The sequence below is a fragment of the Sabethes cyaneus genome, chromosome 1 (genome assembly GCF_943734655.1).
Source record: "Sabethes cyaneus chromosome 1, idSabCyanKW18_F2, whole genome shotgun sequence".
Classification (NCBI taxonomy): Eukaryota; Metazoa; Arthropoda; class Insecta; order Diptera; family Culicidae; genus Sabethes; species Sabethes cyaneus.
The window spans coordinates 163,251,603-163,395,781 of NC_071353.1; the positions used below are offsets into that span (position 1 = coordinate 163,251,603).

Below are 144,179 nucleotides of genomic sequence, written 5' to 3' on the forward strand. Positions count from 1 at the left end.
AAAACACGAGATTGTGACAAAGATCATCCGAGATTCATGATTTATGTACAACACAGGTTAATTTGTGGCAATACGAAGTTTGTCGGGTCAGCTAGTATTTCCATAAAGAAAAACATTTTCTGTGCCACGGTTGGTTCCTGAGTTATGAATCTTTGAAGTAGGTAAAGATTCCAGAAAGTCAGGAACAATAAAATCGTGAAATTTTTGTCACTAAAAAACCGATTGACGAACAAGAAGAAATGTTTTGAAAATTTGAATATTTTTTACTGAACAAATTTGTTTGCAGTTTTTCAAAAAGCTTTGTTCTGACAACGCTTAATGAAGCTTATAATTCAAAGTTTTTTAATACTTTCTAAAAAAATTTAAAGGACTTGCTGGAAACCCTATCTCCAGCTAAAAGTGCCTCACATTTTTCATTTTCTTCGAATGGCAAATCACAAACGTATCATCCATCCTGTCCTACCTCTGTGCACACTGGCCTACCTTGATCTCCGCGGTTCGCCCAACCGACGAACGACAGCAACAAGGATGGCATTTTTGCTCGGAAAGCGAGAAAATCACAATTTAATCTCCTTTCAGCTGCGTTTGGAGATTCTGTTTCCTCTTCCCATCAACCTCACAGCCTTCTTTGCTCGACACACATCCAGTGTTACAAAAAACCAACTCGCACACAATCACAGTCGTTGGTCGTTGCGAATTGTTGTTTGATGAGTAAGAGAAAAAAACGCTTTTTTGGTGTGACTACACACTTCGCTTGACATTGACACGTGTTTGGACCAACGGTCCTTTCGCTTTACTCGTCTGTGATCCTTTTTTCCGGTTTAGCTTGCATTCCCAGTCCCCGGCCAGCGCAGCGGCGGCAGCAGCTCGGACTCTGCATACGGCCGAGGATAAAAAGCAGCATTTTATGCTAAATTATGTAGGGAAGCGTGAAATTTTTCAAAAATACCATTAATTCTTCAGCTTTCCCTTTCTAGTGCCGACCGAGAGCAGGTTGATGAAAGCCCGTGATGACACGGCCAGCCCGGGGAATGAATAGATAATTTAACTAATAATGACATCGTTTATTCTATGGTCGGTCAAACTTTTCCGACGAGGCATCGACCGTGTAACCCCCACACTACGAGTACTACCGAGCAGCAACAGAGGAAAATTGCCTGCACGTTTGCCGAGCATTATCATGTACCGTGATGCACTTAAATTAATTATTCAGCTCAATCTAGCAGCAGAAATCTCAATTATTAGTGCTACACTACCATCCGATGCTGGGCGTAGTTAATTTTTACCACAGCAGCAAACTACGTAGAGAAATGGCCCCAATTCTGTCGCCCCATCTCAGTCAGCTTGGACCAGAGCCCGAAGCCAACGGCGCTGGCGTGTCCTACTCAATCCCCACCGAATGCAATCGGTTCGCGGCACTAGACCGGCCGCCGCGAAGCCTCCCTCAATGTGGTCGCGGCAAACGCGATTCCATTACGACATTTTTGCGCATGGTTGGTCACGTGCGGACCCACCGTGAACTGCGCTGCGTGCATGCATGCAATGATCAACCCTGAGCTAGCTGGCTGGCTGGCTGGCTGGCTACCTGCAACTCAGCTCAGCTCCCTGCTGAATGATGATGGCGAGCATCATAATCGACTGTGTATACACACCGAGAGTACAGCCGAGAGCAGCCATCCACTAATCAAAGAGGCGGTCGAAATGTGCTCCTAATGGGCCGGATTATATTTATCTTTTGCAACAAGTTGACAGAAGCATCAACTGTCATCACGTTTCAGTCAGTCGGCGGTGCACGGTTTCGGTTTGGAGCCGGAGAATGGGCGGATGGACGGACGGACGGACGCGTTGCCATTAGCTACCTTTAGTGCGCGCACTGTTCACTTAGATGAGCGGAACGCGCTCGCAATCGCGCGAGCACTGAGCAAAACAACCGAATATAACGCACTCCGCCTTGTGAGGTTATGTGCACCGTGGGTAACGAACCAAGCAGCGCATGGTAACGCTTCAGCTAGCGACAAGACCGCCGTCGTGTTCGGCTTCTGCACTTTTACTTCGCTCTCTCTCTATCGGACTTTCTAGCCGTCTCCCTTAAGCCCTCGTATTTTGGAGGAAATTTGAAAATTCCAGGTTCGATTTCCTGGATGACATTTTAATTTCACCACGTGTTCAAAGAGATCAACCAAATTAAGTTCCTGTTGGAATATTGTTTTCAAATTGAATCAACGAGAGGATCGGTTTGGGGTGATTCGTTTTTTTTTTGTTTCTACACGGGAGCAGCACGTTAATATAGGTGTGAAATTATTTCCACCGAACGGTAATTAGCACCGTTTCCTTCCTGCCGGACCGACGATGGTGTGATGGCGGCGATGATTGGTGGCGGTTGGCTTTTTGTTACGGTACGGAGATTTGATTCGCACTCAGGCGATGCAACCAGGCAGCGGCGCCGCCGCGGTTTCTTCAAGAAGGTCCCGATCGCGGATCAGCGAAGGCATTCGTGCGTGCGAAATAATCTTTCCCCACGTTCTAATCGAAACGGAGTGCACTGTTTAGCGTATCTACCCTCACTTTTCGGGTGCTACCCGCGCGTGAGAGGTGGTCTTCTTCGAATAATGTCCCACGTCCATGTTCTCTCTTGGACGTCAGTTGATTTTACAGGTTTGTTTGATTTTTTTGGTAATAAAAATATTAATTTCAATAATTTTATTTGCCGAAATTTCCAGAAAAATTCTTTTCCGTGTATTTCATCACATCAATCATTATTGCCAATGTAAATATGAAGCCCAATTTGGTGGACTCATTGGAGCGCGGGTGCTAAGAGGTGATCTGTGCTAGGGCCATTTAGCAAGCTTTTCACTCAGACATGACGTGACCAAGTGACTTGAACGTCGTCACAGAAAAACATCACAAGACTCTAGAAAAGAATTTAAAAGAGCGCTACTTAAAAAAAACTTTTGATCTTGATTTTACGTAACATAGCTAGCATCAATTATTATAGCAAATGTTGATACTAACAATAATTATCAGTGGACAACCCCCGAAAATCTGGGTTGAATGCTGAAGCTCAAATTTATGTTCGCAGGAATTTCGCAGGACGCCGCCTACAAGGTGCTCTCCCAGATTTTGTTGCGTCGTCTATCCCCAATAGCAAGAGAATGCGAAGGGCAGTATCAGGCGGGCCCCTATGGCCCGTGCAACTACGGATCAAATTTTTACTCTCCGACAAATCCTCCAGAAATGTCGAGAGCACAACGTGCTCACGCATCATATTTTCGTGGATTTCAGGGCAGCATACGATACAGTAGAACGAGGCCAGCTATGGCAGATAATGCAGGAGTACGGTTTTCCGGACAAACTGACGCGGCTGATCAAAGCTACTCTGGAGCGAGTGACGTGCTACGTGCGCGTTTCGGGGACCCTCTGGAGTCCTTTCGAATCGCGCAGAGAATTGCGGCAAGGGGATGGACTGTCCTTTATGTTATTCAATATCGCTATTGAAGGGGTGATCCGGCGAGTGGGCATCGAAACGAGAGGAACGATCTTCAGCAAGAGTAGCCAACTCCTAGCCTTCGCAGACGACCTCGACATCATTAATAGAAACCTTGGGACGGCGGTGGCAATCTACGCCAGACTAAAAATGGAGGCGAGGAGGATAGGGCTACAAATTAATGCGTCGAAAACCAAATATATGGTAGAAAGAGGCTCCAGAGAAAGCTACATTTGCCTCCCACAAACTGGAAGTGATTGATGAGTTCGTAAATTTGGGATTTCTTAGTAAGAAGATCCAACGACGCATTCAAGCTGGAAATCGAGCCTACTTTTCCATCCGCAAGATGCTTCGATCTGGGAGCACGCGCCGCCGCACAAAGCTGAGGATGTACAAAACGCTAATCAGACCGGTAGTCCTCTACGGGCTTGAGACAGTAACTTTGCTTACGGAAGACATACGTGCACTAGCCGTATTTGAAAGAAAGGTGTTGCCGACTATTTTTGGCGGAGTACAAACGGAAAGCGGAGAGTGGCGGAGGTGGAGAGATTCCCATCGTACAACTGAAGAAAATTGGGAGACTACGGTGGGCCAGTAACGTCGCAAGGATGCCGGACGACTGTGAGTGAAATCTGTTCTCTTCAAGAACCCCACCGGCACCAGGAATAGAGGGGCCCAACGTGCTAGATGGCTCGACCAGATTGAAGCCGACTTGCGTGTGCCGAGACGCACAACGAATTGGCGACGAGTAGCCCAGGATCGAGTACAATGGAGAGGAATTCTTGATAGGGCAAGAGCCACCCCGGCTCTCGGCTGCTAAAGTAAGTAAGTAAACAAGTAAGGAATTTCGCTGGTAAAGTAACTTTGTATTCATTTTAGTTACAGCAACGACCCCGGTAGAAACCAACGTCGTATGCTGGAGGGAACTCATGCGAGTGATGGCACGAGGTCTAGCGTTACTAGCCCTGGAAGGCTTTGCAAGCTTTCAATGAGCAGGGCTGTGTAGTGCTGGTCGGGATGCAGGATCGCGTGATGGTCTGGGAAGCGATTATCGAGAGTACGTGTCTGTTGGGGATGTAACAGGTATGCGCTATCCACACGAAAGTCGACAACGAGAAGAAAGCGCTCTACGCACCTACGGCCTGCATTCCCTACTGGATTCATACCATTACCAAGTAGCAATACCTACATGTGGATTCAACATTACCGACGGTAAACGTTCGGCAACTGCACAACCCACAATGTACCGAAAACTAGGTGCACCTACTGGACGAAGCACTACCTTCCTCTGAGGAGTTAGGTTCTTCGGGTTTCGAAAATGTTGGCGCTAGATGAAGTAACCCTAGTATACTGGTTTGATTAAAGAATTCCAACCAGTCAAGAAAGACGAAGAAAGGACGGGGTAGAATTCTTAAGAGGAAAAACCGTCAGAAGAAGGATAGAGATCGTAAAAAATTAGAACTAGTCTGGGATAATGACACGCGCAAGTTCTACGAGAAGCCAATCTCGTATCCCAAGTAACAAATTGGGTTCTATTACAGTCTTATGATGGCACTTAAGAACAAAACTGGTCATGAAAACTGCCATAAGAGTACAATAAAACTCACTTTGTTGCTTGGGATGAGTTACACGCTGAAAACATGACAGCGCTACAAGGACAGCAAACTGAAAAATTATTTAAGGCATTTTTTTATTTAATTGGCTTTCTGTTCCAAGACATAGCCTGACGAACAAGATTTTGACAGTTCACTCGGTTGTGAGCAATTCTTTGGACAACGTGATACTCGCCGCCAGATGTCGCTCCGCTTAGTTTGAAGATGGTCATTGTGATTTGAAGTACACACATTGTTGTTGTCTACAATTTTGCTGAATACGGTTTTGCTGTATCTTTTGTATTTATGGTGCCACAATGCTAGTACCTCTTTGGTAATTAAGTGAACGTTAATTAAGTCACTAATGAGTTACTAGCATTGTAGCCCCGTAACAACAAAAGATACTGCAAAACTTTATTTAGCAAAATTGTAGGTAATAATTAGTTTTACAAATGTCTCATATATCACTTTGTCGAATTTTGCTCGGCTGAGACGGTACTGTCAAATGAATCAAAATTGAGTCAAAGTGATTGAACCATCCCTGTTTTCCAGAATAGTGAGTAATACCAAGCTTTAAGACTATGAGAGTCGTTGAAATCTTTGGCTATTTTCGTTATAAAACCTAACTGTCTATTAGCTTTGGCGATGATAGCTGACCGATGATTGGTAAAGGTGAGTTTTTCGTCCATCAGAACTCCTAAGTCATTTATTTCTTATAGTAATAGTGGAAACTCGAAACATTTCATAAATTTGGCGGAGAATAATTTGGAGAGAATTTCAATTTTCTATTGTTAAATATATATTTGTTAACACTATTGTAAGAGCACAGACTAATGTCAGGAAAAGCAACATTTTAGATAAATTAACGAACAGAATGGTATAATTTTGGTGTGCATTTAGACCGAACATACGATGCGCCATGATTATCACGCAGTTCAATTTGAAACTGATAAATTGAGCATTCAAATGGTCTTTAAGTACTATCCGCAGATATAATTCCACTACTACTGGAGCATCTACCCTAATAAGATCATTCTTTTAAGATGAATAGGATGAGAAGAAGAGAATCACGGTGCCTCGAAAGTTCAATATTTGTAAGCAATAGAATGAGTTCTGAAATAAATTTTTTACTGGTATTCAACCTGAGTGTTCAATGAATTTAGGGACCCCAAGTAGTTTTGGAAGATTGCGGCCCCAACAATTCCCCAAGTTTTAAGCATATAGTGTTAATCTATAGGTACCGTCATCCGGGGCGAGATTGTTGCCAAAAAAACACATATTTTTGGTCTTTAGCTTAGTATACACACAATTTAGGAACTATGTTGATTTCAAACCTGTCAATATATACTAAATTGTTCAATTAAGAACTGCCGTAGAGATGGTTTAGTTACAATGAAATCTAATTTTACTGGAAGTGCATGAACTTTGGCACAATCTCACCCCTTCTAGGGGGTGAAAGTAAATACATAAAGTTAGGCTAAAAGCTCAAACAGTGAACATTAGCATGTTTATAAACAATATACATAAATATCAGTATAAAGTAATTCATATGGGGTCGTCCATGAACTAAGTGGACTATCAGGGGCAGGGGGTCGGCCAAAAACAACGCATCATACAAAAAGTATGAACGAAAATAACCCGGGGAGGTCTGAAATAACTAAAAATCAGTTCGTGGTCAATGGACAGCCTTTATATAGCCAGTAGCGTTTCTAGGGTTAACAATAGGGAGATATATGAAGGGGTGTATCCTAAGGGGGCACACTTATTTGATCATTTAACAAAAGTAATCATTACTTTGTTCGAGAACCCACGGCCGCAGAACATGTGGCCCATCCCACCCCCTCCCCCGGCCTTAAAACTGGCAGTTTATACACGGTATAATATATTCGTCTTATATTAGAGTGTTTATTCAAAGCATCTGAAATTTCCAGTGGAAAAGTAAAAATTAGTTTAAATTATTTAGCAGACCTATGATGCTGTTTGCTCCAAAATGGATGGTGCAATCTAATCTGTCAAAATATTGTGCTCAATAGTAAAGAATGTGAGTGTACTGGTATATACTGACGTATTTTTGTTGTGTAGGTGAAATCCACAAATTGGATCGATCATTATGGCTTGGCACAATCTCACCCCCGTGAAGCTCGAAAAGTACAAAGTTTCGAAAAATAATATTTTCGTAATCAAAACTTATCCAACGCATAATAACCTTTCAATACATTGTAAATGATTAGTTTATATACCTTCAAAATAGCAAGTTGATCCGATTTCTTGTTTGGGTTGGTTTATGCGGGACATTTTTACAAGCGTTATTTCCGCGCATATTTGATCGCGAACTTTGAAACCTTGTTTAGGCTAAATAGTTTGCTAATATTATCTGTGTTCCATTCTAAGTTATGAATAAATATGTTATTTTCATCATCATTTTGAATTTAGGTCACCAGTTTCTATAGATATAATAAATTTTCAAAAATAAACATTTTTGGTTTTTGGCACAATCTCACCCCGGATGGCGGTACCGTTTTAAAAACTTAATTTTGGGCTTGACCTCATGTCAAGGTCAAGACAAAAACAACGAGGTTGATCTAAACCATCCAATGAAACCCACGGTTTTCGATTTGCTCACGAAGAAAGCATGATCCGTCCTTACTCGCTATCGCTCGCTTGCTCCCAACTGAAGGAAGGTACTAGAGGTCAATAAACCTAGCAAAACAAATAATCCTTGATAGAAAAACTATCAAAAATGCACTGGTTGGTGCGTTCATATAGCCTTTGAGCCCTCGATTCAGTATAAAATAACCAGTTTATTTCTATTTTATTTGCAGTTAAAAGTGACGAAAAATTGACGACAAAATGTCGAAAATACGATCAAAAGTTGTTGAAAAGATGACGGAAGACATGAAAATACGAAGAAAAACGGTACACCAAAACTGCAACAAAAAGGAAACGAAAAAACACCACAAAAAGGTATTTAAAGATGTCAAAAACGCGACGAAACCTGAGGAATAGACGACAAATATAGATAGCAAGATGACAAAACGACGAAAAGACGTCAAAACAGCCATAAAAGCAATAAAAGCGACAAAAATACCAAAACCAGACGTCAAAAACGATAGAAACATGATGACAAGATGGCAAAAAGGCAATATATAGGTACGGCAAAGAGATGACAAAAAGACGACGAAAAGATAAGCAAAAAGACGATGAAACAAAAGGCGCCGAATAATTGCCAAAGAACCGACGAGAAAAAAGTTCAAATCCCAACGCCACAGAAGTCACGAATGATCCAAGCTGTTACAGTAACTATAATAAAAAAAAGCAAAATGAGCACTTAGTACTGCATTTCGTTACATTCTGCACAAGCCCCAAAGGATAGAAAAGCGACTTGAATATTCCCTTTTCGCTGATCTTTTTCGGGAACTAGGTATGGGGGATGTCTTGGATTTCATCGCTTAAATACCTCTGGGACGTAATGTACCTGGGTACTCTTCCAAGTACCAGATCAAAAGTCAAGTAGGTCTCGTCATCCATTATGACCACGACGTCGCGCTTTGCCGGAAAGCACTTTTTCACCAGCACCTTCAGTCGCGCTTTCTGTGTGATTGTCTGCTGTTCAGAAACGACCCGCCTGTTGTAAATTCCGGCGGGCACGAAGTGCCTCATGATGCACAGCTTCTTCGCTCGGGCATGGAGCTGGTAGTACAAACAAAGCATCGAACGTAGTTGTTCAACTGTTTACGACATGATTGTTGCAAACAGGGTTGTCCTGTACTGAGTGCACCTATTTTGCTTATTTAACTATAACACCTCAATCAAGTAAAATTCGAAAATGTTAGGTATGGGGCATTTATAGAGTCAATTACTATCCATAAAATTGCTGAACTAAGTATTGCTCTATTTAAAGTATTCACTTCCAGGTCACACTGGACCTCTCTACGCATCTTGTACCGATCAGGTAAGTCGCATTTACGCGGCAACTTGTCAGTTAAGTTCCATCTTTTATCTCCACTCCAACTACAACTGCAACTACTGGCAACTACCCAAATAATCTGTAAACAACACACACTGCACGTCTCACGCAAAGCCTCTAATCTATCTATCTATTTATTTATCTGTCTATATATAAAAAAGTGAGTGTGGGTTTGTATGTTCCGCCATAACTCCAGAACGTCCTGACCGTTCTCCACCAAACTTGGCAGATATATTTTTTAACACTAAACGTACCGACTGAACTTCAGAAACATTTTTCGCTAATAGATCGAAAATGCCGCTATTATTGATAGATTAGTATTGTTATTTTTTTCAGTAAAAAGATAAATAGTAGAGCAGCAAGCTTTGCACCATGTTTTAAATTGTTTCTAATAAAAACAGTTATGCGGAATAGTGTCGTAACGGTGTGAAAATGAGCCAAAAAAGCATGGTGTCAAATGACCCCTTCACGGTACGTTTAGTGTTAACATAAGGGTATCTGCACTGAAGGGTTGATAAAAGGAGGGGACCCCTGACAAGGGGGAAACCATAACTCCGAAACGCCTGGACGGGTCTTCATCAAACTTAACATACATGTTCTTTGACATAAACAAAAATCAGCGGGCGGGCTATTCAAGGAGGGAAAGAAGGATCAAATGGGTTAAGGATGCATTTCTCTTACATTTAGAGCGAAATCAGTTGTACAAGTGACTGAATGACAAAAGGAAAGTTCTGAAAGGGGGGAATAGAGTAGCCATTTTGACAAGGGGGAGGTTCAAAAACGTAAAAAATGATTTGTCTCGCTTCGTGGGGATTAGCGGACAGAAGACAGAATTACAAGTGGCCGGGAGACAACAGAAGGGGAGCTGACAAAGGGAGTAGTCACATTCAAATAAAAAAAGGGTTTTGCTACTACATCATAAGAATTTTACTATGTACAAGTGACTGAAAGACAAAGGGAGCCCCAAGTAAGATCGGACGATCAGCTAGTACATAAATGACACTTGCATAAATACCCGAGCAAGGTTTGACAACTAAGCTATGTCAAAATTATTGCATATTTTGCTGTTGATATCAACTAGAAATCATGTTTTGTTGCCGAATCCAAATGGCACTTATGATGTATCAGACTTTGCTTTCATTTTGTTTTCATTTTTACTGAAAGAAAATGTGTTGACACATTCTATTTATAATGTAAACAAACCTACAATATTTGAATCAATCTATTTTCACATAACATTTTTCTAGTGAAATTATCAATTCAAATTATTTGATGATAGCAATATGATGACGATATGACAGCAAAACGATAACTAATTCAGCTTTCCCATTACTATTGTGTAACAGCAAGATTAGTGTTCCGTTCGATATTTTCGATAGCAAAAGTATAATTCTATTTAATTTCACGGTGTGAGGATTTGTGCAATCAATTTTGATATTTTAGCCGCTAAGTCGACCAAAATGAAATCACACTGAGTAATCAAAATCCGTCATATCAAGGTATCAAATTTTGTTTTCAATTTGCTCTAAAACTTTGCTCGGGTAACCTACGTAAAGAATTTTGCTACACCTAAATAATCATTAGAAAAGGGAACTAAACGGAATAATGTTGTCTAGTTTCATTATAGTTTGAATAAAAATGTTTCAGGCATTTTTTACAGCATTTGATTACAGCACTTTTGTTTACGATCAATTACCGTCCCTTTGTTTATGTTTCAACATGTACTTTCAAGAGAAAAGTATAGTTCCTAGTAGCCGGGTCCATTTCTTTTACAACTAAATACGAAGCATAGAACTGCATGTGTATTTTTCCATGATAGTTTTTATTATAAAATATCAGATTACGGTAAAAATAAAAATATTGTTAGCATATTTTCGACACCCAAAGGTCGTAAAAATAGCTAGTCCATTTCATGCTCAATTATTTAGATTGGCATCACTGCATATCTATGCTGGTCGCGTTGGTTACGTGTCAACAAACGATTGCCGTAGATTTGCGTTTGCAATCGAAACGAATTAAACTAATTTCTTAGTAATTCAAGTGAAAAATACTTCAGGCAAAATCATTATAATATCTTTCGAAATAACTACTCGGGCGGTAAGTCAGCAGCGTTTGACGGTCATTAAGTTAACTTTCGAGAGTGCTTCGACAAGTGGAATAGTCGACAAAAATAATTGAAAAATCGACGGCGAAAAAGTGAAAATATAATGGCGTATTTTAATTGTGAAAAAATATCAGTACTTAGTGAAATCTATGACCCAAACAGTAATACAACCTATAGAATGCAATGTTTAGTGCTTTGAGTTGTAACATCTTCTTAGTACTAGCAGATTAGTTAAACTAATTTTTATTTTTTGTGGCGGTTTCCTGAGGCTATGGTAGTATGTTGTTAAACGGTAAAGGGAACGGAAGGGAGTGAGTGCCACTTAGACTGTCATAAATATACTCTGATGGCTTTGTCGCTGGGTAACGTGCCCCGGGGTAAGTGGAAATGGAACACAAAACACTGTTCAACCTCGTTTTCTCCAATTGAACCTTTCTTGAAATGAAAAATGCTACTCCAACGCATATATTTAAGTTATGGATTGTAATTAGAATTCCAAACACAAAAGCTGAACTTTAAATTTGAACGTCATTTTCAATTTGCGTTGCAAGTTGGACACATCTTTCCATAATTCTCGAATACTTTTTCATTTCGACGTATTTGACAATGAGAGATTTTCTTCGTATCTCCTCTCTGCCGCTGTTTATGGCGATACTAATGCATTTTGACACATCAGCTCAGCATGAATCGGTTGCCGGAGTCACTAGCTAGCCGAATGTTTTGAAAATTCTCTTTTCAATGCATTAGTATCGCCTTAAAAAGCGGAAGAGAGAACACGAAAGGAATCTCTCATTGTCAGATACGTCGAAATGAAAAAGTACCCGAGAATTGATGTTTTGGTCGCATGGGATTCATAAAAATGTACATGTTTTTCTGATAGTGGGTAAACATTACAAACATTACTAGTGAATCAACAAATTACATACGATGAATAGTTTTACAATTTGGGTTACATATTTAAATAAAAATGAAGGTGACATTTCAGAGCACCCGGGACAAGTAGGACCTACTAAAAATAAAGTATTTTAGAACAAAACTTCCGATCTTTACACACTTTTTATGTCAACTTTGGCGTGGTACACTAATTACGTAACGCAAAAATGATAGTTTTTTGACCCCCTCCCTCCCCTGTGTAACAATAAGTAACGCTTGGTATAGCCCCCCCTTTAAATTACGTAACGTTAACTAAACCTCCCCCCCCCCCCTATCATTGAATGAAAATCGCACAATCCGTTAATTTTTTTTTAGTTTTGCAAACTCAAGAACGCATCGATTCTACATTCCTATCAAAACTACTATGATCAGAATGTCAATTCTGAATTCTGATCAAACTGTATGATTTAACACAACCAAGTATGAGTTCAGAACAAAAATTATGATCAAAATGGATTTGATCAAGTAGAATCGAGGCTAAAATCATAGAGCTACACAGCTGAAACAGCAATTAGGCATCACCCCATGTTGCTTGCTGGGCCAAACGGTTTTCGGCTGCTTAGATTTATTCAGCAAAAAATAATTTCGTATTTTTTCAATTTGATAAATTTGTTACGTAACTCTTCTCAAGACTCCCCCTCCCCCCTACGTAACAAAAAGTAACGCTAGTTTGACCTCTCCCCCTCCCCTCTGAGCGTTACGTAATTTGTGCACGAAGCCTTTCTAACATTTCCAGGTGTATTACGTAATAGTTATATCGGAATAATTTTCAAATAGAAGAAAGTAAAAAGTTCTGTCACATTCTAGCGATACATATGCATTAATAATGATCTAATTTTGCTACGGCAGTTTTGGACGACCTTTTATTCTATGCTTTTTAATCAAATTTGAATATTGGTCCCCGGGGGTCAGTCCCGGCGTAGTGGTTAGCATTCACGCCTCTCACGCCGAGGACCCAGGTTCAAACCCCAACCTCGCAGGAGTCACGAATGATCGAAAACTGGTTAAAGTGACTATAATCTAACAAAAAAATATTGGTCCCGCTAGCCCTGGTAAATGAGGCAAGTAAGACGTAGCGTTTTGATTTTGAAAATTCGTCTTGGATTCCTCTCATTGAAAGTCCTTTTTAGTAATTAAACCTTGGAAGTTACATTACTAAAGACTTTCTGTGCTGCAAAAATTTTTAAATAGTGATCGTCTCAGCTTAATAAAAGGCGATAAATTTTGTATAATTTATTATAATTTGTATAGCATGTTGTACAGCATTTGTACATGCTCGTTTGAGTTCGCTGCTGAATACTGAGAAATTCTAGGAATCCATCCAATTTCTGAAGTAGCAAAATCACCCGCTTAGATGTGATATGAATTTGTTTGTACCCAAAATTATCGATTGAGGTTGGTTTGAAACCAAGACAGAAGCGATTCAATTTCTGTGATTTGAATAGATTACCGTTGAAATTTGATTTCGCTTACCCCCACAACGGCTCTCTGTGTCTGTGGTTAGCGGCCTCAATGGCATTTGGTTTGATTGGTTTGATTGAAACTCAGATTTTATTTCGGGCTAGCAAAAAGGCTGACTTACTTCATCATTAAGTAACTAAAAGTTACTTGAAACCGCAAAAAATCGTTGTTGATCAAAACTACTCGAATTGTAGGCTGAATTCGTTTGAGGCAAAACGCTTCTGGTAACCCTACTGCAAACCCCCGGACCGATTTTCCGGGAAAATACAGTTCCTTTTATCCTTTCCTGTGAAGTGAAAAATATTCCCTCTGCGTCCCAGCCTCCAAACGCACACGCCATCATCAGAGTTCCTTTTATCGCAGGCACACAGCCGTCGACACACAAACGCACACACGCACACGTACACAGGAAAGCGGTTCAAAAGTGCTCAAACATCACAAGTGGAAAAAGAGTTAAAAGATCTGTCATTTTTTTCTGCCTTTGCTAGGCGCTGGCTGGCACAGCCTACTAAAACCGCTTGGGTTGCTCTGATGGATGCTGACGACGATGCTGTAAAAGTAGATTGTTGAGAGAAATGTGGCGGTGGTGCACGGCGGTTGTGCTGATGGTATAGAGTACGTGTTTGCTTTTCATTTCATATTATTCCGCATCCGTCAACCGGAAATAAACGGCTGTTGCTGCTGCTGCTGCCGCTGAGCGCCCGTCGTCGCTCGAGCTAAACTGTCCCTCAACTGTCCAGGACATAAAGCGCCCATTGCCTGCGGAGTGTGATGACGGTTCTTCTGTCAACGGGTTTTTCTTCTGGAAGCAACAGCCAGTTCGGCAGCTTACTGGAATATAGGAAGACAGCACCAGCGGCACACGTTGGCCTGGCATGATCTTTCCGGTTCAACGGGCGTCATTCGGAAATTTACGACATGATTGACAGTCTCAGATGGATTAAAATGCTTCATTTATAAATGGATGGTTCCGGTTTTTTCGGCGGTGGGGGTCACTTTTTCTTAATCAAAATAATGTTGCCGCGTTATTCAGTCAGTTCCGGGGCCTGCAAATCATCGCCAGACAATCGTGTTGAAACAGAAGAAGACGACGACGACGAGAACGACGAGAGCAGCAGAAGAAAAAAAGAACGAATCATTCCACGTCGATTCGCTTCTCTGACCGCAATGACCTAGAAAATGCGTCATTCTACAATAATTATTTTACCCCCGGTACCCGTCGTGCCGGAACACGACACACCGGTTCACTTCCCCCGGGCTGTGCCCTCCGATGCGGGCTTCGCGATGCGATGCGACGCTGCCTGGCTGCTGCTTACCGCTTGATCAATTTGAAAATTGAGTGTCAAATTTATTTCCGCTGACCCATTGCCGAGCCGAAAATTGAAACGCTTCGTTAGCTGCTAACCAGACCTGCTCTGGCTGCCGGAGTCTACTCATCCTTATTCGGCCTTACGGCGCGGCTAAAGCCAGCCAGAACCACCACCGTATCGATCCACTTTCCATCCATCCCAGCCTGCCATCAGGACTTCGTGTCTGTGGTGGTGGTGGTGGCTCCATTCACGTAATTTCGTTCGTTACGCGCGCACACACCACGCTACAGGCAGGACTGACAGGAGCACAAGGATTAAGGGTGTCCTGTTTCCGCTAACTTTGTTGTTACCTCACACCCCGTCCCCGTCCGGGGGCGGGTGGTGGCATCTGTCAAACGCACGCACTTTGAACGCACAGCGGAACGCAAAAGTTTGCATCATTTTCCACACATCGTTTTACCTTAATCATTCGCTGGTGGCAGCGTCTCGCTCGCTCGGCCTACTTTGTCCCGTTCGCGCTTCGAGCAAACATTACAAACACAGCCAACCTTGTCCTCCTAGCAAGCCAGCTAGCTAGCTAGCTGGCGAGCGAAGCAACAAAGTAGGAAAGTGCGTGTCGAGTTTTTTTTTCTTCTGCTGTTTGTAACCAGAAACCAAGGAAGCGAGAGGAATTGTCAATAAAATGGATTTTGATTATGAAATTGTGTGTGAAAAGTGCGACGACAGACCAGGCGAACCGGTACCGACCATTTTTCCGAAAACTCCTCCCCATTAGCTATGCTCGCTGGCAGCAGATTGGCCGTTCAGCTGTGACGAGTGGTAGTGGGCTGGCACGCCCCCTTTCACGCTGTCATTCACAGCGAGCGCGAGCACGCACACACGCATGCAGCGGCACATCCGTACACGGCCCACTCGCGCTGCCGGGCTCGCGTGTTGGTGCGACCGGTTTGGGATGGTTGGTGCATCGCTGGGTGAGTGAGTGTGTGTGAGCTGCGAGGTTCTGCCTGTCAGAGTACTCGCGCGCGCCTGTGTGCAAGCGCGCTGTTGGGCGAGAGCGAGAATACCACGGTTCAGCTTCTTCACAGATGATCGCCGCAGTGTGCCATGAACGGAGTGATAGCCTAAACGCGAAAAGTTCTTGCTGGTCGTCATCGTCGTCGTCGTCGTCGTTTGTCAATCAATCGCAGTCACCGTCGTTTCTGTCGGGGCCGCGCGCGCTTGCTTGTGTGTTTTTTGTGAAATCGCTAGGTTTTTTTTTGGCGTAATTTGGGTGAAAATCACGCATAACTTTGTGCGGTGACCCTGTTGCTGAGGATTGAGCGATTTTTTTTGTTTGGTTCGTTTTGCGGCACAACGGCAACGGTCAGTAGCAGCGGTACACGGTTGACCGGAATTCACCAGACCCGACCCGTTCCGTTCCGTTCCGTACGTTCGTTCGTTCGTTCGTCTTCGGGTCGGAAAGATGCATTGGTGTGCCGGCGTATGTGTGCAGGAAACGCTCCAATGAAGACAAGTCGATCCGTTTAGTTTCGAAGGTCCTTTTCCGGGTCGTGGTTCAGTGGTTATGTGCTCGTAAAAGTGTCGTCATCCATGGTCGCACACGGTAGTAAACACTTGATTTTCGGGATTAACGTCGGTGCAGCCGAAACTGACTCGAGGATGATGCGTTGTTACCGTTCGTAGGGATTAGCGTCCGGCATTAAAAAAAACTTTCTCTAGAATCATCATTTGTGGATCAAAGCAAGCGAAATACCTCAAAGTAGAAAACAAACAAAAAATTAGTAACCTAGAAATCGTGGAGAAATCGAACGTACACTTAACTATAATAGGGAAAGTGCCTTACCGAACCGAAAAGCAGGAATACAAAAGATTTTAACAAAACAGAACAACCGATAGTACAAAACTATATCGAAAGTTTACTGTAGACAAGAGAAATTAACAAAACAAACAAAACTGTAGTGCAGCAGTGCAAGCACTGCTCGGTGGATTACCCTCGAATCGTAGTGTTCAAGTTAAAAAACCACAAAGTTGGAGCCGCTGGCGAGATTTCCCGGTTCCGATTTGTTGCCTAGGTTTAGCAACAAATCATTGGCCCTTCTCGGCCAGCAACAACAACAACAACAGCGACCAGAACAACAGCAGCAGCAGCTCTATTCGCCGACGCCAACAACACAACCGTCGCTCGGTCTGCCATCGGAGGACACGCGAAAGTCGACCATCAAGATGGAACCAGGTGAGTGCCGTCTCCGATCAGTCGTCGTCGAGTGACGAAGGTTTCACTGTTACTGAAATTCACCGAAATACGACACTTCGCATTCCACACACCCGGGTTCAACCCGGGGACCAAATCCCGCGGTAGCTTGTCGGTCCGCGTTGGTTGGTTTCGGAGCCGGAGGCGACACGGGAGGGGGGCTTAAAATTGATTCTGATCCGGCAACCAAAAAAAAAACGAAAAAAGTTGTCCGACACCCGAGAAAACATGAAATCAAGATGTGGTCGAAGAAAAATGTCAAAAGTCTACCTTTATCTCAAAAACTGACGTCTCTCTATCAACGTCTTCTCCCCGTGTTTGTGCTCTGCTCCGTGCCAGTGCAGCGAGGAGGTTATGTGAAAGGGCCTTTGGCCCTTTTTTTTCTCACACACAGTCAGGTTCAAAACAAAACTCGAAAACGTAACGTGCAACCTCTGAGCTCTGAAAGGTGGTGCAGACCTTAGTTCTATTAGTTCTGACACCGAACCCTCAAACCTCACTCAACCCGTCCACGTCCACCAGTCCAGCTAATCCATCTTTCCCGGCCGGCCTCAGCATCGCCCACGACGATGCGCAAAGCCTTCTGTTGGATTTGTTTGCCCTTCGCCCTTCGGGGCGGCGATCGAGGATAAATATTTGCTCTACTGATGCCTTTCTGCTACTCTCGGGTCTCGGGGCCGGTTCGGTTTGGAATAGTTTTTTTTTGTGCTGCTCATCACCTCATCATCTTCGGTCCGGTCCGGTCTCGGTCTGGGTCTCTAAAGGACCGACCGAGCCAGAGTGGTTTAATTAGGCGTTCTCGACTAGACTTGATCGCGCGATCGCTACTGGAAAGCGCTACCGAAAGGCGGGTGAGCCACGTTTGCAGGCTAATCCTAGACGGCAGCTTCTCCAGGAAGCGCAGTAGGGTGAATTCGTCTGTCCGGTGTTTGAACTTCTTGAAGTGAGTGGAATGTTTAGTGTTGTCTCCGCGTAAAAGAATGAGTGAATGTTGTGGAGTAAAACAGTGGATTCAAAAGCGGTAGTTGAAATGTTTACACAATCTGGTCTGGTTGATGATCACCTTTGATCTTGAGGAAAATGGCATCGAGCCACGTTAGTCAACACTTCCTATTTACGGTTAAGTAGCAGGTTTAATTCACACTTTGTTTAGATTGACTATTGTTATTTCATACACTGGGGAATCTCAATCGAATATGTAGTTTGAAATGAAATCGAGCTCGTTCTGAGTTTGAAACTTTTGCAATTCTACTGCGGTCGTTTGACAGCTCCTTCCATTAAAAATTTCATTGAGTTTTGTAGGACAACCTACCTTTCAACGATCGAAGTAAGCCCTGCGTGAGCACCGTGAACGTAGCATATTTTGCTGTCAAATACTGTTACAGTCAAGTCCTTCCACAGTCATTCGTCACACACATATGTTGGACACTTTCAACTTCAACTGCTGATTTGCTGTTAAATTCTACAAATTGGTTGCTCAAATGAATTTTGTATCAGATAAAATGCACATTTTGTCCTATTAACCAATCATTCGTATGGTTTAACCTTCCAAATGGCATGCTTTGATATTTACTATTTGCTGGAACCGGTAGTGACATCTGAAAGTGTGAATTAAAACAATTAATGCTAGAAAAATGGTTTCCCAGATAAAACAGTGACAAAACTTATATTCACCCAGTAAAAAACATGTACAAGTTTTTTGTACATTCGATGGACAATAAAAGTGACCATTATTGTGTTGTGGTTTTTAAGTTTCACACAATCGTTAGTTACCTATTTTTCCCGTAGAATTTTATTAAAATTGTAGTCGAAAATTACACTTATGGCGACAGCAAACGAAAATTATTTCCAAGAAAGCAAAACGTTTAAGAGCATTTGAACTGTACCATTGAAGAAGTACAGAAAACCTGAAAATTAAGTGAAATGACAAGGAAGTATTTTTTACGATTTGCCACTATCCAGCATTAGGGTGATCCATGTGTTTTGGACAATACGTTACGTCGTTTGGGTTTTAATTTGTGCGTTTTGTCTAGATTGATACTGTGATTTATATCGATTTAAAAGCGGCATTTGATCGAGTTGATGGCAGTATACCACTGGCTAAACTGAACAAACTTGCAGGTCATTTTGCTTTTGTACGATGGTTTCGATGCTATCTATTGAATCGAATGCTCTCTGTGTGAAGATAGAGGAAAGCAGCAGTCTGCGCTCATTGTACGGAACTCTCCGGTATTCCACAGGGCGGGACACTTGGACCATTCCTCTTTGTGCTAGTTCATGCTTCATTATGCCCCATGCTTTTTGCGGACGATATCAAACTATTTAGTAACTAGAAGTAACTAGAGTAAACCAGGTTTTGGAACTGTTCTTCATCGTTTGATGCCCATTCAATGGCATTTTGAAGCATCAAAGCTGGAAAACAGAGCTATTTTTAGTATTTTCTGTGCCTTCGAAAAGATTAAAAGCAGATTAGCAGCAGAGAAACTGTTTTAATTGCAACATTTGCACATTGTTTGGGACTTTATTGAAAGATCAAAAATTAGTCACCAAACTAAATCAATTTGAGTGGGAAGAGAGGTTAGTAACAAATCCCTCGCTACAACAAAAGCCAGCGCTACTAAATACTGAAATTAGATCTGAAAATCAGAAACAGTATAAAAGAAATTTTCAACAAACTTGTGATTTTTTTTTTGTAACAGCATGATTTCAATTTATGGAACATAAAAGTTAACCTCCAAACTTCATTTTGCGCTTCTATCAATGATTTTTATTTAAAAAACATTTGAATAAAATTTACACTTATTAGTTAGTTTTTTTTAAGTATGACAGAAAAAAAGATCCTCCATCGTAATTTTTTTCCGTGTAGTTCACGTTGAACCCCCCGATTCTGACACTTCATTGTTTTTGTTTGTCTAAAACACTTCTTGTAGAACTCGTAAGACAACTTCAAGTGATAAAAAGGATTGGTTTTAGAGATGAAGCCTGTAGAAGCTGTTGGAAAATGACCGGAGGCAAAATTTCAGGACCGAAACCTTATTGTGCGTGATGCTAAGCGTAACGAATCTCAACGTAAAATAGTGGAAAAATATAAAGTGAGCCGTGGAGCACACAAAAAATCATACTGAAACATCAAGAGCTCGAAAGCGTCGCTGATCGACCGGCAAAGGCGCTAAACGCCAGAGTGCTGCGCAAACCGACGACCTGATCATCCGGAAGATCAAGAAAAATCCACGCACAACCGTGCGTGCGGTTAGGGAAAACTTGAGCTTGACCATTTCTGATCGAACCATTTGACGACGCATTGCAGAGCGGGATTTGAAGAACTATTTTGCAAGAGAGCGCCCGAAAAAAATGGCTCTTTTTGCCAGAAACTACGTCAACAAGCCCCTGGACCTCTGGAAGTCTGGAAGCACGTCATCTGGTCAGAGGAGTCAAAAATTGAGCTCTTCAACAAGAAACGACGACTAAGAGTTTGGCGGAAGAGCGACGAGGGGCTCCAGGATAGACATCTACAGCCAACAATGAAGCACGGCGGCTGTAGAAACATTATTATTTGGGACTATTTCTCGTGGTTTGACGTAGGAAATTTGGCCCAAATCAACGGCATTATGACGGCAGAAGTGTATATCGACATTTTGTGTGAGAACGTGGAGGAGTCGATGCTTAAAATGGGCCTGGAGAGTAATTATACTTTCCAGCAAGACAACGACCCCAAGCACACAGCGAAAAAAACACGAGCATTCTTCCCGTCAACCCGCATCCCCCCCCCTCTGTTTTTGACGTAGAACTACGTCTTTGATTTCTGTATTGGGATGCACTTTAGAAAAACGGAGAGGTAACATGTAACGAAAAGTGATTATGTTTTGCACGCTTATAACTCAGTCATTCCTCAATAAATTCTAGAGATATTGGTATCAATCGATTGAAATTTTTTCTAACAATCCGTTTCAATGCAGTAGACTACATGTTTCTCTAACAAACTTTGTCTGTACCTTGTCTGTACTAAAAATCCCCGACAGAGCGTTACGCATACTTGATTTTGAACACACTCATATTTCGCTTCGCCGTAAATGGCTACTGTCTAAAATAGAAGGATTACCCTTACTTACATATTTAGATAGCGTGCCGTCCTAACACAAAGCCTAATGAACAAAAGTTTCTCAAAGTTACTCGGTTGCGAGATACCCCTCTCCAATTCCCTGGACACCGAATAGTACTCTCCGCCAACTCGCTCGCTGTGCCCCTCTTCCACTTGTTCCTTCCCGATTCGATACGAAAACCATTCTTGCAGGATAGTTATTCTGCATTCTAGAAGCATGTTCTGCCCAACGTATCCGTTCAACTTTAGCCAACTTTCGGAATACTGAGTTCGCCGTAGAGACGTGCCGATTCGTTGTTCATTCTTCGCCTTCATACTGTTCTTTTGCACGCCGCTCAAGATGGTTCTTACCACCCACCGTTCGAAAACTTCGACTGCTCCCAGGTTCTCTTCTAGCACGTTCTAGTCCACGTTTCATGCCCGTAGAAGACAACCGACCCAATTAGCGTTTTGTACCCCAGCCCCGGATAGTCCCCAGTGGTTCGACCAGGGACTGTGGTCGATTGTCGTGGTCCTTCCGACGCGTAAGTAACTAATGGGTCGTCGACTACCTCGAACTCATTCCCGTCGATTACCGCGGTACTGCCTAAGCGGATCTCGCCGCGCTCGGTCCCATTTATCCGCATTTATCTTTAACCCAAACTTGTCAGCTTCGCGTTTTAGTCTGGTATACTGATATTCCTTCGCCTGAAATGTTCTGCCAACAGCATCCAAGTCGTCGGCAAAAAAGCAGATAAATTGACTGAATTTATTGAAGTCTTGTCAAAGTCCCCTGCGAGATTCAAATGTGTCCGGCAATCTACCCGAGATTCTCACACAGCATTGGATTCCATCCACCGTAGCCACGATAAGTCTAGTAAACATACCCAGGAAAGCCGTTCTCGTTGAGAATTTTTCATAGCTCTTGTCGGTTTACGCTATCATATGCAGCTTGGAAATCAATGAACAGGAATTCGCGTCACCTCCGGAGGATTTACCGCAGGGTGATGATTTGGATGTAGAAAATGGCTTGGGAAAGCACTTTGTAATTAGTGGTTACCCGCATAGAAATGCATAACGGATATTAATGTAAAAACATTACGGTTACCATGAATTTTGCTGTTTACAACACTTTATGCTGTAACTTCACTGTACCGTTCTTGGAAAAATTTTCATATAATATATTCATATTAATGTAAAAACTTCACGATTACAATGAATTTTACTGTTTACAACACTTTATGCTGTAACTTCACTGTACCGTCCTTGGAAAATTTTTCATATAATTCGACAACAATGCAAATTGTATCGAAACAGGAAATAATCTCTATCTAAGGTCCAATCCTTGGCAGGTTGAGTTATTTGTAGACACAAATTGTGTCTCTTCCTCCGTCTACTGTAGTAAACATCGATCAAGAAGTTTAATCTAATTCGTTTTACTGACGGGACGACGACATTATGCAGGCGCTTGCGACTTACTTGCTCGTCTGTCAACATATTAGCCGCGATTCTTAACGCGGGTGTTCGGGGAAAGGCTCCGTTCCTATGGAATAGACCAACCTCGTTGTTTCTACGTCTTGACATCGAATGAGGTGTCAGGCATATAATTAAGTTTTTATAACGGTAGATTTTACAATTGACATAGGGAACGATAGAAGACAGTAATGAAACAAAGAGCCGATAGGATCTAACAGATTGAGATAAGGCGTGAATGGGAAAGAGCGGAATTTGTTTGTGTAGGTGTACTGACCTCTAATACTTTCCTGATATGAGCGATGAATGCGGCTCGAAAATCATAATAGTTCCAAGTCTATCAAATTCATTGTCATCATATCTTTTCAAAAACATGAAATACCGTAATTATTCAGCCCGTTTTTATTTTGTCCTAATAATCCGAAAACCTACAATTTTATTTGCAGAATTTACCTTAAATTTCATTGTAACTTCATTGCGAAATAGTGTAAAACTTACAGTGAATGTACCACAAAGTTCACTGTTTTTGGTTTTTATTTGTATGGGAAAAAGCCGAAAAATTTAGTGTTACATCACTTAATCACCCCCTTATTCGCTGTAAAATTGGCGGTTTCCATTAAAATTTACTGTGAAAACAGCGATATTCATGGTAACTTCAGTGTAACTTTTACAAAGATTTTCACTGTTTCAATGTGGTTTTTCGAAGTTTTTCAATGTTTGTAACAGTGAAATTTAATGTTTTTTCGCTATACATTTTTATTCGGGTAGTGGATAAATGTTCTTGTAGATAGCGTAAATAATCGTGTCTTTCCACTCCTTTGGTAGTCGTTCCGTATTGGTCTCTTTAGTGACATTTTAAACGGTAAGCAAAATTGTTATCCACAACAATAGTTTGTTTACGCAGCAAACGAAGGGTCTAAGGTAACCTCTCGGATGTCATTAACTAATTTAAAAAAATTAGTTAATGACAGCAAACGGTCAAGAATTTACTTAGCTACATTTTACTCTTATCAGATTACATCAATGTTTCAAACAGCCAGAATTATGAGATGATTTTGAAAGAATAATAACTATAAACCATTGGCTCTAATCGTCTTCAAGAAGATATTAGAGAATGCTACGTAGTAGAAAATAGCCAAACATGGAATAGTTAAACTTAAATTACTCGAGAAAAAAACAGTTTTTTATTTTCACATATGTTTGAAATAAAATTTCAAGTTTTCAAGTGATTTTTGAGAGGTCTTTATATAAAACACACTATGAGATAAAAACTATAAAAAATATGCCTGCTATGTCTTTGGCAAAATTACTTATATAACCTTTAGCTACACCTTTGTCGAAGAAATTATCCTTCTATCTCTTTTCTACAAAAAGTTATTATGTGTTTACAACCCAAACTGGAGCTTAGTCGTTGGATTCACATTAATTGTCTTTTAGAGTTGAAGAAATTTGCTGAACATTGCAGGGAGCTATTATGAAACGCAAAAGTAAATTTTCACTTAGTTTTTGTTTCTGAACCACTGTGTAATGGAGGACGGAATAATATTATGATACTGGAACTGATTACCGAATAGTGCTGGTTGTAGCAAAATAAAGCATGCATGCCAATGCAAAGTAAGATAATGAAGCCAAGAAACCAAGTAAATTCAAGAATCAGTCCGAAAACGAAATGTTAAAGGTAAAAAAAGAACTAGCAAAGGTTGATCGCAAAACAAACATTGCGAAAAATTAAAATTTGGCATACTAATAATAATCTTAAACATTTGCTTAATTACAACTCACAAACAAGTGCGCATATTTTTTGACGTGTATTCACAGCATATTTGGTTTGTATGTCAAAAATACAATAACATGTTATTTGTGAACTTTCACAAAGTTTTTTTTTACAATACCGCAGGACAAACAAAAGGCAAATCCTGCACATTTGAAGAACCAAAAAGGCTATAATATACAATCAAACAGCAAAATGAGCTAGAGTTTGTCCGAAAATTGTGAACTGCATAATTGAAAAGTTGTAATGTTGTATTGAATGTTCGCTGAAGTATCCACCAAGAAGTGTACGAAAATCCACTCCTAATAACCCCGAAATGGATCCAGATATTGTGAATTATATTCATTAGAAGAAATTTACCTAGCGGTGCCATGATTTCGGGGGGGTTAAACGGTAAACTTAATAAAAATAAATTTAAAAAATGTGGAAATCGAAGAAAATGTTTCCATTAATCGATCGATTCTTTGGCTTAACTAATTGGCAAAGATTCGAATTTTGTCTTGGTTGAAATAATTTGATATGTATTAGTTTAAATATATTTTACTGGAGAATTTTCAAGCATCGTTTTGGGTGAAATTGATCAATCTATTTTTCTATATTTTTCAATGTAATATGTACTAAAATGCAAAGAAATTCACTGACTTCTTTAATTACAACTATTCAAACGAAAACGTAAAAATTGTTTCCTCACATAAGACATGTTTTAATTGCTGTCGAGCGAGTTCGGGGGATGTTTCATCACTACAATTAATTGTTATTCGTAACAACGCTTTTAGTTATAACATTGACTGGTAATTGTACCGTGAACTGAACAATAGTTCTCTTCTCGGTAGTATTTTGATTGAAAATAAATAAAGTCATGGCAGCCATGTTTATCGGGTTAAAACGAAAAGCTGTCCCAATTATGAACAGTTGCAAATTGGGTCGTACTAAAATGGAAAAATTATTGTGCTCAACCAAGGCGTTGTGGAATTCTAGCTTTGATAACAACAATAAATTCACGCCAAAATAATGAAAATTAATCTAGAAGTGTGAAGACATTACGTGTGAAGACATCCAGTGAATTTGCGGACGCGTTCATTGGATGCATGTAATGTCTTCACACTCTTTAGACAGGAGGTAAAAGGCTTAGTGCTTAGCACTCCATCTTGTGGCTATATGTTTAGTTAAGCAAATGTTTAGCCTCTGTATTTATACGTTATTATCTAACTTCTGTTCCTGTGGTGGCCCCCCGGTGGAAGCCACCGGCGTCTTTTATGGTTTCTCAATAGTGCAACTGCAATTTTCACGTAAGACTTAAAGCGTAAGCACAATTGAAACGCGTGCGTTTTGCGTTCCGGAAATTTGAGCATTCTCACATGTACAATTTAACCGATTAACTGTCAAATTACCGGAACGCAGACGCAAACGTATCAAGTGTGGTCCTTCGGGTCGTTGGGCGACGCACTCTAACGGTGGCTACAATACAACACACCTTGTTCGGATAGTTGAAATTGGTCAAAGAATCAGGCGACAATTCACCTTCTTTAACATTTTGAGTTGAGCATTTTTATTATTACAGAAGCAAAGTACCTAATTTGCTTATACCGTTAAACGATATCAACGATTGCAATGATAAAAAAAAATTTTGTTCTCAAATGAGTAACTAATTAATACATTAATACATTGAACCAGCTTCTTGTATGACTAAAGGGAATTGGGTTAAAAGACTCACTGAGAGAGATCGTCCCAGACCTCCCAGTTGGCCTCGAAGTATGATGCGAAAATCATCTTGAATAACACATTCGTCCGGTTAAATCTCATCGTTGACCTCTACCTGTTCCTAGGTTTACCTTCTTCAGTACTAATCGAACACATACCATCATCCACGATGGGCGGTACATTTTCAGTTTCCGAGCATTGATTCAAATCCTCTTCACTTAGCACTATATGACATCTCGGCTGACGAAGACTTCTCCTTTTGACGTATTGAACACTCTGTATAGTCTTTAGAGTTTTCCGCATTTCCAACCAGAATGCACGGAATTGATTTTACGTCCCACTTCTTCCGTTTTGCCTTGGATACGTAAGCCATTACCTTAGACCCAAACACTCGAAGATGAGATAAATTTGGTTTCTTGCCATAAAATAATTCCAAAGGTGTAGCAGAACGTCCCTTGCTCGGTATCCGGTTAATCAAATAAACTGCTGCAGACGCCACCTCTGCCCAAAAACGCTTCTCGAGTCCCGCAACGTACAGTGAACATCGTGCCTTCTCCTCAATTGTACGGTTCATCCTTTCCGATGATCCATTCTGTTCTGGGTTGTACGGTACTGTCCTCTCATGTCGTATTCCGCTTGTTTTCAGAAAATCCTGGTATTGTTTCGAGTCGTATTCCGTCCCATTGTCTGTTCTCAAACATGTTATTTTTCTTCCGGTTTAGTTTTCAACGTAAGCCTTAAACTCTTGAAAAACACTGAACGCAGCCGCCTTGGATTTCAGGAAATATGCAAACGTCATATTTGTTGCATCATCGATGAAGGTGATCCAATATCTGCTGCCACCCAATGATGTCTTTTCCATAGGCCCACACAGGTCCGAATGAATTAATTCCAAGGCATGCTTTGCTCGAAAACTTATCAATGGTAATTCCAGTTACCATCGTAGTGAACCGTTTGATGCTATCAATGTTGATTAGGGCCGATGCCATAAAGCTGAATATCACTGCTTGATTTGGCAACGCACACCGCGTTTTGTGAACTGAGGTCCATCCTCTGCTTGTCCAACGGCGATTATGTCTCCCGTGGATTCATTCACCACCTCACACGATTTGTCAGTAAACGTAATCTGGAAACCTTTCCTACATATTTCGCTGACAGACAGAAGATTGATAGCAAGCTCAGGAACACATAAAACATCGGAAATGTTTAAATCGGTAAGCGCTCCTTCAACGTTGGCGACCAGCTTCACGTTTCTAACCGCTTCAATCGGGATTTCCACTGCATTGGCCACGTATATCGATTCGGATGCTGACTCTGCTTCTTCTAGTACGCCTAGTGTCTAGATCGACACATGTGTGACGTTCCACCCCTGAGTCTAGAATCTAGTCTTCCTTTCGATGAGCTGTATATGTCATGCCAGAATTTCCATTTACATTTCGATTTCTGTTGACACCCCGATGCATAGTGACCAAGTTTGTCGCACTTGAAGCGTTTCACGTTCGATTTGTCCTTCTTTTTCGATTGACTCTTCTTATTGCTCCACCACTAGCGTCACGTCCTGCAATATTTTTGACTTGACTTTTGACTGCCGTCAAATTAACTCCTGATGCGTCCATGCTCATGATCATGGGTTCCTATCGTTCTGGTAGACCAATTAACAAAATCAATGAAATCGTCATCTAACTTGAATCCGATTTCGTCGGGTTTATGACTGGTAGACATTATTTCGTCCACGTATTCCTCCACTGTCGAGCAAGCTGGAATGATCAGATTGAAAGACAATTTTATTGTGAACTACCTATAACATAATAACTCAACGCTTACTATTCCATCAATCAGTTCATCGCCTTTTGATCATCTATAGACGATATTTTTATTTCCTGTTTGCACCAGCGTCCGTCAGATAAGACATGGTTGCTAAAAATAAGCTCTTTAGTTTAGTGTAGTTTAGTATAACGATCACTGCTGTCAAATGCGGGTCTAACGTTGGACTACAAATGTAGGGAATGAGAACATATCCTGTGTGCTTGTTAATAACAAGCAGCATCAAGAAGCCGTTACTTGGTGGCACAAAAGCTCATTCCTCATCTAATGACACAACTTTAGTATACATGGTATGGATTCGAGAAAAATCAATAAGTTCAAGGTGTAACTTTCGATAACCAAAGTAGAGTGTGCCAGCTAGACTGCTCAGAAATTAGCTTATAGAGATAGATTTTTAAAGTGAAAACAGGTGAAGACTTCCCCATTCTGTAAGTCATTCTGGCAGAAGTAAACCGTAATTTCTGTCGTGAAATAGCAGTACTCTCTACTACTCTACTGCTTGCATTTGCTATCAAACCAGTCGTCGCTTCGAATCGGAGTCGCCCATCGTACCGACTGCGCCATTGTCGTGCCACTCGACGGAAACCGGGACTTACTACCGTAAGAACAATTATTTAAACAACATAATTTTGAGTTCGATTATCTCTTGTTCTCTCCGCAAGCAATTTGCACGCTGACTCGGACCATCGGATATGTTGGGAAGAGTATCCTAGGCGAGCAGCATTTAGCACGTGTTTTTCTTTTGTTTTTTAACTGGTTTTCGTTCAGCTTGTGTGAAACACATTCTCTGATCTTCTGGATCTTTCCCATCGACACGTAGATAGTTTTCTGATCGATTAGTGAAAAAATTATTGATAATCGATAAAGAAATTGCTGTGTTATTAGCGCTCAAAACCTAACAACTTCTCGGCACGTACACATTTGTTGATTTTTTAGAATAACAACCTACTGTCGCATTAGACATAGTCCTACGTCAAAAAATGAAGCAAGTTTTATGCACCGTCGTGGAAGAAAAGCTGATATGTCGAAGAACAACACATCAAAAGACTACGGAAGTAGTTCATTGTTCAAAAATCTCTTCAAATAATTACTTATCGAGTTGGAATCCGAACCAGAAAAGCCTATTCACCGTTAACAGCGCCCAACTATCTATCGGGGTTTTCCGTTCCCTCCACTCCACAGTTCCATCTCGCGCCTCCGTTCTCTACCTCACAAAACGACAACAGTTTGTAATCTAAAAAGGATACAAATTATTCCATTCATTCCACTTTGCTCCGGCCTCTCTGCCCGGGGTCTCCTCTGCTCTGGCCCGTGGTGAGCCGGGTCTCGCGCGCTATCGCAGGCTTTCAATCTCGGCACGCAGATGGATAGATTTCAGCCCGAAATAAAAGCACGACGACGATACTGTTGTTTCTGTTTGGTTTGGTTCGGTTGCCAAAAACCCTCAAACGGACACGGCTATAAAACAAACCTAGCAAATCTCAAATCTCCCATCTGCGAGCTGATGCTGATGCTGTCGATGGGCCACGTTGAAGAGGGAACGCAATTTTATCTCCCTTTTTTGTTTCTTTTGACCTGCTCAGTACATTACAGCGCACGCATCCGAACGACGAAACGAGAAAGCAACAACGACGAGCAGCAAGAAAAAATGAATTAAATTTCAATTTCCAAACCGCAAATTTTTAATCCGATTTTACGCAGCCCAGAAGGTACACAACACACACGGAACAGGCCAATATGGAGCGAAGAAAGATGCAACATTTCTCGACCTGATGGCGTGAATGCATTGAACTGAAACTGCTGAAAATCCCCTTGCTCGCATCGCAGCAAACCATGCATGCATGTAGGTACCTTGTAGTCCTTGTACTTGTACGCACATCAAACGCCGAACAAAGCAGGCCATTGTCGGTTGAGCAGAAAAGAAAAACTATGATTAATAATTTCGTGGCAATTTTTCTTCTTGCTTGCGTTCAGCGTTCATCCTTTCTCCCCTTCTTGGCCGGGAGGATTTTCTTTTTTTTTGCTGTAACCTGAGCTCCCGGGTGCAACATTCTTGTGGTTCTTCTGCGCTCGAGAAAGGGATGCGTTCCGTCGGAATGCGGAGTTTGCGTGCGCAAAAAGTCACTCATCCGAAAGAATGCGGATTTTGGCTGCAACCGAAAAAAGAGATTCACCGGAAAGTTGACAGATTGTGGTTAGCAGCACTGATGAATTGGCCAAAAGCAACGACGACGACGGTGACAACGATGATGACCGCCAGAAGCGCTGAAAAGCCAACCGAACTGTCAGCTCCCAATCGATGCATTCGAAACGGAACGGCCAATGATTAATCATCGGACGGATCGATAAACCGCAGAGAATTAAAGCGCCCAAGCGCCTCTCTACAAATTGTTAGAACTCAATCCCCAACCAGGCGAATAATTTGCAAACACGCAGCTCAGTTATCGGCTTAAAACTGTCAGACGACAGAAAAAAGTCTCGCCCGGTTGGTTCGAGAGATAGGAACGGGAACCGAAAAAGAAAAGCATGAAGAACAAACAAAAACGAAACCGGCCCTAACGCCGGTAGCTAATCAACTTTTCACAAAATCAATCAGCTCAAAAGATACAGAAGACGTTAAGCGGTTAGGTCTCTTCAGCTTCTGACAGGTCCCTCGCGGGTCCTCTGCCACACTCTGGCACATCGAGAGGCTGACAGGCTAAGACGAGAACCGAAAAGAAAAAATTAGGAACCACAACGGCATCGCTCACTGGACGGGCCGGGCAGGCCGAGCGAAAGCATCAAAACAAATGAAACTCGATCCGTTCCGAAACCGGAGGAATAACATCACCAGCACACCAGTTAGCTGGTTAGAATCCGATCGGGTGCCTTGCTTTCGATCCCCAGGGATCGTCAGAAAAGTACGATCCATGGCACCGAAATTTTACCATCCGACAAACTAGAGCTGAAATCAGCTGAAAACTGTATACCAAAGTTTAAATAGGTTAACGGCAAAAACCCTTCCGCTCGCGCTAGCTGCAGCAGCAGCGGGGAAACTTTCCGGTCCAAAAAATCAACCCACATAGGACGGGAACCCGAGCACACCGAATCCGACGGGAAAATCGATAAAAGCCATTCCAAAACGGATAATTTATTTGCCTTCACCTCCGGCCGCCCGCACTCACTTACTCTTACGTAACTTGAACCCCTCCCCCCAGTCTTCCCGTAGTCATGGGTGGTTGTAAAATTTTCCAATTTTCAAAGCCAACCAACCACCACCCACACACGGTCGGTCGGTCGGCCGGCCGACGATGATGGCGACATTCGGCTCCAGCAGCAGCCAGCATCCAGTACCAGGCCGGAAGCTGTTGAACTTTCGCTTTCTCTCGTACTTACTCTTACTCACTCACTCACTCACTCACTACACAATGATCTAGTAGTCTTACTCGCTGCTTGCTTGTGTGTATTGGTGTCAAACGTCGGGGTGATGCGCATGAACGGAACGAAGCCCGGAACCGAGGATTCGAATTGGCAAAACTCGGTGAAAGATTGGGTCAGAAAAAAAAACGCGCGACCATGACCAAACCGAAATCCGGAATGAGTACAACGCAAGCACACAACAACGCACCATTCGTTTAGTAAACACCGCTGATCTAACGTACGTCCGTGTGAGTGTTTAAGACGTTCGTGTTGGTTTTACGGAATGTCCTCATCGATTTACTTGACGCCAAAGTGACGGAAATGGAATTTGTTAATTCAACTGCTACCAGCTGCTGGAAAAATGTTCACTGTTCTAACGAAAAATAAACGCGTTCTAGGATGAAATTTAAACCATGGTTGCTGCGATCATAGAGTTTTCTTTTGCTATAGATGAGCAAATTAATGAGAGAATTTTGACAAACTTTTAGTGAACTAAAAGATGATATTTTCAGCCCATTAGACGATTGCATCTATTTTTTCGGCCTATGGCCTAGTAGAAGAACAAGTGGTTTTGACGTTCTTTGAATAAAGAATAGCTGACTACTTACAGTCTTGAGAAAATAGTTATAACATATTAAAATTGTATGTCGGCAAAGTGTTTTTGTTGGTGAAAGAAAAGGCAAATGGGCTGAATTTAGAAACCTGCTTTCAAAAATCACTTGTCTGCATCATAAAGGTTGAAATAGTAATGAATGACCAGCCCACAGATTATTATATTAAATATGATTATGCGTAGCTTGACATGTTTCAATAATCTTACTTCAACTCACTTGTGGCCTTTAAAAGGGCCATTGGTTACAAATAACATTGAACAATAACATCTTGAACGTTAGTTTCGAGTCAAGCAAGACTTTCCCAAGTCTTTAACAGTTGTTTCGCGCTTTCGGGGCGTCTCACGAAGGGCGTAATCGTGCAGAAACGTGTTACGTTTGCGACCGAAGGAGATGGCCGAGCATCTTGTTAATTCGGCACCATTCGTCAAAGGTCTACAAATCCCGTTGCAAGAGATGGGCGTCTAATTTTTTACTGTACAGTACATTTTCACATCGTCAGCGTAAGATAATCTCGAACATTTGAGCATCATGTTCACGTCATTCATTCATGTACAGCAGAAACAAAAACGTTCCCAAATGACTGCCGGGGAACGCCGGAAGTTGTTATGAAGGGCGACGATACGTGTTCGCCGATTTTAACTGACATAGTTCTGCCGATGAGATAGTGACTTGCGACGGCCACAATGTCATGAGCATGGGCGATCTCATCAGAAAAAAACGCTACTGAATTGCGTGCGAAACAATCGGGCAATATCTGCGACTGAATCCGCTACTTTAACGCAGTCAGTCCTATTGGAAGGTAGTCTACATTCTTTCCGTTTTTCATAGCCTCAAAATCTACTCTGTAAAAGTCGTAATAGACGGTTTCAGCATGATCTAAGAAGCGATATTCGGGTTTCAACACCAGTGTCAACAATTGCAGAATAGAACAACGTTGCCCTAATTCTTCGCTTACGAAACACAGATCAAGCAAACGGTTATTTGCATTCAAAATGCCATTCAGCTGTCTCAGTCCGGCTGTTTGAATATGAATCAAGCAAGAACAGTGAAGCTGGACGAAACGAGGAATGAGCAAAGTCAGGAAAGCGGAAACTATTCGTAGCGCTGGGCCACGAAACTGTGCTAAGGTTGAAATCGCCTACAATAATAAACCTATCATTAGCTTCCATTCGATAGACAACCCATTCGAGGGAGAGTACATGTTTGTCGATTACGCTGCTGTCATTGATGCGGTCAGGTGGAAAATATACGACACAGATAAAAGCCGTTCCAGATTGAATCGATATCGCTACCCACAGATGCTCGACCGTCGTTATTTCGGGAGGTTTCAATTGCCAGCATATGATGCACGGCAAAAAGAACTTTAAGCTGTCTGATCGTGCCGATAAACCGAGTCGTCGAACAGTTGCTTCGATAGTGTGCTGTTCTTCAGCCAAGTTTCCGTGAAAACATAGATATCGTAGCATGCGTCACTGCAAGCTAGCTGGTACTTAGCAAGAGAACTGTTAATACCACCAATATTCTGGTAGTATAGAAGAACTTGCGTTACGGTGGCTGATAGAACTCAAAACTTCAACTTCAGTGGTCAGAATCCGGGCTCGAACGATACCAATCCACTTTCTGGTCACGCGGCAAGGTGCCTAGCAGATTCAAGTATGTTTACGGAAAAAATTTCATGATTTGGCAAGGGATCTATTCCTGGGGGCTAGAAAACCAGCGTTCTCGTTCACTATGATTCTCTTCGCGGCAGCACAATGCAGAATGCAGTAAAATTCTGATGCTGCCAACAACAGTTTAATCCAGGTTGTTTCTCAAATTAAATTCCTACGAATTAAGCTAGTTTCTATTACACAGAAGAGGAGCAGAAATAAGCTGCCGTGTTTTTCGGATATCTCCTCTCCACCCACCGGTTAGAGACAACTGAAAAAGGACACTGTTATCCTCTCCGGTTATCTTCCATCAAATGATTACTCGATTTCAATCAAAATTACTTACTTTTAAGCGGCTGTCCGAAACGAACAACCAGCAGCACTCGGACCGATAAAAGCCGGTACAAATTAATAGTATAGTACTTCTCCGCGCGAGTAATACAATTACAGTTTGAGCTACGGTTCGCAAGGAGTGCCAGTAGGATAAGCAAAAACCACTTGTCGAAAATCGGTCGCTCTAATCCGGAGATCAGTCTCCCGATAAAGAGCAACGACTATAGGGCAAGCAAGAAAATTCCGAACGCAAGGGGGAGATCGCAGCAAGCTGATAACACACGACGACGACGGTGAATTCCTGTCATTTTTGCTGGGTTGAATAATTGGATTTTTATGTCCAAGTAGGCTGGTGATCCCTCGTGTGCGAGTGTTTGTGTGTGATAGATAACTGTGACCGCCAGGGGGTGGTGTAATGACGAAATTAAATTCTACTTTTTTGCCCCCCCCCCCCCCCAGCCCCAGGCCCCCTCGTCGACCCAATCGGCGAGTTATTCAGTACGCGTGCGAAAAACCGGACGACCCAATTGTGATGTGGGAAAAGTAAACAGTTTTCTGGGAAAAATTTTTTCTCGGTGCCAAACAATAATAAAATACGGTTAAGCCCTCTCGAACGGAAAGGGCCTTGAGGCTCTGCTGGCTAACCCGATCAGGTCGGTTTTGGGTTCGGGTTTCCTTCTCTCTGGGTGGAACGAAAAGATTGTCTTGTGGAGATTTTCTCCTCTTGTTCTGTGGTCAATTGTGAATCGAGAAAAAAAAGAACTCAACAAGTTTAAGTGTATCGCTCAGCGATACACGAGAAGGGAAGACGAAAGACAGTAAGCTCCTGCCATGCCCACACAAACAATGGACGCAATTTTCGGTTTGGTTCGGTTTGAGCCGTTCAACCTCCCGACTGAAGCGATCGGTTTCTAATCTGACACAGAGCCCAGGCTGCGTTTTGTTATCTGTTAATAACTCTTCAGAGTACAAAAAAAGGATAAATTTTTCTGAACTGAAACTGAAGAGTGAAATGAAAATATTAAATCAGTTATAAGTCCTCGATCTTTTTTCTCTTCTGTAGTGTCGTGCGTTAGCCCGAAGGGCTGACACTATTGTTGGTTCAAAGCGGAGATTGAAGAAGGATTAAACCTTCGAAAGTACATTTACCCAATCGGATCGGGTAAGTACCCCGAGATGGGTCGGGTACTTTTGTCAGTGCAGATTTGGCACTTGAGAGTAGAAAGAGGGACGGATGGAAATTATAGCAATAAAAAATAATTATCGATAATCGATAATTATGATATTAGATGCAAGCCCCTTAAGCTGATCCTAGAAAAAAGTGTGTGTGTCAGAGAAAGAGAGGTGGAAAAATTTAAAACAGAAGACTGGTCCTTTAAGTAAGCTCTGCGATCCGACAAAACACAGTAAGCCGTGCTTGGGACGATTGTTTTTTCGAATGCCGGTACTCGACCGGTAGAAAGGAGACTATTTTAAATAAGCTTATTTAGTTTTGGAAAAATATGTAATCGGATTCAGCAGGCGGAGAAATCTGCTCACTTGATGCTGCCGACTTTTTCAAAGGAAAGAACCGAAGCACGTGGCTGTTGAGTCTGGAACCAAAGCAGCAGCAGCAGGGTCGTGAATTGAAACATAAAATTAGATGATGTAGAGGCATATTTCCCGCTTCATTAGCTGTCACTATTAATCAAGCAAATACTGCCAACAATGAGCCAAACAAATCGACCAAATGTTGTCATTTTCGCCGTCTAATGTCCCTGCACACTAATTACGAATCATTCAATTGACTGCACTCTCTAACTCACTCGGTTTTGGACGACCCATAGACCTAGGGGACAGTTCGCGAAACATCCCAGAAAAATCACTACAAACATATGTTTTCCCGATGGGAGTTCGTCCTCGAACGAGAAAAAAAAACTCAGCAGCAACCAGGCCAGCAACCGAGCGAGCGAGGGTAGAAAGGAGTGAGTCACTGTGCGTTAAAAACAGGATCATAAATTACGGCTGCTTCAGTCGGGTTGCGTTGCCGTTGCGTTGAAGTGGCCCTCGGCTCTGCAACCAAACTACACACCCCGAAGGGGATGACTACATTATTCATCATCATCAGGCCATAATCATGATTCGGAAAAGTGGCATCCCGCTCGAGAGCTCCGAGCCCAAGCGAGTCCCGAGACTTTTGCATTATTACATTTTAGGCAACAATTCATTATCGAAATGTCACCCGAATATAAATAATCGCATATCATTTTCCTTTCGGTTCCCTTGTTGTAGTTGTTGTTGTTGTTGTTGTTGGTTGACGCAAAAACGACGAACAAATTGTCGTTTTTCCTTTTCCCTACAAGTAGGCTGTGACGAGATGCTATCTCGTTTTGACAGCTCGGTAAGCAGCGCAGCTGCCTGACACCTTGCTTGCCTTCGGCAACCACCACCGCTGCGTTTGGTAGTAAACATTTCGGCTTTCAGCCGGTTTTGACATTTCACAGCGCTCGGGAAACCTAACCAATTTAAATAAACATGTTCGGATAATGTAAAATCCCTCGGCGCAACCTTCGTCGGAGTCGGACTCGGAGGCACCCCTCCGATCGGGGAAGAAAAAGTGTAACAGTTTCCACGCGATAATCCATCCCTATTCGGTTCGGCTCTCGAAGAACGGAGAAATAATTAAAACATGTTCCATAGATTATCTAACAATCGATTGAACAAAGGTCACACTGTTGCTGTCGAGTGTTCCGATTCCGGACCCGGATCGATAGCCATCTCCGGTCATTCGTCCACCATAATACATAACAGTACGACAGTACCAACAAACGATGACAATAATTGTGCTCTTCCGTTAAAGTGGTTCCGACAACGGCCGACCGGCCGGACAAAGTGAAGCGGTGATGACAGATGACACACCGTCCCGTGATGATCTGACTCACCCAGAAGACAATTGAATTCCAAATCGAACAGGACACTGGCTAGTATAGGGCCAGCAGAGTTATAAGGGTATTGAATGACAAATAAATTATCGATACTTTTACCTCGCTAGGATCGGACAGAACGGTCCCGTCGGGCAGTTTGTCTGTGACTGTGTGTGTGTAGCGGTATTCAGGCCTGTAACCATTTTAGGGATTCCAGCGGGAAATGTGATACGGTGATGGGATAGATCTGTAGCAGGTTTTTTTCCTCCCGAAATGGATGGAGATATTTTTTTTTGGTTCCTGTGTCTAACAGTGGAAAGGGAACCTTTTTTGAGTAAGGCCAGTAGCTAGAGGACTAGAAGTTAGAAGTTTGACAGGGTTCTGGTTTCAAAACGTCACAAGCCACGGCACGGCAGGTGATCAAAGCAAACCATGCCGCCGACTAGAGCGGGAGTATTTTGTTTGACGTAGGACTGCGTCTTATGGGAACGCATGGGTGCAAACACAAAATCTAAGATTGTGTTCGCCATAAAAAGCGGTCATAATACGCCCATTTATAGACTAATTTCAAAATTTTTTATCCAACGCTTAAGAGGCCTCTTTCTGAGTTTATATGGTCTCAAAATCGTCAATTTGCTAACTTTTCTTTCTTAAAAAAATCATGACATGAACCACTGAAACAAATTAAATAATTTTGATACCAAATAAAAAGTATTTTAATAAGTTTTTTGGGAAAATATTCCCCCTGCCTTCCCTGGAACCTAATAACCTCCTGCTGGTTCTCTGCTTAAAAAGTTTTGGCTACTCCATCATCGGGCATGCTTGCCACATGCCTAGCCATTCTGCTCTATTTCGGCACCAACACCATTTGGACCCCTACGTTTCCTAACAGCAACCATGCATTGCATTTTGGTAGAGCAAATAATAATTCCCAATCTGCTTCCAATTAAACGGATCAAAAAACCTCTTCCAATGCACTGCGGTTGATTTCAATGCCAATATTAGACCGTATGGCTCCCATTAGATTTACACGGGAATAGCAAAGCAAACTGTTTTATTCATACGGCCTATTGACGTAATTCGCAAAACCAAGGAGCATGTGAGATCTCGTGACGATTCCATGTTTGCTCTTCGTATTACACCTTCCAAGGTAATGTTGCTTACCCAAGTAACAATTTTGGTTTTATTACACTCCTATGATGGCATTTAAGACCAAAATTAGTCTTCAAGACCACCATAAGAGTACAATAAAACTCACATAGTTGCTTGGGTAGTAAGTTAGAGGGTCTCGTACACATGATCTTGACGCCATCCAGCGTTGCACAAATCAGTTCAACTAGTTTTGTTAGACCGTACGCCAAGTTATAGCATAATCTGCCACAGCATATTTTGTTTGACTGAATCGTACGCCGCCTTAAAATCCACAAACAGCTGATGAGTCTATAGTACGTACTACCGGAACTTGTCTTGCAACTGAAGCAGGGTAAGCATCTGATACTGCCGACGAAGGACTCCGCTAACGGTCTCAATGTAAGAACAGAATATAAGGAGCACTTCAGAGGCAGCATTGAGCATTGTTATGCATCGATAGTTTTTACTCTCGAGTTATCGGTCTTTTTTCAAAAATAGGGCAAATGAGGCCATCCAACTACGGCAATTGGTCTTCCACCCAGGCCCTGACAATAACTTAAACTTTTTAAATTCCTCCTGTGTTAATGGTTCCACCGCATGAGAATCACTAACGATATTTATGGTGTTCCTGCTATTCTATGGCATGGCGAAATTTCTGTACCTCACCGTTTTGTAGAAGCTCCGAGTGTCATTGGTGAGTGGTGACACTCAGGTCTAGTCTCTCTATACTCTTACGTTGTCTTCCAAGCGTCGTATTTACCACCTCTTTCGTAGTTGTTTCTGTATCATGGTTAAGTATCATGGTTGTTAAGTATCATGGATGTTCCACCACAGCCCATTTACATATTTTCCCTTTCTTCCTGCTGTTTTGCGATTGGTTGATCAAGCTTTCTGGCGTATTCCGTTGCCACGCCATCTGCCGTCGCCTACTCTAGGTTGAAACGCATCCTCCTCTCAGTGGGAGCCATGGCCGCGTTCAACAACTTTGTGCGAATCTTACACACGACGAAATAGTGATCAGAGTCAATATTTGGTCTTCGGAAAGACCGCTCATCGATGATATCCGAAAAATGTCGACTGTCAATCAAGACATGATCGTGATATTATACATAGAATAAATTAATACAGAAAAAATGTGCTGACTATAGGAACACCATTCGATATCGTTGCAGTTCAATACAGTCTGCTATGGATCACAAGAAATCACCAGAAACAGTTTCGTTGAAAAATCTAGAGACTTGCAGAGTGGTACGAGATTGCTGAACTATTATTCTAGTGAAATGGCACGAATCCTGCCTGGAAAATAGGATTACAGATATCATATCAGTATAGTGCTCAGGATATATCTCAGAAGTGCCACAAGGTACTACTTTAGGTCCGCTACTTTTCACGCTGTTCATCAACGATGTATCACAGCTACTTCCGCATGGTTGTCGAAAACTCTGCCCGGGTTATGTCAAACTATTCAAGGTTATGTGAAATACGGTAACGGCAGGTTGCATTGAGCTTCACAATTGGTGTTCCGGAAGCTTCCTCACGGTCGTCAGCATCTAACCTCTGTCATTATGTAGAGTGACGCAAGTGCGTAACTTGGGAATTGATTTAGATGATTTGTATGAAAAACACTTGTTCTTTCCCTCCAAGACAAATATTTGTAGCAGCTAGAATGTAATGTCCAGGTTTAATATCTGCGCCAGTTGCCTTTATCACAACTTTCGTGCAATAAAAATAAAGATTGAGCATTTATTGCGAAAATTCCACCTTTTTGGACTCCCACGCGAATATTATTAGCTTGGTTAATTGCTGCGTGTCACACACATGCTTGAAATTTAGTAATTTGAAGCAGCACAATGTTGTCCTAACATTTTGAAGTAAAAATTATTATCGTGCGCTGTCTCTAATACTTTAATCTTCAACCCCAAGTAACAATGCAGGTTTTATTTTGCTCTTATGATGGTTTTATGACCAAAATAGGTCATAAATACCATTACAAGAGTGTGATAAAATTCAAAATATTACTTGGGGTCAGTGATTCAATACCTCAAAGTTTGTAATGTTCATAAGCCATCCATGATGCGCACCATCCGGATCCGGAGGGACACTATGAATCCGGAACCGGTTCCCGTAACGGGACATTTCAGCATCAGTAAAGCATATCGTGTCGCATATCAAAAAACATCAGCATTCGATAAAATAGCGATTGGTGATCATCTCATGTCTCTCAGAGGCCGTATGACCGGTTCCGGGTCGGCAAAATTCCCAAATTTGGTGAAAAAATATTGAAAAATAAAAAAGTTATGGCCATTTTAGTGAATTTTGCGGCGCTAAAAATGATGTAGACCTTAGAGGGGTTAACATATGTTTCAGCACATTGTTAAACAAAAACCTTCGACAAAAATCCCACATTTATTAATAGTTTGAACTTCTGAAAACTTATGCTTCCTTTGACTGTATTAATTACTTGGAAAAATTATTATAATATTTGATCCAATTATTTTTGAGATATTGCCCGTGCTACTTGCTGTCTTCCAGAGTTATATTTCTCCCAAACGCTCAAGAACTCTTGAAATATCTGATTCAGTTGTTGTCCGAAAACGCTAATATCCATATCTTTTCTATCAGCCGCCTGAATTGACAATTTCCAGCGTCGTTGCCAGAATGAACTTAGATTTTCCCATTTTTTATCGCATAGGAGACGGTTGACTATCATCCAAACCAGGAATAACCTACGTAATAATTACCAGCAGATTTTCTACGCTTCGTCTTTCCCTGTACGTCAGCTTTTCCAAATGTCCTACAATTTCTGTAACGTTCGTTCCCGGTCCTCGGTGCAGATGTTAGAGATTGTAGGTCATTGTGATCATTGGACATGGTGACAGGGTGAGAGCTCAGGTATATTTCCACCTGGGCCAATAAAGTAATCATGTCTTCCCGTAACCATCCATCCACCCATTTAATATTTAGAGGATTGTTGGCAGATCGAACCGCTGTCTCCCACAGGCCTCCAGAATGTGATGGGTGAATTAAAATGCCACTGCATTTCTTCTTTTGCCAATTGCTTAGAATCATCAGCAATCGTAGTTAAATTCGTACAATAACGAAGTTACACGGGTGAAGGTAGTGGATGATTCCAATCCAATCAATGGTTGTTCTTGTTCTGCAGCGTGCCTGGTGCATAGTAGCTGACTGTAGATTATACATCCCCAAGTTATTGTGGTTCCTAAGAGACCCAAAGCCATCGAAATGCGATCTCCCGTGACCTGTCTAACCTTGAGAGAATGGTTTCAGACTTCGTCTCGATTGTAAATTTTTATTAACATATGGACATTTTTTCCTAACGATCCCAGAGTTTCATTAAGCTTTGAAAAGAGATATAATTGAGAAACAATATTTCAAAATTTCGTAACAAAATGTGACTCCAAATCCAGGCCAACCTTGCATTGCTATCGAACAAAAGCTTCGTATCTTGAGCAAAATTTTGGAGGAGAGCAAGCGTAGATTTTCAAGTAGGAAAACTATTTTTCTTTGACACTGTGTTGCAACCGGTATCGATTTGAAGGGTTTCAATCCAGCAGTGCCATTCCATTTACGCATTCATCGCCCGCAGTTTTCTAGGGAACGGCCTGCATTCCTGTGGAATGCGACGCCGCCGGGACGGGACTATTCCTGGAGGCTTTCCTCCGAATTCTTCTTTCCGCGCGCGCTCAACATTGTTGCATTAATTCGATTTATTTCTCCGTTGTTTTCGCCGTTCACATTGCGAACAACTGCGTAAGCATTTAGAAGACCGGAATGGCAAAATTCCACAGTGGCAGTGCTCCACTGTTACTTGCATTAGCGTACAGTGTAGAACTGATTTTGATGGCAGTTTCATTCCGTTCCCGAAGGGAAGTTCAACAACCAGGTAAGTTAACATAATTGGTATCTACCCGGATATAAACCAGCCACGCATAAATACAATGCTGCATTTGCTTTTTCCTGCAGACACACGATATTCAGTTCTATCTAAGCTGCGTACGAGCCCGGACAAAGGCCAACAACTTAGTGTTACTTTGTAGGCGGCGTTTAGGTTGACATTCTGGTCTGACTCTCTGGTTTCTGCGGCCCATCTCCGGTTTCGATGATGACTTTTGTCATAGCCTGAAGTCTCGGAAGAAAGCAGCATTCTTCCTCCATGTCTCAGAAGAAAACAGATTTATTAATCTTCAATGTGGTGTTCGACCGATTTACTGTCGAACTCAATTTTATGTTTCTCACAAATGGTTTAACATTATAGGAGAGTTAATAACCGATTGTTTTTTCCCCGGTGGGGGTTCCAAACACTGACAGGCCATCACCATTACCACTCAACCGATGCAAATCGTCATAACCTTGTGAAAGTTGTGCCGGATTCGATCGCCAAAAACCGTATCCGCATTTTCACTGTTGATGGGAATGCGCGATCAGGGAAAAACAGCACACCGTCAGCCCTTTTTTCCCTCCACTGTCCCATTATATTTAAACTGACAGCTAGATTTACGACCGCTGTTTAGTTGGATGAATTCAATTACGCCGTCGTCTGAAACTAGCGAGCCCCGAAATTTCACCCCATCCGATCCGATCCGATTCGAGCCGTGAGCCGTGTGTCTTTTTGTGCAGAGAAAGCGAATTTTTGCTCGTAAACGAGCGCAAAATTCCCTGCGAAAAATGACAAAAATTAAAGTGCACGGCAGTTTAGGTTTATAACTGCTTGCTGCTGATGTTTGCTGCCATTATCGTCGGTTCGGAAGCGGGGAACCACCCTCGATTGGCAGGCAAGCCCGGCGAAAGTGTTGCCGCTCGCGCTAGGTTATGTCTCTAGTGTGTTTGGTGGATCAAGAGCTCAACCGGGCAATATCCTAGAAATCCCACACAACAACAACTACAACGGCTCTCGAAGGGGGATGAAGAAATAACATTAGTTTTATTTCCTCCCACCTTTCTGGGACGGACGGTCGGTCGACGTAACGCGATAAAAGGGGTAAGACACACGTCTCTAAATGTGAGGCAATTTGTTATCTTGGCCTGCTAGGAAGTTGTCATTGTGTCCGCCGTCCGTCGGCCTAGGAAAACGACGATGTAACAACGACAATCGGCCTACTTTATCACTTTGCAATGATGACTGTCCCACGGGGCCGATAATGCAGCATTTTTATTCGCCATGCTGCCAGGGACAGTCATTTAGCAACATAATTGAAAGCCATTTGACGCACTGACTTTTGTTCCGAAACAAATTTGACACTCAAGCTGCGGAGATTTTTTCCTACCGCTGTGCTACAAAGTGCAATCAAACACCTGCCACACAATCATCCTCCTCGGTACTGGCTGGCTGGCTGGCTGCCTGCGCTACGGTCGGTTGAGTTCCCGGGCTTCTACCCGGCCGGCCGGGCCAACCATGAATGAAAATTATTACATTGTTACCAAGAAGAAGGGGTTCCCCGCGCGCGGTGCAGGGTACTTGACTGTAAAACACAGTTCCGCCTAATTCGTAAACATCGTTTAGCTCAAGTACGGACACTCTCCGCGTGTGCACCACACTTCCTCATTACTGCCAGCAAAGGTTCTCATTTTTCTCATTTTTCACGCTGATATTTTTGAATTTTTGCAGCAGCAAATTGCTACCCCGTTGCCAATGGGTTTTTTTATGGTTCCGTTCCGACACTACTGTTTTGCAATTGTTACTGCTGCTTCTGGCTTGGTTGGTTGGCTGCTAACAACATAGTCATTCACATGAGTCAAGTGGTCTTTGTTTTTGTTTATGATTGTGAACTCGCCGGAAGAAAGTGTGCACTTTTGTTATAAATTTAATTTGTTTGCTTGCGTTGCTATGGTTTTATGAATTATTTTCGATGCATGGCACACTGCTTCAAGACCCTCGAAAAACTGTTCAACGCAAAAGGAAGAAAAGTCGAAAGTTTTTTCGATTAAATTCTACTATTTGTTATATTACTATTAAATTCTACTACTATTTTACCTAAATTTAATTTTCTCACTCTGCTACGACACTCAACAAAGAAATTTTAGTTAACCCGACATTTTTGACCTCAAAGGGTTTTAAGGTGTTATTAGAAGTTTTCCATTATGTAATGTTCATTTCAGGAATTTAACTACTCATCGGATCCCAAGTAAAATTCTGGCAAGTAACCTGGAGTATTCTTGACTTTCATTTCACTTTTCATTTTCCATAAAAAAAATCCGCAGAAAGCTTGGATGGATTAACTCCAGAATCAATAATAACTTAACGTTTATGGAAGGTAAAAACAAACTTTTTTTTACGATGATATCGACGTCATCCGCAAAACCAAGAAGCATGTGAGATTTCATGATGATAGTCCCGTTTCTTTTCACGTTTACTCTTCGTATTTCACCTTCAAAGGCAATGTTGAATAGCAGGTTAGAGAGTGCATCCCCTCGCTTCAGTCCATCCAACGTCACGAAAGCGGCTGAGGTCTCACTCGTTATTCCAACGCAAGATTTTGACCCATCCAGCGTCGCACGAATCAGCGTAACTAGTTTCGTCGCAAAACCATGTTCTAGCATTATCTGTCACAGCGAATTTCGTTTGACTGAATCGTACGTCGCCTTAAAGTCCACAAATAGATGATGAGTCTGCAAGTTATACTCCCGGAACTTGTCTAGCAACTGAAGCAGGGTAAACATCTGATCCGCCGTGGAGCAACTCGAAGGACGGTTAAGCCGTCCTTCTCAGCAGCCTTTCCGTTTTTCAGCTCACTGATTACCTTCTTAACCTCTTTCTGTGTTGGTGGCTTCTCAACAGCTTGGCCATCGCTCACAATTCTTATCGTGTTTCTGTTGATCTCCACGGTTACCTCTCCATTCAATAACATCTGATGGAAGTGCTCCTTCCACCTGGCTGCTCCCGCCTTTGTTCAAATGTAACGTCCACTCAGTGCAAGCATTCGCCACGTTCGATTACCTTGTGTGAATCTTACGCACTTTTCGATGGCATCCGAAAAGTATCGATCGTCAATCAAAAAATGATCGATCTGAGAGCTAGCGTCCCCATTTGGATGCCTCCAGGTGTGTTTCCGAATATTCAAACGTGGAAAGTAGGTGCTACAGATAGCCATTTCACTGGCCGAAATTTATGAGCCACCGTTATGTCTTCCAATGACAGAACGAAAGAATTCCTTCCTCCCAATCTGCACATTTGCATTTCCGTTGATGATTTTCATGTCATGTTTTGGGCACTCTCCATAGGTCCTCTCGAGACTGTCATAAATCTCGTCCTTAGCATCACCGGGTTTATCAGTTATCGGTGCGTGTACGACGTTGATAAGGCTGTAGTTGAAGAATTTCGGTCATCCACGGACCTTCGCCGGATAACTCGTTGATTTTACTTTCCCAAACACTACGAAACCGACTCCATATTCTGCCTCTTTACCGTCACCTATATGTACCAATTTTCCAATCGCTGTCCATTAATCGTTTTCTTGTTCTTTACCGTGTCCTATGCCGATCGATCCGTTCCGTATCTCCATTTTCGTTTATCGCGGTAAATGAGGGCTTCGATATACTACCTTACTGGGGTTGCAATACCTATGCTTCCGCTCATCCGCTGATGGGTGTCCCATCTTAGGTGTAGCTTGCGGAATGCAGCGCATCATATTCAGCCGCTCAATCCAAGACAGACGCTGTTTGAGCCGCCCCTCAGATGGGGAACAGGCGCTCAGGTTCGTGCCTCCTGACCTCAATGCTCCAGCAGTACATGAAACATTTGCAGGTATGGCCATCGATCGTCATCATTGACTTAGATCTTCGAGGAGACGCGAAATAGGGACTTGAGAGAGCCAGAGCTGTATTTGATGCTTCTTCCACGTAACTCTCGTAACGATTTCACTGAGCTATTCGTTCAAACCCTGACCACTTTTTGCGTTTAGGATTTTTGCCATTGTTTCGTTTATTTAATGCCACTACACATGTAATTTGATGGATGTTTCTTATAGCATTTTTTCTCAGTTTTCCGATGGTGGTCTTAAAATTAAAACGGCAAAACGGCGATTTTTTGATAAAATCCAATATGGCGGCCCAAACAAGATGGCCGCCAATTTTTTTTACTTCGTTTATAAGGCCTTTCTCTTGTCTTACAAAACCGTGTCATTTGCAGGTTGTTTCATAGCAAATTTTCGAAATATCACAATTATTATATAAAAATTGTGATCCTTGCTGCAAATAACTGGTTGTTCTATTCAGTTAATGCCATTTCACACCAAATTTTATAAGTATTTCTTGTAGAATTTTTTCTCAGCTTTCCAATGGTGGTCTTGAAATGAAAATCGGTTGAGGGGCTCATGGTGAAAATGACGATTTTTTTATAAAATCCAATATGGCCACCAAATTCAAGATGGCCGCCAAAATTTTTTTTTCGCCATTTGAAAGCCCTGTTCTTCTTCTTTACAAAACCGGACCATTTACTAGTTGTTTCATGGCAAATTTATGAAATTTCACATGATATAGATCTCAAGGTTTGTTCAAAATTCAACTTTTTTTGAACCTGTGAGACCCTTGGCGCACGAGGGGTCCACTATTTCAAGGTATCAAAAGTGTAATTCTTATTTTTAACCATTTCAACCAATTAAGCGGAAAAGTTCCAATATTTGAAGACCTCAGTAGTGGCCCCGTTTCAGCGAGAACTACTCAGCGGAAATATCGAAAATTTCGTACTGATGAGACTAGATGCAATTTTAAACGGACAAGTGCTAACTATTGACGGCTGAATGCTAGTTTATTCAAGAGTTATGTTCCGTTCGACTAAAACAAACTTCGCAAAAAAAAACTAAAGGCTTCGTTTTCCGCTGGCCCGGACGGGATTCCAGCCATTGGACTCATCACTACGACCAGTATCGTTGATCTATTGTAATAACGGTCGGATGTTTGCTGTATAACCCGCATTGGTTTTCTTTTTACTACAATCGCTATTGAGTGAACGATATGCTTATTGAATTTTATGCGTGCTTGTATATTGTTGGGTACCCTTCCTTCAATGCTTTCTCTACTTTACCCACCTTGTTCCACATAACCGCGCTGTGCCCAATTATAGTCCCATCCCTGGCGCAGCTAACTAGCCCATTTAACTATAAGAGTCATTTTTGCACTCCCAATAGGCCTTATCGGAATAATATAGAATTTAGCATGAAGGAAGGGTGATGAGGGGCCTGAGAATAAACCCATGCTAAGGTCAGTTTGACATCGAATGGCCTAATTCTACTAAGATTCGAACCCACTACAATTTTCGGCGATTTGGAAGCAATCTTATACCTTCGCAGTTTACAAAACTGGTAACCGGCAAAATATAAAAAATTATCGTGGCATAACTAACCTCTCTGCGTTGAAATAATTGTGAGCACTGCTGTTCTTGCTCATACAAAAAGCTACACTTCCTTCGATCAGCACGTATTTCTGGCAAGTCGATCTATTCATACAAATCTTCTGGATTTCACATCGAGTTGCAGCTCGCATTTAGAGCAGAAGCCTCAAGTTGACGTAATTTGCACAGATTTGAAGGCCGCGTTTGATCGTATAGATCATCAAATACTTTTACGTAAACTTTCCAGACTTGGCGCATCACAATACTTTGTTGAGTGGTTATATTCTTATTAAGGTGGTCGCACACTATACGTGCAGCTCAATTCATGTATCTCCTCCCCATTTACAAATAGATGAGGGGTAGCACAAGGTAGCAATATGGGCCCATTGCTTTTCTCGTTATATTTTAATGACGTTGGTATTTAGTTTAATTAGAATTAAGTGATTGACCATGAAATGTTTACGTTAAAGTTTAAATGACGTAATTAGCAATTATAAAAAATTGTGGGGTTTTTATGCCTCCTAGAGGATGGCCTCTACTAGACTTTTCCCCATTCCAATCCATTGAGATCGAACAGATCGGATGGTTTTAAACAAATAATAAATATATGTTAATATTAATTTAAATATTAATTTTTATTTTCGTATTTCGTTTTCCTTTTCAGGTAATGTACGGACTGTCGTAGTCGGCGATGGTCATTTAACGAAATAGTGTAAATAACAATTGGAATTGGTAATAAACAGGTTGGTAATTTAAGAGTACAACTTCCATTCGCGTAACTTTTCAAAAAGACAATGAGAGATGAGATTATCTTAGTGCTTTTTCTCTTCCGCTTGTCATCGCGATGCAAATATACTTTAACTTTAACTAATCAATTGTTGGTGCCACTAAAAAAATTTTCGTTGAAAAATCGGAAGAGTGTGACACTAAAGAGAGTCTCTCAATGTTACTTTGTTATTTCTCAATGTTCAATTGAGAAAGAGAGAGGAAAATGAGAGAGAGAGAAGCGTGGAAAAGAAAAAGAGAAGAACGAAAGAGAAAGAGACGAGAGGGATAAAAGAGCGAGAAGACAGAAAGAGGAAGAGAGAGAGAAGAGTAAAAGAGAAAGAGGAGAGCACAAGAAGAACAAAACAGAAGAGGACGTTTGGAAGTTTTGTGGAAGATTTTTTCTAGTTTTCCCAGCATTTTGAACAACCATATGAAAGAATGAAAATATTCATTTCAAACTCGCAGGAAGTCAATTAGTTGAAAGATCAATCAATTGAAATCTTGTTTTGTTTTTGAAGCAAAGTAAAGTTGGAAATTAAATAAAAAGAAAACTTATCCAATTTAATTCTACTATGTATATTTATTCTTGACAGATACGTATTTCGCCTACGACTGAAGCCTGCAAGTCGTAGACGAAATACGTATCTGTCAAGAATACAGAATCAGTCAAGAATCAGTGTCTGTTTTCGAACTAAATTAGCCAAAGCAATTTACCGGTTTTTATAGGAGCTTAAGGTTCTGTGAGTTATGTGCGGGTATACAGATTTAGTGTAGGTAAAGGGATACAATGTTTGCTGAAGACTACCTGTGTAATTGTAAACTACATTCTATTGGTGAACTAATTCTCTTGCAGGAGTCTGAAAACTAAAAAAATAGTTAGATTAAGGAAAAACATATTTAAAAAGCCAGGAGTAGCCGTTTCCAGGGTCTTTGTTTAGTAAAGTGGAGGAGCACCTCTCGTAAATCTCTAAACTTTCCGTTACATCCATCTTCCACGCAGAGCAGTTGTTTACTACTTTTGCGTTGTCAATGGTCAGCGGATGGTTGTCGGTGAAGATATGCTCTGCCACTTTTGATCTAAAATGGTGCGTTAGACCCTTCTCGGCATCTCTTGATGCTTTTGTTACCTCTGCCAAGTGTACTTTAGTACGCGTTTCCAGATTCCTTCTAGTCTGGCCGATGTAAACCTTTTCGCAATGTGGGAAACTGATTTCATAAGCCCCGGATTTCCTGTGTTCTTCTGTCGGGTCTTTTGTTGATCCCAACTTATTGTTGAGCTGGTTTAGACTATGTCAATTCCAAATTTTGTCATTTTTTATATTCTACTACCACTCTCTTAAGTTCTGGTGTTATTGGTGTTAGTGTTGTGAGTGATTTTTTGTATGCGTCTCTTCTTTTCTTGGAAACATTGTTCTGGATTGTCGTTTCTTTATAACCGTTCAATTTTGCAATTTCAAGGGTGAGTGTTAATTCTTTTCGTTTTCCTAGCTCACTCAACGGTAATGTTTCCATCCTATGTATCATGTGATGGAAAGCTGCCATTTTGTGTAGGTGGGATTGGTTAGATAAGCTAGGTATAACTCGTTTGGTGTTTGTTGGTTTTTTGTAAATTTCAATTTCTGTTTTTGTGCATTCGATTTGTCTTGTTACGATACCCAAAAAAGGAAGTTTTCCGTCTTTTTCTATATCGTATGTAAAGTGTATGTTCCTATGTGTGTCATTCATGGCTGCTAGAATAGTTTCCAGTTCACCATTTTTGACTATGCTGCAAACGTCGTCGACGTATCGCCACCATCTTGTTGGGAGCACCTTGTTCTGTTTTAGCTTACTTTCAATGGTACCCATGAACAGCTCACACAGGAACGGTGATAATGGGTTACCCATCGGTGCACCTTTTAACTGTTTGTAATAGTTGTTTCTGAATGTACAGTCTCCTCCATACACAACCGTGTCAGCTTCAAGTATCCTCCCACCTTTTTTTCCATGCGTTGTCCTCAGGCTGTTTCAATAGCCAGTCTTCCAAGAGGCTTATTGATTCTTTCCCGGGTACACTTGGGAATAAGGCCGTAACATCGAAAGAGACCATTATGTCGTCTTCTGCTAGTTCTCCCGATGTTTTTGGGTGCTCGACGAATTCTCGTGTGCTGCTGACAGAACGGCTCGGGAATTTTATTGGCATTCTTTGGAACTCGGTTACCAACCACTTGGCAACCATTTCCGTGGGTGATCCGTTTGCCGTGATTATTTCCCGCAGTTCCAATCCTGGTTTGTGTATTTTAGGTTGTCCTTTTATTCTGGGCAATGTAGGGTTTGATGTTCGTAATTTTCCAATACCGTCTCCTAGCGCTGGTTGCCATTCAGTTCGAAAACAGACACCGAGGAAGCCTGCAAGTCGTAGGCGAAATACGTATCTGTCAAGAATAAATATACATAGTACAATTAAAATGGATTAGTTTTCTTTTTATTTAATTTTCAGGTTTCGTATTCTACTAAGACGCTCCAAAAACTTCAGTCAAAGTAAATTTAATTGGATTCAGAGGTAGTCTGCTCACATTTGTGTGAAAATCGATTGTGATTTAAAATTTCTAAACTTCAAATTAACAAATAGTAGTTTTGGATCAAAAATCAAAAAACATAACACTTGTAAAACTAAATCTACATATTTTATCCGAATTATGATACCTTTGATAAAAAAAAAAAATTCACCATAGTCCCCGCCTTTCTACGGAAGCGACGGAAATGAAAAAGATAAATTATATCATCGGTGTAATTCATATAGTTCACGAGCGCACTTTTAAAAACCAGTTCTAGAATTAATATATGAACCGTCGTCATTGGATCGAATCAATTCCTGCCCCCACGTCGAGAGTCAATAAGCAAGCAGTAGCTTATCTGACTGCAATCAAACAAAAAAAACACACAAACACTTGACAATTCGTTCCAGCTAAACAGTGTGACATTTCGTACATTCTGACTGTCGGATCAGATCGACGGACGACTCCTGTAGTTCCTCCTGTGTACCGCCTGGAAATGTCATCGAGCTTCGACCTTCGAGTGCTTGCTTGCTTCACAACTACCGAAATAAATCTTCCGAAATGACTCTCTGTCACTTTCGGGATGTGCAATAATAAAGACTCTGAACTTTAAATCAACTCCGCGTTGCTTCCCTTCGCGACAGTTGAACAACAATAGCGCCTACTGCCACTATTTTGTATCATCATCATCATCATCCGCAGTTTGATAGGTAGGAAGGTACCTACGCGTAGGGGTAGGCAACCCACACACAGGACGGAATCAAAAGTCGCCTTGCAGTTCGCATTCGCAGTGGTAGACGAAGAAGAAGGGGTTGCTTGCTGCTCTCCAAACCGTGGAAGTTGATTTTTATTGTAGAACATGACGACGTCGTCGCAGCCCCGAACCCGACCCCGAGCCCGACGACTCTCGTCGCTTTTGTATATTTTTATATTGCTTGTAATTAAATAAACGGAATAGCTATAAAAGTTTTGTCGTTCACCCAAGGGTGGTGGTGGAAGGGTGGTAGTTCAGCTCTGTGTATTGTTGAATTAGGACGGATAAATTACATTTGCTCGACTGCTGCTGCTTCTGCTGCGGCTGCTGCTGCCATTCGGATTGAGCTGTATCTGGCATCCGTGCTCAGTACGGCGGAACAATGGAGCAATATTTCACCCTCGTATGATTTTCCATTATAACAATCCACCCCCTTCCGCCGGGTGCTGATCCGCACCCCGGACCACCTTCCAGGGGCGAAGCAGCAGCAGATTCCAGCAACGTAGTGAGTGAGGTTGATTTTTTCACGCAAATTTGGCACCTCTGTCTGTCAGTCTGGTTTGCCTTTTGCGTCTTGTGTAGTAAGTAATGAAAGCATGCTTTCATCAAAGCAAGCGGCAGCTGTCAGAAACAATGGTTTGTTCTCGCTCCTCCGGAGCCGGAGAACACAATCGTACGTAGCAGCCCCGGCAATCGAATCGTTACACGATTAAGTCAAATCATATTACAATAATTTGATTACGTTCGTGCGCGCGGTCTTATCGCAGTGAGTCAAATTTTCGGAATCTGATTACGACCCTCCTCCCCCGCCCCGGTTCGGGGTAGGTGTTCTGGTTTGTGTCTCATTAGTTGGGTGCGGGGATTGGATGCCCTTCCACATTTTTTGGGCATCACACGCAACCACCGGGTGACATTTGAGCCGCCTTTTTGTGCGAGCCAGTGAGCAAGGAAGAGGCACGCGTAACCTACTGCCGCGATTTACTTACGATTAGAGGATTAGACAGGGTCTCTCTCTAAGAAAGTAGGCAACAAAACGGAATCTTTTTTCCCCGGTTGCGTACTGCAGCAGCAACAGCAGTAACGTACATGCCGGGATATTGAACGTATCGATTTCGAGGAATTTTTCTGCCTCGTACACACGGGCTTGCTGCGATTGGGAAGTGGAAAAATATTGTATTACATACCTACACGAGGAGGATGACGATGACGGCGCGGGTTGCTGAGATTAGCATACTTCAGAGCGAACGAAACGTACGAAATCCTTAGTGTCAATATTTGTTGACAAAGCGCTGAGCGCTGTCAAAATTGGTAAACAATCCGGGGACGATTGAGGGACAACAATTTATTGCTCACAATTATGATCATTACGACGACCGAACCGACCGGCCGACCCGGACCAGCTTCCAGCCAGCGTGCGTACCTAACCTAGGGAGCTCATATTTCTTCGACCAAGTCTGGCTGGGGGAACTACAACAAAAACAGTGTGTCAACAAACATTTACACAGCGAAACAAGTACGACACAATCAACAGCAACAGCAAGGACGGACGAGTGTTTCTCTCCGCTGGCTAATCATGTTCGGGTGCAGTTGGTGAAGAGGAAAACATTTCCACTTCGATCGACGACGACAATAACGACGACGAGGGTCCTTAATCAACTAATAAGGAAAGCGATATTTTTAGGTTAGGTTGACTTCACATCTAGGGGTTGGCACACTGTTTGCTTTTTCCTACGTAATTAACTTGTTTGAAAATATTGTCACTAAACTGGGATAATAAAAAATTGAAAATAAGAAGAAAAAGACGAAGAGAAAAACATCACCAACTTAGTCGGCATTAATTAGAAGAACAAAGTACCATCCGTCATGGCTCGCTCAATTGTTCACCTTCGGTGCATCATCCTTGGTTCGGTTCGGTTGGTTGCGAAGCCCGTGTGCTTGTCATAATTAAAATTTACATTTTATATCTTTCACCGCCTGCTTGCTTGGATCTCGTGGTCACTCGTGGTCGCTCGGTCAGGTCGAGCGAGAAATGGCCTGAAACGAAGACGAAGACGAAGTGTGTGCGTTTATGATGAATCGCGGCCTACTGTGTGACACCGTGTCGTAAGATCCACCACAAAGTGGTACATTGAAAAAGTGTACGCGGAAGAGAGACCGAGCGACCGACCGGCAGACAGGGGACCACACGCAGAGTCATGTTTTGACACCTGCGCGCCGCGCGTTCCATTGAAGTCCGGGCTGAGTGCGTGGCGCGCTTCAAAGATGAACGACTTTTTTGGGGACAGTTTTTTTTTCTTCAACTCAAAGGTTCCCCAAACCCGAAGAAGCGGTCGCCAAGCAATCCGTCCGTGCCGGCGTTAATTAGGCTTTAGCGTCAACCCGTGACATTCCTGGCTTCTATCACGGGTGCCGGTTGCGTTGCTCTCCAAAGCGACCCCAAGTGGAATGGAACGAGTGATCTGTGCGCGTTCCGCGCGTGGTAGTCATCCGGAATGGTACTAATTATTCATTCCTGAAATGCTTTTCCCCGGTTTGTAACGGGAACCGTGCGTGTGCGGTGCGGAGCGATGCGGTACTTGCCGAAGGGGCTTGGCTATTGTTTGCGCTGCAATTGGCCTCAAAACCGACAGTAAATTGTATTCGAACTCGAACAGGAACAGATGCGATTCGTATGCGTTCGATTGGATGTAACATTTTGCGCAACACAATTGCCCCCGGAGAAAATTTCCGCCGGTGGCGAATAAAATGTGTGAGGGTTCGTCCGAACAATCGACCGACCGACGATCCGGCAGATTGGGAACAAATGTTGGGATTTTACGTCGTTTTTTCTGTAGCAGTCTTTGACTTTTTGGTGATTTTTCTGTGTCTGAAAGGATTCCGATTGATTCCTTCTGTCGGTTTAAAAATAACCTCCAGCTAGAAACCCTTTCCACAGACAATTGTCTATTGTTTTCCGTTAGAATGTATGGCTTACTAGGATCGGTCGCTAACCTCAAACACCTTAAACGGGTGATCCATTCAAGGGTAATAATTATTTCCATTAAGCACACTCGTCGTCGTCGTCCTGTAAGATAAAGTTTCACCTCTGCTGCTTTTGTTGTTGGAAGTTGGGACAACGTAAATGACTTTTCACCCTCACCACCCTCCGAGGTACGTACCGGTAGCGACCGAAGGGTCGCTCACTTGTTGGACAGTTCAAGCACCAGCGGGTTTGTAACAACATCCGAACGATAAAAGTTAATGTTCTCGCACTAAATGACTTTCGGGGTTTAATCGTGTGCCGGTCTTTCTTCGACCGCCAGATCGTTATTAGTTTGTCTAATTCAATTTTCCGAGGGACGTTCCATGTGGAAATCGTCGTTATCATCGTATGTGCGTGTGTAGATGAGAACTCACTTCAATCAGCCATTAAATTGCAGCTTCAGAGTCGATTATCTCCTGCAGCCGTTCCGTTTCTTCCTCGTCTGTCACATTTCAATGACACCAGCTAATGACCAGTGAAACTGAAACTGATTACACGTTATCGCAGACAGCCGAAATAAAGCGCCTGCGGCGCCTACTGTGACTCTTTTCCCGTACCACAGACGTACCGTTAAAAACTATTTACATTCCATTAATTGCAGGATAAACATCTTTTCCTGTATAAATTAATCGGATTACCTGTGTGCCCGGGTCGGTCACAGCCAGCTGAGATGACAGATTTGCTTGTCTTCCTCGCTTCCTTCCTTCCTGCCTTCCTTCGGCACAACCAAATCAATAAGCAACAGCAATTTGCACTCCTCCTAAGCTTTTGTAAATGCCGGAGAAGCTGAAAAGGTAACTGAAACTACTATACCATACACAGTACAACACAAGCAGCAAAAACTAACAGTTGTCACCATTGTTGTTGTCACAACTCTGCGCCGACATCTCAATCTGGCTGCCGCCAGATTGAAGCTTGATGGCTTCGGCAAATAACCGGAAGCAGTCGAAGACCCTAGGCTTGTTGTTTTATTTTTCCCGTTTTTTACTCTCTCTCTCTCGCTCCTAACTCCAGTACCTCTTAGCCTCAAAACCGAACCGAACCGAACAAAAAACAGAAGCTACCGAACCGACCGTCAAACAAATTGCCAATAATGATCCTCGCATTCGGAAGGACAGAGAGGAGATTAGGAGATTAGTCTCCAATTGGTAAACAATCGGCGAATCGTCACACCGTTGGTTGGTTGTCGACGCAGACGACGACGGGAAGATCGAAGCAAGCTCCGCTTGCTGTCAAACTTCCTGTCACATCTGCTGCGCGACTGCTACGACTTGGCGGGATCAAAATTTCCTCTTCCAGCTCACTCAGAGCCAGGGCATCATCGGGCTCTAGCATCATCGTCGTCGTCGTTGTCATCGTCGGCTCGAGTTCGAGTAAGTGGCTGAGCAAACAGGCTACCGACGCATCCGCATGTTTACCGAGCCGAGCCGAGCCGGTAATGAATTTATGCTATGGTAAAAATTGGGCTCGAAAGCACCCACCACCGCGCGGCGACCTGCCGGGGTCCGGACCGGTGGCTTACTTTGAAGTCATAGATCTCCGTCTCGGTGTGTGTGTGGTGTCCCTCGCCCGGTCACTGTGTTAAGCCTAATCGGCGGCGGAAGATCCGAAACCGGTCCCACCCGGGCAGGCCGGCAGACAGAAGCCGCCAAGCCGAAGTCAAACAAAACTGAACTCTTCAAGGCTCAAGTATTATTAGTTGGTAAACATCAGTCCCGCTGGCTGTTAGCGCTTTGCTAGCTTGCGGTGTAGATCGACTGACTGAATGGAAACAAAAAGCGCGAAAGCCTACCTATGTACAATGAAAAAGCCGAGAAAAGAATGAACGGAGTGGAAATTGGAAGCATAAATCTAGCGCGTACCGCGCGCCGCGCTCTTTGTGGTCTTTGTAGACGAAGAAAAACAAACATTTCCATCAACAACGGACGAAGAAAAAAAAACTTCTGGACAATTCGGGTAAAGCCCCGCGCGCCTTGGACCGGTTCAGTTGCAGTGCAAGCTCAATTGAAGCTTACTCTGTGCCGTGGCTTGGGTATGACTGGATAGACAAACTTTCAGTTACGTCAGAACCTAAAATCTTTTCTCTTGACAAATGCAAAACAAACAACGTACCGAGCTACTGCGTTTTTTTTTCCTGCCGGATGATGGCAGCTAATTGTATTTATTTTGCTTGCCGAAGAAACTTTGGTTTGTCTATAGGTTAGATATTCGGAAGCAACGGCGGTGGCGTTGGTGACGGCCTACTTGCTTTGTGTGTTTGGATGCAAATGACCACTTTTTCGGTTCTTTTTAATTGTTTTAACTAGACCCTGATAGGTGTCAATGGTTGGAAAACCATTGGAAAACGGCGAAATTATTGCAAATCCATAAACATTATCAAATTGAATTCTGAAAAGATTGGAGCGGAATTGGATGAAATACGTAGCTTCGACGAACCCCTTGTTTATTATTGTTTTGACATTTAAAATTTGTCACGACAAGGTCGTCAGAGTACATTTATGGCAGTCAGCTTGGCACCGAATATCACCCTTCCCTTCCCTTCTTCAGTGTGCCAACATGCTCCCATAGACTCGAGAAACCATCACAAAAAAATAAAATTAGTTCAACTAACCTGCTAGCCGTAATAAGATCTTGCAACTCGAAGCACTAAACATTGCATTCTACAGGTTCCCTTACTTTTTGGGGCATAACTTACACTAAATTCTGAGATTTCTGCCCAATTAAAATTCATCACTATATTTTCACTTTTTCGCCGTCGATTTTTCTTTAATTTTTTTCGGCCGTTCCACTCATCACATCACTCGCGAAACTTAACTTGAAACACAGAAAACTTTAATTTACCACCCGAACAGTTATATGGTAAGATATTATAATGATTTTGCCCAAACTGTTCACTTAAATTAATATGAAAAACTTTACTTCCTTTCGATTGCAATTCCGAATCCGCGACCGTCGTTGTTGATACGTTACCAAGGAAGCGGGAGTGATGCCATATTTACGTTGAGCGTGAAATTGGCCATTAATTTTCACTATTAAATTAACGATCGTAAAGTGTCGAAAATATAGTACTTATAAAATTCTCTGATAATAAAATTCACGTTAAACAACATTTTATGTGATAGAATTACTGTCGGATCTAATTCGACAGCAAAAATAGACACGCGATTCTACGTTTCATAATTGTTCACAACAGATTATTACCTACTACTAGCAACTTAGCATAAACATAGCGATAGTGGAAACAAGTACTGAAATCAGTAAAAAAGCAGCTGGCCTCTGACGACCTTCACCTTAAGCAAGGGGTGTTAAACTGAAAAAGATCATGAAATTAATTAGTTTAGAAATCTAAAATCGTGTTGCATTACGCATCACTGCGACACTTTGCAGAAAAGTTTGGAATTACACAAGAGGCAAAGCACAATGATTTTGGCTGATGTATTCTAAAGAATATCTGAATTCTAATTAATTCCTATTGCAATGGGTTAAAAGATCCACTGCGACAGTCTTAACAATCGTCTTTTGTAGCAATAGGCCGTATGAATAAAACATTTTTCTTTGCTTTTCCCATGTTAATCTTATGGGAGAAGTACTCCTTTATCCATACGACCTAATGTATGATGTTACGAGCAAGAACAATTATTTTAAACCGGTTTTGACGGCCTGGAACAACGCCAGTCTTCAGCACATCTTCGTAATCTGATCGAGAAAATTGTTTACTAAGTTGCTAAATCCATAGAGAGCACCACACTTCGGCGATTTCTGGGAGACGACCGTCAAAGTGGCGAGCTGGTTCCGTCAACTCGAATCATCTCGTGTATCTTTTGAAGATTTTTTCACTGTTTCGACAGAGACAGTCATGGAACCCTTGCAAATAGGGTCCTAGCCCCGTCCAAGAAATTTCTCTAAACTGTAGCAATCCTGAGTTATGTTCTCAGTTCAGCGGGGATTCTAACCAAAGCGGTCTGTTGCGAGAAATTTTTAACTGAATTCACGTGACTCTGCGTTCGCACAATGGACAATGGCGAACCAGTTGGTGCTGTCTTCATTGATCTCAAGGCGGCATTTGATCCAGTGGATCACAAAATTCCGTTAGGCAAACTAGAGAAACTTGACTAGGGTCTACGGATCATTTATCGCCTGGTTCTGCCCGTATTTGACAAATCGATCGCTTTGCATTAAGACCAAAGCTTCTCGTTCTGAAGTGTTAAAGCATGCTCCCGACGTCACCCGGGGGAGTAATGCAGAACCTCTTTTGTTCTCGCTATATACCAACGAACTTTCTGTTTTGCTGGTCCACGAGCCGCTGTATTGCTCGATAGTCTTCGCGGTTCTTGACTTTTAAGTTCTTTAGCAGTGTGGTATGGTTTATGCCGTAACAAGTATGCTAGTTTGTGTAGTTTGTTTGATACCCAGTTCGTTGGCTGCCATGCGGCGTGATCTTGCCTTCCTACAATAATCGCCGCTAGTGATCGTGGAAGATTCATTTGCACAAACTCTCATTGCTGCTAAGATTATTACTTCGGAATTCGATTCACCGGAACTACTCCGGCATCTCTATTTTTACGTTCCAATAAAAGAGAAAACTATACGTCAACGCCCCACAGTGGAACCATTCTGGAAAAAGGCGGTCAAAAGTCTTTTCTCGCTTTTCCTGATGGTTTCGTCCTCAGATGTCTTAAAAGAAGTTTCATAAAAAAGTATTCTACATCTAACGACATTTTCATATAATTAGATATTAAGGGGATAACAAATTTGAAAAAATTAATTTTTTATAGGAACTAGATAGCATGGTCATGTGTTTGGCAAAGTTGTAGAACTTTGAATTTCATTAAACTTTGCCGAAGATACTAAGTATCCGCATCATATGGATTGCGAGATATAACTGACTTTCTGTCGAGACTCCCATAAAATCAGTTTTTTAAACTTTTTGTACACAAAACCTCATCCAACAGGTTCGACATGTTCTACAAACTTTTGGATACTATCAAAATACGCAACTTTCTAGAAGGTGTAAATAACACATGATGCTTTATTTGCTTTAAAAATTGATTTGAGGTATAGATTTTATCGTTTGGGGCTCAATTTGGGACTTGATTTGAGCCCTAATTTAGGACATGTTTTGCAACGTGATTAAGGCTGATTTGTGGACCTGATTTGTGAGTTGATGAGGCCTTGGTTTTGGGTCTGAATTAGCATTTACTTTGGACCTTGTTGGAACTTGTTGGCGACTTTACTTGGGCTTGGGTTTATTTTGGACTTGATTTGGAAATTGTTTTGGACCTGATTTGGGGCATCATTTGGTCCTGGTTTAGGACTTGATTTGAGCCATGGTTTCAAACATGATTTGGAACTTGTTATAACTCTGATTTGCGACTTGATTTGGCCTTGGTTTCAGACTTGAATTAGCATTAATTTTGGACCTGATTTGTGACTTGATATGGGACTTGTTTTGACCTAGATTTGGGATTTGTTCCTGACTTGATTTGAGCCCTGGTTTTGGACTTGTTTTGGTTATGATATCGGACTTGACTTGAGCTTGTTTTTGGATCTGAATTAGCATTTATTTTAGGTCTGATTTGAGACTTTATTTGGACCTGAATCGAAACATAATTTTAGACTTGTTTTGACTCTGATTTGGGATTTGCTTTGGACCTGAGCTAATGTTTATTTTAGCTAATAAATATTTTAATATTTATTTATTTGAACGGACTTATTTCCGATTTAGGATTTAATATGAGCTCAGGTTTGGGACATGATTCGAGTCCTGTTTTGGACTGAGCTGCTTTGACAACTGTAGATACAATCACTACATTCCGTCGGATCAACACGGATTTATGCCCAAACGATCTACCACAACCAACTTGACCTGTTTTGAACCTGATTTATGGCTTGATTTAAGTTCTGGTTTGGGACATGAGTTTGGACTTGCATTGGCTCTAATTTGGGACTGATTTGGACTAGATTTGGGAGTTGTTTTGGACCAGATTTGAGACCTAGTTTGGGACATGAATTGAGACTTGTTTTGGCCCTGATTTGGGAGCTGCTTTGCGACGTGATTTGAACTTGAATTAGCACTTCTTTTGGACCTGATTTGAGACACTATTTGGGATTTGTTTTGACTCTAATTTGGGATTTGATTTAAGGCTTGAATTGGACTTGATTTTGAACCTCATTTAGGACTCGATTTAGGACCTAATTTCAAACCTGATTTAGGATTTATTTCGGACATTATTTGGGACTTACTTTCGGACTTGATTTGAGACCTGGGGGGACATTGCGATTCTCGTTTCGAGTGATTTTGGTTCGTTCCGCCCGTTCGTTTAACGTGGTCGAAACGAACCAAAATCACTCGAAACGAGAATCGCAATGTCACCCCTGGTTTCGGACACAATCTGAGACTTGTTTCAGACCCGATTTAGGTTACTTTGGACTTCGCTTAGAACTTGATTAGACACGTAACCTGATTCAGGACCCGCTTCGGATACGATTTGGTGCTTGTTTTGGGACTGCATTTGAGACTTGGTTTGGGATATGATATGGGACTTATTTTGGCTCTGATTTGTAGCTTGGTTTGATGCTTGTTTTCGATCTGATTTGAGCCTTGAGTTGGCTTTAGACCCTGAATTAGAATTATTTTGGACCTCTAATTTGAGACATGAACTTGGGACATGAATTGAGTCTTGTTTTGGCCCTGATTTGGGAGCTGCTTTGCGACGTGATTTGGACTTGGTTTGAACTTGCATTAGCACTTCTTTTGGACTTGATTTGAGACACTATTTGGGATTTGTTTTGACTCTAATTTGGCATTTGATTTAAGACTTGAATTGGACTTGGTTTTGAACCTGAGTTAGAACTTATTTTAAACCTCATTTAGGACTTGATTTAGGACCTAATTTCAAACCTGATTTGGGATTTATTTTTGAACTTGATTTGAGACCTGCTTGAGGACATAATCTGAGTCTTGTTTTGGCCCCGATTTGAGAGATTATTTTGGACTTCATTAAGAACTTGATTACAGACCTGATTCAGGACCCGTTTCGGACACGATCTGGGACTTGTTTTGGTACTTCAATTGAGACTTAGTTTAGGACATGATATGCGACTTATTTTGGCTCTGATTTGTAGCTTGGTTTGGTACTTGTTTTGGACCTGATTTGGACCCTGGTTTTGGACCCGATTTGCGACCCCTGGCGAGCTGGTTTTGGACCCGATTTGCGACTTGATTTGGGACTTGGTTTTGGACTTGTTTTGACTCTGATTTGTAACTTGGTTTGGGACTTCCTTTGAATCTAATTTGGGCCTGTTTTGCCAGCTCGACTTGGAAGCTGCTCTGCGATTTGAGTTAGACCAGGTCTTGGACCTGAGTTAGAACTTACTTTGGACCTCATTTAGGACTTGATTTCATTCCTGGTTTGGGACTTGTTTTGGGCTTGGATTTGAGACCTAGTTTGAGACATGAATTTGGACTTGTTTTGGTTATGAATTGTGACTTGATTTGAGACTTACTATGGGCCTGATTTGGGAGCTGCTTTGGGACTTGAGTTGGACCTGATATAAAACTTATCTTGAACATTATTTCGGACTTCATTTGAGACTTAGTTTGGGACATGATTTTGAAATTTTTTGACACTAATGTGCGACTTGGTTTGGGACCTGTTTTGGGACACGATTTTTTAGACCTGGCTTGGGGCTTATTCCGGGACAGTTGAACGAAGATGGACAAAAAGAGTGCTGTCAATTCTCTCGAACTTTTTGTGAGCGAAAAGGGCGGAATGTGCTGTAAACCGATTTTGTGTAAAATTACAATAAGCGTGAACAAGACGAAGAAAAACGTATTTCTCGGTTGTTTAACGGCAAAATTATTGAATTTCGGCTTGAAAAGTATACTGTTTACCCCAAACTTATATGGTTCTCACCAGAAAATTTGCACTGCTTCGTTCTTTATCAATGAGAACTATATTTTTGCTACTAAATAACCAAACAAAATAAGGTTCTTCATTTTGATGGCAATTGGTTGCTCGATTCGGAATTGGAATCCAAGCAAACCACGCAAAAGAACATTGCAAAATAAAAACACTTTCACCTACGCACTCTTGCACACCGGCTGTCACCACTTAGCACAATAAGTGTGCGGCACTTTTGTTAGTATACTGCTCTGCTACTGCTGCTGCTGTCAAAGCCTACTTGTAGTTCACGAAGCTTTCGAAGTAAAATTACCGGTTACATTCTTAAACGTCTATTTACCCTACTGAACCGGACAGCCCAAATTGAAGTTTACTCGAACCAAAGCAAGCCATTTCGCGGTGTGTTAATTGTCAAACAACGACCACCGTTGCCTCTGCTGCTGCTGTTGCATCGTCGTATTTGGGGAGCGCGTTTGCGCGCCCCGCAATGCACCAACATGACACGTGCAACACCACAACGCGCACCTGAATAGAGTCGTTGAATGTCGCACTCTTGCAAGCGCCGCACCACACCGCCGGTAGCTGCGGGATGGCAGGACGGCTGCAGTACGCTTCATTAAAATTCCCAAATCATTATGATTCGGGTACTAATTGGGTCCGACTACCGGGGAAAAGGTCGGACCTTTTGAGCCAGTTAGAAGCAATTTACGCACTCAGAGGCAGTCTCAGAATTTGGAACACGCAAACTCGCAACAAAGCGTCCCTTTCAGCTGGAGCTGGCCGGCCATTCCTCAATGCAATCGTTTAATTTTGTCAACGTATGCTCTGATGCTGTCCTGCTGTCCTGTCTGTGTCATACCGTGTCGTCGTGGTTGCAGCAGCAGCAGCAGTAACATCACTGGCAGGGCATGCTTCGTTGCGCCGCAAGCCGGGCACCGACGATCCAACGAAGCAGATTGAAAGCAAATTTGGCATGAAATAAGATTTGTGCAGTTTTGCATTATAATTAAGTTTTAATTAAACATTTATTAGCACGGTTCGCTGCGGCTGATTCTGGGACAGCAAACGGTCTCTGGTCTGCTAGGGCCCCGGATAGCGCAAATGTGTGTTTGCACACATGCCACTTGCCAAAACGTTGTCACTAAACTGTCAGCGCAGTCATCAAACGTTCATCATCTGCATCTTATTGTCCAATTCAATCTCACCTATGAGAGAAATGCGGTCAAAATCACAGCAGCCTGTGCAAATGGTTCGTGACATCACATTTTCAGCGATTGTTTGTTTTCTCGCTGCACAATCACAGTGTTCTTGTTGTTTCATTTCCCACAAATGACAAGTGCTCGATTTGTCACACTCTCGCGGTCCGTGGTGCGCTCCGTGCGCCGCGGGAGCAGTTGCAGGGGGAAGAAAAAGTAAGGTTAGGTAGTCAATCAAACACTATCAACCGTGACGTATTTTTTAAAGGAAAGCAAAATGTAATCCTCATTCATACAAAAGCTCACAACGAATCCGATTCGCCATGCTGCCGCCTGCCGAGAGTGCCGAGAGACGGACGGACGGACAGACGGAGCAGTCTGTGTAAGTGTGAAAATTCACATCGGGCGCGAATACACGGCCCGGAGGATTACTTGCGTTGCGAGTCCTGACCGTGCACGGAACGGAAACGAACGATTCGCACGTGGAACAAAACGGACTAAGCGAGCGTGAAAAAACGGCTGCCCTCCAGAGCAGCGGAAGAGTAAAAAATTTGAAACACTTCGACAGCGGCGGCACGGTGGTGTGTGCGTGCGCGGCGCCGGAGGAAAGAGGTAAAATTTATGTTTCATCTCGCCCTTTTACCGTGAGCCACTCTCCACGGCTCGACGGCAGATTATTACAGCAGTGAAAATAATAATTTACACCCGGAACATAATCGACTGCGACGATGAGGACGACGATGACTGTGACAGCAGCGGGAGGAAAAAGCACTTGACTCGAGTGGTTATTGCAACCCTGCTGATACATGTACTTCTGCTATCTCTGCCTTCGGGTGCGGAAGCCCGAAGGGGTTCCTCACTGATTACTATCTCCGAATATAATATCCTTCAGCAACCGTTCCATTTGTAGCGGATTATTATTTTCAAATAACATTTCGAGTTTCAAGAGTCGAGAACATAATCATATTTAGCAGATAATATATCTTTTTTTATCGGTGACTTCAAGAGTGCTTTCACAAGTGGATTGGGAAACCCCGCAGGGGTTCTGAATAATTTGCTCCCGCAAATAATCACAGCAAACGGTTCCCCACAGCAAGGATCACATCTTTTAAACAGGGAAAAGCTCTCTGCCATCAGGGACCTGCGCATTCGCAACGTCACCGTTGCAGGGTTATAGTATCAGAGTAGTAGGCGGTCTAACCGTCGTCGTCTGTTTTCATTTTTTTCTGCTCCCCCTGCGATAACAACCATGTGGCACCACTCGGTGCCAACCTTTATGCAACCGGTTGCTTCGATCGATGAAGTTACGATTTTTGCTGCTGCTGCTGCTGCAAAGCAGCAAGCAAACAACACTATACGCATGCACATGGGGGGAGACCAACATTGATTGAACGCGAATCAAACTAACCTCATCGACGTCCAAAGTGATTAAACTCCGTCCCACCCGGTCGTGCAGTGCTCTGCCTCTGCCGAGAGCCCCTGGAGAGTAGCAATTTGTCCTCGCTTGTGCTTATACGTAATGTCATTACGGTTTAGGAGCGACAAAAAGGGTTTTCACTTCATCAAAAATCCATTTCAGATTAAATCTCCCACTTTTCCATCGACGGCAGCAGCAGCAGCAGCAGAGCACTTGCTTCACTTGTTGCCATCGTCAAGTCTTGGAAAAAGGGACCGAATGAGAGCATATGGATGCCAGTATACTGACAAACGAACGAACGAACGAAAAAAAAAACAATAAAACTAATCTCCTTTACCTTATCACCCGAACCGGACCAGACCGGAGGGAATAAACTCCGAGCTCCGATTTGTGGGGATGCGATTAGCGTAAAGTGGTTTTTCCGATGATGCCGCCTAGAAATGAAATTACGCACGATGTTATAAACTGCGTGAAATGTGAAATTTTACCGTTAGAAAAAGTAATGCATCAGTGTTAATACGGCAAACTTGAGACATGGCAAGAGATTCAATCGATGCTTTGGAACAAATAATGTGAAAATTTTACAGCTGCTCCTTTAGACTCACTGGGCAAACCACACATTGAAATGATATTTTTGTTTTGTTCTTCATGAGCAAGTCTCTCCCGAGCTCCCCCCAAATGAGGCGAAGCTGGACGGTTGAAGTTCCATTGTTTTTACCAGGACTGTCCTTTTTGCTATTCAGTTGACATATATTACAAGAGGAGGTTGATCAGAGGATGCACCAGCAAATGCGCCACTAGTTTCTTTTTTCTATTCGGTTTTATCAACAATTTATCTTACGGAAAAGCATTTCGTGTAACCGCGAATCGAAATAACCCCTCATCTTGTAAGTGTGTGCGTGCAGAATGCTGCCTGTATTATGATTTTGACATTTACTCTTCAATTTCCAACATGGTGTCCGAAAAAGAGGTTCGACGCATCAAATGAAATCGTCGAAATTAGCCTTTAAGAAGGACAAAACAAGACGGCTAAAACACTTTCCCAGAAACTGTACGTTACTAAGCTGATCAAGTTCGATTGTATGGTAAAGTGTAAGGAAACCTACGTCAAGGCAGACTTCAGACAGTGAAGACAGGCATTTTATCCGACAACAGGAAGGATCCGGTGGCAGACATTTTCAACCATTTGAAACTGTCGTAGTTCGCTAAAAAAACTATTTGGTTTGGAAGGCTATTTGTACCTATGACTTGAATGACTTGTGACTTGAATTTTCATTGTAACCGTGACCGTCAACCGGAAAGTTGGGGTCAACCCCTAGCGCTTCGTCTTACTTACTTTACTTTACTTTTTCGACAATCCGCTTATCGAATCTGAGCCGAACTTCGGAGTCGTCTCCACGCTTCTCGGCCTTGGGCTGCCACTCTCCGCCAATCGCCCCTAACACCCGCTGTTCTAGCATCCTCGTCAACAGCGATTATCCAACGGGTACGGAGACGGCCTCAAAGTAGACAGCCTGAGTCGGGTTCTTTGTTGAATATTGCTTTCGCTGGTCGGTCGTCCACCAAGATCTTAAACTCAAAAATACCAAAAGCTCGTGGGTCGCTCTCTTGAGCGTTGAGTTTACGCTTCGTGGATCATGAAGTCCTCTCCATAGCTAATTGGATTAATTGTCGCCTATGTCGTCCGCAAAACCAACGATCATTACCCCCTTCAGCGTCAGCACACCATTATAAAGGGTGTCCCACATCAAATTGCACCACGGAAGAAACGCTGTGGAAAATTACCTAATTGACCGATCCTTTTCAACCTTTCAAACAACAAAATATAACCGATTAGTAAGCTTTTGGCACATTTGTTTCATTCAACTTCAATACCATAACCGTATGCTCGCACTTTACGCTTAACTCCACTTAAAAAGTTTTGTACAACCTAGCTACAGCTTCATCTGTACGGAAATCCACTTTTTCCTCATGTCTTCCTCAGACTTGACCTCCTTGGGATGCTTCCGTAGGGCCTGCTTCATAATAGCCTAGTATTTTTCGATGGGGCTTAGTTCCGGTGCGTTGGAGGCGTTCATGTCCTTAGGTACGAAAGCGACTCCGTGGGCTTCGTACCACTCCAATACATTCTTTGAATATTGGCACGAAGATAGATCCGGACAGAAAATCGTAGGGCCCTCGTGTTGCTTCAACAGAGCAGCCAGATGCTTCTGTAAACACTCCTTGAGGTAGATCTGCCCGTTTACAGTCCCGGCAGTCACGAACGGCGGACTCCGTTTGCCACATGATGTATTTCTTTGCAAACTATGTAAGTTTCTGCATATTTACTTCCTCCGGAACATCAAACTTGTGCTGGGCGGTGAAGTACAGTAGCCCCGGAAACTGCCGGAGGTCCGCCTTGACGTAGGTCTCATCATTCATGATAAGAGAATTGCGGATTTTCCAGGTGTTTGCGCAAAATAAATTCGCGACGTTGCTTTTCGAGTGACGCCATTTTTTCCAATTTTCGAAAAACTGATCGACTGACTTTAAACTACTTCTACTCAAATTTTCAAGAGAAAATACCCAATGGGTAATTTTCTACAGCGTTTCTTCCATGGTGCATTTTGATGTGGGACACCCTTTACTTTCCGTCCAAGAGCATCGGTCCGAGGATGGAACCTTGAGGAGCTCCGGCCGTGATGTTTGTCGATCTCTGCCCCTTGGCAGTCTCGTAGACTAGCACTCTGTTCTGGAAGTAGCTCTTCAAGATCTTGCACAGGTAGCCATCAGAGACCCTCATTCTGTGCAGTGACTGCAGTGGTTTACGGCCTTTTCCACTACAATACGAATGGTATCAACACTTGACGTGCCTTTCCGAAAACCAAATTACATCTTAGGCAGATCGTGTGCGCTCCCCGTGCATTTTGTCACACTTTATTGAGGATGCATCCTTTCTAAAAGTTTCTCGAGTGTATCCAGCAGGCAGACTGGTCTGTACGATGCTGGATTTTCAGGGGGCTTTCCCGGCTTTGGTAGATGAAGGTGGTGGCCATGTTGTTGGGTTGTGTGCAGGAAAAAGTCTCTCCGAGACGACCTTCAACTTTTCTGAAGATGACTCCATCGTTATCTTTGGTTCTTTGACCTTTGCCATGATAATACTGTAAGCTGTGCCCCAGGAGTCAACTTCAACGTCACGGAACTTGAAACACCAACCTACGCTCTTCTCGGCCTGACGTAATTCTCGCTCTCTGTTCTCGTCATCTGGCTCACAGGCAACTACTGCGGAGGTTGCTGAGTTACTCATTCTACCAATACACTGATCGACGTTGGTTCCTGGGTTCCAGCTTCCTTGGCCTTGGGGTCGCGTCACATGCCCTTACCAGCGTATTCGTAAGCCCTTCGACAGCACTTCGGCTCAGAGGCTCGCCTTCCGTTCTAAGTGCCTCGACGAAAAGATTGCTGTCGAAGTCTTTCGTCTTCCATTTCCGCCCAATTCTTTTTGTCCTCCTTGGAGGCCTAGGAGGCGCGTAACAACTGGATGTATAGACCCCGTTGATTTTGGCGATCATGAAACCTTCATACGCGTCGAAAATCACCTCATGGATGGGAAATCTTCCCATAACATGTATGGTGGGCAGCTATTGTTCTACTATCCGTACCCCAGGTTCCGTTTTTCGGTGGGACTCGATACGGTTTTGCGATTATTGCTACGCCGCTCTTTGTTTCTTCCGTTGTCGACTGCTACAACAGTTGCTGTGCTGTATCGCAATGGTTGAGGTTAATTTTGGTTACCCTCACCAATGCTGGTCAGCCAACGCCTTGAACGTCTGGCAATGAAAACCTCCCGTCATATGGTTGTTACCTACCATTGTTTTTTCTGTAGAGCAGCCACCTTGGCACTGACACTTTTGTCAGGGTCTTCGCAGACTCTCACCAAATTACCGAAGCATATACATTTGAAGCATCCCTTCATTTGTTTCGTAACTCGAGGGGAGGCTCTCAGAAGCACACTGACCAGCCAGCTTTCTTATGAAGGCTTCCGGCTTCGAAAGCATATTTAACATCGAGCGCAAGCACGTAAGCTACGACTCATTTGACAGATGCTGGACGTTTGGCTTTTTACCCTCAATGGGGAAGTTAGCTAAAGTCGTCCCAGTGCTGAAGCCGGGAACTGCCCCTTTTTATTTCCAAGACCTGTCGAGCCATCAGCTTGCTCTTTGTCTTTTTCAAGCTGTTTGAGAAGTCAATTCAAAACCGAATTCTTTTTTTCGCTGATAAGAATGGTGCCGTTCTGAGGGACCAGTTTAAGTTCCGCAAGGGAAGGCCCACCATCCATCGAGTTACCAGCGGAACATCCAATGGAACAGGTCTGTATCCAAGACGACAGCAGTTGCACTCTTGGACATCGAAAAGGCTTTGATCAAAGCAGCATTTGTCTAACAGAATATTGCTGGAATCTCTGAAAAGTGTTTGTTCGCAAAAATTTGACTTCCTTGCAGTTGTACCACAAGGAAGTATTCTAGGTCCCATTCTGTTTAACATAATACATACATCCAACATCCCTCCTCTCACCGGGGATGGTTTTGTCACAGTTTGCGGACGACACACACACACACGGATCGCGTCAAACGTGCCCTCAAATGAAAGCTCAAGATGCTCTGACAACAGACTTACTATTTTACTAGCTGGATAATTGTGTTCAATGTAGCAAAAACCCCGGTTGACCTTTTTCCTCATTCGAAATCGTCGAGATTTGTTTAAACAGACAGCGCCGAACGAATTATGGTCCTCCAGTAGTGTCGGTTCTGGGCTGCGGATTTCCATTCCCTCGAACACCTGAAGCTGAACGAGCGTCGTCCTTAATCGGGTGCGAGTTCTCCCTCGAAGACTACGCCCTCTAACTGGTTCACTGCTGGAAATAGTTTGGCTACTCTTTCCTCGGGCATTATGACCACGTGCCCAGCCTACCACATTGTACTTGTCGATCAGCTACTTTTAGCGTATATGATTCATGTCCGTATCGCTAAAGGGTTACCGTAAAGATTAATTTTCTGTAGAGCGCCAGTATTGTTGGAATTTGCTAACTGCCGGACTTCAGTTGACTACGTATTTCGTAGAAAATCTGATTCACAGCTGCAATGCATCGTTTTATTTCGCCGGTCACGTCGTTGTCACATGTCTCGATCGTACCAAAGAATATGAATTCCTCCACTACTTCATATTGGGAGTCCCACATTCCCTACCAGCAACCATGTACTTCGTTTTGGCGGTGTTAACGATAAGTTACAAACTCGCACCTTCCCGTTTAAAAGTCCCAAATGCCTCTTCCACTGCTTTACGGTTGATTCCGATGATATCGACGTCATCCGCAAAACCAAGAAGCATGTGAGATTTCGGGATGACAGTTCCTTTCCATGTTTACTCTTCGTAGCGTGGTCTTCAAACGAGATGGGCGTATTACATCGGTGGAATGTTATAACCACACATTTGGCAATGCTTATTGTGAGCTTGTTTCTATTATAGTAGATCAATCAGCAAAGGTGTCCAACAGCGCTTGCAATCGGTAGCAATCAGCGATAGATTTCAGCACAACGAAGTAGATCTTTAGATCGTCGACATATACCAGTGTGCATCCGGAACCAAGCTGAATGGCAATGTCGTTAAAGTACAAAGCGAATAGCAAAGGCCCCAGGTTACTGCCTTGCGGAACACCAGAAGTATTACTGAATGCACGTGAAACTGTGGAATCCAGCTCGACACGTAAAGTACGGTCTGTTAGATATGAGCTCAACCATGAAGTCAATCTGTCAGATACACCGTGTTTAGAGAGCTTGTGCAAGAGTATTCGATGATCTGCTATGTCGAAAGCGGCCTTCAAATCTGTGTACAAAGCGTCAATTTGAGTTCCAGCTTCTAACTGTGAGATGGAGGTACTAGTGAAATCCATCAAGTTCAGAATTATACCACTTACGATGATTTCAAAGAGCTTTGATCCAGCAGAAAGACTGGTAATGCCTCTGTAGTTCCTTACAGCCCGCTTTTCTCCCTTTTTAAATACGGGAAACATACGGGACTGTTTCCACAGCTTTGGAAACTTCCGTTGCTTAAACGATTTGGTGAAAACTCGACTTAGAGGCACGGCAAGAGCAGTAACGCAGCATCAGACTGCGTGATACATCTACTGGTAAACACAGAAGTAAAATGATCAGCATTATCAGCAAACAATTCGCAAGATTCAGTACACACTAGAAGGAATAGAAGATCCTTTCCTCGTAGAGTTTACGAATGTCCAAAAGCTTTTTGGATTAGTTCGCAATCTGAATTGAAAGCGCCATTATTCTGCGGTGTTCGTTGCTTACTTACGAAGTAGTTTCTGCTTTGCGTTTCGATGCCGCTTCAGTCTGTGCAACTCACACTTACTCCAGACCGGTTTTGAAGGAGGTCTAATTCTGGGAAGATTCTTGTTCAGCCAGGTGCAAGTAGCATCGCAAAACCGCAATGCCATATCATCCACATCGATCTCGTCGAATAAACTAGCCCAATCCAGAGACAAAAGGTGGTCCACAAGAACATCAAAGTTAATACGACGATAGTTGTTCAGAGGCGCAATTTCGAAACTGACAGCTGGAACTTCAACGGGGCATGCCAGTATAGGCAAGAATAAATTCAATGGAGGATGGGGAAGATCAACAGAAAGTAGCGGAGGAATGGCCCGAGGCAGTAATCGAGGTCCAGTCCAGTTTGTTTGCAGGAAGCGGGAAAGAATTGTTGTACTGTAATCCATCCTCTCCATTAAACCAAGAAATTTGCGGTTGGTTATGATCACCACAAATGAAAACTCTTTCTTCTGAAGACCCCTTGTAACGTAATTCACGGATTGAGAGAATATGCTCATCGATAAACTTGACAACTTTACTTCTGTCAGGTGGGATGTAAACTGCAGCAAGCAAAAGCTTCATTCCTTTGATGACAGCAGAAACACAGACTTGTTCTAGACAATTTCCATGTCTTAAGTTGACCAGCGAACTAGGGAACTGTTGAGCAACGGCAATCAATACGCCACCAGAACTACTTTTGTCACTATTCTTCGAGCTACGATCACAACGATGCACGTTGAAGGCGGATCCAAACAGCTGCAGCGAATCGATGCAGCCGTCCAAACCTGTTGCAGTAATTAGATGCAAGGAATAGGTCGTCCACTTTAGGCCTTAAACCTCGCACATTCTGATAGTATGCACAAATACCATCCACGTCATTGGCGTGTGCAGAAAGTTCCGAAACAAAACTCCCTGCACGTGGAGATTTAAAGCTGGAAGCGGGATATACATCAGCGGAAGGAATGTCCGGATTACAACTGCAGTTGTCTTGCCTGCATAACTGGGTTGGAAGACCCTGTCACCTGACCAGCAAACAGGCCAGGGACGACTGCTGGCCGCTGGCAGGAATTGCACGACTGTGGCTGAGAGATCCAGGGCCTCCTTAATACCAACTTCAATGCGTCCCGCGTGAGCGTGACAGGTGATAATCGACGAGGGCCAACTGGTTGAGACAAACTGGAAGCAATCGACGGATCAGGAGAAGTCAAGTTCAAAACAGCATCATACTTGCCCGAGATTGATTGTCGGGAGATCCCGTCACCAACCACGACCGAAGGGCCAGGACGACTTTATCGGCAGGAACTGTCGGAAGATTGTCGAATATGTACAGATGAACTATCAGCAAGCACGACTTGGTCGGGTGGCTCAGGGACTCCCTCCCAAGTAGCCCACTGGTCATTTCTGGTTGCTGCAACCTATTTATGACTGAATTTAGTCATTAATCGGTTACCACAACTAGTTAATAACAACTGTGCTAGTAGGGTTGATACCGTAGGAGATGCGTCCTGACGGCGTAGACTTAATCATACGTTGTCCTCAGTAATTGGGAGTGTGGAGGTCGTTGGAGCGGCGCGAGGTCCGATCTTCTGTTGGATTAGTAACTGCGTCGAATTGGCCTGATAAAGTAAATGGTCCATCATACTCGTCGTTTTGAGCCAAAGGTCCAGGGCTTGGCATCAATCCACGGTGAAGTTTGAACTGACTGCTACGCAGGATAGTCAATTTTGAGCCTTGATTTTTTGAGACGCTTTTGATACAGTGGGCATTGCGTACTCCAGCATGCATGATTTACATCTAGCTGCTCAGCGAGCGATAGTTTTTACTGTTCATTCAGAGAAACGCAGTGTTTGCTTCACCGACAGGATGTCCTTCAGCACACTTAGGACAGCACACAGAGTTGTTGCAATTAATTGCTTTGTGCCCATACTGGGAGCACTGGAAGCATCTTATTACATCGGCATATTCGAAACCCTTAAACCGCTCTAAGCCAATATTAACACGCTTAGATTGCATTAAATGATTGCAAGACAAAGCATCAGTCTCAATTATCAAGTTCTTCGTACTATTCTTAGCGTTGTTAAGTACTCTAACCAGTTTAAGACTGGCGGTCACCGGCAGTGTGTTTTGCATCTTGATTTTTTCAAGCATTTCATTATTCAAGACGTCTTCGGAGACCACAAGAATCTTTATTCTGGGATGCAACGGTTTTAACAGTTTCACTTCGTAATTTTCATTCAAAGCTTTCCGTCCTATTCCGTCCTATTTCAGGTTTCTGACCTATTTTCAGCTTTCGGATTGTCAACAGTATTCGAGTTTTTGGAAGCACTCATTTTACGCCGCTTACCTGATCTTCAACGAACACAACGGACTCAGTTGCTTTTGTTCGTTTGACTGAATCGTACGCTGCCGTAAAGTCCACGAACAGATGATAATGTACTTCCGGAACCTGTCCAGTAACTGACGCAGGGTAAAACTGACTCTGATTTCATGCCGTGCAAAAAATGGTGAACTTTTTTGGAGTTTTTCGTCAGAAACATGAAATTTTCGCCTTGTTTCCAAAAGAAAAAACGACATAGCCCAAAGCAAGCACTCAACTTACTGTTGAGCACTTCCCAATTGCATATGTCCTTCCAACCACACACAGCATTATCGGCAATAATTAAGACAAAAAAAACCACTTCATCAGCAAGGATTAGACCGCATGCAGTGCTCCGGCACTCCGGCATACTCCACCGTTTGGAAGTCCTTTTTCGAGCGTTTGCCAGTGCTGAAGTGGCTTGTTCCAATGAAGACATTAAGCAGCAGACCCGGACAGATAGGAGGATGCGAATATGCGTACCGTGTGTGTGTGTACTATCATCCGCTCTTAATGGGAATCATTACCCGATTGACGGCGACGGGACGGACGCGCAAACTAATAGAAATATCGCCGGCACGCGACTTCGAAACTGAACTGTGGTTTTTGAAGAGTTTCCATTCGCGCAACGAACGGTCGGTCTGTAGGGGAAGCGGGAGAGAGAGAGGGACAATGCGTTTTTCGTGTTCCGCCGCGTCTAAGTGCCGGCCGGGCGGCCGGCTGCTTACACCATTAATTATACGTAGTGCAGATCCTAATAACGGATCATAACGCGCGAGCGTCCTGTCGAGATTATTATTTGAATGTAATTTGGCATGTGACAATTCGGTTGTCGTATGATGGGATGCCAGAGAGAGAGTTCCCAGAGTTCGGTTCGGCCGACGGCACGTGGCACGGCTTCGCCGTGATGATGCTGCGAAAAATCTGGTTTATTTCACCCACCACAGATTGCACAGGCAGGGACGGACAGGGAGTCGGTTCCTCTAAACTAAACGTTGAAAACAACATTTTAACCCCTCGGACCGATGGATGATAGGACAAGCAGATAAGTGCGTCATTATTTGATGGTTCTTTTCATTCGATGAGATCGCTATCATGTCGAATGTTGAACGTTCATTGTTTGCTGCGATTGGAAGTCTTTAGCCATGTTATTGTCTGTGTCCTTTCTTTCATTCAAGTTGGCTGGTGCTATCGATCGGATTTTGATCCGATGGTTGGTGTTGACAGTTCAAATGTCGAAAAGCCACGCGGCTGAAAGGTTGTCATCGTTGGTGGCGTGGCGTGTTCCAGGGTTGCTATGATGGTCTATAGCTTTGAGTCATCATCATCCGTTCCGTTCGGATGATGATATCCGGGGCTTACGCTATTTTTCAAACAATTCATTCGCTGGAGTGCGGCACGAGAGACAGCAGAGACGCCGAGCAAAAACAGAAATACAATCACGTTCGTAGCTCTTGTTGCGATGTTTACCTTTTGCGGGTGACAACCGCGTTTTTTCTCTTGTTTTATAGATTTCCGACTAAAATGCTTTTACAATGTTTGCCAACTTCTGACGACTCCGTCGTGGTACATTACCGGAGCGGGGGCTAAGCGGAAAGTGAGTAAACATTTCGGTTGCTACCGAAATAGGCCATGCTTTTCGTTGTTTGGTTGAATTTTTTAATTCTCCATTCCGATTTATTGACAAATCCTCTCGGTTTTCGTCGACCGCTCGTGCGTTGTTTGCGGTGCGCTACCTGAATTAGTAGAATTATGAATGTAAGACCAAGAGCTCGAAAAGAAAAAAAAATCTTATCCATAATTAACGGTTCATTTCGGAGAATGCCATTGACCAGTCCCCTAACGTTTTCTGAGTTTGGCGCTGTACGTGCACACAAAAGCCGACAGAGCGATTGATGCCCAATTTTGAAGACCCATCATTAACGGTAATGAAAGTTAATACTCTGCTTTACCGTTCCGTTCGGAACGACCAGCATATCCTTCTAATGCGTCTGGTAATCGTGTGGATTAGAACAAATTTGACCACTGCTGCAGCACATGCTAGACAGCTGGACGCTTGGATTTCAAGGAAACTGACACGAGTTGAATAAGGACACGCAGGGGAAGCCCAATCGAGAACGGTTGGTTACGCAATCCAATGCCTTCCAACTTCCTGAAACTTCCCAGGTTAGGCGATCAACAACAACATTCTCAGGTATCGAAAAGAGGATTCCGACAACGACGACGCGACGGTTTGGTTTTGGGTCACATCCGGATTGACCTTCGTTTGGAAATTAAGCCATTCTAATTCGTGATATTTTTAGACCGAAGCTGTCGATTATCGCCATTTTGAAATTGATTAAAAATTTCAACCTTTCGATAACCTTGTGCATTTCTGCATGTGCACATTTTAGCACAGTCGAACGAAAATTAGCACAGTGCAAATTTTCACCTCCAACACGTCCTATCTAATTGTCTTAATTCCGAGCTGAGCGCCGTTGGTAATCGTAGTCTAATTTTCGAATGCAACAACGAAAGAAAAACGAGAAAAAATCCTCATCTCCCAATGATTAATTAAGATCCCTCTTCGGTCATACTCTTCATCCGACGCGGAGCGACTCCGATCGAACAATTATTGCTTGAAAATAAATCGATTACACACTTGACGCCGCGCTGCGGCATACCCCTGGCACTGCACTGCACTGCCTGCAATCGCAGTAGGCAGGCACACTTGCCAACAAAGCCCCCGCGAAACGTCAAGTACGACGCGTCCTTCGAGCTCAATTCGAAATTCGAACGTTTGAAACCGGGGAACAAATGGGCACAACAAAATCCTTGACGTTCGGTTTCGATTCACCGTGCGTGTGCCCGATTAGTTCCCAACCCCGCAGCACGGTGCGCTGCGTCGTCACGATTATCCACGGAGGCTCTCTTTTGGAAATCCATTCCATCCGCCTACCAACCCACCCTCACCAGAGGCAGGGCAGGGATAGTTCAATCGGTAGGGTTTGGTTCAAGTTGGAACCCCCGGATTCTGATGCCGCCGTCGCACCGTTGTTGTTAGAACGCTGGCAAGCAGCAAGCGATTGGATCCGGTTATCAACGTTCGGACGAAGAAGTGTGTGTGCGCAATGCATCGAACTGGAACTGGAGGGTACTTTCGAAAGAAAGAAAAAACACCGGCCGTTGGAAAATCAAGTGAATGATAACAGCAGTCAGTCTGCTTCGCAGACTCGCGTGATGACTAATGGTGAAGTATTATCGATCATTTGAAAGTCATCTGCTGCGCTGTTTCCTTTCTTTTTTTTGTAAAGAAGCTTTATGCAAAATCATTCGCAAATTTGTGGGTTTATTTTCTCGCTCGTTTGATAATCAATCAAAGTAAGCACAGAGCGACGACGCCTTGCTAGCAACCGACGACAATGTGACGACGACGACGTCGTCGTCGTTGTTTTAGGATTTTCTTTCACTAATTCGGACAATTTTTCTTCTCCTTTCCTTTTTCAGGTTTGTAACGGAACCACACAGCAAAACTGTCGTTTTTGACAACCCAGCAAACAACAGAACCAGAATCAGATTCCTTTCGTTCGAGGCTCCCCCGCCTGCTTGATGCTTGATGACAGCAAGCAGTAAAAAAACAAAAACAAACGAACCCAGTCCGGTTCGTCGGTGTAATGTTGATTATTGAAATATCGCTTAAGTGCTCCCTCAAAGAAAGCGACTTCGTCGCTCGTTAGGAATTTCACCTAAAAGCCTGAGCTGCTGCTCCGCAGCATTTAAAACCTCGCGAAACAAGAAAAAAACAGTAAACATCCAATCACATTAAGCAAGCAATATAAATTGAATGGTTCATGAGCGATACATTCACAACAACCGGGCCGGGCTCTCGCCCGGTGGAGGGCAAAAAAATGTGAAAACAAATAATTATATGGAATAATGATAATCGATGAGGCTCAACTGGTCATCATCGAGCGAGGAACGGGGGAAAAAAACGAAGAAGACGACTCATCACATCATCCCAGAGCCAGAACCAGAGCTAGAGAGGAACAGAAATTCTTTTTTTGTTTTTAATTGCAACCCGCTTTCCTTGTGTGACTCTGACTATCATCAAACTATGTGAGCTCTGTTCCTAGTGCGGCTTAATCAAGAAAACACACACCAACGTGACTGCAATTCGACAGTCGGACGCGGCACGGCAGACATGGCTGCCGGGACGACCGGTGCTGCTGCTCTCGACTTGGCACAGATTATTTCAAATGAATGTAGCTCTTTTTCCGCCTCGGAGCACATTGGAATACATTACATACATTTTTTCTCGTTGTTTCTTATTACTTTTCATGAGGATGATTGTATTTTTTTTTCTCTGTGCTTCTCACAATCTAACCAAATATTCAAGTCACTGCTGCTGCACTGCAGCCGCTGCGGAAGGTTAGAGGACGTCGAGCTTCAGCGCCGTTAGGTAGATTATTGTTTGGTAAATAAAGTGTCATTTGGCTAGGTTGACTGAGTAAGTGGACACGGACGGATAGCAACCTGATTTTCACCACAGCAGACTGAACCAGTCGAATGTAAAATGCTTGCAACAGTTTTTGACTTTCTTTTCGTAGAAAAAAAAAGGAAATAGAACACTACTTGCTGCCTTGCGGTACTTTGCAATAGTATGTTACGATCCACGGTTGCAGCAGAGCGAGCAAGAAGGAATGTCAAAATTGTTTTCTGTGAATCGATTCTACCCTTGATAGATTTACCCTTAACAACCCTGGGTGGGGTTCAACGCTTCGTAGATTTATGGTCGAGCATGAACTATCGTCTCTACATCCGCGATGACGGAGTCGTTCTACGGTGATCACCGAAACCATCATTTGTTTGACGGAGTGCGCCACGCGCTCCCACACGCCGCACATATAAGAGACAAATGTCAAAGAATAGTAATTGAGGGATCCCGTTTCCGGACAAAACGTCGAATTGCCATAATGCAGGAAGTATTTGTATTAGTTAATCAAGAACTCGGTAACTTCCATCGTTGACCATTGTTCCTTCAATTATAATACTTGGTGTTTCGGGAAAGGATCACATGGGAAAGACCTTTTTTGTGTCTGCGTCCATAGCGCAAGCTCAGCCATTTCGCACTTCTGCTATTTCAACAGAACGACTGTCGAAGCTGACCCACACAGGCTGCAATGCCTTGCAGCCTAGTTAGAATCTAGATCGATTTAGTCATTCGTCCCTGTGCAGGTCAATAGCAATTCAAAATGAAGATGTTTACCACACAAACTGTTAGCAAAACCCTTGCTAGCGAGAGATTCTCATTACAGTTATCAGCGTTCCAATGGCAAATGCTTTTGCGCAAATTAAAATTCCTCCGGGAGCTGAAGAAAGTCGGGACTGTTGAACCCGGTGGAACGTTCAGCCGGATCCAGTCTTTCATTGCATTCAACGATCATTCTCCAAATTGGAACGCCGCAAATGATTTCAATTTCAATGAATCGACCGTATCCAGAACAAAAATGTTTTCGAGACTCCTCAACAGCTCGCATTTCGTCACCTGTAGGTGACATCGTAGTTCACCATAATTAGGTTGAAAAATCGCAGCCCTCAGATATTAACTCTGACCCTCGCCTGATAGCGATACTGGTAGTAAATTTGGAACAGAATACGCTCGATCATCGGAGCTACTAGGAGAAGAACCTCAGAGTGGATGAAATCATTGGTTTGACGGGGAATGTGACCAAGCGTTGGAGATGAAAAAAGGAGCTTAGAAAAACTATCTACACATTGCCATTAAGGAGAACATGGTAACAGTAGAACACGATCCTGTGCAAAATACATCCCTTGAAGGAGAATAGCTATTCCGAGCGTACGACACGCGCAACAACGATTCTGCCTATCTACTTGTCTCGTAAGGGCTACACACCGAAACTTAACATGCGTAGGAAGGAGGAAGCGAATCTGATCACAAACAAGCATGAGGTGGTCGTGGGATGGATTCAGCATTTCTTCGACGATCACGTCAATGGCGAAGTAGCCTAAGTCAACCCTAGGAATGCCATTGGAAGATAGTAGTCCCAGCACCTGATCTGCAAGAGGTCAAACGAAAAATCGGGTTGCTGAAGAGCACCACCACCAGCAGAGCTTTACAAACATGGCTGCTGAAACGCTTTAGTTTGACGGTATGCTTTAGAATTACCCCAATAGGTGGCATGTTCTGTCGAAGCCCAGCATCGAAACTTTTGCTTTATCCAACAGCTGGAGATAGGCAAAGCCGGTTCAGGGCCAATGAAGTCGACTGCTACACCCACTCTAACCAATTCGTCAGCCCATTCATTTTCAGTTATACCAGAATGACCAAAAACCCATATAAGGTGTACTGCATTTAAGATGCTTAAAACTTCCAATTGGGTACGACATTCAATTACTATTTTTGACTTGGAATTTGTCGCGTTTAATGCTTTGATAGCAACCTGGCTATCAGAACATAAATAAATTATTTTACCAGACAGGTTTTGCTGAAGTGCTGACTGTACTCCGCCCATGATCGCAAAAATTTCAGCTTGGAATACAGTGCAGTACCTGCCAAGTGGATACGACTCTTCCAGCCGCAATTTTTGACAATAAACACCAGCACCTGCTCGACCGTCCAAAAGTGACCCATAGGTGTAACAAACAATATGTTGTTCTACTTCTCTTTCTAAGTAGCCAGACTGTCATTCGTCACGGACAGGAATTTTCGTATAAAAGGTTTTGTACAGAAAACTATAATTTAGTGTAATATCACTGGGAGCAAGAATAAATTTGTCCCGGGATAGCAATTGAGGCCATACGTGAGTATGACTCGTATTTCAAGATACCGGATTGCTACTCCAATATACTGTGACTTGCAAACGGTATGCACATAACCCAAGCAACAATGTGAGTTTTATTGTACTCTTATGGCGGTTTTCATGACAAATTTTGGTCTTAAATTCCATCATAAGAGTGTAATAAAACCCAAATTGTTACTTGGGAACCGTGTCTCTTGTTTCAGAAAAACATGAAGAGTTTTGATATTCAAAAGTGCCTCGAGGGCAGCAGTTGGAGTTGTAGTGAAAGCACCAGTCATTGCCATAAGTACCATTCTATGAAGGTGGTTTAACTTCTCCTTTCTATCACCATACAAGACAGCCGTACGTTAATATGGGTCGAACAATACTCGTATATATCCAATGGATATACTTGGGTTTTAGACCCCAAGTTTTCCCAAAAACTCGTCTGCACTGTTCAAATGCCATGGATGCTTTTTTGACTCTGGAATTAATGTGGGCAGACCAATTCAACTTCGAGTCAAGAATGACCCCAACGTATTTAACTTGATCTGTAACAACAAGTCGAAAAATTTCAGAGGGCGAATACCGGTTATTTGTCTTTTATTCGTAAAAAGTACCATTGATGTCTTGCCTGGATTAACTGAGAGTCTAATCTGCCGACACCATTGTCAACAACTCGCGAAGCTTCTTGCATTACGACAAATAATGTGCTTTCAAGACAAGACAAAGACAAAGACCGGAGATCAATATATGATAATCATCCGCAAAGCCATAGGTGGGATAGCCCTGATCATTCAACTTGCTTAGTAAACTATTCGCCACTAGATCCCATAAGAGTGGTGACAAAACACCATCCTGAGGGCAGCCACAGATACTTAGCTTTCTTATTCCTGACTGTCTTAATGATGAGCAAAGAATTCGGTTGCTAAGCATTGCGTGTATCCAACTTATTATAGTAGATGGAACTCCGTGGTATTGTGCTGCTTCCAGTACAGAATGGAAAGATACGTTATCAAAAGCTCCTTCGATATCGAGAAATACTCCTAAACTGGAATTTTTGTTAGAAAATGCCTTCTCAATCTTGTACGCAACGTTGTGTAATAGAGTTACACTAGATTTCCCACGTTTCACAGTGGGGCAGATTGACCCGGCGCTCGGACAAAACCTCATAGCTTCTTTGATATGCTACGTGGAGCTTTGTTGTCTTCAGCAATATAAAAATTCGCATCTCTTTGTTACAAGTCTTTTGGCTAGCGTCTAAGAATCGTAATTTGCTGAAAAGAATTCAGAATCACTTGACGGCATTGGTTCTGAACAACCTGGAAAATGAGTGTCAAATAAACATTTAAGCACTTCATCTTCATTTGACAAGTATTCACCGTTTGTAGTTTTAAGTGAATTTACTTGAAAATCCTTCGTCCTAGAAAGAATTTTATTGATTCTGGATGCCTCGTTTACACTCGAGACAATAGAACATAAGTTTTTCCACCCAGTTCTCTCAGAGGTCCGGAGCGCTTTCTTGTAAGCTATGCGAGCTAACTTGTAAGCATCCTGACTACCTCTGAAACGTCGGTTCCAAGCCCTTCGACATTTTTTTGGCAACTAAATTATCACCTTAAATTTAAAATTATTACACGTACTACAAACTGTTATCGATATGCCAACTAACACTATACATGTTCACTGACATTATTTACTTTATGGCCCGCAAGAAAGCTGTTTCTATGAATAGATCAGGACAAATAAAAATCAAATAGGGTTTATTTCTAATATAACCTCTGATCTGACCTCTCTGATTATAACTTGGTTCGATCCATGCAACTTCCAGCAGTGGACAAAAGATAGGAGTCACAACGACAACTTGTTAAGCGTAGCTACCTATTACCCCCCACCCTTCCTTTCCACTCTTTCCCCTCATTTCCCAAAAAAAATTTCATTAATTTCCCCTACCGTCCCTCCATCAATTGTAAAACCATCGTTTCAAAAAAAAATTATTTCTAATTCCCGTCGTAGTAAGTAAAACCATTCTAATTTTCATCATTTGTTGGATGGATTTAATGAATACTCCAAAAGTTCTTGTGCTGATTTGACTAAAACACACTTACCTTCCGATCCGTGAACTTTGAAATCACTGAAAAGCGATTATTAAAGCATATTATTGAAATTACGTAACTGACTTTATTTCTTAAATTCGTCGTACCGTTTTAAAATCCGTTCATCAAAATTTTTCATCGCCACCGTCATCGTTCATGTAGGACGGCATGACAGTCATGCAGGCATGCAGGTCAGGCAAACTTTCCTGGCTGTAGAATAACGACAATACCTTGCATGAGTTATTTTCATTTATGAATGACGGAAATTAAAACGATTAGTCGACATTTTCTTCTTCGTCGCACGAAAAAACGTAGGAAATTTGGCTGGTAGGACTTCTTTAATGATAAAAAGCATTTAAATAGATCTCAGCCCACGTTGATTGAACAAACTAAAATACTGGGGAATAACTAGTTTTGCATTGAGTGTCATAAAAATGCTAATATTTTTAATAATTTGTGTTGGATAGGACGGAAATAGGTAATTACGACGAAGTAACATACTCTACATGAAAACAACGGTTGAACACACAAACCAAACCAGGGAGAGGTTCATTTTGACCTGAAAATGTTGACTTATATTTGGTGTGTGATGCGGGAAGATTGAGTGAAATTAATAGGGTATTGCCGTTATCGTCGGGCCACTGTTATGGTCGGGCCATCACGATTTTACAGTTTTGGTAACACATGATAACTATGATACAACCATTGTAAAACATCTTACTGTGATAGCAAACTTTTCACAATATTGTGAGTTTCAATCCTGTATTCAAAACACCCGTTCTGAATTTAGTAACTAAATCTTACAAACAAAGTTTTCTAGACGCAATGAACTTTTCAGAAATGATTCATGAAATGCAATTATCGAGATAAATTTTGAAAACGTATGAAGTGTGTTGTGCTGCACTCGAGGACTATAGAAAAATCCCCTCCAGTAAGGTGTTTGGGAAGGCTAAGATGAAATACTAGAAAAGTGCTATTTGTAAAGGTCGGGCCACTTGTGTAGTCATGGTTGGGCCACCATAATTTTAAGCGCAGAAGCGCAATAATCGCTAGAGAAAGTCGGTCACGTAAAATGTGATGAAATAAAGCAAAATTAATACGATAAAAACCTAGATTTTTGTTGTTTTTTCCATTGCAGTTGTACACTTCGGAAAAGGCGATTGTAGCAATATTGATTTTATAAGATCGCCAAAATTTCGCAAAAATGCAATTAAAAATAGGGCATTTGTACCTAAATGAGCCGTTGTTCACGGAATTCATTCTTTCCATGTCTCTATATAGAATTTCAATACGTATGTCTTAGATTTTCTGCGGTGGCCTAACCTGTACAACATGGCCCGACTATGGCAACATTTTTTGTCTTCACGAAAATGCCTATAACTTTTTTATTTTTCAAGATATCAGTTCGAAACTTTCCGGAAATATATACCTTTTTCTTAGACCTTTGCAACGATGTATTTAGATTTCCAAAATTCTTGTTGAAACAAAAGTTATGGGCGAATTCCAAAACGTGGCCCAACCACGACGACACTCCCCTACTCTTTTAGAACTCTCCACCGTATAACCCAATTAGATTTCAGCGGTATGCGTAGGTCATGGGGTCATGAGGGGAAGCAGTCGTAAGATGAAACGAGCAAATTTTTGTAGAATAGACTCAATTTATTGAATGCTATATTGGTTGTACTAGAGCTGCATATTCTAATATCGACCATCTAACGAACAATATAGCGATTTTAAACACTGGATATTTCTTCTGAAATATTTAGTTAACCGGAACAAAAAGCTACATACTCTTTAAATGTTAGCTTGGAATCTAGTAGAACTCCCAAGTGTTGAACGATAAGTGAAGGAGAAAGATGTACGGCCCCAGATAACTACCCTGAGGTACACCAGATGTGAGCATGTGACAGAGGAGGGAGCTAAAGAAAAGCCCTAAAACTATCAAATAATATAAGATTTAACATCTAAATTTGTAAATACGCCAATCGTATAAACCTTTTTTGGGCTAGTTGTTCAATTCGAAGGTTCCAACAGAGCTGGTTCGGAGTCCGAATTAGACATACGTTTTCGAGAAGCAATAGATTGGTACGCAATAGAGTGCTTTAAAACAATTCGAATCATTGAAATCTCGTTCAATTTTGGCGAAAATCCTAACTTGCGCGTTACTTTTGAAATTATCATTGCTCGATGCTGATCAAACGCCATTTTTGGGTCCAGTGTGACACCAAGATTGTTAAAGCAAACGACTCTTTTTAATACCTGACCATCAATTCTATAGTCCAATACGATCGGCAAATGTCATTACCTCACATTTAGGAATGCTGATAGTCATGTAATTCGATTTACACCAACTCACAATTATTGTCTCCAAAGTATCTGAAGACGACGACAATCCTCGATGCAACGAAATAAAGTCAAGTAAATCATAGGATCATCAGCATATGCAAGTCTGCAACCAGTTCCTGGAGAAGAAGCAGCGTCGTTGAAGAATAAAATAAACAAAAAAAGGAACCCAGGTTACTGCCTTGCGGTACACCAGATTCATGTTGGAACAGCAACTTGCAGAACCCTATGGCACAAATACGAGCCGTAGCTATGTGACAAACTGTTGCAAAGCAACAGCCCTGGCGTAAGATTTTGTCAAGCAGTATTCGACGATTGATGTGGTCGATTAACATATCGGGCAATGTAAAATAAATCCGGTCATATTCCATAGCTTGGAAGTAACCAAATGTGTAAAAGCAACAAGCAAATCGCAACAGCTTTTAAAAAAAGAGAGAAATCTTCGTAAAGAAGAAAGGCTTTTGGCTTTGGGTTTTGTGTTCATTTGCCCCATTCGCAGAGGTTGGAAAACTCGCAAAATGAATAGATACGCCGAGCATCGGCAAACGGTTTTTATCATGATAAAACAGCTACGCGAGTGGTTCAATTCGCCTATAACAATGAGCAACATACACTCACGCTTCGTAGCATCGCTGAATATACGAATATCGTGAGCAACGCAAAAGTGCGATTGGACGCTTTTGGCTGCTTGTAAAGCCACTAACACTACTTTAAACTATTCTCTGTACGTGGTAATATTATTTTGAATAATTTCCGACGTCCCCGGGCATTCTGTATCCAAAAAATCGAACACACTCAATGTTCAATATTCAATTTTTGAACGAATTCTGATGTTCACATTGAGGTTCTGTTCGTGATAAAATTCAAAGCTGATGCGTGCATTATCGGCGAGGCAGGCGAATAGTGTATGTTCATGAGGGATGTTCATCGATTCAAATGATCACTTTTTCGCGAATTCTCCAACCACTGCCCATTCGACAGATAAAGTTCATCCAGTTTCAGCCCAGATTGAATAAACGAATTCATCTTGAAAAACTCTAAGAAAAAAGTGAATGAAAACAGATGATGTTGATAGTTTTAATGAATTCAAACGAAAATTTTTGATACTTCTGGTTATACCAGATGAAGTTGTCGTATTCCTATTCACATTTTGATCTGCAATCTTTCACCCGCTATGGTTTCTGTAAGATATTTTTCAGACATTTAACAAAGCCAATCGGTGAAGTGATTCTTAGCGTCAATGACAAAGAAAGGCACTAAAATGACTCAATTTGACAGCTCATTGTTTTATTTTAAAGTTCCGTTCCAAACACGGCGAATCATTTCGTTCACCGCCGACTGTGTTATGTATTTTTTTTTTCGTTCGCTTTTTTTTTCAATAAAAATCATCTCATTTGTTGTGCACAGAACCGGCGCGGCGCAAACATCGCACGGAAAGCTTTCGCGCTTCGGATTGTGTATAATAATCTCGTTGACCCTTGAAACCATTATCGCTCTTGGCTCGGACATTGAATCTGACCGCCGATCGACCGGTCTTTTCCTGTCCGCCTCGAATCGAACTGATAATTGATGCTGCTGCTGCTGCTCGCACGCTTGTTCGCCCGGATTAAGTCACTGACTCGCAGCACTGATTGTGCAGCCAGTTACGGCGGCCTTGGGGCGCGCGCTTATTTACTGGCGGTTTCGCAAACTGTGGTGCCCCAAAAACGGGACGGGGACGACGACTGCACACGCAAAAAAAATCGATTTCTTTTGTTTGTGCAGTGTGCGTAACGAAAATTACGCGCCTGCGTTCGTCCGTCCGTCCGCCCGGTCCGTCCCTGTGCGCCATTTTGGTTTGGGCAGCTGTTTCCCCCACCCCCCCCCCCCCCGCGGGGCAGTTTTCCTACACGCATATTGTTTTAGATTACTCCCCCGACCAACCGCCGCGTTACCAACAGAACAGGGCCGACGGTGTTTTTTCGTTTCGACGTCACTTACGACGTGTCTGTTTCTGTTTGTAAAGTTGACAGGAGGAAAACAGAAATACGCACACTTACTCACACAGACACGCACAGACGTATGGAGGACAACCCCGTAAAAAGGAGGAAAATTTATCAAATCGGTTCATTTTAATCCTTGTTTTGTTTCAGTATTTTTTCGTCCTGTTTTATTACGCTCTCTCTCTCGTGATTCGAATTGAAATGCATTACGCGCCTTGTGGTGCTATGGATGGCTGCTGCTGCCATGGGAAGACGGGGGGAGTGCGTGTAAATGTAATCAAATTGTTGCCCGAATTAGTAGGGTAAAAAAGCAGCACGGCGCTGACTGCCAGTGCCAGGGCTGCCTTCAGCCAGCAACGACTAATCTCCTATGTAGAGTTAGTTGAGCAAAAGGACGAAACAAGCTTATTACCCTGGCCTGGCCTGGCTTTGCCAGGCTGGCAGTGGCTGGCGCGGGCTGGACATGCATGAGCGACGTGGTTAAATAGTGGAATTACACACCACGGTGGATAAAAACGGTTCTTTTACATGCACAAAAACACACTTTCCGTCCGATCCGGCTTGGCGATGAGCCTTTTGTTCCGTTTTCATTGCATCGTCGTCCTACGGACGGACGGACGGACGGAACGGTTAAATGAAAAGCTGCAGTTGACGTCGCAAAAAAACGAACGAACGAACGACATTTCGATTTAATAGATACTGCTGCTGCTTCACGGTTCCTCCCGGGCGCATCCTTCTGGGCTGGCTGGCTGGGCCAGCCAACTGTGGCACGGATTAAAACGATACACAATAGCCGTCGCCTTTCAGTTCTGTTCTGTTCGGTTCGGTTCAGGTTTGGGTGGTGGAAACGGAGGACGAAACCCGAAAAAGGTGCCAATTGTTTGGAATTAGACCGCCTACTGTGACGAAAAGCCGTTCGTTTTATCGAATTTGACAAATTTGGTCGTCGTCGTCGTCGTCGGTCGGTGTAAATGCATGATTGCATAACCGCAGGATGGAGGTCGACAACAACGCAACGAAACCGGAGGGGTATGAAACTGATACGCTTTTTAGCAGCAGCTTTTTGGCAGTTTCGTTCGATTTGTGCGAATTCCTTCTTGCCCCGCTGCACTGTTGAATGTTTGGAAAGCATTCCGTTTAACATTCGCTGGTTTTCGATAATCGGAAAAGTTGGTAGCTTGCTTGAGCTTGAATTTGGCAAAGTAAAACATTCCGATTGATCCTTTACGCACCGATGCACACCCAAAGCCTTAGTCTTAGAGCATCGTCTTCTCCAACTTCCCATCCACAGGAGACATAAGCATTTCCTTTTACGCATTGTTCGACTGACTCTAGGAGATCCGTCTTAAGAGGAATTGCGCTTCTGCTTCGTCAGGAGGAAATCTTTTCCCAGCGGATTCACAACAACAACAACAGCACAGCCGAGAGGAGGGTAGAAAAACCTTCACGCATCGGTGGATTTTTCTTTCGTACTTCCAACTTCAAGCAAACCCGCGTCAAGGCTCACTCGAATCGATCGATTCCTCCGAGCCCCGAACCAGGGAGTACCGTCGGATACCGACGGCAATCGAAACCGAGCCTAGCTGGCGAGCTAGCGAGCGAGGGGCCATCGAACTGCCTGAATGGACGGATTAAAACCTCTAATCTACTAGCAGCCTAGGCCTGCTACGTACGATCGAAATAATTTCCCATCTGGTTTTTTTGCGTCTGCGTCTGACAGTTGTGCGTTTGTTTACAAACAATTTGCCAGCGGGAGAGAGCGAGCTGCCTGCCTGCATGGAAATTGTTTCGCTTCACCTTCACCATTCATCGGTTGCTTGCGTTGCGGTTTGCTAGCTAGCTAGTAAAAGCAAAGCAAGCAATATCGAAGCAGAGGTGCAAATGCGGCTGAATGTGTTTGTGACATCACTCACCCTTTTGTTCCGTCTCTGTCTCGCCTTCTATCTCCTAGTGTCTGGGTGAATCTGCTTCTGCTGTACCCATTCCTTTGCGTACTTTTATTCGCTACGACGAACCCTCCTCTACCGTTCTTTTTTTTCTGCTCGCAGGGTCAATTCATTCAGCCAAGCTTTTAACCACACCTTAACGGTCGGCGGACTCCATTTTTCTGCCGTAGCCGCCATAGCACGCAACGCACAGGTAGAGCAGAAACGGTTGCTTCGATTGACAGTCGCTCGCTGCTGTCGATATCGGAAAAAATAGTGAAGTAATAATAGGTTTCTCCCTCCGAAAAAAATAGAAAATCATTTCTAATTAAACAACAAATCGTTATTATTGTACGGTGTAATACTCGACCGAAAAAAAAACATTAAAAGTGACACAAAATAAATACTCGCTCACCCTACTTCCGTCGGTCGGCGAAACCCACAAAAAAAAAAAACGCCGAAGAAACTGTCCCAAATTGGTAATAAAATTGTCAAAACTAAAAGCGGTTCCCGTCATTACCGTCGGTCGGAACCGGAGAGGAAATGCAGCAAAGCTGCTGCTGCATCGAAGGGCACATCCCATCCTAGGGCAGGGCCAGGATGCGCTGTTTAACATGAATTATTACCATTTTATACGCTGGTTTGGTTGCACTTTGACACGTCCGGTGAGAGAGATCAAACGAATCGGTAAAATCGCACGGCCACACCGACCCCGGCCGCCACAATGTAGCCAAATACCGACGGTTTTACCTTTCCGATGGACGCCCCCCGGTTGGGCACTAATGGATCGTGAAGATTGAACCGCCGCCGCCGCCGAGCGCGGAGGAGAGGACAAGATACGAACAAACCGTGTGTGCAGGTATGGGTTTGCCTGTGTACCAAACCGTGAGATGATAGTTTAGAGACCCAGTGCCAAGTAGCCAAAAAATTCCGCCGGTTTTCGACTGGGCGGAAGCAAACCGTGCGCAAATGAAGCTGATTTATTAGCTTTATCAAATAAATCTGTTCCCCGAAACCGGCCCGCCGTCTCTCTCTCTCTCGGCGGCCCTCGCCAGCTATTTTTCAGGAGCTAAATAAATTGAAATTCGCTCGAGAAAACCCCCCGACCGCTGCACTAGCTGCTGTCGCAGCCAGTAGCCAGATTGAGTTAAAAATGAGGCATGGCGGACGGGTGCAAGTTGGCCGGCAAAACACTCATCGCATCTAATCTCGTCTCGTTTCGTCTCGTCCTGATTTGGTGCCGGCCGACCAACCGCCCGACGACGACGATGATGATGACGAGTACTCGCTGCACGAGATAACGTACCAACGAACCGACCTCCGTCCGTCCGCGAATGGAGCACAGAAGAAGGACGAGGACAGGAATTTAATTTTCACGCACGTACTCCTCATCACTAGCGGTGCAAACCAACCGGCTCGAGAACAGTAGGCCATGTACATGGACGCGTATACGTTCTAAAAATGGCAGGTATCTTTAATTTTAAAGCCACCATCTTCTTGCCCGGAGTTGCCATGCCATACCATGCCGTGCCATGATGATGCTCGATTGCCCCGACGAGCAGACCGGAGACGCACAAATTACGGTGAAAATGAGTCGAGCAAGCGATGAAAAGATAACCCCTTCTGCATGAACATAACCGCAACATGCCGTAAACAGCAGCAATTCAAAGAAGTAGAGAAAAAAAAGCGCAGGCAAAAACAAAAAAGAAATCGCGGCAAACGGCGAGCAAAAGGACTGGAAAATGGCCATAAATTTATGTCGCGCTTTTGCTTGCCATTTCTGTTCATCGTTTTTCCTCGCTGCGCAGCAGCTCTCGTCGATCTTGGTACAAATTGAAGAACGTGATTTACAAATTGAATTAATTAAACGAAAGAGACTGGTAGTGCACATGCAACAGCAGCAGCAGGGAAAAATATGGCCGACATCCAACCGGCCTTCTTGCTGCATTTGATGCAACGACTGCGCTGCAGTCGCAATTTGTTTTTCTTTTTGGGGTTTTGCTCCATCATCCGCATCGTCAAGCTCAAGCAAGAGCAGTAGGCTTTGCTCCTTCTTTTTCTTCTTCGAGCGAGCCTGGAAGCAAACAAATGAAGCGAACCGGGAACTGCGAGACGAGGGGGAGCACACATCTAATATTGATTTAATTAATGTAAAATCACTCGACAGCTCATTGATCGATCGCCATTCATCGGTTAATTCATTCATGACTCAAACCACTGTCTGTCCCCTCCCCGCCCCACATTAACCGTGTCGGGTAGAGGTAGGTAAATCAATTAATAAACTGTCTTGTAAAACATCATCAACCCACAAGATTCGAAACACAACGCGGCGAAGCCGCGGCAGCAGCAGCCAGACGACTCGTACAAATCTTGACATAACAAACGACGAACTAATAAATATTCGCGGCCGAATCTATGTGGAAAACAGAGAGAAGAGAAAGAAAAAAATGTCAAACGCATAAAAATTAACCTGTCGCGCAGTTTGTCATTTGATTCTGGATTGTGCCGACGACGACGACGACAACGACGTGTCCTGAGGCGCGCAACAAATTGCTCATCCCCCACCAGACCAGCAGCACACACTAGAAGAAATCCGTGATGCCGAGAACCGCGGCGCGGCGCGGCCGCGAGAAGATGAATGCGAAGATCACATTCTACCGACGACGCTTGTCATTGATTTACACGTTTTCTTTCGTGTTTTTTTGTTTGTTTGTTTGATGCTTTTGTTGCACATAGCCTACTGTGTTTCAGATATACTTCTGTCTAAACTCTAAACGACAGACATGACATGTGTTTTATCCGTTAGTATTGTGTTCGGTTTTAGTGGTTTGACTTTTGACGTTTACGGGTTAAGAGGAGTAATGTAAGTGATTTCGGAAGATTAGTGACATTAGAGCGGTTGCCAGCTATGATGGGTCCAGCCAGTCTTCGTGTTCCGTGTTCGACAGCGTTGGGATGGTTTGACATTACCTTCTGGACCGGGCAAAAATTTGTGCGAAAAGAATCTCTAGACTGTCTGCGCAAAGAAGTCAGGAAGGTCGCACGCCTCAAGATATTCGACGAACTCATTCGCTCGGAAACTTAAGTCTGCTGGTGCGAAAGTTCAAGAAAAAAGCATGGTCCTATGACCCATTAGTAACGATATTGGAAAATCTCGGCGAAGAACAGTTTACCGTGGATGTCGCTCGAAAACGCTTGCCGGTCAAATAACTAAAGAAAACCGATCGAATAGTTGATAGAGGCAAGGACCATAATCGCTGAATTCAAGCCGATGCCGAAGAAATTCACGGCCAAGGGCCGTTTTGCAAAAGTAAGTTTATCGGGTCAAACAGCAAGCTGAAGCTACCTGCGGTTGGGCCAATCAGAGCAAAGTTACGTTGAAGCTAGATTTCGGGACACTTGGTGAAAGATAAGAAGTGTTTCATGACACTGACAGATGCTAAAACAACCCATGATAATCAGTGCGGCAAAGAACGACCGATCAATGACGGCTTGGCATCATGGAACAATTTTAGACTAACCAAGTAGTAGTTTGAATCATATTACACTCTTATTACGAATTTTATGATCAATTTTGGTCTCCAGAACAATAATAAGTGTGAGATAAAACCATAATTGTCTCCGGCAAAGTGCAGCAATAGCTTAAAAAGAGAAAAATAAGAAATGCGGCAAGTAATTTCCGGGTCACTTTATGACCATTTCAGGACCATTTCCGATTCATTTGAGGAACATTTCCAAGTCATTTCAGGACCATTTCCGAGCCACTTCGAGATCATTTGTGAGCTACTTCAGTGCCACTTTAAAGTCACTTCAGGTCCATTTCCTTGTCACTTCAGGACTATTTCCGAGCTACTTTGGGGCCGTTTTAGGACTACTTCAAGGTTATTTTCGAACCATTTCTGAGCTACTTTCCGACTAATTCAGACCCACTTTCGGGCCATTTCATGACCATTTCCAAGCCACTTCAGAATCATTTCTGAATCATATTTTAGCCACTTCAGGAGCACGTTAGGGCCATTTCTGAGCCATTTCAGAATAATTTCCGAGACACTTCAGGGCCACTACATGGTAATTTCAGGACCATTTACGAACCACTTCAGGGCCATGTTTGAGCCACTGCAGGACCATTTCTGGGTCACTTTGGGACCATTTTAGAACCATTTTCGGGCCACTTCAAGATCATTTTCAAACCACTTCAGAGCCACTTTAGAACCATTTCCGAACTACTTCAGGACCATTTCCATGTCATTTCAGGGCCGTTTCCAAACCACTTTCAAGCCACTTCAGGACCATTTCCATGTCACTTCAGGACTATTTCCGAGCTATTTTGGGGCCGTTTTAGGACTACTTCCGAACTACTAAGATAATTTTCGAGCCATTTCCGAGCTACTTTACGACCATTCCCGACCCACTTCCGGGCCATTTCATGACCATTTCCGAGCCACTTCAGAATCATTTTCTAGTCACTTCGACTTCAGGGCCATTGGTAGGGCCATTTCTGAGCCACTTCAGGGCCACTACATGGTCATTTCAGGACCATTTCCGAGCCACTTCAGGGCCATTTCAGAATCATTTCTGAACCACTTTAGGATTATTTTCGAGTCATTTCAGGACCCTGTTCCGAACCACTTCAGGACAAAAGCCCCGACCATTTCCGAACTATTTTTGAGCCACTGCAGGATCATTTCTGGGCCACTTAGGGCCATTTCAGGACCATTTGCGGGTCACTTCAGAATCATTTGCAAACCACTTCAGGGTCACTTTAGAACCATTTGAGGACCATTTCCGAGCCATTTCCAAGCCACTTTAAAATCTTTTCCAAGCCACTTCAGGATCAATTCCAAGTAACTTTAGAACCATTTCCGAGCCACTTCAGTATTATTTTCGAGCCACTTCCGGACCATTTTTGAGCCACTTAGGGCCATCATTTCAGAACCATTTCCAAGCCACTTCAGGACCATTTCCATGTCACTTCAGGTCTATTTCCGAGCTACTTTGGGACCGTTTTAGGACTACTTCCGAACTGTTTCAAGATTATTTTCAAACCATTTCTGAGCCACTTTACGACCATTTCCGATTCACTTTCGGGCCATTTCATGACCATTTCCGAGCCACTTCAGATTCATTTCTGAATCATTTCAGAACGATTTTTTAGTCACTTCAGGACCACGTTAGGGCCATTTCCGAGCCACTTCAGGGCCACTACATGGTCATTTCAGGACCATTTACGAACCACTTTAGGGCCACTTCAGGACCATTTCCGAGCTACGTCCCGATTATTTGCGAGCTACTTCAGGGCCACTTTAGAGCTATTTGAGGACCATTTCCGAACTACTTCAGGACCGAGCCATTGCAGGGCCATTTCCGAGTCACTTTAGAACCACTTCCAAGCCACTTCAGGACCAATTCCAAGTAACTTTAGGACCATTTCCAAACCAATTCAAGATTATTTCCGAGCCACTTCCGGACCATTTCTAAGCCGCTTGGGGTCAGTTCAAGACTGTTTCCGAACTAATTCAAGATTACTTTCGAGCCACTTCAGAGCCACTTCGAGACCATTTCCGAGTCACTTCGAGACCATTTTCGAGCCATTTCAAGCCACTTCAGAATCATTTCTGAACCATTTTTCAGTCAATTCAGGACCATTGCTGAGCCATTGCAAGACCACTTCCCTGTCATTTCAGGGCCACTTCATGTCCATTTCAGGACCATTTACGAATCACTTACGAATCACTTTCAGGACCATTTCTGTGCCACTTCAATATTATATCCGAGACATTTTAGAACCCTTTTTCAAAGCACTTCAGGACAATTGCCGATTCCCCGACCATTACCGAGACATTTTGGGGCCATTTTTGAACCACTTCTAGATCATTTGCAAGCCACTTTAGAGCCATTTCAAGACCGTTTCCGGGTCACTTAAGGATTATTTGCAAACCACTTCAGGGCCATTTTAGGACTATTTCAGAACTACTTCAGGATTTCCGAACCATTTCAGGGCCATTTACAAGCCACTTTAGAACCACTTTCAAGTTACTTCAGGACTAATTCCAATTAATTTTAGGACCATTTCCGAGTCACTTCAGGATGATTTTCGAGCCATTTTTGGTACCATTTCAGGACTCACGCTACTTCCGACGCTACTTCAAGACCATTTCCGCCTCACGTTAGGGTCATTTTATGACCATTACCGAGTCACTTCAGACTTATTTCCTATCGACTTTGAATCATTTTCGAGCCATTTTTGCTCCACTCCGACGTGTGCGACCCGATCACTCTTGTTGCCAAGGATGGTTCAAGGTCTGTCTTCTCGTTTGGTTTGTAGATGATTTCACACAGTTTACCGTTGTATACCTCATACATCGTCAAGGAGTTTGAACTTGAACGCCGGACCCGGCTGCTTCGTATTTGACCGTTGATCAAGGCCGCGAATATTGTTTCACTTAACAGAAGCGATTCAAATCAAGCCGGCATCATAACCTGTTTGAAGAAGCCTGAGACGAGGCTGGTGTGAGAGGCGGCGGCCGCTCCCAACTGCTAATAGTCCTGTCTCAGTTCGACTCGAACCGATAGCTTCTGTTACCGGCATTAGCTCAAAGAAAAACTACCATAACCTGTCGATTTCCTGGAGAATCTCCTGGTGGGATTCCTTGCTGTCACGGATTTGATCAGACATCGACATCGAAATCATAAATTCATGCGAAAAGATTGAATAAATCCTAATAGATACCAATCCAACAGAGTTGAGGTCCAAAAAAAACAAATATCTATTTTGGAAATTTACGGCAAAATCGAATGAAAATAAATAAGTCACCCTATAATGTTCCATTATAAAACCAATTTAGAGTCGCTTCCGATTTAGACCAATTCAATCCGATTACAAGTCTATTTCCAAACCCAATTTCAAGTCTGATTTCAAATGCAATTGCAAGCCCCACTTAAGTTCAATATCAATTCCAATTTCATTTTCTATTTTGAGTCCAACATCAAAGCAATATTTGCATTGGCCAATCGATATTTGTATCAAGTCATTCAGATGCCATAAGTCTTCTAGATCTTACGTAAACACCGTCGTATATTCCGAACATAGAATGAAAGTCTTACGTTGATGTAATCAACAATTCAACACGAATTAGAAAGCAGCGTTTGATCGGACTGACCATAACGAACCAGTCCAGTCTAATCTTCGACTTTTGTTCTGTTGATTTCTCGTCGATAAGGATCTTTTCATACGTGAAACTTTGATATTGTATACAATCTAATATTTTTCTAACAGCCTGGCCATCGGTCCGTTGACTACCGGTCTGTCGACTATCAAATATTGTCCATTTTTGACCTAACACGTACCGAAATTTTACCTTTCGTCTGTTTGTTCGTCGAGTTTCTAGCCCTCCGAGATAACAAGTGGATCCTCCGAGGGCTCAAGCGCACCGATGCTGCGTCAGGGGACCCGTCAAAACGTGAAACAATATAGACAGAAACGAAGACAGCAAACCCAGTTTTCCCGGGATAAGAAGCACCGCCTAGACGCATAAATTCTACGAGAAACTGAACGCATTCTGCAAAGGCTCTGTGCCGCGAGCCGAACCATGTTGGGATAAAGACGAACAGATCTTGTCGGATGAACGTGAGGTAATCGAAAGGAGGAAGCAGCAGGAGTAATGACTACATCAGTACGGCGGATGACGGTGATGTGTCGACCCCCAAAAGTGATCAAAGCTATTGAGCAGCTCAAGAACAAGGCAGCTAGCAAAAATGGCATCGCAGGACTCATCAAGATGGACCCGGATAGGTTGACTACCTCAAAGCCGTCTATAAAGTGCTTTCTCATACCATCTTACTCCGTCTATCACCGCTAGTAAGTAGATTCGTGGGAAGTTATTAAGCCGGATTTGTGGACGGGCCATCAACAACGGACCGAAACTTTGCGCTGCGACAGATCATCCAAAAGTGTCGAGACTGCCAAGACCCTACGAACCATCTATTGATAGAGTTCAAGGCAGTCTACGGTACTATCGACCGTAAAAAGCTACAGAAAATTATGGACGGAAACGGCTTTCCCGGGAAGCTGACAAGACTGATTAAGACCATGTTGGATGGTACACAGTGCCGTGTGAGGATATCTGGCGCGTTATCAAGTCCGTTTGAAACACGAAGAGGCTTCAACAAAGCGATAATATTTCTGTCTCCTATTCAATATCGCGCCAGGTGTTATGAAACGTGTGGATGTGGGAATGTTAAGGGCACGTTAACGGTTTCGCTGACGCCGTGTACATTGTAGGATGTTGAAACGTAAGCAGTGAAGGTCGGATTAGTGGTGAATACGTCCAAAACCAAGTATCTGGTAGCAGGAGGATCCAAGCGCGATCGAGCTCGCATAGGCAAGTGTCGCAGTCGACGGGAACAAGTTCGAGCTGGTGGACAAATTTGTATACTTCGGGTCGTTGATGACGTCGGATAACTTCGACGTCGGACTCCACAAGACCGTTGAATTTGGTAAGCTTCACCCCCATACCAAATGTATTTTGAGCAAAACGCTCATAAGACCGATAGTTCTCTACGGGCACGAAATGTGGATAATGCTCGACGGGGACTTGAAAGCAATGGTCGATTTCGAACATCGTGTGCTAAAGCTGAAAGGGTACAATAGGCGGGAAATGTTCGTGTCGAATCCGGTTGGTACCAGACGCAGAGGTGCGCAGTGTTCTCGATGGTTAGACCAAGTGGAACAAGACCTGGAAAGTGTGGGACAGTCGAGAAATTGGAAAACGACAGCCATGGACCGAGTTTATTGGCGGAACAATACTATGGCAGGTCAAATTCTAGAGAACACCGCACCAGGATAGGTGCGTAAAGCGAGTGCTAAGCCTACTCTGCATTCGGCATTATGTTATCGCGAAGAGAAGTTGAGAAGTTAGCACATGAAAGTACACAGCAGCGAAAAGAAGCGAGCGTTCTCCCCATAATTGTTGGTATTTGTTTCTATGCGAAAACTTTCCAAAAGAAAGGCAAAATTGTAAGAGGGTCTGCCACCACTTTTTGATCGTCGACTCCTGTTCTGTGGAGTAATTCTCAGTTTCGTGAATATGACTTAATTGTGTAGAGATATGCGATAAATAAGAATCTTGAGAGATATTCAAATTCAAATCTTGAAATAGGTGTAAGATTGGTCGTTAAATTCAAAGTTTTCCTGATAGCAATTACGGGGTTTTACTGTTCATTGCCAAAGAAATTGTAGTTGCAAAGGTGAAATTTTACAAGTTCTTACCACTACACCACTCATGAACTATTCCAATATTTTCTAACCCTCTAACAAAGTAGGAAGTATATCATTTGGAAAGTCAAGGCTGATCCCGCCATCACGGCGAAGAAGCTGTAAATACTAACCGCTTTACTGTGCGGCAAATCCGTCTCCGTAAAGGCTGCAGGTAAGAGCCCAATCGAAGCCTCAAACAACAGACAGTGGTCAGAATCTGGCCTCGTAAACTGTACTGCCAGGTACTGAACAAAACGCGATGCAAGTGTCTTACTTGACGATGATACTGATGCGAGCGTCGGCCAAATCTCCGGAGTCATACTGAACTGAAACTAGAACGGGCAAATCCCAAAGGAAAAGATCCATGAATCTTTCTTTGTTTTTACGGGCTCGGATCTTTTGCATAAATTACGAGCAGCTTTTACCAATCTTTAGTCATTACCATCATTCATTTGCTGCTCGACTTCGGAGTTGTTTAGCAAGACTTTTCTCTGCGATCCTCGAGCTTGGACTACAACAAACAGTCAGTTGAAAGCTGACTTAGATATCGTTGTTTGGAAAATTACTGTACAAGCTTTGGATTTGATCGTCTTTTTCACTTGACGGTTTCAAATCACGTCATGGACTTGCTATTGTGAATCGATGTTCGTGCCATGACGGTAGCAACCTTTGAGTAGTCCAGGGTATGGGGAGTAAGGAAACAACCGGATAGCATACGTTTAACCAACCCGAAAGACGATAAAATGGCCCGATAATGACATTTAAACGACGATTTTGCTTTTTGATAATTATGAGTACGAACGTAACGAACAGAGAAGACAGTCGTGACCACCACAGTAGTGGAAGAGGCCTCATCTAACTTATCTTGTACTTGTTGACCGCTTCTCATTTTCATGATTGTCTATCCTTATTGTGTTCGGCGGAGAAATAATTAAGAACTCTCTTATGTTTCACTCGCATACAGAATCTGTGCTGGGCTTTCTTGCTCCCGCATTACAAAGCGGCAGGTTCTGGATTCAAATAAACTTAAACTCAACTACTCTTTTGAACACGTTTCAAACTACACTAAACTGCTTTTGGTTGGTTCTCCAACCAACGAATTAGTAGCACGTTCGTTTCCGATAGGTTTAACAATTTAATATGAATTATTAAATTATTCCTACAATCAATTTAGATTAGTGAGCTCCTCCGCTTTCCAAATCATTTACTATGTTAGTCGCGTTTAGTTTGCTACCTTCTATTTAGTTTTTCAACATGGTTATCTAAATTTCGAATCATACTTTAACTTCTCATCTGACATTACCTTCAACTGAAAATTGTGTACTAACGGCAAACATTGGGAATTTTCATTCGGTATAAGAAAATACTCACGCCCAATCCCCTAATTAAAGTCAAACAAAATGGGCCGAAAAGTTCGCCAAACAGCAGTAGCAGAAGCAGCAGCTCATTAGAGATTCCACTCATCAGACCGGTAAAGTCTTCCAGCACGCAGCCGGAAAGCAGCCAGATATCCGGCGCCACGCCAAACCTCGCCAGAACTCCCGGAGCGGAGAATTGAAGCAGTTAAATATTTGCCTTAATTTCAGATTTTAATGTTTGACAGACACACACAGAGAGAAAGACGCGAATCGCACACAATTCGCGTGCGCCAATCTAGGTAGGCTTCGAATATAAAAAAGCCGTTCTTTCTCAGCAGCAGCAGTCGACAATTCTGCTGGTGATGGTCCTTCTCCCCCTTAATATCACAATAATTCTCCCTTCGCTGACGATCACATCATCATCATTTCTCAACAATTTTATGGAAATCTCGTTTTCGCTTGTTTCCCCCTTTCCCGGGGACCCTGTTTTTTCCACACTGCCGCAATGCTGCTCGTCGAGCAATCGCAGGCTGGCGGTAAATATATAAACATTTTAGGTTTTTTCCCCCAGGGGTTGGCTTCATATTTTTCGGGCAGAAATTTCCTGCCTTGCCGCCGCGTCGCATCGCCTGTCGCGATGATGTGGAGTTGTTTAATATCTGTCCGCCATTTTGTTCCCATCCCCTCGAGCTGCCGGGCCAACTTCGTTGGCTATATTGCTTCCCATTTTCTTCCCCGAATTTTTTGTTATTCTTGTCAGGATTTTTACTTTCCATCACGCCACTGCTGCACTGTGGGCTGGCTCCTGTGGGGTAAGGAAAAAAATCCCTTATACACGCAATATTTTTCTCGCTCTACTTCGTTCCCCCTCGCCACGCCGACTCACGTAGCAATCAGAACTGTTTCTGTGAAATCCAATTTCCACAGAAAATGAAATTTCACCCACTCTCCCACTGATCCATTTTGGATCCTTCTTGTTTACACCTGGAACGTTTCCTTCCAGGGGAGTCAAGATGTACTTTTCGAAGAAAACTGCTCCCGTCGGCTTCTACTTCTTACGCCTCATTCACCCATCGGGTAATATTCATGATAATTTAAAAGATTAAACCCAAAGCAATTTCCCGCCCGTCTGCGGAAAATCGCTCGCTCGTTCTGTGAGATCCTCACAAGTGACTTTCAGCAGCAGCCGACAGCCGAGATTCGTCGCAGCAGGCCGCGCGGCGCGGTCGGTCTGCTGCTGCTGTCTGTGTGTATCGCCATAAATCAATTTCGGTAATGAAAGCTGTGGAAATTAAATGTGCGACGCATGTTTTAGCTCAAGTCACATATGAAAACGGCAGGACGGACCGACGACGACGACGGCGATGCGACGCATCGCGAACCGACGGTGGCCGTCATCAAAGTAGGCTGTCTGCCTGCCCGAGCATTCAGCTTAACTCTCACTCGTTCGCTCGCTCGCTCGATCGACGGAGAAGATGAAGGAAACTCAACACGTTTTTTGCGACACTTTGCTCGGCCGCCATCATTGGCGTGTATTACCCTTTTCGGAGTATGCTCCATTCAGCCCACTCCACCCCACGCCCACCGTCATCCATCGGGCTTCAAGTGCATTATTCAGCGAAAACCCTACGCACCGCACCGGTGTGTGGTGCAGTGAAGAAAATGAAGGACGAAAAGTGAGCAAAAAGTTCATTTTAAAGCGTTCGTTTTACATATTATTCGTACATAATAACAATATTAATAATAAGGAGCGAAACTTGCTAAGATTACGACTGGTTGGCAAGTCTTTGAAGTTTGTTTTTTGTTTATTACTGAGGCAGTGGCTGGCAAGGAGGATGGGGACAGGTCTGGAAGTTTATGTAGGATTTATGATAATAATTTTGTTTAAGATGCTCGCAAGAAAAAAAGTCTCACAGAAGAAATAATTGAGCATTTTTCTTGAAGAAAAAAATTGTGCCTTTGTTTGCTCTGAACTATTCTCACACTGCAGAAAATTTTGTGAAAATCTTATGATGAATGGATTGCTCAGAAAATTTACTTGCTTTTACTTACATCAAAGCAAAGAGTGAGAAGACTCTGCCACATTTTTGATAATTTATGTGAGAGCGGATTTAAACCAGCGCTTCTTTTCAATTCTGGTCTTTTAATTTTAATCATGTAACTCTCCCTATAATTCTGTTCAAGACGAATACCTCCACCAATCTTGACTGATCAACTGAATCGTATGTCTTTCAAATATACAGAAGGAATAGGCAGTTCGACGCCTTGATTCCAACAAGGTTTGATGCAAAAATATTTTAACATGAAAATCAACTATCTCAATGAAATCAAAGTCTGAGATTCTTTTACACATGACATGATTGTGAGACCGACCTTGTTCTCCTTCTTCTTCAGCATAGAACCGGGGTGGCTCGTGCAGTTTCAAGCACTCGTCTCCATTCAACTCGGTCTTGGGTCAATTTCCTAGTCGTCTCAGAAGTCGCAAATCGCTTTCGACCCGGTCGAGCCATCGTGCATGTTGGGCCCCCCTGTCCTGGTGCCGGTGGGGTTGTTGAAGAGGACTATTTTCGTCGCACTGTCGTCCGGCATCCTTACGACGTGTCCGGCCCACCGTAACCTGCTAACTTTCGCTAGATGTACGATGGAAGTCTTCCCAAGCAGTGCCTGTAGCTCGTGATTCATACGCCTCCGCCACTCTCCGCTTTCAGTTTGTACTCCACCAAATATCGTGCGCAGCACTTTCCGCTCGAACACGGCAAGGGCGCGTATGTCCTCCGCGTCACAGCTTCAATTCCGTAAAGGACTAGCGGTCTAATAAGGGTTTTGTACATTGTTAGCTTCGTGCGGCGGCGTACGCTTCCTGATCGTAGCGTTTTACGAAAGGCAAAGTAGGCCCGATTTCCCGCTTGGATGCGCCGCTGAATCTCCTTACTAGTGTTGTTGTCCGCGGTCACCAGCGATCCCAAATACACGAAATCCTCTACCACTTCTAATTCGTTGCCGTCAACGGTTACCGTCCGTGGGAGATGCGCGTTTGTTTCCTTTGAGCCGCTTCCTTTCATGTATTTGGTCTTCGACGCATTTATTTTTAGCCCAATTCTCCTAGACTTCGCTTTCATTCTGGCGTAGACTGCCTCCGCCGTCGCAAAGTTCCTGGCTATGATATCGAAGTCATCTGCAAAGTCTAGAAATTGGTGAAAATCGTGTCTCTCGTTTCGATGCCCGCTCGTCGGATCACCCCCTCAAGAGCGATGTTGAACAGCATGCAGGATAAACCGTCACCTTGCTTCAACCCTCGCCGCGTCTCGAAGGGACTCGAGTGTCCCAAAGATGCGCACGAAACACGTCAGTCGCGTCAGTTTTTCCGGAAAACCGTGTTCGTGCATTATCTTCCATAGCATGTCTCAATCGACTGTATCGTATGCTGCTTTGAAATCAGAAAAGATGTGATGCGTAGGCACGTTGTACTCCCGACATTTCTGCAAGATCTGTCGGCTAGTAAAAATTTAGTCCTCAGTTGCGCGAGCCCCCATGACACCCGCCTGATAATTCGGTATATCGGTGACAACCGGCGTAACAGGATCTGGGAGAGTACCTTGTAGGCGGCGTTTACCAGCGTATTACCACGATAGTTGCAGCAGTCTAGCCGATCACCCTTCTTGTAGATGGGACAAACCACTCCTTCCATCCATTCCTTCGGTAGCTTTTCCTCCTATCAAATCCTCGAAATAACCCAGTGTAGAGCCTTTGCTAGCGTTTCTCCGCCGTGTTTATAAAGCTCTGCCGATAGGCGGTCCTTCCCAGCGGCTTTATTGGTCTTCAGCAGCCCGATTTCTCGTTTGACTTCTTGGAGATCAGTCCTAGGACATTACTATCTTTCATGGGCGCCTAGGTCCTAGGTTAATTTCCGTTCTGCGACTTCGCCATTGAGGTGTTGATCGAAGAAATGCTCCCATCTGTCGACCATCTCGCGCTCGTTTATGATTAGATTCCATCCCTCGTCCCTACACATGTCAGGTGAGACCGACCATAACACCGATTTTTCCATATCCGTTCGTTCTTCGCTTTGCAACCAGCTGGAAATTTATCATTCCAGAAGACAGATCTCATCTGTATCTTCGTTAGAATATTCTATATTTATTATTTCGTTAATTGTGCCAAACGTTTGGATAAGGCGCTGATCTGTTTCAATATCCATTCTAGGGTTTCGTATAATTGAGACTGGTATGATCCCGAAGATCTATGAGTGACTTGAGCCTTTTGTAAAATGTAACAATTAACCGGACGCCTTTCGGATTGCGGAGGATCAACGTGCGATCATTCCAATTGCTAAATGTAAACTGTCTTATTAATATGAAGAATAGAGTATAATCAGCTCGGGTCTCGTCAAGAGAGATCGTAATACCGTTATCAAGTCGAGCTGTGAAACAACCGCAAGTCGTTATCTACATAGGTTCCCTATGGTAAATGGCATTACTTGTTTTCAGACGTAATTGTCCTAGCAATTCGATTCGAATCTAAACGAAATCTTTTCCACTACGGTGGCATTTACGACTGTATATTCTCTGTTGTGCTTCGTTTCATCAGACAATCCCTGCCGATGGGTTTGATCTTAGTTTAGGTTAGGTCTATTTTAGATCTTATTTTTTCGGAAAAAAAACTTCATTTTTCGCGCTTCTTCTTCCTAATTCAGGGTAATGCGACTCTGCTTCCACACACGATGAACCAATGAACACGATGAAGATTGGATTGGATAGAAAGCTATCGCAGCAGACAATTTTCCGATTCTTTAACGTAATATTCTTATTTACTGCAGCTGCAGACGCAATTTTACTAGTTTTTAAGGCTCAACTTTTCACTCGTGTTCACCAAACGCTAGTTTTGTTGTTTTCTTTCTACTGTCATTTTTTCACCTTCAACTTCATCCCACCGGTTCCGCTGACATAACGGACAAATTGCGGCTTCAACGTAATGTTGACGAAGGTGCGTCAGAAATGGAAAATTGTGACACTCCCCCCGGTACCTCGAGGTCAACGGCCCGACGATGTACATAGATTTGCACCGACATCAGCTTCACTGTGGGTGTTTCGAAAACTCCACGTTCAGTCTGCACGTCAACCGCACGTCGCATCTACCCATCCTTGGAACAGATTGCCACAGAACACACGACCTGTCGGTTAACAGTTTCTTGCTAGTGTGTCGTCTACGATGACAACGATGTCTCCTTCGGCGATCGGTTTGCTTCGGTTGAACCACTTCCTCCTCCGTTCCTTATAAGTATGAGCAGGAACTCAGCTATCCTGCGACGCCAAAATCAATTGGCATAAACCTGAGGGGACATTGAACCACTGCGACCAATTCTACGATCTATTGTGGTGTGTTCTCTTTTGCTGTATGCCTTTACTTATGAACAACAGCATCATCCCAACATCATCTCAACATGTTGAGAATAAATTGTACTACTTTCTAAGGAGAACTAGCTCATATTTCCGAAGGCTATAAGACCGCTATATCAAGGAATTTGCATTTTTTATTGAATAACGCCGTGCAATCGCACAGTATATGAAAAGCATTTTTACACTGTAGATTGCAGAAACGACATCTTTCGTCGTTTTTCTAGTACCTTCAGATGGTATTTTTCACTTGGACAATGACCAGTAACCATTCCGCTAAGAGTACTCAAATTTTTCTTTGAAAGATTCAACAGCTTTTGCTTGATTGAGGCATTTGGCTTAATAAACTGTTTTGCATGACGGGCTGATAGGTGTTTTAGGGCTTTCTGCACGGATTGAACGAGGCGTTCCCAGACTCCGCCACAATGCGGTGATGCGGGCCGAATGAATGATCATTTCGTATCAGCGGTGGCGAAATATTCCATCAGTTCGTCCTGATTCACTTGCTGTAAGACTTCCTTCAGCTGGCGACTAGGTCCGATGAAGCTGATACAGCGATCGTCCACTATCTGTACCGGGCAGGTGGCCCGAAGTAGTCGATGTCGAAGTTGGTGAAAGGGCTTCAGAAGGATTGTAAACATTCAGACGTTCTCTAACACGCTTGTAGGTTGATTTCAATCTCGGAACGTATAATCTGTGCCGGATTTTGTTGAGCGTTGTCTGATGATTCATGTTTCTGTCACATCTGGTGTCTTCCGTCTTCTGTCCGTGACCGGATATCGTTTGGGCAACTGGATTGGACTCCTTGTGTCCTCCTCTACATGTGCGCATTCTTCTATGCGACCTTTCATTCGCAACAGTTCATCTCCAGTGATGAATGGGTAAGTTTATACGATGAACTACTCTTCAGCAACACGTTCTTTCACGCCAACGACTTCTGCAGCATGGTTTTCTCTTTATCAAACTCCGCATCTTGCACCGACGGTCTTCTTTGACACCACCGGAGTAGATTCGACAGAAATCGTTGAACGAATGCTACATATCGCAACAGTAGTTTTCACTTTGAGAAATCTTCCCACCGGAATAGGGCACGTTCGACGGAATGGTGCAATCCATGTGATCGGCTCTCGCCTGTGGTGTGTTCGAATTTGGGTTCGACAGGCCATTCCTTTTTCGATCTCCACAGGAAGTCAGAGCCACGGAACTAGGAAAGAGATCCGGCAGCTTTTGCCATTTCGTTGCATCGCCAGCGATGTTCAGCTTTGTTGGGACCCAAGAACAATGCAGAAAAATATTGACAGCTACGAAATAAGCGTCGAATTTGCGCCCGCAGCTTACTTCTATTAATAATAACATCTATCGATAAAATAGACGATAATTAGTCGATCCTTTGATCGATAAACACGAGTTGATAATGAACTTATCATCAGAAGTAATTTTGTTACGAATCGCCATCCTTAATTTTAACCTTATGCAAGTATGCTGCTCTAACTACAGTACGTTTCCATAATTTGAACTTCCATCAAAGTAGACAGTGAAATCACTGCGAGCAATTTTCTTTCTATACATCTTCCTCCCGCTAGCTGTCAACCTGTGACGCAGTTAATTTTCCATAGCTTTTACAAAGGAAACGCTGTTAGGTGCACTGCAGTGCACATCCGATCCGAGTCCAATCCGATCATCATCAGCATCGATTGGAATGTGGCCAAAGCAAGCAAGCCCCAGCCCACGCGTGGGTCGTAAAGGAAATTGACGCAAATCACTTAACCGGGTTGCGGCGACGATGGTAAACTTAGTAGTGAAGGGCGCCACCCTTCGAACTAGCCAACCAACCAACCAACGTGTTCGGCACCTTCCTCGGTCAATCAAGCGGAAACGAAACATTCCCTCAAGCACCCAATAATCATTAATTATCTCGTTACAATATTCGGTGAAACGATTCTCTGTTCTCCACCGCGGCCGCCGCTGCTACTGCTGCCGCTGGCAGAGTCTGACCCGGTTATTTATAGGAACAGTTCTTCACCCCCTCCTACCAGCAGTAGAGTTCCTAGACAGCTTAAAACGGTCAGAAGCTACACCACCAACGACGACGACGACGACGTCGTTGTCGCTTACTTTGATCGATCCTTTCGTTTAATTTCGGGCGCGTGGCTTTGATTGCTGGCTAATGCCAGTGCTTCACACAGACACACTCACTCACATGCTAACACATAACGCACCCGGTTGCTAAGCAGTAAATTCAACCAAGGATCTATGTTTTTGTCGGTGTTGTTGGGGTCCAGAAGAGCGAAATCAATCAGAGCTCGAGCCAAGGTAATTAGTGCGCACCACGGAAGAGACCGGGGGGATGGCGAACACGTGCCCGAACCATTGAACCAGGGCAGGGGTGCCATTCGATTGACAAACGTCACTTCTAAGACGGTTTTCTTCTAACAACAGCCAGACAATCGGCGACGGGAAAGTTAATTAAGTCGTTTCCAATGTCGTAGAACGCGGCGCAAGAATTCGAAGAAGGTTAAGTGAGTGAAGTGGAAATAATATCACCATAAATCTCGAATTACACACCGAGGCGAGGAGGATTCTTTGCCTTTCTCTTCAGATGTTTGGCACTAGCTATTTGGCTGGACTCGTACTGTAGCCGGCGCCTAAATAAAATGGCAATACGGCCGACCGGCCGTCCGAGAAAGTCATGCAGCAGCAGGTACACTCGGTTGCGTTTCGCCCGAGTCAGGTTACCTTCGGGGTTGGCTTCTGCCGAAAACAGCCAACCAACGACGAACCGTAAAGTATTTATAAAACAATTGAATTAATCTTCGTCTAATTATCGGTGGTGCCCTGACCTCAGCCACTGCCGCCGGCTGGCCGGCCCTTCCAGCGGATGGTGCCATTGAATCGAGAAACCTGTTCTCGCCGATTCTCGTCTTCTGCGAACGCACTTGGCTCCTGGATTCCACATTTCATATATACACACATTGGCTAATAAAGTATATCTGCGTGTCCCGCATCAAAATCTGCGAGACATCGAGACAGAAACCACTTCTCATTCTCGGCTGCTCCGTTCCACGAAGGGATCGCTTCTTCCCGACGCCATCCCGTCCCCGTCTCTCCCCCAGCCGGAGCAAACTCATGAAACTTGACGAGGGATATTAGATATCATCTCGTGGAGACAGAGACAGCGCTCCGGTCTCCAACGGTCCGTCAATCCATCACCAACAAACAGTAGCAGCAAAAGATTAAATGCTTCTGATTCTGCACTCAAGTGTACCGAAGGCTAAAAAACAATGCCTGCTACTGTGTTACGAACGAACGAAGGAACGAACGAACCGGGTCCGTCGTAGTCGTAGGTCGTTCATCTGGTCTGGCCGGACTCTGCCGTCCTTCGCATACCGTGCTCCCTCTGTCTCCCCCCACAAATGCATCTCCCTGCTGTTCCGGACTCTGCAGGGTCCGACCTTTTGGCTCATTTGCATATTCTGTCTTCTTCGTTTCCTCTCCGATCCGAGAAGCTGGCTGTTGATGGTTTGTTTGGGGGCGCGCGCACCACCAAACAAAAGGATTCATTAGCCTGTGTAATAATTTTGAGTCGCTGAATGATTTAATTAGCGCTGTGCGCTAAGTAATTACCCCAACCCGACCCGAGGAGACAATTACTCGATTCAGTTGCGTAACGCAGGCTGATGTAGTGCCGTCTTGGCTGCTACACACTCACACCCATCCGCACCGGCAGCGTACCGCTGCAAAGAAACACAGAACAACGCAGAAGCATCAGCACTCAAACTCGTCACGTCGTCGTCGTCGTCGTTGCCAGTCGCCATCGCCACCGCAAGGCATGCTACGCTGCGATTCGATCGGCTGACGAAACATCATCACTTCGCGCCTTTTTTTTTTGTGCTGCTGGCTGATGTTCTCAGCCTACTACTCTGCACGTTGTACAAATCGTAATTGCGGTCAGCTTTCTGCGGTTTTTTGTGTGCCACAGAAACACAATGGCTCCGCTCCGCTGTGACGAGGTAATTTCGGGTTTTGAGTTCCATCCAACCCAGCCACATGCGCCACCGCCAAGACCGCAGGCGAAGGTGACAAAAGCCACCCGCTCGCTCGCTTGCTGTCTCACTGTCTCAATTGGGTAAAGAAAATTAGATGCCGATTTCCACCCAGTTCCACCCTCGTTTGGAAAACGAGGAAGTATTGTTCACTTTTTGTTGCCTCGGAACTTTCAAAACCAATTACTCCGTTCCCGGCGGTTGCCGCAGAGCAACGCACCACAATGCCAATTATGAAATTTAAATCAAAACCATCAATTTCCTTCTTCATTTTCTCGCTCGCTTGCGTAACAATGCAATCGAGGGGCGGCGAAACTGTTCGGCGCTCTAGTTCTATTGTTGCACACGCTGCTGGGCTGGACCCCACATTGACGGGCTTTTTTACGGCAGCACCAGCTCGAAAAGAATTTACGGGACGCACGGCGGATCACCCCTTTTCCGGCGCCGCTGATACTGTGCTGACTGCTGTCAGTTTCATTCCGAGAGGAATGCACAACATCAGCTTTCGCCGTTCGTTTCGTTTTTTTGAAGGCACTTCAAACGGAATTCTTTCGACCGCAAATTATTTAATAAATTGTATGCTTTGTCGAGCGAGCGAACGAGCGAACAGAGGCAGGCGCGGTAGTGTGAAATTCGGATGATTCGTCCTTGATTGTGTTGCTCGTGGAATGTTCGAAATTGTTTTCCTTTCGTTAGGAAGGGTTCGCAATTCGATAGAACGAGATGAACGTTCAGCTTTATAAAAATATAGCATCAAAAGATAGTTGTTACGGTCTATTTTTATGGTCTTAAACTTCAATTTATTTAGTCCACTCAGCCTGATTTCGGCCAGAGGAACAAATTGTGGTCTTTTTTTTTTGCAGCACTTCGTAACTCGCCTGCAAAACAGCGCGAATAAATGAATTCGCTGTAAACTGAGTTGAGGCTGATATGGATCAAACTAAGCTACACGCAACTGTACGCTTTTTTTTCCTCGACTGTTACTACTTTCCTGCATTCTCATTGTTTAAGTTTTCAGTTAAATTTGTGATATTCGTATTATATTATTCGTGATAATAGAATAGACTTTCGGAAAGAAATTGATACAGGTGAAACTCGTAGACCTAGCAAATAGCTGCGAAAGGCGTATCGAAAGAGCAGGTATTAAAAATCGATAATAATCAACACCAAAATATTGTTTGCTACACTTGTGGAAAGCCTGGCGGGTCATCCATTGCAGAACTGCAAGGCAGCGTTTGCTGAGAAGTGACTAAAAGCTGAGAGAAAAGCCAACAGAAAAGGTCGTTCACATTCTGACGGATGTTATTTATGCTTCCGAACTAGAAGGCAATCTTATATCGAGCTTATGTCGGGTCCACCACCATGGGTAAAGAGGAGTGGTATACATTCTTACTAAGCGTTGCTTTAACGACACTCCCTCACGTCTTGCCTCCCTTAAGTACTATAAACACTATTTCATTATTTTCTTCTACCGTGTGCTCCGTCGATAATAACTACCATTATAAAAAATTAGCAGATACTATTGTCCTGGTCATGCGTGGAAGCGGTGAAAGGCGCTAGCAAACCGCCATGAATGACAAGTATGTTCACAACTTAAATAACCAAAAGTGTTAAGTCTTTTACGGCTTCTAACTCTTTGTCTGGCAGAGCCAGATTCCGGCCCTCCAGGACAAGTTTAAGCAGTCTCTCATTCGATTCCCAAAGCTAATTGCAGTTATGCATGCAACTTCACCAACATTTATTTTCCTCCTGCCGAATCGCAGTCTATTCTCCGCTGCTTCAGTCGAGCAAAACCCCGTATCTCGTCTATTGACAAATTCGTGAAACTTGTTCGAACCATCTCAGTAGTTCCGGCTCTGAACTAGAGGATCGGAAAGCGGGCTTCCAGCCGCTCTTCTCAGGCAAGTATTGTGTGATATGCGTTCATCGGTATCGGTGTGATTTCATCTAGTAACATATTCCGTTCTGCCAGCCTCCAACTGTGCTATTAGAATGCCATTCTAACCTAAATGCACGACAGATTTGCTCCTGTCTATCGGCGCAATTTTTTTTTTTTTTCCTGTATGGACTCATCACTGCGACCAGTAAGTTAGATCTATTGTGATATCGCCCGGGTGTTTGTTGTATAACCCGCACTGCATTTATTTTAGCTATAGTCGCTATTGAGTGAGCGATATGCTTATTGAATTTCTTTTTTTTTTTTATGCGTGCTTGTGTGTAATTGGGTACCCTTCTTTCAATGCTTTACTCTACTTTATCCACCTCGTTCCACATGACAGCGCACAGTCCCCAATTATAGTCATCCCTGGCGTAGCAAACCAGTGCATTTTTACTATAAGGGTCTCATTTTTGCACTGTCAATAGGCCATATCGGGATAATATAGAACTCAGCATGAAGGAAGGGCGATGAGAGGCCTGAGAATAAACCCATGCTAAAGTCACTTTGACATCGAATGGCCTGATTCTACTAAGATTCGAACCCATGACCATTCGCTTGTCAAAGCAGACTCGGTAACCTTGCGGCTACAGAGCCCCCCTATCGGCGCAATGGAAAACGGAGTTTGTTTCCAGTTCATAAGAAAACTACGATAAGTCTTCTTCCATTTACTGCTTTTGCTGATGTCCTACTTGGCTGATCAACATCTAGCTGTTGATACCGGAGTAACAATATCCAGCGAGTTTATTATTACGCCAGGTATTCCAAGGACTGTCAGTTTTGTGCTATCGATTATAACGAATGGTGCTTAATGCTAGCAAGCGTTCAGCTGTACCGTTCTTCAGCAGGAAGCGGCCGATCCTTCTCGGTTATCATCTTAGCGTGGAACTGATTAAGGGAGTCCTGCATGTTTGTCGTAAACTTATCTCCCGTTTAGTCGTTCAAACTCTTGCATGTGTTCGGCAATTTTTATTTACCAAAGATTTAATTCACAATCAGTAAAAATTCTTTTAGCGACTTGGGTCTGGCCAGGAATTCGTCTGAAGAACATCATTTTCATTGGTATCCATATTCTTCGATAGAATGGCGAACACGCTTCCGTGAACTTTCACTTACAATGATTGAGATCTGAACTTCTGTCTGAACTGAACTTGACAAAAGATTATGTACCGTCATCCGGGGATACTTGCAACACTTTTGAACTTTGACTTAGTATAACTTTCGAAGTATACCGTTTAGATCCAAATGTAAGTAGCCAAAACTTGTATAGTGGTGAGTACTTTTGATTTATGATTATGAAAAAAAATATAAACTAAATGAATCTGCAGAATGAACCGAAAATAGGGGTGTTGCAAGTTACCCAGTAAACGGGGTTACTTGCAACACTTTTCTGATTTTGCGTTTCTTATGATTTTATATCTGATTTCAAATCGCGAATGACTATTTTGAGATATTTTGAATGTATTTGTAGTAAAACAAGAGATACTGGAGGCGTTTTTTGTTTCCCAATTTCGTCTATCGCTTTTTTCAAGATATTCGGTGAAAATGCAGCATGTCGGCGAACTCCAAATTGCCGTTTCAAGGCACGTGGAATTTTTCACAATTTTAATTTTTTTGGAGATGGTGGTAGACAAAATAACATCTTACAGATGCAAATTTGCTTTGTACATACTGTCTATTACGATAATTTTCATTTTTACAAGTGCTGCAAACCGCGCCATATTGGAAGTAACAACACGAATTCATCGTTTCTTCTCCAAGTTCAAAATATAAACAAAGCTCAAAGTTGCTATTTGTTAGCTTATATGATGCACTTCTTGTGTACAGAAACCAAACAATAAATAATAATTCCATGTCAATGAACTGACGCAACTTTGCACATCCATTTTTCCGACTCTGAAAGTGACATTACTTTCCAATCGTATAAAAACAAGCAAAACAATGATGCAATGGATTAAACTTAACTAAACAATAGATAAACATCCCTTCTTTAAAATGACATTGGGTACAAATAGTTATGTTAACAAACAAATGCGTTAGAGTTGTCAGAAGCGCGATGCGCCAAAGTGTTGCAAGTAACCCCGGTGTTGCAAGTATCCCCGAATGACGGTACGCAGCAACAGATCTTTGATGATGCTAGCCGACATTACGATTGGTAAGATCCTGGAGATCAGCTTCAACAGAAGTCTCAGTTGCAGACTAGAAACTAAGTTAGGACAAATTCATTTAAAGCACTTTAAAGCAGAGAAATCCAAATCAATGTAGAGAAAATGCTTGTTCTGCCGTCATTACCTTTACAAATTAAAAATGAGATCTGCAATATTTCAACCATTTTGAGGTGAACCAGCCGTAGGCTGAAAACCTCTTAAATAAAGAATAATAACCATTTTGATTCAATTTTTAGACAGTAAAAATGGAACTGTCCTGTAAATTCTTCGGAGATTCGGTCCATGTCATTACTGAAGTGAACAAAAACAGAAGATCGTCGCAGTCATTTAATTGGAATCTAATAGAAAACTGGGGTTTTTGAATGAAAAAGTTATCCAATGAAAATTCAGGTTTTGTTTTAGAAAAACGTAACAAATTGATCCAGAATAAGTAGCTTACCACTGGATTAAGAAGCAATCACATCTAGGACTGGATCCGAAGAGCTAATCACTAAATACAACACACTCACTTTACTTCTAAGTTTTTGGGATAAATTTTAGAAATTTGTTTTTATTCTGTTGTAAAACAAAAACATCCTTAGTTCTACTCGTCTCAATTGATAGCCATCACTTACCTGAAAGAAAAAAGAAAAAGAAAGAAAATGTTACAAATTTGATAACACAACTTTTGCTTACAATAATAAAACAATTAAATTTCTATGAATGAGCCGCGTATTATTTTTCGTTCGATTGAAACTGCATTTGTTTTGCCTTTCGCTCGGTACGGTACGATGTTTGGTACACAATCCTGTCCAAACATCCGCTTGTGCTGCAATAGCGCAACGGTCGCTAGTCTCACTACTAACCCAGAATCTCAGCCCGGAAGGAATCAGATTTCTTACTATGTACTATTGCTGCTGCTTAAGCTGCCGCAATAGCGGCAGTGTCCAACAGCAGCACAACCAATTATGTTTATTTTCAAAACAAACCTCCATCTCTAACTGGCCTTCTTTGTTTTTTCTTTTCCTTCCCTTGCAGAAAACCAAGCCCAGCAGTACGGCGAAGTGAACCAGCTGGGTGGAGTGTTCGTTAATGGGCGTCCCCTGCCAAACAGCACCCGCATGCGGATCGTGGAACTGGCACGGCTGGGAATCCGACCATGTGACATTTCCCGGCAGCTTCGAGTCAGCCACGGTTGTGTGTCGAAGATACTAGCACGCTATCACGAAACCGGATCGATTCTCCCGGGAGCCATCGGTGGCTCCAAGCCGCGTGTCACCACCCCCAAAGTGGTGACGTACATCCGAGAGCTCAAGCAGAAAGATCCGGGCATCTTCGCGTGGGAAATCCGCGATCGGCTACTATCGGACGGAGTTTGCGATAAGAACAATGTGCCTAGCGTCAGTTCCATCTCACGGATCCTGCGGAACAAGCTGGGGAACATTACGCATCATCACAGTGGCAGCCACACACCGCACACCACCCATCTGTACAACTCGATCTATCCCTCCTATCCGTACACGACCAGTTCGCTCAAATCGGAAATTTCCTGCGGCGGCAGTCCGTCCCCTCCGACGGGAGCCACACCGATGCGATCGCCCCACCACCACCACGCTCACTGTTGGCCCTCGTCGCACTCGGTAACGGACATCCTGGCGAACGTTCACCACCAGGCGGCCGTGGCCGCGCTACGGAATGGCAACCCGGGCTCGCAGTGTCACACCACTCCACCGCCCCCGTCGCTCGGTTCGGTCATTCCGAACATGGCCAGCAACATGCAGCACCAGATGCAGGACACAACCCACCAGACGCCCAATTCGTACAACTACTACATGTATCTGCAGCAGAGCGGCGGAATGCACCACGGCGGGCTGGCCAGCGCCAGTGGCTTATAGGAGCCACCATCGTCGTCGTGGCCTCCCATGATGGCGGCGGCTACCCAGAGTGTGCTATTTTAGACGACGAACGGGGGGCGTCAAAGTTTCGCGCATCAACAACCGAACAACAACCAAGGGGAGGACAACGGCGGCGTCGCGCTGCTACTAGCCGGTTCAATTACAGTGTGTATTGTTAGAGTTCGTTTATTTTCTCCTTTGAGAGCTTACTACTACCATTACTATTATTATCACTACTACTACTACTGCTAATGATACCCTGCTAACTGCGGCTAGGGGGGAAAACTGGTTTTTTATGAAAGGTCAAAATTGCGTGTGGTGGCGACGAACGGAAAGAATGAAAGAGTGTCCAACCAGTGCAATATTGTGTGTGAATATGTCAAGGTTGCGGAAGCCTGCGTTTAGTTAGAGTATGATTATTTTCTTTTTGCTCGTTTGTAGTCAGCTGGAAAATCAATTCCGCCGGTTTCATTTTACCACTAATGTTGGAACGTTTGCCATACAGTGTAAACTTCCCCCAGTCCCACGGGGGGTAAATACGAAACACTACTTATACTGCACACATCCAGAAGAAAAAACAACTACCGATTCAGGAAACTAATTGAAATAAAATAATACCGAACAGCTTATAGAAAACAACTGACAGTACAAAACAAAGATGATAATACACATGCGGAGATTCGATTGGTAGAAGACAAACAAACAGAAGAAAAACGCATCTCCCATGGCTATTGTATGACAGCGAAAGAAAAAAATCCAATGCTCAAACGGTTGTAAATTAATAACAAACTAAAAAAACTCTCAAAAATCTAGTACCACCAAATTAAAAACCTATTTTTCAGCGAAAGATAAAAGATAAAAACTAAAAGCAAGTACAATACCTATATCAAACGTTCAAACGGAAAATAGACGATCTTCTGATCGGTCGATCGAGCGAAAGGCTCGAAAATAAGTAGTTGAAGAGAAAAGCAATATTTTACTAAGCATACATTAACCCACAAACAGAACCATCAGTACTGGACGTGAAGAAAGTAAAAGTAAAAGTAAAAATAAAAATAAACATAAAAAACAGATATAGCAAAGGACTATTTTTAACCTGTACAGAAACTGGTACATCAGAAATACACATTTAATTAAACTATGCATAACAGAAAAAAAAGTGGAGAAAATGTAATAAATATCCCCAGATGTGTGCCTTTTTCTATAACATTTACACAGAGGACAAAAAAAACAAAGCAACCGGCAAACTTGTACATAGAAAAACAAAACAATCAACAAAAAACAATGTGAGAAAGAGTACTAATCGCAACAGCCGCAGCCCCCTGGCAACATAGTCACCGTCAACTAAACGCGGCTACTAAATAGGCAAAAAGTCATGGATAGAACAGGAATGGGGGAAAAAACCTACTGCCACCATCTGGGCTGCCCCCCGCCGGCCGCTTGGCGCGAAGCGATGAGATGCAACGAGCAAATCAAAGCAACCGAAGGCGGCAAACGCAATTATACGTGACTTCTTTTCGCGCCTATCGGCCCCGTCGCCGCTGCGTCCTCGCTGCTGACCACGTCGCGTCGCACCGACGGTAGCCATGGTGACCGTAATTAGTTGACTAATTTACAGTGTTTGATTTTTTCCTTTTTTGTTTCCACGTTTTTTTTATCAGCAGAAAACAAATCCCAGTATTGTTCCTGTTTCGATTCAGTACTCGTTCGGTTTTCTAGTTTTTAGTAAACTGTAAAAAAACAAAACAAATACACCCAGATGACAGAAGTCATGCGAAGCAAAAAAAAATACCAGTGCTATTGGAAATTCTCACGTTTCTCAAAACAAATTGTTAATATTAGTTGTAAGTGTAGTTTGCGAGATAAACAGAAAAGGAAACCCAGACACACACGTGCACAGACACAGGCGCACTCTGTGCGCTGTGCTGTGGTGTAGTGGTCGAATGCTGTCGAAGCATAACATTTGTAAATTTGTATTATTTGTTAGCGAAAAAAAAAAGAAATGAAATGAAAAAAAAAACAAACAAACAACACGACGGGACAGGACGAAAGAAAGAGCTTCAACAGAAATGCAAACAAAAGAACAAACAAACCACTTAAATCAATTGAAACCATTTAAGATAAATGAATAAAAGAATCTATTTTAAACAAAAATAAAACAAAGTAAAAAAAAAGCATAGCATTACACGATGATAATGATGGAAATGACTTTAACAGGAAAAAAACCCAGGAGAAAACCAGTTGAAATGAAAAAAAAATGCATCACTCAAAAAATCGATAAGTAGGCAATTATCTAGCAAGTAAGTAGCATTAGAGACAGAGAAAGAGAGAGAGAGAAAGTAGAGCAGAGCAATCGTGTAAAAGCTGCAGCTGTGTAAGTAGGTGATTGTAAAAAAAAACATTGGCAAACTAAAAACGTGAAACTGTAGAAAGCGAGTGAGTAAATAAGTAAAAAAACAAAAGAGCAAAAAAGGTAGAGAAGAGCAGAGACGGACGGAGAAGAAGAAGAAGAAAAGATTTGGGAAAGAAACGAGCGGATAAGCAACAACATTTTGAATGTTTTTTGATACAATGTAATTTATATCTAATTTAGTTTAATGTGAATATATTCTATTTTAAGTCCTTGAATTAAACATATAGAAAATATAAAAAGCGAGATCCTGTATCGATGAAAAACTTATGACCGGGCTCTGTTGTTTTCTTTGGCTTTGGATGTTACCGAAAATGTCCGAAATTCTTCCCGTTCGAACGCATTTTCTGACGTTGATTGACCTACCGCTTCGCCGAAGCTGACTTTTTCCCAGCATATTAATTTGGAGGGTTTATCCACCTTTGGCACGATATCAACTTTATTAGCTGCATACCACTCCACAGTAGTCCAAAAGGGCGAAAAGCGGAACTTTTTTCCTAGTGTCTCTTCTTTTCATTTTATCATTTATGGTCTTCAGCACTTTTATTCGTATGAACATCCCCCTTAATCTAAATCTGTCAAAAGTTAGTCATCGCTTTCTATAATGAAAATAAAAGCGCTGATTTCATAAATCCGCTTGCCTCATTTTCCCTTATGGGCTCGTGAAGCTATGGAAATTTAAAGCTTGAACATGCGATAACTTAGCAAGTAAAGGTCCAAGAGATTTGCGGTCTTCTGCAAAAACGTGTATTTTGAGAGCTTCAATAATTGCCTAGAACATTATATTCTTGTAAAATGCAACTAACAAAAGCTAAGTAAGAAAAACCAATTTTTAAAGAAGTTTTAAAGAATATGCCCTATAGTTCAGCACTCGATAAAGATAGAAATTTTATTTCTTCAGCAAAGGTGCTTGTTTTTACAATATTTACAACTTTGCCGAAAAAACTATGTCTATATTTCCTAACACAAAAAAGTTATTTTTTTATTTTCATTATAGTGAGCAATGACGAACTTTTGACAATTTTAGATTAAGGGGGATATTCATACGAACAAAAGTGCTGAAGACCAAAAATATCTAAAATGAAAGCAAGACACTAGGAAAAAAGTTCCACTTTTCGCCCTTTTGGACCACTGTGCACTCTAGTACCGTTTTAGAGTACCGCCGGTTGGCCAATTCAAATTGAAACATAACCTTACTTCTGCGCTGGCGCATGAATGGCTGCGTCTTGAATTCACAACTGAATATCTTTGACTTGACCTTATTCGCATATTTTTTATAATTCATTCCCGTTCGACTGCGTGCTTGGATTTGTCATGTAGAGCTGCCAGATCAACTGCGAAATCCGTAGTTTTGAGAACTTTTCTACTATTCCCTTGGAGCTTCTTTCTGAAATCGGTTCAGGAAATCACCTTCGGCACGGTTCGGTTAACTCCAGGATTCCTTCTCGGTTTTTTGCTCAGTTGATGCTCATTTGACTGCAGCGCCTAAACGAAACATAGTTCGAAAAAGCAGTGTAAAGGGCGATTGTAGAGCTAACTATTATCTACATTATTGGTAGCAAAAAGATCGCTCATTTGGCAGTCCCATAGCGCCGTAAATACAAAAGTTAGAACTATACTTTCTTCAACAATGATGTAAATAATAGTTAACTCTACAATTGCCGTCTACACTACTTTTTCGAATTCTGTTTCGTTGAGGCGCTGCAGTTAAGGGGGCATAGTACTTTTTACACCATATTTTTTGCCTTATTTCAAATATTTTATTCTCGATAACGCGAAAAGCGAACCTAGGAGTGTCCACCACAAACGATAACAGCATTCAAGCTCGCGAACTCGAGAGGTCGGACAAATAAAACCGCCGGGAACGGACCGATTTCTGGGAGAATTTTACAAAAATGGTAAGGAACCACTAGCAACAGTAGATACTTCACTGGACTATTTCAAGGATTTGGGAAAAGAAGAAACTATGAGGACAATTTTTCAGACTTCTAAAAAACCACCAGAAATGTTCAGAATACAACGTGCCCACGCAACATATTTTCGTGGATTTCAGGGCAGCATACGATACAGTTGAACGAGAACAGCAATGGCAGATAATGCACGAGTACAGTTTTCCGGACAAACTGACGCGACTGATCAATGTTCCTACTAGCACAGTTGTTATAAACTAGTTGTGATAACCGATTAATGACTAATTTCAGTCATTAATAGGTTACAGTAACCCGAAATGATAAGTGTGCTGCTTGGGAGTTTCGTGCGTATTTAGAAGGACACTCTCGAATCAGTCTAAACCACGCCGAGGATTACCGCAAAGCGTTGGACAGTCATCCAAAGCCGCCGACGCGACGATTTCGTCAACAGCCCGGATGTCAATATGGATTTAACGTTCGCCTATGAGACCTGCTGCTTAGAAGCTCTCGGAGAGGTTATCTAACTTGCTCGATTCTTCGTCGTGCGAGCAAGACAATGTCGCCGGCCTGGTCGAGATCAGTTAGCTGCTCTACCGTTAGAGACATTCAAGGAAACCCTCGATTTGGTCTACTGTCAATAGCTCCGACTAGTATCTCATCCCAGCAGTAACCCTTATATTGTCGGACAAGACAAGGACAACAGCTTGCACGAGAATGCCTCGTAATGAGTCTCGATGAAATAGAATAGCTTAGATGGAACTCTTCACGCCTAAATGCGCCGCAGATGTTTTCCTGGTTAAGTCGGTCAAATGCCTTTTCAAAGTCACTGACGACCAGGATTCAATGTTGCTCTGATCAGTCGCGTCTGTTATAGACGACCTCGATCGACTGTATAGTATGCTGCTTTGAAATCAATAAATATGTGAAGCGTGGGCACGTTGTACTTCCGACATTACGGAAAGATCTGTCGGATAGAAAAAATTTGGTGAGTGCGAGGCGGGAACCTCGTAGGCGGCGTTTATCAGCATTATGCCGTGATAGTTGCAGCAATTGAGACGATCATCCGTTTTGTAGATGGGGCAAACAACTCCTTCGATCCATTTCTCCGGGAGCGTTTCCTCCTCCCAAATTCTCCTCCTAGAAATGACCAACTGTTGAGCCACTGCCAACGTTTCTCGGCCTTCGTTACCGCGGGTAGGGGCCTCTTCGATGGTCGAGTGTTTTCTATTCCAACCGTCTTCGAGGTAACTAACTTCTTGGAAGAAGACAGTGCCTCATTCAGTATTCGAGCGTGTTTCTCGGCAGATTGAGAGGAGGACAGCTTTGACGTGGTCTGGTATATGGTTGATAGTTTGGAGCGCATATGCACTAAGTCAATGCCGAATATTCGGATCCGTATTTTCTAGAATGTTTGTAGTATGATAGGTTTAGGTAAGCCACGCTACCGAGTCTCGTCATGGGGCTGCCATCCTAGGTGTAGTGCCGAGACAACACATTTCTTAATTCGGCCGTCAGCTCCGAATCAGGCGCTGTCGTAAGCCGCTCCGAACCTAGCGTACAACGGCGCACTTGGTAGAGGAATCGTCAATCCACCAAGAGCCGCCTCTGACATGGGAGCAGACGCTCAAGCCTGACAAGACTATTTCCCGTTGCTGGACACACAGCGTTCGCAAGAGTGCCTTCTTCCCCGTCGGTTTACGACCTCAGTTTCTACGAGATTTGGTTATCCGATCTCCGCTAAGGTTGCTCGTATTCCAGCGGACACCACGAGGAGGTAGGATAAGGAGATAAAGACCACTGTAGGGTCCATTTTACGCATTATCGAGCCGTTCGCCAACTAAATTTTCGTCATTTACTGTCCCGTTTCGACTGTTTTCTTTTCTTCGGTTCTGATTTTCGTGTCTTACTGCTTTTCCACTCTTTTGTTTTCTTTTATTATATTCCTGCCTTTTCTCCTGTTCTGTCAAGCTCTTTTTCTTTTTTAATCGCTTTTTGTTTTCCCTTTTCTCTCCAAAGTTTCTTCTTTTCTGTTCTCGTTTCTCCACTGCCGCATTTTCTCCTTTTCTACGCCGTTTTTATAATGTTTTCCAGTTTTCTCCATTTTCTGTCCAGTTAATCCTATTTTTCTTTATTTTCTTTATTGTTTTTCTTACTTTCCTCTCGTTTTTCTTCTTTTCTCTTCCGTTCATCATATTTTTCTGTCAGTTTCCTCATTTTTTGGCTTGTTTCCCCTTCCGTTTTCGACCTTTCAACGTTTTTTTTGTCCCAGTTTCTTCCCATTCTGCACGGGGTTTCCTTCGTTTTTTTTTTCTAAATCCTAAAGGTCCTAAAGGTTTCGTCATCTTCTGGCGTTTTTATCTCCTCCTTTCCTTCTCGTTTTTCATCTTCATGTATTGCGGTTTTCCACTTTCAGATGCCTCGATGTTTTCTTTTCCGTCACGTTTATGCTATTTTTATGCCCTTTTTTCACTCTCCGTTTTTCCTTTTCTAACTCCCGTTTTCAACTTTTTTCTTTATGCATTTTTAGGTACGTTTTCTTGTTTTTCTTTTTATGAGCCATTTTCTTTTCTTTTTCTTGCCTTGTTTTCTATCTTTTTCTTTCCCCTTTTTCCACCCTTTCTGTCACATTTTTTTTCTTTTTCTGAGACGCTTTTCCTGTCTTACTTTTCTCTTTTCTCTCTAGTTTTAACATCTTTCTACTCGCTGTTTCCCTTTTCGCTTGTGATCCTGTCCCATTTTTCGCCTTTTTATTCTAGATTTTCCTCTTGTTTTTCTGCCTCGTCTGTTCCGTTAACAACACCTCTCCTATTTTTTGTTTTCCTATATGAGCTGTCTCATCTCTTTCTCTCACCATATCCTCCTTTTCTGTGTTTCGTTTCAGCATTGCACTTTGGAATTTGAGTTGAAACTAGACTCAAACCTGAAATCAGTGTTGAAATAGGGCATGCAATTAGAATTGAATTCGGGTTTGAATTTAAGCTTAAATTAGGCCTGTTACTAAACTAGAAATTTATCATACAATACATATTATTATCTAGATTATCTTTTGTCTGTGATCAAAAACAAGACCTCACCCTTAGACAACTAGTTACGGTTGGTTGCCAGCGGCGGGTCCCTCGACGTTAATAACGACGAAATGCCTGTGAAGCACCTGTCGTTTTCGCAGCCGGCAGCAATAGTTTGTCAATCGCTGCTGTTCTCATCAAAGAGGGGCAACTGGATGAGATTTTCTGTCATGGCAACACGCACCAAAACGCAAGATCATGCTCCGCTGCAATAAGTACCAATATTCTCACTCTCCACACACAATCAATTCGCCATCGGAAATACCACTCAATTATAATAACCATATTCCTGTGTGCCTTCGGTTGATACATACATGGGAAAAAGGCGTATCTTCTTCCGCTTGCTGAAACCCCGCCGGAGACGCTTATCGCCACCTGAGCGAACACAGCAGCACCATGCGTTTGAAGAACAAAGTGATAGCCTGAATTGCGTTGAGTTGAGTTGAGTTGAGTTGAGTGCACGTGCGGAACACCTCTTACCACACCTACTTTGATCAATGAGACGACGGGCCCGTTATAATTTGGTTCGAATTCGACGAACACAATTCCTGCCTGCCAAGGTTGCCAAGCGACCGGCGACGCTGGCAGTGAAAATAGCAATCACATAGCGCCTACTACCATGGTGTTCGTTCGAACGAACGTAAAACGTGCGTAAGGAAGAGATATTTTTAACCTTTTCAATTCGAATCGAACAGGTTTCGTGCTCCTGTTCGATTCCGACGGTGCAGAAACCGTGTCCGGATTAGATCGGAATCTTTCCCCGGCCAGCCGGCCGGCTGTGCCGGCTAACGGAGGGTGTTCCCGTGGCGATGGAGGCAATAAAAGCATAATCGAAACGATATTCCTGATTATGGACAAGCGATAACAACGCAGGACAAAAATGGATCTTTCCTCCTGCTGCTCGTTACAAGCGGCGACAGTCTTTTTTTCTTTCTTCGGAACCGGCTGCAATCAGCGCAGAAAATAACTCAATAATAATAGTAATCATAATGGCTTTGCGCGTACCGCCCGGAGTTTTACCGGTAAATCCCACAACAGGCACAGCAGCACTCTCGTTCGGGTGCGGCCCAACAAGGAGAGGTTGTCCACTGCTGTGGTGCGGGATCACCCTGCACTGCTAGTTGAGAATTGTCGAAATAGAATTACGCCCGTGTGCGGTGGTCCATGTATTGAGCTGGCCGGAAAAGTGGTTCACCGAATTACACGGGACCACTAATGAAACGGTAATTTAATTCCTAGCGGGGCGAACTATCCCGTAAGCGTAACAAGCGGTACCGTCCTAAAACAAACGGTATGTGCAGAATTTCTCGGAAAATGTGTTGAGTGATCAGCAATTCCTTTAAAAAAGGACATACTATAGAAATTCCAATTTTTTCCAAACCTTGCGCGCTGTTTGTTTTCGGAAATTTTTTAAATAGTATTGGTTTATTGGCCGGCAATAAGCTCAATTTTGTCTTCTAAGAACCTCAGGCGAGTTGTAAGCCCAGTTTTTTATTCAAATCCTCTTTTAGACACAATCATCGACGTAGTGTGGATTGAGGAATACAGCTGCGGCCTCTGGATACTCGGCGATATTCTCCACCCCCTTTAAACTTCTGATGAATTGGGCCGAACATGTTGAGCATGTCGATCCGAAAGTCAAGCACGTCAACGTCAACAGCAAAAGCTGGCAGAAAGTAACTGCTCAAGGAACTACTGAGCAGCACTAAAATGGCGCTGACAAAATACGCTTGGGAAGTTTGATGAAATATAGGACAAGCAAGACCGTGTCAAACGGCAGAGCTCGCCAAAAGACTGCAAAAGAGGTCGAAGTTTCCGAAAAATTACTCCTTTGGCGAGCAATCTGAAGCTGCGTACTGATAACCAAACGCTTTTGTGACAATTGGAACCATAAACCAGGAAATTTATCGAAACGAGTGCCTTTAGTAGAGGTTGATCGTCTTTCTGGTTCAACTTGGTAAGCTGCTACTATTCAATTTCGGCTAAGCACTGGTACAATAACAATGGCGTCACTGTGGGTGACCCAGTAAGGTCAATACCCCAAATATTGCATCTAGGGGTCGACGATCTCCAACTTCAGTTGCGAATCATCACTAATTATCGACTAATTAAGTCGTTCAAAATTATCAGGTCTTCGACATAAACCGCAACGATCATTTCGTCGTCAATCAGGAAATATACACAGGTATCTAGTTTCGATCTCGTATGCCCAATTTTCCACAGCTTTTTGTCAAGCTTAGTATTCCATACGCGACATACTCGCTTTAGTCCGTATAACGACTTTTTTAATCGGCATACTTTTCCATCGTCTGTAACAAAACCTTCGGGTTGTTCCATATAGATTTCTTCGTCAACTGAATCACTGCAACTAGCTGGTACACCTTCAAATCCAGCTTGGCCCCCGGTGCGTAAGTTTTCTGGCAATCTACGCTTTATTTTTCTGATAGCCAGCCCTAGATGACAAATCAAACTTGTATCTCCCCAGCGATCCGTCTACATTCGTTTCGATCTTGTAGACCCACTTCGACTTGAGCGCTTTCCTCTCTGGGGCATGTCCGTGAGCTCCCACATTCCGCTGTCATTTAAGGATTTGATTTCCGCCAGCATGGCCACTAGTCTCTGCCGTCAAGCCGCTTCGCCTTGGGGTACGTAATAGACTTACTTTTTGTTTGCACCTGAGACACAGAAGGCTTTTGAGAAGTGGTTCCGCCAACCGCGCAGATGATGATGCTGCTGTTTCTGGTTCGCATACGTTGTCCTCCAGAGGTTCCTCTGGCTTAGCACCAATTTCAGCCCGCTCAGTCACATCGTCTTCCATCAGTTTGGAATGCAACAACTGAGTCTGCAACATCATATTCTGTTAACGGAAACTCTATCAATTTTTGCTCAACCGATTCTAGACTCTCTTGTCCGCTTTGCTTTGCTGTTATGCAAGCAAGCAAGCACAGAAGCTCCAGATCATCCGATGACTTTGTCACACACGAAACATTTTTACCTTTTTGGGGCAGCTTGTTCAATCCACCTTGTTGCTCTTCAAACGCTATCACGTCGCCAGGCGGAACTTGGTCTTACATGAATTTTATAAAGGTTTTATTGCAGGATTATTCATTAACTCTGGTTTTATTGTGGTATTGCGCAATACCCTGCGGATCCGAGTCCAAACACCAGCTAGCTAGAAAACCATAATAAAACTGTTAGTAAAGTAAATTTATTGTGATTGCTTATACTAAAATTAGTTGATTGCACGTGCACCACGTCTCTTATAAACTTACCATACGTGTGGCAATACAATATGGCGCACCAACTAAAATTGATCTTATTATGGTTGCTTGTCAAACCGCTATAAATCTGTTAGTTTATTGAGCCAATTAAACGGTAATATCCTGACTGAAGTTTTTGGAGCGTCTTAGTAGAGTTCGAAAACAGATACTGAGGAAGCCTGCAAGTCGTAGGCGAAATACGTATCTGCCGTGAATAAAATATACATAGTAGAATTAAATTGAATAAGTTTTCTTCTTTTTTAATTTTTAGGTAATATCCTGACCAATGAAATTTATTGCTGCTATTATAAAGAAGATTAGAGTTCAGCACTGAAATCATTTTTTATGCGAAGCCATATTGCCACGTTCTAGTATTCTGTTTGTTCCCAAAGAAAAATTTATCAAAACAAAGTGTTTTTCAGAAAGAAAGTTATTATCACTCGGTCTTCCTGTCACGGGAAGCAACTAAATTGATTTAGCTAGAAACCAGTTTTCGATGGCGCGTTGTATTTATCCACCTATCATGTCAATATGCACGATAAAATTTTATGCGCATGAGCTGCAAATCAAAAATTTATTTATTTATTAATTATTCTATGGGATATTTTGTTATGGTCGTTGCAAAACAAATCTATCAGGATGATCTGACAGTAAAACTTTAACTTTTCTGCTCACGGATATATTTTCAAGTTAACAAAGTTCGCGGACGAATTTAGCTTTTCAGCAAGCTGTATGCTTTATAGCTTTGTAGCGAAAAGCTTTAATTATTATTAATTATTAGGCTGTCAGGCAGCGAGAAGCATAATCGGTTTTATAGCTGCTTTCAGCACAGCGTGATGAGACTACTTCAGCTTATGAGCTGATTCTTAAAGAGCTTATGAAAACCTTCTGAAGAGTGGGGCACTCCGTCGGAAGGCAGTTTTATAGCGGTCATCAGAAAGTTCTGGTGGAACTCATAGTTTTATTAGCGGTTTTATGGAATTGGTTATGAAAACCACTAGTTGAACGTAATAAAACTTAAAATTGTTACTTGGGATCCACAATCTTGATCATAATAGATTCACCTCTTACATCAGTTTCTATTTGCAGTTAACTCCTAGCCATCACGGTCATCCCCCTGTTGTTGGCAACCATCACGCTGTTGACTACGCTTCGAGGGTGCCCTAGCTCTACAAGATCTTTATACAAATAAAACGAAGAGTCGAAATTCAGAGTCGAAAATCCAATCTAGGGTACGGGAGGGTATTTCCATCACGCTACTAATTTCGGCATACATTACCTTTTTTGGCTACACTTTCCCAAATAAAAACTTTGCCGCTATTTAACAATACTGAAACGAATGTAGCACTCAATGTGTTATAACTATTTTCATAAAAATGTAAGTAATTTGCTTAATTTTATTCAATAAACACCAAAACCACTGTTTTTCCACTAGCACGTAACCAGGCTAAAAAACCAGCAGGAATCGCTTACGCGTATCCGCTCTTGATGATGGTTTGGAAAACACACAATTATGATCACGTTTACTTATTGTAGAAACTAAACAGCTGTGAATATGCTATCACAGAACAATTCTACTTCTTTTTATCACGGAAGAACACAAAAAATCGGAGGGGTTGTGTACAAGACACGACCGCATATATAGGTGACGCAGGACTACGTAAGTCTTTTTGTAGTGATAGTAGCATGTATTCATGCTTGTAATCATTCGATTCTTCATGTATACATGCTATATGCAACTTATATACATGCTACATGCGTTGCATGTAACATTTATCAAAGTAGTAACATTGCATACGTTCAATTCTCAAAAGATTGTGCATTTGAAAACAATTTAACAAAATCAAGAACACAAACTATTGCTTTCCTGCTACCTTATTGAAATTAAAGATTGTTTTTATTATCCATGGTTCCCCACGTTGAAGGGATTTTACCAATTCAATCCTATTTTATCAACAGCACATCTTTTCAATACACTTCTAATGAAACGGTCGGTAAGCATGCGTATTCACGGGAAACTAGCAGTATTTGACTTTTCGTCGAAAAGCCCAATTTCGGAAGCAGCTTTTCGGCCCAAAAGCGGGATTGTGTTTATAAAAATGTATATACTGCATTCTTCTTGCCAATCTGAATACAGCGAATATATTTTCATAAACCGAATTTTTGTTTCAAACAAAAAAAACTGCTTTTGAAATTGGCAGAATCGATGATGACTAATTTCACCTTCATACAGAGTCGTATTATAATCGAACACTACAGCTATAGCACATTTTTCCAACACAGATATCAAATTCGCCGAGGTTTAATCGTCTCGCAGTACAGAATTTGCGATCTGTTGGGACAACGAGCTTGTGTCATTTTTTCTGGCACACTTCCCTAACACAGACATCAAATTGGACTAGGTTTAATCGCGTTCGTAAGAAATCTGTTGGCACGAGGGGGCTTTGTCACTCTTTCTGGCGTACTTCCCAAGCAAGGACATCAAAATGGTCTAGGTTTAACCGCGGTGTTAAGAAATTTTGTTGAAATGAGGAAACTTGGTCACTTGTTTTGGCTTACTTCCCAAGCACAGATATCAAATTGGTATAGGTTTAGATCATCGTAAAGAATCTTCCAACCAATCACGAAGCGAGAATTTGGGTAAAACATAGGTTCATTATTTTCAATTTTTCAATAGTTCAACATCAAGAATCCATACTTTTCTTCATTTGGGTCAATTCTTAGAAGATTTTCCGATCGATTGGTGTAAGAATATTAAAAATCGATAGAAAAACCGCTGAGCTATTAGCGCTCAAAACCTTTCATTTTTCGTGACGCTCGCATTTTTCGATTTTTTGGAATGACACCCTATCTCAGAACTTGCCGTAAGACGTAGTCCTACGTCAAAATTACCCTCTGACATGTAAATATAAATCAATTTTCATTCACTAGCCAATAGCAGCATTTTGTTTTTAATTCCAACATATGGTGCGTTATTTACACTACTACCAATATATGTGCTGACATATCTGGTATTTGAGTGAACTGGCGCTACTGTATATGAACGATTCAATGATACACTAGCGCCGACAGTACGCTGCTGTTGTCACTGCAAAACTAATTATCTTCAATGAGCACGGAATGTAGGCAATAGCGAGAAGTTATCCATCGGTCTCTCTTTTCTCGTCTCTTTAGATTTGTTTTTGGAAAGCATTTAATCGCTGTGCTATTTCGGCCTGTCGGATTTAAAAAAACACGGACACCACTATAGAAAATGGGCTCAATTTAGCCGCAGCGACTTCATCATTTCTCGCGACTATAACTCAAATTCAGCAGCGTTTTATTAAGACCAAAATACACGCCGATATTCAGTAAATATTATTTTATCAACTAGTAAAAAATCTTGTCTCGAATAAATATAGTTTCAACTGTTCACTTGAATTGATAGGAAAAACTTCACTTCGTTTCGATTGCAATTCCGAATCCGCGACCGTCGTTGTTGTACGTTGCCAAGGGAACGGACGTTTATATGGAGTGATGCCAACGTAAATATTTGAGCATGAAATTGACCAATTATTTTCGCTGTTAAATTGAAGGTCGTAGAGTGTCGATAATCTATCTATATATAAGAGCCTTGTCTGTAGCCAAAACGACGGGCGCAATATATTTTCGTGGTAACAATCACCCACATTAAGCAAAGACTCAAACCAATCATACCATCAAATTGCATTTAAAACGAGCACAAGTATCGTGGTTGCACCTCATTGAGTTAGGGGATTGTACCCTGTTGTGAAACGGCTGATTTACAAGCTGCAGACGTTCTGGAAGTGGTAGAAAATGTCATCCGTGACCAGAAAACTGAATTCCCGCCATGTGTTGGTCGTCCGCAACGGCGAAAAATTCAACTTTTCCCTCGTTGCCTGTTTTATTATCGTATTAACTGGACAAGAAAATATAGAAAACTCTTCAATTGTTGCGTGGTCCTTAAAAGAACCGATTGTTTGATTATCATAACTCCAGCTTGCAATAGACTTGCACTAACGCACTTAACGTAATTTTCTTTTCGGTAAATTGAAGTACCGATAACCGCAAACCAGGCACGGCTTGTTGCAACGAACCAACCGGAAAGTCACTCGTGTATAGTCATGAGTCACGATGAAATACCAGTCCAGGTGGCCAGCTGCAAGCGACGCGGGATAATTCCGGTCGTTTTGTTGTCGTGAGCCGACGAATACGACCGACCGGGAACTGCAGACGTGCACGATTCGAGCGTGACTTTCGCTTGCCCTTGATGCTTTCTCCTTTGTCGCGTTCAGACATGCCAGTAAGATGTTGGCAGTAGCCAACTCAGCTAGCGATTGAATAATGCTGTTCGCTGGGGCTTACCTCGTGTTATGTACCAGAGCAAGCGACAACAATCGGTCCCGTCTATTTTTCGTGGTCCGTCATTCCATCATCTACGTTGAAGAAACTGGAGCATTTCAATTTCAGTCTGAACAAAAGAGCAAAGCTACCAGTGAGCCGTTCACCTTTTGCTGCCAAAGAAAAATTACGCTACGTGTTACTGTAGCACTGGTGATGGATAGATTTGTGTTGCTAAAGAAAACTTAGTGAAAAGCCCCAAGTTCCAAGTTTACTAAGTTTCATCAATTACCGAAAACCGTTCTTTTAAGAATGAACAAATTCTTGCGCATCCCTGCGCATTTGTTGCGGTGAACTGGTGTTTAATTTGGTGTTAACCTGGTTTTAATTGCTATCACTTGTTCACGGCGGACACCGCTCGTGTTGCCGTTGGTGGGACATCACAATATGGAATTATCAAGACAATTAGTAATCAACGAGAAAGCGTAGCATTCTTTATTCGTGTAGATGGTCTTTTCTGAATCAATTTGTGCAAGCTGTCACTATTCAAAGTCCACTAAACTAGGTGGTACAACGACAATGGCGTCACTGTGGTTCCCAAAGGCTGCCCAAGTTCAGCCAACACCACAGAAATTGTATCTAAAGGCCAAAAACTTGCACTTTTAATTGGAAATTGTCACTCAACGACGAAGTCGGGTCGTGTATGAAACGAAGGTAGGGCAAAAACAGAATTTTGCAAGTCTGAACAAACCAGATTGAAGAGATTAACTTTCCATTTCCTTTTTTGTTTCAAATCTCAAATTTTGTTTGCCGTTTAATCCCATAGATGTTAATTTTAATTATTCCCGCTAATTTTAATTCATCTCAATAAACCGTCAATTGTTTTTTATTATTAAATTGACTGTGACGTTCCGTCACATCATCGACATCAGCTTTTGATAAGCCCCAATTCAGCACGGAATTGGCACTGATCAAAGTGCCCTGATTAACCTAAACATTAGCGCCCGTGGCAGCCAAACAATGGCCGCACCGCGTTCCGTTTTCTATTTACTTGATTGGTATGTACTTGACAACAATTGAAGTCGAAATGAATCCGCGCTCTTCATGCCGCTATCATGAGTCCGAACGGGCAATTTTGCACACGGCCCGAATGTTGCACGGCACACGGCACCACAGTGAGTGGTGCAACCCCCGCGCCCGTGCGGGTGGGTATCCTCCGGTTATCGATCCGGTGAGTTGGGCTTCATTGATTACTGTCAGCAGTCTTCGGTTGTGGTCATCGTCGGCGGGTGCACTCCTCCCGGGCTTCTCGCTGATCTGGTCTGGTTGTGTATTCGTCGTTTGCTTTCGCTATTGCACAGATAAGATAGATAAGAAGGAGACTTGGAGCAGTAGAGTCTTGGAATTGTTAGCTGTATTGGGTACTCGCGTTGAGCCTGATTGGACAAGATAAGCGAGTGGCCCTTTCTCAACCGTGATATGCATTCCGCGCGATAAAACGAACAGTTTCTTCCAACCTAACGGATCAACTTTCCCATGCGTTGAAGGTAAGAAATTTACATCGATATGAGTCTAACGACGAATCGTCTTATCAATTTCCAATTCACACTTATATACAGGTGTTTGGGCCGTTATCAGCAATCATCGGCTTCAATTCTATAAAACCATGTCGCACGGAAGGGTCATCCAGACAGTTTGCGAGTTTGGCTTAGTAGAATAAGTTTCACGGAGAAAAGTAGTGCATTACGGAGGAGAAAATGGACCACAACCATGGTGGACCGGACGACATGGAAATGCTCTGCCCGATGCAGATGTCGGTACGTTTTTTGGAAGACCAACCACTGGAGTCCGAAGACGAGCACCGGAGTTCATCGAACTTTAACTTTTTGTTTGATAAATTACAGTTCCACGGAGGGAGCTGCGAGATCATTCTGTTTCCTTCGTGGGCCACCACCGAAGTGGGCCAATTCGTGGGTGCCTGGTTCGGATTCTTCCTACTGGCGCTGCTGTACGAGGGACTCAAGTTTTACCGCGAAGTGCTCCGTAAGAAGGAACTCAACGCTACAACGCCCGGTGTGACGAAGACGTTGAGGTGAGTGTGATTGGGTTATTGACAGTTGTTGTAAAAAAAAACGTTTGTGGATCTATCGCTATCATGACCTCGTTCGAGTTGATATGCAACAAAGTAACGTTTTCCACGCGTAGTGAGTGGACTTTTTGCTGTTATCTTTGAATGGAAAAAAATAATTGTACTCGAATAATGTGATCAATGTGATGTGATTGTGCTAATCTCAAATGTGTACTGTAAAGGCGGTTTAGACATCAGTGGAAAATACTTGAAATTAAAACTACATTGAGATCGGGTCGTCGTCGGTGTTTTAGAAAACTCAACTTTCGATTTGGGAGCAACTCAATTGGTGCTTGTCCAGTTACACTTCAAAAGTTAATATTATATCATAGGATGAAATAATCATTGTTTAGTTTTGCCTTCTAATCTTAATACTCAAGAATTACAGATTTTCAATCACTTTAAGATTGATTTTGACATTAACTTGCTCTCAATGTGATCCGGTAGTTTCCGTCGTTCCATTAATCGACAGTTTTCCTGACAAGCGCACAATAACTCAATCCCGGTATCGTAAAGAAATTCATTCTGACTTTTATTGGCAGCGCAGAGCAAATTTGCCAAAATAGAACGTATATAAATCTCCACTTTGAACTTATATCCCTGCAACAGTAGAAGCCATTGTCCAATTCTAATTCTATTGGTCTTAAAATATTCGTAGAAATAATTTCTGGTCTATGTATTCGAAGGTAATGCCTATCCTACGTATCCAACACGCTATTTGACTCGCCATCTAGCATCGTAAGAATCACCTGAACTGGTTTCGTCGGAAAACCAAGTTCTAGCATTTACCTTTGTCACAGCTCACTTCGTTTGACTGAATCATACACCGCCTTCAAGTCAACAAACAGACCAGATGAGTCTGCAAGTTGCACTTCCGGAATTTGTTTAGTAACTGACGCAGGGTAAACATCCGATCCGTCGTGGAGCGCCCCTTACGAAAACCAGCTTGATACTCGCCGCCGAAGGACAGCGGTCTCAGTCTCCAGAATAGGATATGGGAGAGCACCTTCTAGGCAGAATTCTGCAATTTTTTTAGAGCAAATAAGGCTATCCAACCACTCCTGCATTTGTTCTTCCGCCCAGATCCTGACAATGCGTCTCTCCGTGCGAGCCGTTGCCGTAATCGACAACCTTGCACGAATCTTACACACGACGGGATAGTGGTCAAATCGATATTTGGTCCCCAAAAAGATCGTAAATCGATGACATCCGAAAAGTGTTGACCATTAATCAAGACATAATCGATTTGAGAGCTAGAGTCTCCATTTGAGTATCCCTCCAGGTGTGTTTCTGAATATTCAAACGTGGAAAGTAGCTGCACCAAATGGCCATTCTTCTGGCTGCGCCGAAATTTATGAGCCTCAAACCGTTGACATTAGTTGACAGATGAAGGTTATGTCTAACAATGACAGAACGGAAGAATTCCTCCCTCCCGATCGGCGAATTTGCATTTCCGTTGATGATTTTCACCTCATGTTTTGAGCACTCTCGTTAGCTTTTCTAGAACCTGTCACAAAACTCGTCCTTAGCGCTATCGGATTTATCATTTATCGGAGCGTAGACGTTGATTAGGCTGTAGTTGAAGAATTTGTCCTTAATTATCAACACCTATATACGGTCCTCTATGGGCCTCCACCGTATAACTACTTGCGTTTACTACCATTCTAGTAGGTTGAAAGAAGTGTCTGCAATAGGGTCTGCTGCATGGAACCATATTTCTTCAGAAATAGACCAATTCCATCCTGGATTGGTTAGTCGCTCAGCCCCTTTCAGGGCCTTTCCTTATTCTGTATCAACAAGATGTCTCCACTGCATTCGGTTCTGGGCTACTCGTGACCAATTCGTTGAGCGTCTTGACCGACACGCAGGTCGGTTTCAACCTAGTCAAACCATCTAGCATGCTGGGCCCCTCCTGGTGCCAGTGTGGTTCTTGTAGAAAATAGATTTCACTGCACAGCCGTCCGACATCCTTGCGACGTAGCCAGCCCATCGTAGCCTTCCGACTTTCGTCAGATATACGAAAGGGATCTTTCCAAATAGTGCCTGCGCCACTCTCCGCTTTCCGTTTGTACTTCATCAGCATATTTGGTTCAAATACGGTATATTTTCCGTGCCTTTACTATCTTCTTAATATCCTCAGACCACGCAATCAGCAAGGTCATTGATTGGATTTGTCCCTGTTGGTGATAAAGACAGATGGAGGATTATCTCTTCAACTGCACGGCTTAAATTAATAGCTGTTTCTTTGGAAGGACGTAAAAAGACCCAGATAACCAATAAGCATTTCCAATGCAATTAAAATGCAAGCCAACCTAAATGCTATTTTGGCAAAATATGCGGCTACTTTACTGGTAGCCCTCTTATGACTATTACATGTTGGCTCTAATCGTTTTCAAGAAGATATTAGAAAATGCTGCATAGGAGAAAATGGTCAAACATGGAATAATTAAACTGAAATTACTCGAGTTAGAGAAAAAACCAGTTTTTTATATTCACATATGTCTGAGATAAAACTTCAACCTTTCATAAACGGCCAAGTTTGATTTTTTTCGTTTGCCCCTTTTCGAGTTATTCTGTTCTGAAAAAGACTAAAAACGCTGGAAAAACGTTAGAACTCGTTATACGTACGAGTTTTCAACATATAATGTTCTACAAAAATATATCTTTTGTAAAGAGAAACAACTTTGTAAAACGTTAAGATGCGATAAAACCATTAAATTTGAAGTAATTAACATAAAAGTGATGTTGGGAAGGTCTTTATATAAAACACCTTGTGAGTGTGAGTCAAAAACTATGAAAAATACGCCTACTATACCTTTGACAAAATTATTTGTATATTCTTTACCTACAACTTTGTCGAAGAAATTATTCTTCTATCTCTTTTATATGAAAAGTTATTATGTGTTATGTGTTTACAAGCCAAACTGGAACTTGGTCATCGATTTCACATTAATTGTCTTTTAGAGTTAAACAACTTTGCTGAACATCGTGGGAAGCTATTTTTAACCACTAAAAACTTTCCACGTAATTTTCGCCTCTGGACCACTGTGCATTGTCGAAACACAGTTTCTTGCTAAAAATGTCGCTACTTTGTGAAATGTATATGCCGGTGAAACAAGCGTTTTCCGAGCTATTTTACAACTCAAATGTACTTGCCAGCCATAACGTAGCAGTTAATGATGACCGCTACAGTGTTAATGATCACCGACTTTTTTGTAACACAATTGACTGATATTACTGTGGAGTAGGTGTGGTTTCAACAGGACGACGTAACATGCCAAATCCTGTATCCGCCTCGTTATCAATAATATACGGTCTCAATGGTTGCGAAAGGTGCTCGAACATTGGATTTCCACTGACCCAGCTGGGATAGCCATATGCCGGAAATCATAATGACAACGGATTATTTTCTGAGTAAGACTAAGTCCTATCAACTCATAAATTGATTTTTTGCTTATCGTAAGAACACTTAGCACGGAATAACATACAAGACATAACACTTATAGTTTTTACAATTTTTATGTAAGAACTATAAGTGCTATGTCTTGTTTTTCCATACCAAGTCCTATGTTTCTAAAAAGTCGCACTTTATCTTAGCTTGGGCACTATTTTGTAGGGGTTTCCCCCAACTTACAACTAAACTGAAGAGAAAAACAAACTAGATAACCATCTGCCAGCCAGAACCTTAATGGTCAACGGACAATCTCGGGCAAGCGTTCATTCTGTATCGAAGATTGAGTCTTAACCTAGTCTTACGAAAAAGGAAGCTTCCTCACCTGTTCTATGTCCCCAAACGATTTCTCCTTATGAGAATAGTTTTGTCCTATTTTGGTCCTCACGAAGTGCCATACCGTGCCCATTGTTCTTTTTCCATTCTCTTTTCCGCGCGAGTTCATTCGCAAGCAGCTGAGCGGAGGGCTCGAACGAATTGATGCTCTGCGCGCGCCCTTCGAGAAACTGGGCCGCGCATTCATGAGGCTTCGTCGCCGCAAGGTTACCAAGTCTGTTTTGACAGGCGAATGATCATGCTCTTGTCTTAGCTAACTCATAGTGGCTGACGTCCAATCTTCTGCGCAGGGGGATAGAATTAAAATGCTTTGTGCGTCCCTGTTATCCCAAATATCGGATCTTCGAATCCGGCAGACCACAGTCTAACTACCGATTTTGCTTTTCTTGGAGAACCCAGTGCAGAACGAGCTAGGTGACCACTCTCCGATCTCAAAGTCACTGCAGTAAAGGCAAAGTAACGTATGCGTTTGAAAGAAAAGAAATTTAGCCATGGTCTATGGAAAGATAGATGTCGACATGTTCTTCAGCTCTTTCGTGGGCTTGGTGACTAGTCGCTTCTTCATTTTGGCCACGAAATTTTAGGAGTAGGCCGTCCATTTAAGGTCGCAAAAAAAAATTTATCGGTCGCAGTTGGGGCGCATTCGACGATTGACGGTCTTCGGAACCATGTTTATCTTCAGCCGGTTCACGTTCCTCAGTCAGTGATCCCTTGGTATAATGTGCCGAGGCTCCGCCTTCGTGTGACATATCTTAATGAAGGCGGAAATTTCACGCAACAGTTCACCGTAAGCTCCGAAGAAAACGACAGTGGTTTCTTAAACGTTACCTTCTTGCTGACGTTAGCCACAGGAGCACCTTCTTGAGGAACTTGGTGTGGGAGATATATTTGACGTTATCGCTTACCTCCTTGGAGGGATATGTAAAGAACTCCGGTCTCCTGCCAGTCGTTACCGTCCAGCTCCTCTCGTAGGTCTCGTCATCCATTATGACCACGAGTACGGTCGCGCTTCGCCGTAAAGATCTTTTTCACCTTCAGCCGCTCCTTCTGGGTGATTGCAGCTCTATCCGGTGGGTACGAAGTTCCTCGCGATGTTCAGCTTTTATGCTTCAGAGTGGAGCTTGCAGTACGAACAAAGCATCGACCGTAGTTGCTTGACTGTTTTCGCCGTAACTATTATTATTAATCCATACGTTAGTCTGCTGTAGCAGAGGACCAATAATCCACCTTTATTTATGACAGCAAAGGTACTACCAACGAATTCATCTTGTTGATTTAGGAACAGGGATACATTTCGGCACCAGCAACTGTCGACCCTACCCGCTTGTTGCAGTTTACTTTCAGTATTACTTTCAATTTCACTCCAACTATGTTAAGCAATGATATTAACATTTTCGAGTTGAGATATCATTATTAGGACTTTCCAAACGAATTTACTCGTAATTCCTACGAATCACTCGTATTTTCTTTAGCTGTCCCGCAATCAAGTGGCGTTTCACCTAGTCCTGGAAAATACGTGCCAGTCTTCTTTGAAGACCGTTCCTTCTTTGGCAAGTTTCCTTATGGAACGTACCTGGTTGTGAGCAATCTTTACACGAATCGATTTGATCATGTTTGGTGTACATGCAAGCCGCGGACCTCCACTTCCCAGCTTCCGCTGTTTAGGCTCACCTTGTAGAAATTTTTTCATGCGATAAACTGTGGCCAATTGACATACGACGACTGGCTTATTAGGCCAGCATCAAACCAAGAGGCCAACTGGGAGGATTAGGTTATTAAAGATCCCATTTATGTTCCACTGGATTTGTCATTGGTTTCTGCCGTTGCATAGAGCTGAAGTTGGACAACCCAAGTAAAAATTTGGGTTTTGTTACACTTTTATGATGGAATTTAAAACCAAAATTGGCCATGAAGACCGCCATAAGAGTACAATAAAACTTATATTGTTGCTTGGGAAGAGCTGGAACTAGGTCGATACCCTAGTAAAACATTTACGATACTTTCAGTTATATCAACTTTTTCACAACTCAAATTAGTAATATAACAGTCAACTCAACTAGTTTATAACAAGTGTGTTATTAAGGTAGGGGATGTTGTCAGGAATTTGGATATCAGGGCAATTAAGGTTGAGCTGAGACTCGGAGTACGATGTTGTCGAACCTTCAAGTAGGTTTCAACAAGGTCATCTTCGACCTCATTATCACCTGCTATAGCCACTGTATCTTATTGGTTGAGATACAGGGATTCATTTCGGCGTACATGCTGTTCTATACGTTTGTGGCAGTTCTTCCATAGTGGGTAACCTGCTAGCCACGATTGAACCATCGACCCTTCATACAAGTTCCTGAACAAGAATTTCATACCTCGTTCGTTAGTCTCCGGAAGACTGCAATATAAAACAGAGGTCGGAAACCTACAAAATAGAGTGGAGGGAGCGAGACAAGATAGAAAACGAAGGTAAAACTATCATCGGCGAAATTGAAATTGATTAACATTTTTCAATAGACTGAAAATAATATCTTGAAAGAAAAGATCCACGAGAATCAGTCACTGTTTTTACGGATCCGAATCTTTTACATGGAACAGGACCGAATTGCCCATCCCATCTTTAGGTCGGAGTATCCGAATAAACTTCTCGTTTTACGCGGTGGATTGAAAAGCGACGCTTTCGTAACTTCCAGACGAACAAAGTACAAAATTGATCAAAAAGAGTGCAATCAGAAGTTCAGTAGTCCGACATGATAATCTGTCACCATTCAAATGCGATCGAATAGTGGTACAACGACAATGGCATCACAGTAGTTTTAAAGAACTCGAATCGAATCAATACCCCGAAGCTTGACCGATTGTAAAGGACAATCCTTGGCTGAAACAATGGTCTAACAACACGCTTAATTTTACTCGAATAAGAATTTCATGTCCGGCTTCAAGTTTTTTTAGCCACCATACCTTTGCGTAAATCTCCAAAAGGAAGGAAAGGCCGTCTAAAGCGAAAATCAACAAACCTGATTACGATTATAGGTATTGGTCTTATGGTTACGATAACTTCGATATGTTGCTTAACAATATAGGGTATGTTGCTGCTTCGTCGTAATTGCCAATTCGTAATTGTCCTATCCAACACAAATCATTAAAAATATCAGCATTTTATGGCACACAATGCAAAACTAGTTATTCCCTAATATTTTAGTTTGTTGTCTATCATACATGATCAATCAAAGTGAGCTGAGATCTATTTAAATGCTTTTTATCATTAAAGAAGTCCTACCAGCCAAATTTCCTACGTTTTTTCGTGTGACGAAGAAAAAGTCGACTAATCGTTTTAATTTCCGTCATTCATAAATGAAAATAACTCACGCAAGGTATTGTTGTTATTCTACAGCCAGGAAAACTTGCCTGACCTGCAGAAATTTTGCAGAATAACATTTGTCATACCATCCTACACAAATACATGCGCGTTAGCTTCGTAAACATTGTTGTGATTTTTAGTTTGGACGATGAAAAATTTTGATGGACGGATTTTAAAACGGTACGACGAATTTAAGAAATAAAGTCAGTTGCGTAATTTCAATAATATGCTTCAATAATCGCTTTTCGGTGATTTCGAAGTTCACGGATTGGAAGGTAAGTGTGTTTTAGTCAAATCAGCACAAGAACTTTTGGAGTATTCATTAAATCCATCCAATAAATGATTAAAATTAGAATGGCTTTACTTACTACGACGGGAATTAGAAACAAACCTACGAATAATTCTCTCGGTGTCTCTGTATTTTCTATGCCACATAGTCAGTATGTCAAAAAAACAGCAGAACTATTTTTGATTTACAAAATAAATCAAAGTTTGATTTTTAAGGGCATTTCTTCAAGAAATAAAGTCTACACATGCCCAAAATTTCATAAAATCATGACAGAATATTACACACAAATAGTTGAATTCTGTGAAATAAATAATATAATGAATAAAAATCAATTACACAAAGAAAAGCAATCAAACTTATCAAGAACCAGAACCTAGCCAATAATGCGGCTGAAGTTAACTACGATTCCCTCTCCGTTGCACCGCACCGGATCAAAGTCATCATCACGCGATAACCTCAATTGGATTTGAGCTCACTTTTCGACACCCTTTTTTACTGCTGCTGCTGCTGCAGCGGGTGAAAAAGATCTTATCACAGTCGGAAGATGAAAAAAATGAAGCACTGAACTCCAAAAGCCGAGTGCCAGAGAGTTTACCCAGTAGTACCGTCGCGAACAAAGAATCAAAGCGAATTTCTCGTTCCGTTCAAGCATCCGGAATCGATTGCAGGAAGAAAAATAAAAACGAAAGGACGTCCCGTCCCATCCCGTATACCGGCACCGGGTGTAAGCGACGACGACGACGTCGTCGAGTGGGCGCCGGATGTGAGGTCACGTGTCGTAAAATTAAAAAAAGCTTTTCATTACGAAAGTCTGAGGAACGGCTGACTATAGAGTTCCGAGCCTACTGCGATCTCCGTGTAGGCGACGCCGACGACGTCAATGTCAAAGGTCGCTGCTGGGGGTTAGCCGATGTGGAATGTGTAATAATATTGCGCTCTTGCGCTGAGATGGATGGATATTTATCAAATAAAACGATTATTAATTTCCTTTTTATCCTTTCTTTTTCCGCTGGCGTCGTCGACGCCGTCTGCTTGTTGGCGATGCAGTGGAGATTAGGAACGATGGGAGGAAAAGAAAAGTAAGTGCTTCTCTCTAATGAGCAATCCAGCGCAAAGCAAGTGGCAAACGGTGGGACCACTTGTCGGCTTAGTCAGCCGACGTGGATCCTTGCCAGTACCTACAGTGCAGTGGGAGGAATTATAATTGTTCCTCTTTCTCGTGCCGGGCAGGAAATTTGAATTCTTTCATCTTCCTGTGCGTTGTGCGGTTCTACGACTGTCGGTCGTAACAGCATCCTTGCTTGGCAAGATGTTACGGATCGTCCACGCCTGCTTGGGTTCGCAGTTTTTCCTCTCGAGCTGGAGTGTACGTACCTACGTTTGAACGAATGCGAATGCGTGGTGGTTTTTCCCTTTGAACTGAACCCTTTTTTGATGTGTGTTCTGTCCCTGCATGGCAGCAAGTAAAAGCGTTCAAATGAACAAAGCGATGACAGGATGCGAGTTGGATTTATAGCCCTGGGTGGGAGGTTCTGCTTAACGATTTTAGGCAAATGTGACAGGCGGCATAGGGTCTTTACACGGATTTTGCTAACGTTTTGCTTTATTCTAGACAACATTACACGAGTAAATTCCACATTATGCAATCGGCGCTGCATCTGATCCAGGTTTCGGTCTCCTACATCCTGATGCTGATCGTTATGACGTTCAACCTGTGGCTGTGTTTGGCCGTCGTTTCCGGAGCTGCCATTGGGTATTACTTCTTCGGTTGGATTCGCCAGAGCACTCACGATCCGAACGAGTGCTGCAATTGACTAGAACCGTTCGAAGCCGCTTCCGACCGCGATGAGATCACCGAGTACGACTCCACTACCGGCCTGATCGGAGAAGCTTCGAGGTGACGTAGTTTAGATAAGGAAACAGCACCCGGCAGATCCTCTGCCGGGCATTGAGATGAAACCTCCACTTTCGATAGTTGTAAGAAGAGCAATGTGCTATTAGAATTATAAAATTGTAAATAAACTTGTTTAGAATTCTAATTTATTCAGTCAATTTCTAACCTCAACAACGATGAGATGCCCGCCTAAGGCGGGCAAGCACCACCATTCACAATGCAAAACAAATATTTTGATAACTAATTTGTAACCTCATTGTTTCATTTGACCCTCTTCACCGGAGGACGGAGCCTGTCGGTGATCCTCAAAATTGAAAAGAAAGAAAATGCCGGCTGCGGCCGGCATCCCACACAAACGTGCCCTTTGTGGATCGAATCATTTTCCCATTGATCAGGTAAAGAAAGAAGTTTATAACCATTATAAACCAAAACTAAACAGTAATAATGATAAGCCCTAGAAAGCTACGATCTTTGCTTCATTGATACCTTGCCTACCTACCTTTGTACCTACATATTGTGCGTTGCTAGGACCCACATGTGTCGCTTTGTATTCAATGTACATCAAAGCGGAAAAAAGGAACCAATCCCTACGAAACGAAGGTGGGCTACCGTTCTTTGTTTTCCCGTCTAAAAGAAAAACACACTAACAATACGCAGAGTTATTGTTATCTCCCATTCGAAGGACGGCGACCTGATCCCGATTATCTCATTCCTCACCTCTTTTTGCGCCTGATAATTTCGGATGCTCCTATTTTTGCGAGCGGTGAGAAGAGATCATTTCCAAAGCAAACATGGTCTCACTACAAAAACATGGTCCTTCCTGAGATGCCGCCCACCACAAAAGAAAAGAAACCTATAAAACCTATCCTCTTAGATAATCCTCTTAGCAGGAAATTATGATCTGCTGGCTCTGGCCAATATCGGATTTTCTCAAGCTCTCAAGCTTGCGGTGTGCAGCAAAGCTGCATCCGTAGACCCGCCGGCGGCGGCGGCGTTGACTTCATCAAAGAAGCACGATTCGGCGCATGCATGCGCAGCGCAAGGCCTGCCAGGATCATCGCATACATTTACGTATATGTCAAAGGAAAGCGACAACATGTGATTGCGCGACGCAGAGATTGACCCCTCGAATGGAGATGGTTCGGTCGGTATTTGAGCGGAACTAATGGTGTCACCACTCCACATGTAAATTTGGTCATTTTTGAAAACAGAAAATAAATTAAATTTCTGCGAATGCTGTATATTTGATTCTTCTGGAACAGGTTTGTTCCTAGAAAAACTGATTTAGAGTCAATTTCGTTGATTGTTGAACAACTATGATAGGAAATGGACAAATCATAGGAAATAAAGCCTGGTTAAGCGTTAATCTAGACGTATAGCACTATCAATAATTCGGGACTAGTGCGTTGAAGATGCGACTGAGTCAGCATGTTTCTTCCACTTAGAACGCATTTCATTAGCACTATTGACTGTCCCCCGCTTCTTTAAAGCCGTTGTTTGACAAAATTTTTCAATGAGTCGAAGCTCCGAACAATTTGGAGAGTTTATCTTTTTTGGCACGAAATCGACATTATTAGCTGCATAAAGGGTGTCCCACATCAAATTGCATCACGGATCAAACGGTGTAGAAAATTACCTAATTGACCGATCCTTTTCAAGCTTTCAGACAATCTATACCTATAAAAAAGGATTTCTGTCTGTCTGTCTGTCCGTATGTTCCTTATAGAATCGAAAACTACTGAACCAATCGGCATGAAAATTTACATGTAGAGGTTTTTGGAGCCAGAAAAGATTTTAGTTATGGTTAGAGACCCCTCCCCCCACTAAGAGGGGGGGCTCCCATACAAATGAAACACAAATTTCTGCATAACTCGAGAACTAATCAAGCAAATAGAACAAAATTTGGCATGTGGGTGTTTTCGGTGACAAGAATTTATTCTATGATAAATTGAGACCCCTCCCCTCTTTATAAGGGGAATTATAACTCCTCTCCCCTTTAAGAGGGGGGGCTTCCATACAAATTTCCTCATAACTCGAGAACTAATCAAGCAAATAGAACCAAATTTGGCATGTGAAGGTTTTCAAGGGCAAGAAAATTTTCTGTGGTGAATTAGGACCCCTCCCCACTTTAAGAGGGGGGGCTCCCATACAAATGAAACACAAATTTCTGCATAACTCGAGAACTAATCAAGCAAATAGAACAAAATTTGGCATGTGGGTGTTTTCGGTGACAAGAATTTATTCTATGATAAATTGAGACCCCTCCCCTCTTTATAAGGGGAATTATAACTCCTCTCCCCTTTAAGAGGGGGGGCTTCCATACAAATTTCCTCATAACCCGAAAACTAATCAAGCAAATGGAACCAAATTTGGCATGTGTGTGTTTCTGGAGACAAAATTTTTTTCTATGATGAATTGAGACCCCTCCCCACTTTAAGAGGGGGGCTCACATACAAACGAAATACAAATTTCCTGATAACTCGAGAACTAATCAAGCAAATGGAACCAAATTTCTCATGTAGGTGTTTTTGGAGGCAAGAATTCTTTCTATGATGAATTAGGACCTCTCCCCACTTTAGGAGGGGGGGCTCCTATACAAATGAAATACAAATTTCCTCATAACTCTAGAACTAATCAAGCAAATGGAACCAAATTTGGCATGTGGGAGATTTTGGAGTCTTGAATTTATTTTGTGATAGTTAGGGACCTCTCACCCCTGTGGTAGGCGGATATGGACTCTCATACAAATAAAACAAAATTTTTGCGAAACTCAAAAACTAATCGAACTCGAGAAATTCGAGACTCTTCCGTAAAACATTAGTCAATAACAAGACCACAAAAAATATCTATAGTAACTCTAGATCATTCAGGACAAGACGGCCGCGAGTGTTGCCGGCGACCCGCCGTCGAAAGCGCCTCCCACTGGGGGGAGGCAACTCCCCGCAGAAATCACTACTGT

The 144,179-nt window shown here is 42.8% G+C and overlaps 2 protein-coding genes across 2 annotated transcripts; both read left to right on the top strand.

The window, feature by feature from the left end:
* The first annotated feature begins 17,054 nt into the window (after positions 1-17,054).
* On the top strand, positions 17,055-114,787 carry LOC128745179 (paired box protein Pax-1). Its single transcript, XM_053842193.1, has 2 exons — positions 17,055-17,084; positions 113,931-114,787. Exons 1-2 carry the CDS (start codon positions 17,075-17,077, stop codon positions 114,785-114,787), a joined length of 867 nt encoding a protein of 288 aa, XP_053698168.1. The 5' UTR covers positions 17,055-17,074.
* Positions 114,788-131,530: 16,743 nt separating this feature from the next.
* Positions 131,531-141,140, top strand: LOC128732822 (high affinity copper uptake protein 1). The gene is made up of 3 exons (XM_053826226.1): positions 131,531-131,590; positions 131,678-131,865; positions 140,939-141,140. Exons 1-3 carry the CDS (start codon positions 131,531-131,533, stop codon positions 141,138-141,140), a joined length of 450 nt encoding a protein of 149 aa, XP_053682201.1.
* The last annotated feature ends 3,039 nt before the right edge of the window (positions 141,141-144,179 follow it).

Excerpts from the sequence above, each read along its gene's own strand:
- LOC128732822 (XM_053826226.1), top strand. The coding sequence starts at position 131,531 with ATGGACCACAACCATGGTGGACCGGACGACATGGAAATGCTCTGCCCG. Across the intron at positions 131,591-131,677 it reads TCTGCCCGATGCAGATGTCG|TTCCACGGAGGGAGCTGCGA; the intron begins GTACGTTTTTTG and ends GATAAATTACAG. Across the intron at positions 131,866-140,938 it reads GGTGTGACGAAGACGTTGAG|ACAACATTACACGAGTAAAT; the intron begins GTGAGTGTGATT and ends GCTTTATTCTAG.